This window comes from Meriones unguiculatus, chromosome 10 (genome assembly GCF_030254825.1).
Source record: "Meriones unguiculatus strain TT.TT164.6M chromosome 10, Bangor_MerUng_6.1, whole genome shotgun sequence".
NCBI classification, from domain to species: domain Eukaryota; kingdom Metazoa; phylum Chordata; class Mammalia; order Rodentia; family Muridae; genus Meriones; species Meriones unguiculatus.
In genome coordinates, this window is record NC_083358.1 from 40,146,962 (window position 1) to 40,291,140 (window position 144,179).

The 144,179-nt window shown below is 45.2% G+C and overlaps 2 protein-coding genes and 1 non-coding gene across 15 annotated transcripts; 1 reads left to right on the forward strand and 2 right to left on the reverse strand.

The window, feature by feature from the left end:
• Window positions 1–551: 551 nt before the first annotated feature.
• C10H16orf78 (chromosome 10 C16orf78 homolog) lies at window positions 552–115,983 on the reverse strand. Of its 13 annotated transcripts, none has more exons than XM_060392284.1 (11): window positions 115,750–115,887; window positions 76,751–77,056; window positions 54,708–55,551; window positions 53,595–54,139; window positions 35,871–40,256; window positions 32,615–34,256; window positions 23,679–23,783; window positions 23,070–23,193; window positions 8,043–8,078; window positions 3,993–4,236; window positions 552–2,253 (listed from the first exon to the last, which is right to left on the reverse strand). In XM_060392284.1, exons 6-11 carry the CDS (start codon window positions 32,768–32,770, stop codon window positions 2,106–2,108), a joined length of 813 nt encoding a protein of 270 aa, XP_060248267.1. In that variant the 5' UTR covers window positions 32,771–34,256; window positions 35,871–40,256; window positions 53,595–54,139; window positions 54,708–55,551; window positions 76,751–77,056; window positions 115,750–115,887; the 3' UTR covers window positions 552–2,105. The 13 variants fall into 13 exon arrangements, with proteins under 13 accessions (XP_060248267.1, XP_060248269.1, XP_060248263.1 ...); XM_060392286.1 differs by having other exon boundaries at window positions 32,615–32,857; window positions 33,975–34,256; window positions 53,595–55,551; XM_060392280.1 differs by having other exon boundaries at window positions 35,871–36,014; window positions 53,595–55,551.
• A 113-nt stretch (window positions 115,984–116,096) lies between these two features.
• On the forward strand, window positions 116,097–118,350 carry Cbln1 (cerebellin 1 precursor). The gene is made up of 3 exons (XM_021656912.2): window positions 116,097–116,741; window positions 116,891–117,010; window positions 118,013–118,350. Exons 1-3 carry the CDS (start codon window positions 116,478–116,480, stop codon window positions 118,208–118,210), a joined length of 582 nt encoding a protein of 193 aa, XP_021512587.1. The 5' UTR covers window positions 116,097–116,477; the 3' UTR covers window positions 118,211–118,350.
• A 6,146-nt stretch (window positions 118,351–124,496) lies between these two features.
• On the reverse strand, window positions 124,497–124,603 carry LOC132646112 (U6 spliceosomal RNA). Its single transcript, XR_009584243.1, has one exon. It is a non-coding gene; the product is annotated as a U6 spliceosomal RNA (small nuclear RNA).
• Window positions 124,604–144,179: the final 19,576 nt, after the last annotated feature.

A 144,179-nucleotide genomic window follows, 5' to 3' on the forward strand; every position in this document is an offset into this window, starting at 1 on the left:
TTAGTCCCAGGATGACTCAAGCGCCACCCAGAGACCTGTCCCTGATGAATGGCTCATGCCCAGTTGAATGGCCGATTTGCCCTGCTTTGCCTCATTTGCTCTCAACACGATTGCCTGGTTTTAGCTTCCAAACTTTCTTGTTAATCCCAACAATGGCTGGTCTCTTATGCTTGCTGACCCAGCCAGGCCCTTTGCAAGGTTACTTTATTATGCTTTCTTTCTATGGATCCAGGTTAGTCTTTCCCTTTGAATCTGAGCTCAATTTGGCCACTATAGACAAGCATGAGCTCGAACACAATGTAATTATGCCCTAGTCCCAAGCAGTGTCCTCAAGGCCTTGCCCCCTCTTAGCACACACACACACACACACACACACACACACACACACACACTATTAACATACAAGCCCAGGCTTGTCTGTTAGGGCAGAAACAGCCATCCTGTACAGGACTGTCCAGAGCCAACCTGCCCTAGCTGATTCACTGAGCCCAGACACAGGCACGCAGCCTAGATATGCCAAGGTCACTCACAGTGCCACCACTCAGTGGACGGTAGAAAGTGGGTGCTTTTATTGTTACATGGCAATAGCTCATTGTTACAATTCAGTTAACTTCCAGATGTTCATTTCTTTCTATGAACATTTCCTCCAAGGGGGCAGAGGAGAGGTCTCCCCCATTCCTCCCAGCCCTCTCATGGGGACTCCAGAAGGAAGGCCAGAGGCCCAGTCTGTCCTACCCCTTTCCTTCCTCACATCTTTAGATATGACAGGCTGACCCTTGTCACCACAGATGCTGGGCCACCTCTGTAGTTTCCTGTAGTGTGATTGTGGTACTATGGATTCCCGTTGATGAGCATTTTAAGTCTCCCCTCTCTCCAGAGTTTGAGTCACACAGAGGCAGGAGCATGCACGCTCCTACTCACACCATGTTCTCAGCCTTGTAATGGGCCATTGCACAACAGTAGGTACCCACTGGAGAGTTGCAAAGCAAGGCTTACAACCTCCATACACCCGACTTTCTTCAGTGTCCCCTCCACCACACTTAACTACAGGGTCCTAACTGCTGTACTGTCCTAGCCTCCGAGGCCCTGCAGTTCCGTTTCCTCTGCCTGCCCGTACCTCTCTCATCCAGATCCGGGCCTTCTTATTTCTCAGTTAAACTAGACGCCTCCTCCGGGAAGCCTTTCTTCTCTAGCACACTAAGATCTCCTCTCCAGGGATTTGACCTCACTTTGTGCCCAGGGTTCCTCCCTGCTCACCCTTCTGTCTTTGGGATTGGCAGGATCCCAGGCACCGTCTAGGGATTACCCAGCCTGTGCATTTCCCTGAGAGTGAGGGCTGCACTAGCTTTCCCCTGGCAAGCTCAGGTTTCACAGAGGTCCCAGAGCACGTGCGACAGAACTTCTGTGCAACCAGATGAGCTCTGCAGGTGGACGTGGGGCTTCAGTGGACCATGAGAGGAATCCAGCAAGCCATGCAGCACGCCCAGTGAGGAAAGATGAGTGATAAAAATCTGTGTTGTTATGGAGTCAGCCCTTGCAAGAGAGAACTTCAGCCACCAGCCTCAGGCCTACACGAGGGCCTGTTTCCTACACAGTTACGTCCCTCATATGGCAGTGATGTGTCTCCAGCTGTCCAACTTTTTCTCCTCTCTGAGCTTCCCACGGGGACTTGAAACCTACTTTCTTGCTCAAGAAGTGTTTTCTTCTGAGAGGCAAAAACAAAACAAAGACAGAAAAACAAACAAAACAGAAAACAAAAACAAAACAAAACCCCCAAAACAGAAAACCCAAACAACAAAACAAACAACTTTTGTACTCCTCCCAGTCCATTTTGATGTCTTAGACAGGGCCTCATGGAGCCCCAATCTGGCTTTGAACTTGAGCCCTTGATCCCCTTGGTCTCTACCTGAGCTGGCAGACAGGAGAATGCCACTATGCCCAGAAGCTTTCTCTTCCCAGTTACACCCCAGGTGATATAGTGTAGAGCCGAGGACAAAGATGACACCTGTGAGTGATGATGCATTTGACTTGTTCTCCTGGCGAGGTCTACAGAAGCTGGTCTACAAGGTGGCCCTCATGGGGTGAGCCTCCAGCTGGCAGTGCAGCTACAGCGACACGGCATGCTGATTCTTGAATATGGTCTTTGAGTCTATGTCGCTCTCCACCATGTGTGGATGGATGTCCACATCCATCCCCGCATCCTTGCACAGCTTGATCAAGGTCTTGATGTTGTTCTTGGACAAACGCAGATACCTTCGAGAGAAGGTAGGGAGAGGTGACAAGGAGCCATGGGATTTGACTTTCACTAAAAAGGGGTTCGCTTTTGGGCTCAGTGTTGTGGCCCACAACTCACAGATCTCTGTGAGTCTGAAGCCAGCTTGGTCTACGTAGTGAGTTCTGGGACAGCTAGAGCTACATAGTGAGACCCTGTTTCAACAAACAAACAAACAAAACAAAAGAAGAAGAAAAGGAGGAGGGAGGGGCTGGGATATCTCCAAAGGAAACAGGCTAATTTTCATCGAGCCAAGCATGACAACCTAGCATGAAACTTAACAGAAGCCATGCTATGGAAAGACAGGTGCTCATTTGGGGAACGAGGTAGCCCATCAGCAGAGTGACAGTCAGGTAAAGAGTGGACCACCCCATTGAGAGGGCTCTATTAAAACGGCACCAGGAAGAAAACACAACTAATGTGAGGGTGTGGCCACGTATAAGTGGGTGGGATGTGGTGTGTTGAGTGCTGCTGCAGGCAGAGGATCTGAGCCAAGACTGGGGGCCCTCAGGTGTGCATATACAAAGCTTCAGGAGCAGGCGTACGTGCCTTCCTTCAATGCGCATACACAGTTAAACAACAAGGCCATTGATTTAAAGTGTTTTCTGAAGCCTTGCAATCCCACCTTCTGCTGAAGAATGAAATTGATCCCATCTGTGCTGTGGGATCCAGACAGAGCTCCTCATTTCACTGTCAACCTTGGCCTTGGAGTCAACTTTATATTTAATTACTTCATTTATCTCTTTATGTTGAGACAGGAGCTCATTATGTAGCTCAGAAAGCCTCACACACACAATCCTCCTGCCTCAGCTCCTGAGTATTGGGATGACAGTGTGCGCGACTCTGCTGACTTCTTAGTCCCAGTGTTAGTAGAGGGTGGACCTACCGGCTAGTTAAGGGTGACAAGGAGGGGCTGTATTGCCATTCCTGGGCTTTCTGCCATGCTTGTTGGCTTTTGGGCTCTGCCCCTGTACTGCTTTGGCTTGTGGCTCCAGTTCTCCCTTTCTCAAGGGTAGCCTGCCAGGGTGGTGTGGGTGGACTGGCACTTTCACACATCGCTTTCTTACATCATAATTGTGCTGTCTCACTGTGGTCTTACATGTCTCCCCGGTGACTTCACAGTTGTCTGTCCTAGTGCTCCTGACTTCTCTGGGAAAGAAGCTCCCCCCCCCCCACTGTGAAGCAAGGAACTATTAGAGCCATATCATTGCTCTGTATGGGCAGCTGGTCCGGTGTTGCTTCTCATTGGCTCCGTCCCTGCTTCATCTCTTAGTCTTCAGGAGCAATGGGCAGCACTGACCTGGGCAGTGTGGCTGGTCAATTTCTAGGCCTTGAGGCCGACTTTCACCCAAGATGGTTCTATTGCTGCTAGCAATTATCCTGTTGCCTCTATTTCTCCTCAGCTAAATGTTTTTCAACTTTGCCTGCTATAGCTTCTGTTGTGAAACAAATGGAAAATATTTCTTTACTGTCTCTGACTGCTGGGAAACCCAGGGCTTTAGCCTTGTAGCAATCCTTTGCCAACTAGAGGCAGGTAAGGCTAGAAGCTGGCCCTCTGCACGTCCAGGCACGTGTTCACAGCCTACTGACCTAGGTCTGGCTCCTCTGTGTGTCCAGGTGTGTGTCTATGGCCTTATGTAACCCTCCTCACCCCTCCACGTTCAGGCATGCATTCACAGCCTGCTGTCCTGGGCCTACCCAAGCACCCAGTGGTGCTCACCGGCAGCTCAGCACCTCCTCTGGCTTCAGCATCTTGGAGCTCTCTATCTTGGGCTCTGTACCCTTCTCCATGAGGCTCTTCAGCTTGCGTTCATAAGGGTTTTCAGGAGCCTTGTTTGCCCAGAGGCCCACCCTCCGGTTGCCAAACATGGTTTCCTGAAGTATAGGGTCTACGGAGCTCTGTCTGCGGAATGGGCTTACCCGGGTGTTGGTCTCTAACGCGATGACATCCTTGATGTCTAATTCTGAAATAGGAAGATGCCCCCAGTAAGTTAGATCGTGTGAGAGGTTAGCGTTGGGCAGGGAAGGGTGGTGGTAGTGGGAAAGAGGAAGCTAGAAAAGTGAGTGGACTCCTTATGGCTGATCTGAGGTCTTGGCGAGAGCTCCCGCAAGGCTGTGCCTAGCCTTAGCCCAGCCTTTCTTCTCCAACTGCCTTCCTGCTCAGCTTTCCTTTTGCCCCTTTCTTTCAATCTTTTCTATCCGTTCTTTCCAGAGGAAGGGTATCTAAAGAGAATTAGCCTAGAAGAAGAAATCAGAAGAGGTGAGCCTTGAGCTGGGATTAAAAGGGCAGTTCATTATGGTGTGGAGACAAATTGCAAATGGCAGGTGTGGGTGGAGGAACAGTGCACAGCTGCATAGACAGTGAAACTGGAAATGTCTGACATGACTCAAATGTGAAGCTAAATCTGGGGCGCCTTCACTTCTCCTTTCTGGGTTCTGCACCAGTGGCTTGACATTGCAACCCTTTGGGGGTGGAACCAACCTTTCATAGGGGTTGCATTATCAGATATCCTGCACATCAGATATTTACATCATGATTCATAAGAACAGCAACATTACAGTTTTGAGGTAGCAGCGAAAATAATTTTATGGTTGGGTGTCACCACAACATGAACTTATTAAAGGGTTGTGGCATTAGGAGGGTTGAGAACCACTGGTCTACAAGTTTTATGGAACTACCAAATGGCACACTGTCTACTCATTCTACTTCATGCTGTGACTGGTGCAGAGAACAGTCCATTGCTTCTTGATGTCTGCAAATATTTTGGAAAAATGAAGTATCTTCCTCCCAGTATTCATAAAAACTACATGTTCTCCTCCCCTTCCATCTGACCCTCGCCTATCAGGTCTCATCAGGACTGGCTGCATTGTCTTCCTCTGTGGCCTGGTAAGGCTCCCCTGGGGGGAGGTGATCAAAGAGCCAGCCACTGAGTTCATGCCAGAGACAGCTCCTGTTCCCCTTACTAAGGATCCCACTTGGAGACTGAGCTGCTATGGGCTACATCTGTGCAGGGGTTCTAGGTTATCTCCATGAATGGTCCTTGGTTGGAGTACCAGTCTCAGGAAAGACCCTTGGGCCCAGACTTTTTTGGTTCTGTTGCTCTCCTTGTGGAGCTCCAGTCCTCTCTAGGTCTTTAAGGGGCACGGAAGAAGAGGGAAGAAGGGAGGGTGGGATTGGGAGGGGGTGAGGGAGGGGGCTACAGTTGGGATACAAAGTGAATAATTTTTAATAAATAATAAAATTTAAAAAAAAACTACATGTTCTTCTTGGCATACTCCATTTGACAGCTACAACAGCAAGGATGACAGGCGGAAGCCACACCCTATTTAAAGGTCCAGCCTTTAATTAAAACGACTTTAACATCCCATCATCTCAAATGAGATTGGCCAGTTTCATATATTTTCTAATTCTTATTCATTAGGTTGACTTGTTTTATGTGTGCTTTATTTTTTGCCTATGGTTCGGCTTCTTCATGAGTTGCTTGCTGTGAGTCCTGGCTGTGAAGGGTCCCTCACCTGCTGCATGCAGCCTGCTCAGTCATCGGGGGCTAGTGTTTTCACTTCAGACACTAGAGCCATTAGTGTATTTTTCACGAATGAGGTCTATTTGCCAAAGTGCTTTTAGTATTTCTTGCATTTCTCTGACTGTGAGTTTGGTGCAGTACTTCTTGGTGTAATGTCACTGTAGAGTTATAATGGTTTGTGAAGTTAATGCCGAGAGGTCCGGATTTACATGCTCTGTAGTGCAGTGGGTTGTTTGCTCCTTACAGGCCAGTTACGAGCCATTAGTGCACAGGCTGCACTCTGCAGCAACGCAGATACCAAACCCTTAAGGCCTGTAGACAAGCGCATGAATTTCTTGTTCCCCTGCCTTAGGTTTTTGCTTTGTTGTGATATCTTCCTGTTCGTTGTCACTTGCTTTTCCAGAAAGCATTGTATTTAGCCTCCTTGTCATCTGTCATCTCTGTTTTTCACTCATTTCAGCTAGGATTTAATCTCCCTTTTTCATAGTAATCCTGTCTCTACTTATTAAGTCACTGCTCTTACTCTTTGTTTTACTTCTGTATTTTGTTTCACTGTCAGTTTCTTTGTGCAGAGGTTTGGATTGAAATAGTCTTGTTTGCATTAGTTGTCTGATATGTGGGTAATTTTGTTACAAATTTCTTAGTCTTCACTTTTCTTTAAGACTGAAGTGTATCTTTCAGCATTATTTCCCATGATTGTTTTAGGATAAAATAGAGCTCTCTAAAATCTTAACTTTATTTCTCATGATTGTTTTAGGATAAAGTAGAGTTCTCTAAAATCCTCTGTTTTAGGAAGCTGGAGCAATGACTCAGTTTTTAAAGCTCCTTATTGCTTTTGCAGAGGACCTAAGTTCAGTTCCCAGCACCCATACAGGGTGGCTCACAACCAGCTGTAACCCAGCTCTGATACCTTCCGGCCTTTGAAGACACTGTACGGCCCATACACAAAACCACACTAAATACATGGGCATATATGTAATCTGAAAGATAAAAATAAATCTTTAAAAATAAACAAAATATTTATGCTTTAAGATGAAATTTTTTTTGGTTGTGATGAAGTATATAGGTGACGTTGACAAATAATTGGCGATGTAAGATTTATGGTGTTTAGATGTGAGTCCATACCATCTGTATCTGCACGAGTGCAGCTGTTACAGCTTTTTATTTTGAAAGAGGAATCCTTGGCATTTCTGAGTATTCATACTTTAGAAAAAGATTCATTTTTTTATTTTATATGTATGAATGTATGTATGTATGCATGTATGTATGTACACTGTGTGTATGTGCCTGGTGCCCAAGGATTCCAGAGGATGGTGCCAGATCCCCTGGAATTGAGGTTACAGTTCTGAGCAACCACATGGCTACTGGAAACTGAATCCTAGGTCTCTGCAGGAACAGGCAGTGCTCCTAACCACTGAGGCATCCCCGCAGCCTCATAATGTGTTTTAAAAGATTCTCTTGATTTCTTCTGCTTTCCCTATTTAATGGCCATTTCTGGTGCCTGTGGCTGCTTAAGGTTCTTACTGACTTTAACATATAAGAATATCTATCTCTGCTGTTTCCTGTGTTTCTTTCTACCCAGTTCTGCCTCATCTCATTTGCATTTCCATGTTATCTCCACATTAGCCTTTATCTTTACTTGTTTTTTAACCATTTGGTTTTAAGAATGCGTCTGAATTTTGACTTTTAAATTCACTATTTCCTAATTTGATAGAATTGCTTTTGTTGGTGTACAGAGATGTACATGACTATGCATCTTAAATATTTCCAAACTTTCAGATATCACCCAGTCATCTTGAAGTGATGAGGATGTGCCCTGGGCAGGTTTACAATTTGTGGACTTTCCTTTATAATCTATAGACTAAAGGCACCACGGCTTTCAGCATCATGCCAGGTTGATTCTTTTTTCCTTCCGAGTAAACTTCTCTGTAAGCATACACATTTTTACTAACAGCATTCAGGAATTCTATCAGGATGTGGCTATGGGGAATGGATCCAGACTTCCTGGGAGGGCCAGTGGACTTAACTTGGAGAGACTTAACTTGCCCAAGGTCTCAGATGCATACGAAGTAGCCATAGAACACTTCATGCCCCATATGCTGTTCTAGCCTGTGCCTGGTCCCTGATGGCTGGCTTAGGTGACCTCATCTGTGTCTGCTTATGAGTTGGTGCTATGCTCCAGGGAGCCCACTGTCTCGGTGTCCACTTTGAAAATCAGGGGTCTTAGAGCAAACACATATACTTTCCTGTGATCTCTGATCCTCTTCTCGATCCAGGCGTGCCTACAGTGGAAAGAACAGCAACACTATTAAAGGTTATGGCAACTCAAAGGCTTTCTCGAGGTCACTCTAGTTTTATAACCATATCATAGACATAGCTAGTGAGCATGCTATGAGGTCTTGCACCAAGACCCCACTTCTAATTCATGGTGAACCCATGGTGTGAATCCAGGATGTTGGTGTCTTTTCCTGGAAGCCTGCACTGACCTGATAGCCACTTCTGGCATATAACTGAACAGATAAGTTAGATTTTTAGTGGGCCACATTTGGGACCCAGGATGACTTGTTATTCATGTGGACAAGGGGTGTATTTGTACATCCCATTAGAAATACACCTTTGGCCTGAGAGCAGGAGTACATGATGGCACTTCCAGGAAAATGGCCACAAAAGCCTCATCTTATTAGTATTTGGACTTCGCCAGGAGATTTGTCATGGAATATGTTTTCCTAAGAGTTTTCTCTGGCCTATATCAAGGGTGACCATTCTAAAATTCAAACCCAATTTGGTAGTTCCCTTCTTAAATCACTCAGTGGCTTGCCATTGTATTTCAAGCAGGCTTACATTCTAGAAAACTCAATGGATACTTTTGCTTTCAGCCAAGGTTGGATATCAGAAAGTGGGGTTCTTCTTTTTAACACAATTAGAGACCTGGACATTGTGAGCGATTGCAGCAATGAGAATGGACAATAGGCAACATGAGCAGTGAAAGAAAGAAATGTTGTAAGGCCTGTGACTGCCCCAGGTCGCAGCAGGTACATCCTTTCAGGACAAAACAGGGAGAGCTCTCTTGAGTTGAGCAAGACTGGGTCCTTAGGGAAAACCAGGCAGCAACAGGAGACATCTCTATGGGTTGTTGCAGACTGTTGAAAGCCCCTCTTAGCACAGTGCTGATTAGCCAGCGCAGGACAGGAAGGGACATAGTGGGAGAAATGGTAGATCAGAACACAAATGTATCCACACTTGGGATAGGAAGTCGCATGTAGCCTGGGATGGCCTTGCTGCTATCTATGTGGAAGAGAATGACCTTGAATTTCAGATATGTTAAATGAAAAGCTTTAAGAGAAGGAAAATGACTCAAGACAGAATGCTGGATCTATGTAAGGGAGTGAAGAATACTTGGAATGCAGGTAAATGCGTGTCTTGTCTAAACATAGTTTTTTCTTTTTCTAAAATCCCAATGCTACATTGTGGGCTTTAACATATGGAGAGGTGTGGTAGTGGCAGCACACATGAAGGCACTGGGGGCCATGGAAAGGTCTTCTTGTAGGTGCCTTCTGCCGGCAGGAGGAGAGAGTGGCTGTGGGAAGTCAGGCGAATGCTCAGGCCAGATTGTGTCACTATAACTGTACAACAGGGTTACAGTTGACAGACCAAGGGAAATGGGACAGAAACAAAATCACACCCAGCTGCAGAAGAAAATGAAGCAGGGATGGACAGAATCCGCTAGAAACAGATACCAATGTTTCAGTGTATTAACTCAGCCACATCGGCAATATTGGTGTGTTTATTTAATTTGGCTCAATTTTTATAGCTCTGTTGAGGTATAGCTGACAAATACTTTTGCTTGTGTTTAAGTGCATACAATGATGATTTGATGTACATATAAACTGAGATATGGCTACAGTCATCATGTTAATTTATCCAACACCATGGTTACATTCTGTTTGTGGACAGTTAAGCTCAATTCTCTTATGAAAGCTGAAGTTTATAACACTGGACTTTTTTTTTTTTTAACAATAGTGTAATAATTTTCAAGTGTGTAATACAGGCCTGCTAACTACACTCACCATGAATACATTGTATTAGATCCCAAGTGTGTGTGGGGGGGGAGCAGGAAGGTATTTGTGCTTGCACAAGTATTAGGGGAACCTGAAATATTAAGCAAAAAGGGTTGTTCCTTCAAGGGGTGTGCAATGCCTGTCTTTTACCCAGAAGGCTGCAGTGGACTGCTCTCTAGCCTTTGCTCTATCATCTACGTGTCTGGAGACTTTTCCAGCACTGGGTCCTCCCAGTTTGTTTTCTTAGTTGATCTATAGAATCTATCTTTATGGACTTCACAGGGAGTTTTCATTAAGTCACATCTGAGCTGTATTTAGCTTATTCTGTCCCTCATGGAGGTTTATGTATGCTTTGTTGTGCACTCGGGATTGAGTTAATTATCTGCAGAATGCTTTTTTACCAAATTGTGTTGTGCTTAAATATGCCTTAAATAAATCCTTGGTGTCAGTCTCCTAAAGTTTGAACCATCATTGGCTACTGACTCTTGTTGAACAAATCGCCTTCTTGCCTACCATCGCTTGTCACTAGGGCTGTCTGTGAAGGTCTCAAGAGACCCCAGCACCCAGGAACTTTATCTTGTACTGGATGCCTATACCTTTGACATGAATGTCCCCGTTTTGCCCCTCCAAGCCCTTGGCAACCACCATTTTCCTACTTCTAGAAGCTCGAGCATTTAGATCCATTTAGACAGAAGCAACTCACACGATGTTTGTCGCTGTCCAAACTTTCACTTAGTCCAAAGCCTCTCAATTCATCTGTGCCGTTAATGACACTGGTTACTGCTTTCCCATGCCTGATTAACATTCTACTTTAGGTACACATCTGATCTTCTTATCCACTGATCCTAGGTACACATCTTCTTATCCACTGACCCACCAATGCACACTTAGGTTGTCCCTCTTGACTGCTCTGGCCAGTGCTGCTTTGAGGGTATGAGTCCTTCGGTGTCTTTGGGACTCCACTTTCTCTTCCCCTGGCTGTGTATCATGGGTGGGATTGTCAGATCGTATGTCAATTTGTTTTTTTTTAATTTTCAAAAAAAATATCTCGTGTTTTCCCAAATGCTCTGCCAATTTATAATCTCACCAACAGCATGAAGCTCTCTTCTTTCCATATTTTTTCTTACACTTATTTGTGTTTGTCTTTTGAGTCTGGTCATCCTGTGAGGTCTGAGGTGGTATCCTCTGTGGCTTTGGCTACTATATTAGTCAGGGCTCTCTAGAGAAACAGAACTTATCGAATGGATGACTCTCTCTCTATATATATATATGTATATAATTTATATATTATAATATATTTTAATAAATAGAATTTATTATTCTAATAAGTCCCATTTATATATGTATATATAATCTATGTAGACATATAATATATAATATCTATGCATATAATTCATAATAGTAAAATATATAGACATGTTACATAATATATACACATATACTATATAGCTGTATAATAAACATATAGACATATATAATATATTATAATACATAAACATATCAACACATGTATAGATCTCCTTTATATACAACATATATTATAATATATAATATACAATATATATTATAATACATTCACACACACATATCTCAGCTGAAGGTTCATGTATTCTAAGATGAACCCAAATCTGTGGTGAATTTCTTAAGTGATTTTGTTCTTTAATCCAGTTTTCTGCCTCAGGAGATGATTCTCTACAGTAAATGACAGATTTTGCAACTATTTAATCATTCAGACTTCCACTCACGCCAGCATGGCTACAGAAGACACGGGGTACGTAGGCACCAGAATCATAGCAAAATTGTGGTGATATGGGAATGGAGCCATCCAATGGAAAAGGTTGTGTTTGGGGTGTTTAATTGTTCAGTTATTTTCACTTGATTATTAAATGTATATATATATATATATGGGGATATATGCATGCACATGTTTACACACACACACACATTCCATGTTGTATTATTTAGTCTTTCTATAATTGTGTTAATAAATACCTGAGAAAATTAACTTGAGGGAAAAAGGATTTATTTTTGGTGCATGACTTCAGACCGTCTGAGGTCAGCTGGCTTCACTCTTTCTGGGCCTGTGGTGAAGCAAGTCATCGTGGCAGAGGGTATGGTTGAGTGGGTCATTCACCTTACAGTAGCCATGATGCCCCCAGCAGGCGAGGGAGTCCCTGGGCAGCAGGAGAGACCTTCCCAGCACACACCCAAACCTGATCTAGGCTCCACCTCCTGCTTTCCAACACTCCCAACCATGCCTTTGTGTCAGGAGTCACCAGTGGATTAGCCTAGTGATGGAGCCAGAGTTCCCAGGCCCCAGTCACCTGTGACGACTGGCTCTAATGGCTGGGACCAAGCCTTCAGCACGTGAGACTCTAGGGGCCACTTCATCACCATCAACCCTTCCCTGGCCAGTTGCTAGCTCTCCCTCCCTCCTGGTTATTTACTTTGTAGATCCAGTTTTCCAAGTAGATGTCTTTTATTTTGGTATGGTCCTTTGGTTTATATCTTGCATTTATTATCTCTCTCTCTTCTCTCTCTCCCTCCCCCCACCCTCTCTCTGTGTGTGGGTGTGCGAGATGTGAAAAAGCCATTGCTAAGACCAACATTGAAGTTTCCCCCTGTGATTAATTAGACAAGTTTGGTAAGTTTCAGGCCTTACACTTCAATCTTCAACCTCCTGAGAGATTTTTGTCTTTGTTTTTTTGCTTTGAGTGGGATAAGGTACATTCCTTTCTGTTTATCCATTTCTCCAAGATCACTCAGTGCATAGACTACTCTTTCTCTTTTGTATATTCTTGGCACCCTTGTCAAGTGCTTGTTAATGGTATATGTGGGACTGTTTCTAGACTGTTTTGTTCTGTTGTTTCAGTGTATCTGTTTTTAGGCTGATACCACACTGCTTTGATTATTATGGCTTTGGAGAATAGTTTGAAATCGGGAAGTCTGATGCCTCTGACTTTTTTCTTCTTCCTTACTGTTTTTGTGAAAATGCAATAGGAAAGTTGAGAGATCTTATATTGACTCTGTAGATTGCTTTGGGCAATATAGAAAATCTGAGAGTATCTCTCCAATCTGAACACAAGGTCCCTTTTCATTTGTTTGTGGCTTCATCACTGTCTCTTGTGGTTTTCAAAGTACTGTCTCTTACCTTCTAACTATTTTATTGTTTAGATGCCAGTACAAATGTTATTTCTTTTCAGGGGATGAAGAGATGGTTCAGGGTTTAAGAGTTCTTACAGTTTGGCTCCCAGTGCCTACTCACAACCACCTGTAACATCAGCTCTAGGGGGTCTGGTGAACTCTTTTGGCATCACTGGGCACCACACACAAGTATAAATGACAATAAAATAATAAAAAATCCTTTTTAGCATTTGTCAAGAAATACAATATCATATTAAGCAAAATAAGCTAGACTGACAAATACAATGTTTTCTCTTATGTGGATAGAATTTTACATATATATGTATATGTATGTGTGTGTACATAAATTCATTTCTGTTTAAACAAAAATGAAAGTAGATGGGGGACCCTCTGGGAAAAGAAAGACTAGCAAGAAAACAGCACAGAGGGCAGATGTAGTCAAAATACACGACATAGTTGAAAATGTGCTTATGAAACCCATTGCTGTGGGAGATAAAGACATGCCAATAAAATCAATTCTAATTTTTTTACTCTTAATTTGGTCATTAATTCCGTTTTTTGCTTGTTTGTTTTTGAAGTCTTTAAAGGCTTTGTGACCATGACATCTAAAAGATGATTTTATTTCTTCCTCTCTGATTTTGGTCTCTTGTGTTTCTTGTTCTTGTCTAACTGCTCTGGCCATGGCATCCAGTGTCATGGTGAACAGAGATGGCAAATGGGCACTCTTGCCCTGTTCCCGGTCTCAGCTTTTCACAGTGATGTTAGCTGTGGGCTTGTCCTGCATGGTCTTTACTCTGTTGAGGTGGATTTCCTGTGATTTACTGAGCCTGTATCGTGAAATGATGTTGACTCCTGACAGAAGCTCTTGACCTGGTTTCTGTTCTTCATTCTGATATTGCAGTGCACTCTGTGTGTGGATTTCCCTGTGCTGTCCATCCTTCCATGTTGAGGGTAGCTTGTGCTTGGCCACTGTGCAGTCCTTCTAGTATGGTGTTAAATCCAGCTGGTACCATGGAGATTGGCCTGTGAGGTTCCTCTTTGCTCTTCAGTGTCTTATCAAAGCTTGGGAAGGATTGGCATCGATTCCCATTTAAATGTTTGATAGGGCTCCCCAGGAAGCCAGCAGGCCCTGGGCTCATCTTTGTTTTGATTATTGATTCAGTCTCCTTCCTTTTGGTCTGATTCTTCATGATTTGATCTCGACACGTTTCATGTTCCTAGGATTATCTTTCAGGCAGTAACCTGTCGCTGCAAGGCCATTTATAACAGTTCCTTATGTCCTTCACTCTTCTGTGGCATCTGAAATGTAGACTTTTTCTTTACAAAAGAAAAAGTCTACAAAAGCTCCTTTTTTGGTAAGCTTAGCTAGAAATTTATCAATTGTTTACCTTTTTGAAAATTCAACTGTCAGTTTCATTGATATTTTATTGTCTGCGCATCTGTATGATAATAATAATAATTATGTTTATTATTTACTTTGTTCTGTTAAGTTGATCTTAGGTTTTCCCCATTTGTCACTTTCTCTTCCTACAGTGCAGCACCTGTAGTTATAGATGTCACGTGTGCAGTTGTGAGCTCCCCTCAGCTTTAGCGTTTGTTGCTTCTATTCTCACATGTCTCTGGATTCGTACCATGTACTCTTGGACCTCTTCTGAGATATCTTGTTTGGAAGAGCAATATTTAATTTATCATTTTCCTTTGATTCTGGTCGAATGTAGGCAAGGTGTCCATCGTGCTTGAGAAGCTGTGTGCAGCTGCCACTCTCAGAGAGATGGGATGCTCTGTATGCGTCTATCAGGTCCACTGGTCTTGTGTTTTTCCAATCTGCTGTTTCCCGATTGATTTTCTGTCTAGATGATGTATCATTTTTCCTCCTCTTTAGGCTATTAAATCCCCTACTATTATTGCCTTGCTATTTATTTCTGCTTTCAGTGCTGTTAGCATTTGTTTTTATCTATTCAGGTGATCCAAGGTTAGATGCATAGATATTTGCACCTGTTAGGTCTTCTGACGAACTGACCTCTTCACTGCTATGTAATAACCTTTGTGGTCCATTTCATCTGATGCCAGTACAGCTGCCTCCTGCCTTTTCCATTCACATAGAGCATCCTCTTCTCCAGCCCCTTACTTTCAGCCCATGTGTGTTCTTAAAAGTTGATATGAGTCTCTGTGGGCAGAATAGTTAGATCTTTAAGCTTTCCAGCCACTTCATTTTGATTAGCAAATGTTATAGTTTACATGTGCTCCCCAAATTCACACTTGATCCTCAATTGGGTGGTGTTGGGAAGTGGGTTGCGCAGGGAGGTGTCTGATTAATATTGTCAGGAGAGCATGTTGTCACGTAGTGAGTCCATTCTCCACACTTCCTTTCCCGCACACACCAGCTGCCCTTCACCTTCAACCACTTATGATACAGCACAAAGGACCTTGGCAGGTGCTGCCGCTGGCATGTCCTTGACCTTGCATTCTCCAAAGTAAGGTAAATAAGCCTTTCTCCTACCCGATGTATGCTGCTGTCGCAACACAAATGGCTAGAAGAGGCTTTCCTTTTATAGAGACAAGGACTTACTCTTGCTGCTTTGTCTTCGATGGCTTGCATGCCCTTTGTTTCTTTCCTCTTGCCTTTCCTTGTGTGTTGATGACATCTTGCAGTGGTGTGTTTTGACCACTTTCTCTTAACAGCTAGCATATCTACTGCAGGTTTTTCTTCTATGGTGCAACGCAGCTTACTCAATCCATCTGACAGTTATGCTATTTTACACTATTTTATGCTAGTGACAGGTAGCCTTGATGGCATACAAATGGCTTCTTCTCCTTCTGGTGCCGGGCACTGAACGTTGGCCTCCTGTACTCGGCAAGGTCTCTACCCTCGAACTACTCCCGAAGCCCACAATTTAAAGTTTTTAATTCTGTGTACTCATTAGCAAGGCATTGCAGTTATAGCTATTTTTCTAAATATATTGAAATTTATTAACTTTTTTCAGGAAATAGTAACTGCACTTAATAATTATAAGTAGCTCATAAAATGTGTTAATGGACATACAAGGTAGCACATATATGACTCACAATGAACTCACAATAATTTGGTAAGTTCTATGATTAGTGTAAATATGTACCAATATTATGCAGTCAATTAAAGGACAAAAATATTTAAAAGCTTTGTCCTTATAAGATACAATTGCGTGGTAGCTTTAAAGATGTTTGATCTGGGGATGCAGCAATGTTTAATTGTTAAGAGCAATACTGTTCTTGCAGAGGACCTGAGTTAGGTTCCTGGAACCCCAAATTGGTAGCTCACAAGCACCTGGAACACTAGCTTCGGGGGATCTGACACTGACTTCCCCAGGCACCTGCACTCATGTGCACACATCCACACACAGACTATGTGCACACACCCACATATCGACTATACGCCACACAAGTGCACACAATTAAGTTTTAAAAGATGTTTAGTTGTGGACATGATTTACATATAACCATTATATTACATTATGTTACAACCATTACAATGCCACAGAATTCCTGTTACCAGCAAGAGTTCTATATCCATTAGTTTGTACATTGTTAATACATATCCTCTTATTTCTGTTGAGAAACACCCTCTAGTTGTAATACAGATGAACTCCCTCAAAATTTGCCTGTTTGGACCAACAAGCAAAATAATCCAGTAAAAAAAAAAAAATTGGGCACAGAGCTAAACAGAGAACTCTCAACAGAGGAATAGCGAATGGCAGAGAAGCACTTAAGAAATGCTAGGTGTCCTTAGCCATCAGGGAGATGCAAATCAAAACGACTCTGAGCTTCCTTATTACAACCATCAGAATGGCTAAGATCAAAAACTCAAGTGACAGCACAGGCTGGCAAGGATGTGGAGAAAGAGAAACCCTCCTCCATTGCTGGTGGGTGTGCAAACTTGTACAACCACTTTGGAAATCAGTCTGACATTTTCTCAGAAAATTAAGAATCATTCTACCTCAAGACCCAGCTTTACCACTCCTGAGTATACACGCAAAAGATGCTCCACCATACAACAAGGACACTTGCTCAACTATGTTCATAGCAGCTTTATTCGTAATAACCAGAAACTGGAAACCTAGATGCCCCTCAGTCTAATAATGGATAAACAAACTGTGGTACCTTTACACAGTGGCATACTACTCAGCTATTAAAAAACAAAGAAATCATGAAATTGCATACAGGCAAATGGATGGAACTAGAAAAGATCACCCTTAGTGAGGTAACCCAGACCCAGAAAGACACACATGTTCTGTACTCACTTATAGTGGATTTTAGCCATATAGTACAGGATAAACATACATGCACAGACCCAAAGAGAAGTAACAAGGAGGATCCAAGGGAGAATGCTTAAATCTCACCCAGAAGAAGAAAAAGGTAATGGTTGAAGAGAGGGAACAAGGTAGGGGAGGAATCATAGAGAGATATGAGGGTGGAGATCAGACATGGGGAGAGGGGGCAGGAGGACAAAAGGCCTGGAGAGAAACTATGGGAGAAGACATCTCTCTGACAAGCTTGAGACCTAAATCAGAATCAGGGTAGGCTCCTGGGGAGATATGAGAGGGTCTCCAGTAGAAACTCCTAGTATCAGACGGAAGACAGGACCCATAGAGATGGAAGAGGACACCCCCTAATTAGATAAGTCTCCTATAGTAGAGGGAGGGGAACACCAACCCACCCACAAAAACTTTGACTCAAAATTCACCCTATCTACAAAATGCGCAGGAATAAAGATAGAGGAAATATAGCAGAGATTGAGGGAAGGTCTGACCAATGCCTGGCCCAACCCAAGCCCAACCCATGGGGGAAAAACAACCCAACACTATTAATGATAGTCTGCTATGCTTGCAGACAAGAGTCAAGCAGAGTTGTCCTCTGAGAGGCTCTATCCAGCAGTGCCTGGAAACAGATGCTGAGACTTACAGGCAAACATTGGGCGAGGTGTAGGAAGTCTTGTGGAAAAGAGGGGGAAGGAGAAAAGGACCTGGATGTGACAGGAGCTTCACAAGAAGACCAACAGAGACAATTAACCAGGGCCAAGAGGGGCCTGCTGATACTGAAGCACCAACCAAGGACTTTGCATGGACTGGACCTAGACATAGCTGATAGGCGGCTCAGGCCTCATGTGGGTCCCTTAGTAAGGGGAGAAGGGGCTGTCTCTTACATGGACTTTCTTGTGAGCTTTTCAAGTACTTCCCCCTGGAAGGACTACCTTGCCAGGCCACAAGGAAAGAGGACACGCTCAGCCCTGATGTGACTTAATGAGCTGGGGTGAATGAGAAGGGGGCTCCCCTTTTCTGAGGAATAGGGGAAGAGAATGAGGGGGAGAGAGAGGGAGGGTGGGACTGGGAAGTGAGGAGGAATGGGATGGGGCTATGACCAGGATGCAAAGTGAATGAATGAATGAATAATTTGCATGTTTGGGAAAATACCTACTTCCCCCTCCCTTTTCTCTGAGGTATGGTCTCATGTAGTCCAGGCTGGCCTTGAACTGTGACTCTCCAAGTTCAGCCCCTGAGTGCTGGGATTATAGATGTGTGCCATTGTGTTTGGTTGTCTCTTCCACTTCTAAAGTGCAGCTTTCATGGGGTTTCAGGTATCCCTTCTTTTGACAGTTTGAGTATGTCCTTTACCTATGAGCTGGTCTGCAACATTTTCACTTAGAAATTCAGTCTTCTGCAAGCTCCCTGTGTGTGAAAAGTCACTTTTCTATTGCTTTCAAACTCTTTGTTTAGATTTGGGACTTAATGTGCTTTGGGGCCTCATGAATTGGAAGATTTTTCTCCTCCCAAGTTTTGGAAGTTTTCATTAATTTATTTCTGTTTGTTTGTTTGGTTGGAGGCAGGGTATCTTTACAGAGCCTTGGCTGGCCTGAAGCTTGCTATCTAGACCGGACTGGGCTCAGAGTCAGAGACCCACCTGCTTCTGCCTTCTTAGTATTGGGATTAAAGGTGCATGCCACCATGCCTAGTTCATTTATTTCATAGATGATCTTCCTCCAGACTTTCTTCTCTTTCTCAGATAGCCATACTGCATGCATTATTTTATTTTCTTTAAGTGCCTCTCACTAGATCACATCAAAAGTGTCTCTGAATTGAAATGTCTTCTATTTCATTGGGTATGCTATTAAAATGCTCCTTTTCAGGTTTCATTTCAAACACTGTGTGCTTCTCAATCCTTTAGATTTCTGTTTTCTTAAAACAATTCTGCTTCTTTGCTGCACTTCTCATTTTATTCAAACATGATTTTCCTAATATTATTTTGTTGTTTGTTTTATTTTTTAGTATCCAGTTTTTTATTGAATTTTTTTTTTCATACAATGTATTCAGATCATGGTTTCCCCTCCCTCATCTCAGGCACATCTCAGATCCTCCTCACCCATTCAACTCTATACTGTTCCCTTTCCTTCCTTCCTTCCTTCCTTTTTTCCTTCCTTCCTTCCTTCCTTCCTTCCTTCCTTCCTTCCTTCCTTCCTTCCTTTTTTCCTTCCTTCCTTCCTTCCTTCCTTCCTTCCTTCCTTCCTTCCTTCCTTCCTTCGTTCCCTCCCTTCCTCCTCTCTCTCGAAATCAAACAAGTAAATCAACCAACCATACAAAAAAAAAAAGTCTTACTGGGCATATGAACCACATTTAAGACACCGTGCCCAGCAGTAGATGGCCCACACAAAATAAACACACATGATGCCTGAGCACAGGTAACCAGCCACATGGCAGAATGTAGATTAGTATAATGGGTTATTTTAAATTATTAGCTGGTCAGAGAAGAGCTTAGATATGTGGCATAAGTATTTGTAAAGAATTATCTTGAGCCTCATGAGTCCTTATTCTGGGAGCTTAAGGACAGGGCAAAAGAACTCACTTTCTACTCACACAAATTAGTTAGTAAGGTAAAGGTGGCAGCCACGGAAGCCAAAGCTTCAAGAGGATTGCTCAGCACTATGTACAAATTAAGACAACAGTGGGGAAGACAAAAAGAAGAAAAACAGATGAAGGCAAGAAGATAGGAGAAGCATCAGACCAAGCCATGAAGGCTGAAGGAAGAGGATACAAAGAAGGATGGATCTCTTCTGCTTGGCAATTCCACTGTCCTCCTACAAGGTGGACAAAGCTTGTTGAGCTCGTATAGTTCATAGTAACTTTGGGAGTTGGGTACAAAACTGGCCCCATGCCCTCTCTAAGGCTGCTTGATCTCCATCTTGTGCTCCAGTCCAGATCCAGCCTGCTTGTCTGAGGTCACTTGTAAGACTGCATGGGAATATATCCTTTCGGCCTGACTCAGTCCTGGGTGCCAGATGTGGACAGGTGCAGGTGCTCTGACCGCCTGCTCCAGTGCTTGAATGGACCCATTTACTGCCCTCCAGTGGTCATGGGTTGTTTCACATCAGAAAAAAGCAAGACTTCCCCATCTCAGATATGGTAAATTTGTCTTGGATGGCGAGAAAGAGAAAAAGAGGACAAAAGAGGATCAAGGTTCCTGCAATTCAGCCTTCATGTCTGCATCTTGTACAGTGAGGTGAAAACCATTACTCTGCTACCAGGAGATTCATTTAGGGGAGAGACAGATTGTGTTTAGGAAAAGATCTTGATAGCATACTTTAGGAATGAGATAGAAGAAATAAAAGTCAGACTAAGTAAAAAGCCAGTGGCACTGAGTGCAGAGTGCAGAGGTGGAGGCGAGGGTAGAGGAAATGGAGGGGAAGGCACATCTTCGAGGCCTGGCACCGATGAGGGCTCCTCATTCAGGCTTTCGCTCTCTGCCTCCTGCAAGCAGAGCTGGCAATGATGAATACCACTGCTTCCAGTTGCTTCACTCTAAACGCAGCCTGGAACTTTCAGAGAGCCCCAGGAAGCTTTCCCTACTTGCAAGTACAGTAAAAAAAAAAAAAAGATCTTTGTGGGGTTTGGAGACAAAGGACTCTGAAGTATGAAAGTGAGGCCTCGTGATCAACCTCTGATTTGTGTGCGTTGTGCCTCTGTGATGTGATTCTTAACCTCTGCTGTCCCTCAAAGTTTCAGTAAAGTCTGCTCACACACAAAGGCTTCTTGTAAGGAGTCTGGGAAGGAACCACAGTAGAAGGCTTCAGGAGTTTTGCTGGAAGCAAGATCTAAGAAAGCTCATGAACCCAATGGGACCAACACAGTGGCTGCAGTGACAATGGCAGTCACAGAGTGTGGCTGAAGTATGGAGCTTCCCATCTTGATTTTATTTGTACAGTAACTTTGCAATTTTTTCAGATTAAGATAGCTTTATATAATAAGAGGAATTAAAATAGCTTTAAAGAAAAGAGGGCTTCTATTACCATTCACTCCGTTTTGTTGAGTGCTAATATCTCATATAACTCTAATGACATATTTGAGACTTCTAGAATTTTGATTTCTTTGAAAAACACAGAAACAAGCCAGGCCTTGTGGTGCATGCCTTTAATCCCAGCACTCTTGAAGGCAAAGGCAAGAGGATCTCTGTGAGTTCGAGGCCAGCCTGGTCTACAAAGCAAGTCCAGGATAGCCAAGGTTACACAGAAAAACCCTGTCTCAAACAACAACAGCCAAAATAAAACAAAAACTCCTAAAACAAAACAAAACAACCCACAGAAATATTACAATAAGAACGAGTCTTCATTTTAATCCCAGGTATAGAGATATGGGGCTGCTTTGGACTATCTGCAGCAGCTATGATTTGCTTTGCGCTCTAGCTAGAGTGCAAATCTAGCTAGAGTGTGGTTTTGCCGTCTTCAGATAGCTTCTGCAATTGTGTGATGTTTGGAATTCTCAGAACTTTTCAGAGGGTACATAAATGCTAGGGGCCCGGAGAGGTGGGGATGGGTGTTTGTTGGTTGCATTTTGTTAGTAGCCATGGTCAAAGAATCAAAAGGAAAGAAATTAGAGATTCAGGGCTCTCTTTCTCTCTCCTCTCTCCCTTTCTCTCTCTCTCCTCTCTCCTTCTTTCTTTCCTGTCTAGTGTTAGAGGAAGAAACCAGGGGATGAGAAGAATCCACAAAGTAGCACAGACTGGCTACATATAACCACAGTGCGTTCACCAAGAGCAAAGGATCTGTGGCCAATGATTCACAGAGCTTCTTTGGATTAGATGAGTGTTCTAATCTGATGCTGTGGGTTCAATCTAGGGTCCTGCAATGCTTTTAGCACTGCAGCCCTCCTAGAAATCCTCGGTCACACGGAACTGGGACAGCCCAGGGGCTTCAGTTTGCATACCATCCTTCAGTGTACCAAATGAAAAGATAGGGAAAATGTTTCTTCGGGACATGAGGGGACAACAACTGAGTGACTCTCCAAGCTCCTTCTCCTAGCTCCTGCCCACTTTCTACATGGTCAAGTAGAAACGCCTTCTAGATTCCACTTTCACCACTAGCTTGTGTCCCAAGAGGCCAAGCACAGCAAAAGCTCACTCTCTCTGTTTTCTAACCCCCCAGCACAACCTCACCCTGCACTTCTTTGTGTCAGGCTGGTGAGGTACAGCCCTCCTCATTACCCCCCATCACTGCAGGCCCACAGACACACTACAGAGAAAGTAGGGTTACTCTACTATCTTCTATGTGACAAACCTAGGCCCAGAGCTGAGGGCATGGCCAGGACGATACAACCAGGTTGCTACGGTGGTGGATCGGGGCTGTGAGCTGCAATCCAGGCCTGTCCCTTTTGAAGGATGCACACCACTTGGCAGGTGTCAGGTCACCACTATATCCAGGTCTCTACGACCTTCTGAAGTAGACATTGTCACAGTGTTTCATTGAGAAAATTTGGAACTCATGAAGGCCGTGTCACTGAAATAGTTCAGGAACGTGCAGCACACTGTGCTGGAGTCCTGAGAATACCTGGGGATAAGTGAAGCTCAACAAGCACTCCCCTGTTTATCCAGCGCATGCCCGGATTGTCAAGTGCTAGCCTGGGTGTGATTCCCTAAGAACCCTGCATGCTGGCTCCCAGCTCCTGTGTGCACAGGTTTGATTGACACGGGTGCTGCAGCTTTCCCACTGCCTCTGAGAAACTGGACCAGGGAGGACAATTCTAGTATTCCAGGACCCATGTCTTTCCTTACCAGACTTCTTAAGAGTATCCCTGCTGAAGCTGGAAGAGGTCAAGCTTGTGCGCTTGACCTTTAAGTCTGGTCCTTTGTGGTAAGCACTGACGTCCTTCTTCTTGACCATACGTGGAACTAGGGTCTTGGAGAACGGGAGAGAAGTTAAGTTCTGCTTATAGGGCCTCACTCAGCATCCTCTAAACCCAAACTGAGAAATTTCCACAGCTTACTCAAGGACCTACCCTGAGCCCAAGAAGAGCTCGAGGGAGCAGGAGTGCCCTCTATGCCGGCTTACTGAGACTTTTATTTCACCTTATCTCCTATCTCCTTATCCTGCAGGCAGGTCTGGGATACTCTGAAGCCACAGGGCTGAGTACCCCATGGTTCTTAGGGCTCTGGCATCACTGAGTGTTGAGAGGTGTGGGTGGAGAAAGGTGAGACACTTGCCCTGAAACTGGACCTCAGGAAAGCAGGGGTTGTTGGTGAGGCTGCAGAAGGTGGGGGTGGTGCAGGAGACTCGTCTTATTGAGGTGGCCTTATGGGACAGAGAGGCATTTTGGGACATAAACCATGTGGCAGACACTATAGCTGAGGAGCAGCTGTGGAGAAAGGTAGAAGGGTGGTTACCTTGTGGAAGGTCACTTTGTGCCCAGGTCTGTCTGGCTTCTTCCTAGGGGCTGGGGTTTTCTTTCCGATCTTCTCGTTTGCCCGGCTTGCTTCTTCTGCCTTTTTCTGAAAAGGCAAGAGAAAGAGCTCTGCAACCACCCTGAGGGTTCCACCAACTGTCTCTAAATAGGAGAACATTTCTGGCAAGTGAGGAACCACGTCTTAGTACCTACACTCTAGAGCCTCTCGTCCCTTCACTGTCCCTTGGCCTATGGACCACCCTGGCATCTATTCCTTATATCTGTGACAACACCCCAGAAGTACCTCTTCTTCTTCTTCTTCTTCTTCTTCTTCTTCTTCTTCTTCTTCTTCTTCTTCTTCTTCTTCTTCTTCTTCTTCTTTTTTTTGGCGTGTGTGTGTGTGTGTGTGTACCTCTGTGTATGCGGATACTTGGCAATGCTAGTACATGTGGGAGGCCACAAAGGTTGACATCCAGTTGTCTTCATCAAGTTATTCTGAACCTTATTTTTTGAGACAGTCTCTCACTGAGCATGGAGTTCAACATTTTGGCTAGGCTGGCTGGCCACCAAGTACTCAGGATCTGTGTATTTCCAGCCTTCAGTGGTAAGATTTAAGGGAGCCACCATGTCTGGCTTTATATATGGGTTCTGAGATATGCTGATGATTGAGTAGCCCTGCTGTGATTTGAGTTGTTGGTGGCCTGTGATGGCCTTGCTGTTCCATAGTGGAAGCAGAAAGGACAGTTTCTGGGGATCTCCAAGCTCTCATGAACAAAGGGCCCAGCAGAACACATTAAGGGTGACACCACCTTGGAAGTGGCCTATTCATCCTTATCAAGATGGGAAAAGGATGTTGAACTATGGTGGGAAAGATCAGGTTGACTAACTTCCCTTGGGGGTATGCCACTTATGGTTCCTAGGGTTGAATAGCCCAGGCTTTCAGCTCCAGGTCACCCTACTTCCTGTCATTTGCTCAGTGGCTTCACTATTCTGGGACAAATGCATGCCCTCTCCATGACTCAGTTTAGGGTTCAAGAGCAACAATTGACCTCTGGATGTGACATGAAGCCCCTGAGAGGGCTGTGGGCTGGTTGTTGAGCTGGTGAGGGACAACACAGAAAATCCAGGGTCTATCTGTCCTAGTTCAATATCTATGGTTTTCATAAAACACCATGAACAAAAGCAACTTGGGAGAAAAGGGTTTATATGTCTTATATGTCCTGATAACGGTTCATCACGAAAGGAAGCAGTACAGAAACCCAAGCAGGAACCTGGAGGCAGGAACTGCTATAGAAGCCATGGAGGAATGCTCCTTATTGGCTTGCTTCCCACAGCTTGCTCAGCCTGCTTCCTTATACCATTCAGGACCCTAGTGTGCCTATAGCTAGCACTGCCCACAGGGAGTTGCATACTCGCACACAATCATTAATAAAATGTCCCACATACTTGCCCACGGGCTAATCTGATGAAGGCATTTTCTCAGATGGACTTGCGTCTTTCCAGAAAATCCTGGCTTATTTCAAATTGACAGAAAAACTACCCAGCACAGTATCCAAAGCTAGGAGTCATAAAGTTGCCTTCTAAGGAGGGTATCTTGTTTTATTTATCTGAATGGAAATAGGAGTCAGGGTTTGGACCACGGCTAGATTTGCAGTAGAGTAAGGAGTAGGGGATTTCCTCCTCCAGCATGCACTCCACCACCCTGGAACCTGTGTTCCCATAGTGACACTCAGAACAGTTCTATTACAATTGGTTTTGGGGAATTCTAAGAAGGTGATGTGGTAAAGCCTTAGACCTGAACAAAGTGCAGAAGAGCTCTGTGACAGAGATAATTCTGGCCCTAAAGGGCTCTACAGCCCAGGTGGATCCCATGATGTCAGTAGCATCATAAGGAGTCTGGAAGGGGACTGTGCTGTTCAATCAGGACTGTCCATTTGACTGGACTGACAGTCACCTGGGAGGTCAGCTAAGTGTGCGCTAGGGAGAAAGTGAATGGTAAGGCCCAGTGGGAGAAGTAGGTCCCTGGAGCTATATATTAGAAGCAGTATCCTACTCTGGCCCTTTCTGGTGTTTTTTCTTCTTCCTGGTGCCATGATGCGAACTGCTCATCTCCACTGCACCCTCTCTGATAGGATGGCCTGAACCCACTGGAACCGTGGCCCAAAGAAATTTTCCCTCCGTTAGCTGTTTCAGTCAGGTGTTGCCACAGTGCTCAGAAATAGTGAGGGGCAAAGTCAGGATTGCAGGCCTATATAGGCATAAGGTTATTGTGTAATTAAAATGCTGATTTCCATAACTCCCCCACCCCCACATCTGGTTGCAATCCTCGTTCTGAGAATCTCTTGTGTCAATGTTGTGTAAACACTGCTCCCTAATTGCCCCCTAATAAAGTAGCTCACTGCCAATCGCTGAGCAGGGGAAAGAATAGGGCTGGATATTTTGCCAACCAGGGAGGAGGACTTAAAGAAGGGATTCAGCCACAGGAGCCCAGCCATCCAAGAGACAACAGAAGAAGGAGCTGGAGCCTGCCACAAAGTGCTACAAAGTGCAAGTATCTCTGGATGTACACTGGGAGGAAATGAGATTAGATTAAAGGGTTAAGAATACAGTAATGACTGCTCAGTTATTGTGTTGTGAAGCATATTATTAAGCAAATGAGTCTCAATTACTTGTATGATAGCTGGGTTAAGAAAGAAACTGATAAACAAACACACTTTTATAAATATAATTTTAACAGGCCTGACCCTGCCCATGAAAGCAGAATCCTGCCATGTCTTTTTTTTTTTTTTATTTTTAGAAACCTAGATGCTTCTGCTTCACATGATGATGAACAGAAATTTCCATTTTAAATGTAAATTTGTATCCTACGTAGGTTTCAAAGTATTTCTAGTGAAGCCACATATAAGGCAAAGCTGCTGAAACTCTAGACTATAATCTCTCTGAAAGGAGATGAGGATCTAATAACCATGAAAAAGCATTCCCAAGACTAATAATGAATTTCAAGAGATCCAGCAACCAGCCCTCTACCATCCTCAAGCCCAGATGATGAGAGGAGCAGGCTAAAAGATTTTTTTCTGGCTGCACCCAAACAAGCAGGTGAGCATGCAAGCATCTGCTAAAAGCAGAATATAGAAAGCAGAGAGAATGGAGGCAGCTGTAACAAAGCCCAGATATGTGGAAATTGGCTAAATCTGATATATCACCTTGTCCATTATTAACACTGTGACCTTTATTTATTGCAGTTTCCTTGTTTTTCAGCTGGGAGTAATCATGACCTTACAGCCTGGCTAGGAGCAGTGGATGACAGTAAAAATTAGCTAAAGGATTAGTGCAAACCTTAGTCATGTTATCTTTGCCCTCGGCCTGGAGGCTATAAGACCCAAGCATCCTCTGCAGCTGGGAGATGTGGGCTATGAATATCTTCTGAAGAGGGTACCACTTTCCATAGGCCTGACTTGATTTTCATGGACAATGGGCCCAGGGGACCCATAGCTCTAGAGACGACCAAGGTAAATTTGATACTTAAAGACTCTCAGATAAAAAGGAACGGGTTGGTGAGAGCAGCCCCTGAAGTCAGGAAGGAAGGAGGTATATAGCTAGTAGGAATCTCAGTGGGGAATTGGCAGTAGGAATGAATGATCTGTCCCAGAACCATCAGGAGTTGGGAGGAGGCTGGAGATAGTGGGAAGGCTCCTATGTTGCCCACATGAGGAACCCATATTCCAGTGCCCGTGACTGTTGACAGATACTAGCAATGCCCAGTTTGATCAGATGTTAGACAGATGTTTTCCTCACTACAGACTCTGCCTCAGGTGCCTTCTACTTCAGAACACTTGTATTTGGGCAATCTCTTTTCCTTCTCCTCTGAGATCTAAATCTGTTAGCTTCATCCTACATTTTCCATAGAGAAGCATCTTTCTCAAGGGCCTGGAGCCACCTTTTAAAATATGGTCACCAGGAAAGACTATAATCATGTCTTTGGTGGCATAGGAGGGGCCCAATCATGACAACTGCCATTCGAAAACAAAGATAGCCTGTGGGTATAATGTTCTTTCAGAATGTATACACTTTACCCTTGTTCATTCAAATGCTGATTTCTCTCCCCCACTCTCTGGTTTCAATCCAGACATTGCATCTTGATACTTATTCTAAGCATCACCTGTCTCAACTTTGTGTTAACATGCCAAAATAAAGCAACCAGCCACAATGCTGAGCAATGGAAAGGAAGCAGGAAGAGAGGGAGGAGCCAGAGGAGAGGAAGGTGTGGGAGGCAGAGGAGGAGAGAAGGGCAGGAGAGAGCTGAAAGAGCAGGCTGGAGGAGAGATCCTGGAATGACATGGAGAATGAACTGGACCTAAGATTTTACTAAAGGCAAGTATAATGTGGGAAATCTAAATGTTAGGAAACTGAGGGCTTGGAGGTTTAGGATGGTGTAACTATTGCCCAGCATTGTTTTAGGTTAATTAAAGAAATCATAGTCTCTTGTGTGGTGAGCTGATTATACAGCTGTTTAGGATTAACAGCAGCTTTAATAAAAGATAAACCAATAGTAAATATTAATCGTCACCTACAACAAATGGCTCCCAACTAATCTAAGTATCCACACCCTTTAAATCATACTTCTTCATAATTTGGTGGTGGGGGGGAATAACTCCCAATGATACAACCCAAACTTAAAACCTAAAAACTCCCAGGTCAATTACTGTTACTTTAAGAGAGACTCTTAAACAGACCCTGGAGTGAAAGACAGCCTACTGTGGGCAGACCTGAGACTTAACATAACAAAACTGGAGGGGTACAGGAGCATGGCTTCTTTATACTATTGCTGGCTAGGGCTCAGCTCAGCTCAGCTCAGCTCAGCTCAGCTCAGCTCAGCAGCCATGGCAAGAAAGAGGGGAACTGGAGGCAGACAAACTTCTAGACAAAGCTTGGCCTAAACTGCATCTAAAGTAAAAAATTGCCATGGCAGAGGGTGTTTTAATTCCTTTTGGCTTCATTTTGGCTGTCATAGTCATGTATCTGGCTGCAATATGTTTAATGGTGATGGTTCTTCTCCATGCCTTCTCCAAGAAAGTTTAAGGAGAAAATGGGGGAAAAGCCAAGGATTGGAGTACTGAGTTACAGACAATAAAAAGGGCACTCTTCCTAATAATTAGATTAATAGCAGCTAAAATTCAAAGCTCTCTGGCTGTAAGATACTTGTCAGCTCTTTCTGTTAAGGGTTTGCCAATTCACTGAAACATCAACCAAAAATAACCAACTGGGCTTTGTTTGTTACAGCATAAATCGGCACAACTGACCCCAAACTTAAAATTTTCTTGTCTCTTTGCTTGATTTTCATTTAAAGACTTTGAGTTACAATGATATTGATTTGAAAAAAAACATATTTGAACAAGTTGGTGCAGGCACATGCCTTTCTTCCCAACACAAAGTAAAACAAAACAAACAAACAAAAACAAAACAAAACAACAACAACAACAAAAAAAAAACAACCAACAGGCAGCTCTCAGAGTTCCTGATGGCCCAGATGGCAACTCCTACTGTTTAGCCACTTGCAGAGATAGTCTAAGATTCAAAATGACAAAATTTTCCTTTAGGTTACCATGTAAATTCTTTTTTCTTAATAATAGATGTTATGTCCTTATTGCTCTAAAGGTTGGATTCACATCATTTTTAGGTTTATGTAAAGAGAGATAATGTCACATTGCTCTGGAAACTGCCTTAACCTTTTGAATGTGAGACATTCTCATGGGGACAAATGTTGGTCATGCCTGATGCAAAAAAGACACAAGAGGCTTACAGATAGAAAGTATATGCTAGCCTAGTTAAGTCCTAAAAACTCAAAAATTATATTCATGTTTAAAAAACAAAACTGTCCATCTCATACCAAAAAGGGGGCAAACGAAAGATAGCCAAAACCAATGTAAAAACCCAGGTACAAGATGCCTAGGATATACTTAAATGCTAAGGGTAAAAAAGAGTTTATATAAAGTTTGGCTATAAAGGCATAACTGCCCATCCTGTATAAAAAGGGGGATAGGACAAATAGCTACAACATATATAGAAAAACCTAGGCCTAAACCTCTAAACAGGTACAAGATGCCTGCTTAAATTCTAAATAAAAAAGGGGTTTATATAAAGTTTAATTAAAACATCCTTTTCTATTGCTCAAGGCAACCAGCTTGTCTCACTAAATGGGAAGCCTTCTTTCAGGAGATAGGTAGCAACTTGGCCTAGGTAGCAAGCAACCAAGGGCCCCAAAAAGATATTTTGATCTATCCAACCTTGTTTTGATTTCAACATGATAATAATTGTATGTTCAATAATAATGGTAACTTATATTGCTGATCCCTTTATATGGAAACAACTCTAAAACTGACTGAGACATAACTGAAGCCAAAACTTCAACAACACTTGGCCAATAAATCCTTGGCTATAATATCCTCAAAATGTATTATGCCACTCTTTTAATTGGCATAGATAAAATTGGCTTACAGTTTAGTTTCATCCTGCACATCTCATACATTTATAATTTTAGAACTCTATAATGCTTGTTAGAAATTATATGTTTGCAGAACAAAAGAACTGGACACCAGAGATGCTGGATCAAACCTGACAGGATTCATTCTTCAGCATGCTGAGACATTGACACATCAGTTCCAGCATCTTTCACATTCCAGCATTCTTCTTGTTCCTGCCTCAACTGCTTCAATTGCGGTTTCTTATCAAAGCCTGTTCCCAAGAGATCTTTGAAGAAAGCTACTAATCTTAATTGGTCCAGCATTTTAGACTGTTCCAAACAGGACTTTTATTAAGCCTGAAATTTCTCAGCATTCAAAGACTGGACCACAAATGTTATTGCTTGCTTAATTAACCATTTTTTCCCAATTTTTTTTTTGGGCCTCCTAACAGGATTTCTGCATGTCCAAAATGCCAGCCAGAAGAAATCCATGAGAATGACATCCAATTCTCCTTAAAGGGGGTTGGGTATGTTTTTGGTTGTTTTCTATGGCTATGAATTTTTATTATCATTGGGAGATGTTTATAAATTATTAATGGTCTTATTCAAAGTGAAACAAAGAACATACAGGGATATCTTATAGGAATAAGGCAAAAGGTAGATTATTTAATCTACTCAACTTAGGGTTTATTTGTTATTCTCAAATAAGGTTAATTTGAATTCTGGTATAGGATTTTGCACATTGATGCAAAAATAAGTCTATTTTTGATAAGTTGGTATAAGCTTTAGTGTATTGATACAAATTCAAGGTTACTTCCAATACTTTTAAACTGCTATTAAAAACTGGTTACAATATTAGGTAATGCAAGTTAATTGCTAGTTAATCAACTCATAGTCATGTCAGACACTAGTCTAATTTATCACAGGAGTATATATACATCCTAGGTTTAAGAGATAGATATGATTTTGTAGACAGATCAATTACATAAGGATAGGTAGTCTTCAAAAACTTCAGAGACCTACAGAATATGGCATTTAAAAGTGTCTTTATTATTTTAAAGATTTTTTGACAATGAGACAAGTCATCTCCTGGCAGCACCCCGCTGACCTCAAAGAAGATAATGAGCATTGAAGAACCTCCATATGGAGATGGCTTCAAATGTGGCAAATAAGCCACTCGGGTAAAGAAAATACCCTTGCTTCATGACAGACAAATTCTGCCAAAATTGGGCATACTTAAATGCAGGACAAGTCAACTGCCAAACTCTGCCAAGACAGGGTAAGCAAGTCCTAAATAGTTCCTGCTTCACAGATATGTCTGTCAAATATTCTGGGCCAGAAGGCTGAAGATGATGCTCCAACATTACAGAGAGTTATGGGTGACTGTTTAGGCAGCAAACTGTTTCTGTCAATTTTTTATTTTTTGGAAGCTGCTAACATGCACTTCTTATTTACTCTAATAACTAATTTTATTCTCAGATGGGGTTGAAGGCCAAATAGTTATAGTGCCACAATTAAGCTTAAGTTGTTTAGAAGTTAAGAAATCCTTTCATATAGGTAACACCAATAAGGATAAAAGTTAATTTAGGTATAGAACTTTAAACTTGTCACAATAGATAGGATAATCAGATACTTTCTCCTAAGTTGCTAAATACACATGGACTGGACATTGCATATGTAGATTTTACCTAACAATTTTCATAATTTCATAATTATTATTGTGTTGAAAGAAAAGGAGACTTTTATTAGACTTAAAGGGGGAAATGTTGGTATAATAGTCTTTCAGAATGTATACACTTTACCCTTGTTCATTCAAATGCTGATTTCTCTCCCCCACTCTCTGATTTCAATCCAGACTTTGCATCTTGATACTGATTCTAAGCATCACCTGTCTCAACTTTGTGTTAGCATGCCAAAATAAAGCAACCAGCCACAATGCTGAGCAATGGAAAGGAAGCAGGAAGAGAGGGAGGAGCCAGAGGAGAGGAAGGTGTGGGAGGCAGAGGAGGAGAGAAGGGCAGGAGAGAGCTGAAAGAGCAGGCTGGAGGAGAGATCCTGGAATGACATGGAGAATGAACTGGACCTAAGATTTCACTAAAGGCAAGTATAATGTGGGAAATCTAAATGTTAAGAAACTGAGGGCTTGGAGGTTTAGGATGGTGTAACTATTGCCCAGCATTGTTTTAGGTTAATTAAAGAAATCATAGTCTCTTGTGTGGTGAGCTGATTATACAGCTGTTTAGGATTAACAGCAGCTTTAATAAAAGATAAACCAATAGTAAATATTAATCGTCACCTACAACAATAGCCTAACTGCGGTGAGCAATCTCTCCTCCAGGATTTTCTCACTAGCTTACTCCAGTTTGTTTTTGTTTTTTCAAATGATCCCCCTTTGCATGGAGGTATTGAATTCCAATTCTCTCACCTGTTAATAATCTTAAATAAAGTCTTCTAGCAATTTCTTCCAATATACACACCTGGAGGGCACGCTTCTTCTTTCCTTGCCTCCGCTCCAGCCACTCCAGCACTCGGGTGAGGTCAGACATTCGTCTCTCCTCAGCCGACCTCCAGGTGGACTTCCTCTCAGTGGGCATCAGATTTTTGATGTCCTCTATGTCTTCTGTTACGTTCATGTTTCACCTGTGCCCTACAGGAGAACCTGTGACTATTTTCTCTTGACCCCTGGATCTGCTGGGTGACTCGGAGGCAGGATGTTACCTCTGGATGTAATGATAAATGGCAGAGGAAGGAAACAGATGTTGGCCTTGGGGTTAAAAAGCCTGAAGAGTAATTGTGAGGTCACTGTTGATGTAGCAAATGTCCCCTGGGTCAGTGGTCAGAGTGGGGTACAATGTAAGCTATCTCCCACTCTTTCCCACAAGATCCCTTGGGTTACCTGGATTAATAGAGAGATTACAGTCTCTCAATTAGTTATGTAAGCTATATAGATATATATTCCTAAATACAAAAACAACCAGCTCAGTCCATCTAGTTACTTGTATGCATGTTTTTAGGCTGACCATTTTGTATTGCATAACCAATTGATGTGCTCTTCTCTGGGGAAGACTATTTCTCCTGCTCTCAGCCAGAGCACAAAATGAAGGAACCTTTGCACTGCCTTGCCCTGTCATACTGCCTCTTCCCCTGGCTTTTATAATCTTCCTGTCCCCTCTTCTACAATGATCTCCAAGACTTTGGTTCAAGAGTTTTATTGTAGATGTTATCATTTGGGACTGGGCTTCACAACTCTGCATTTTGATTGGTTGTGGTTGTTTCCAGTAATGGCCTCTATTTATTGCAAAGAGAAGTTTTCTTGATGAGGGATGAAGACTACACTTACCTGAAGACTACACTTATTTGGTGTAAGAACAAATATTTAGAATGTGGAATTATGCTGGTTTAGTAAAATGGAAGTTGTAGGTTCTCCTCTAAGATTCATGACTTCACTAGCCCTAGGTAGTTGAGTGGGTTTTAAGCCCAATTAGGGAGATGTTTGTTACTGCCAAGGTATAGATCCTACCACTGCATTTTTGGGGTCACTGAGCAGTTCTAATCACAGCTACAGTTCCTGAGCATCATAGCTGGGTAGGACTATTGGTTGCCTCCATCCTTTGGAAGCTTGCATAGTGCTTTCTGGTATTATGAATGCTAGTAGTCAGAGAGAAGGCTTTTGGGCTGGGTCCAGCCCAGGAGGCATCTGGGCCCTTGTAGACATATTTCTTTAAAAGCCTACTTTATTGGCTTCTTATATCTACCACCCTTCCCCACCCCAAACCCTTCCAACCCCCAACACTAGGCAGGCAAGAAAGAAGGTTAGAGGGTAGAGTGTATGTAGACCTCTTTGGACAGTTATGCTGATGAGGGATGTTGTATTCCTAGGGGCAAGTCCAATCACTGTCAGAATATCCAGCAATCCAGCAAACCAGCAATAGCAAATGCAGCAGCAGGAGTTGCTGCTGACACCTTCATCCCTCTCAGAGCTCTTCCATTTATACCCTCTTCAGAGTCCCTAGAATTAAACTATCTGCAGCTGGGAAAAATCGTGTTCCTCCTAGAGCATGAGACAATCATAGTTAACAGCTGGCTGTAGGCAATCTGAAGCAGCCCCATATCCCACACCTGGAATGAAAACAAAAACATAGTCATATAACATAACTGGGTTTTTAAAGGAACCAAAATTCTCACCACAGGCCCTAGATCCAAAGTATAAGGTGTCTTCAGCAACAGGGCTTACTGTATACCTTCTGGGGGCAAACAAAAGCAACATGAATAGCCCATAATGTTTTGAGAGTCTTTTGGGCAATGCTCATGACTAGTGTTGGGGTTTTTGTTAGATGGTCTATCGCTTTGGATAAAGCATTGTCAACCCAGATGGAAAATTTTGTTTCAATTATATCTGCATAATTATATACAGTCTTACATATATCACAGCGATTTTTAGGTAGATAGTTAATAGTATTATTTTTATAACTTTTTTAGACACCCTTGCTATTATTTTACCCTTCCCATTTCCTTTTTCTGTTTTTATCTCCCTTCTCTCCCCAATTAGAGCCCCCCATTTTCTTCATTTCTTCAAATCATTTGTACCTTATTTGTACCCCATCTTTTGTTCCTCCCTGCCACATAATGGCACATTTTAACTTCCTGACTTCTATAGTTACTCCAGATGACCAAGCAATTGTTTATTGGGTATATACCTTTTGGGAGGGGCCCTGTGTGTCTTGTTCCTTTCAGGAACTTCTTGAGACTCCTGAGTTATTTGTTCATGAGGCTCATGAACCTTTCTCCAACCTCTTTCATGGACGGTATGTGTCAATTTAGAACTTCCTGAATCTTAAGAAGCCTTGCTGGCAGGGTGAATTATTTCAACTTTGAGGAAATAAACCAGCTTCATGCCTGGAGCTGGTTTCTAGATTCTTTTGCTTTCCTCTTCCATAATGTTCCATGTGTCTTATGGAGGATGGCACAGATGATGCTGGACTACTTTTTTAGGAGCTTCCCCTGGGGGTTATGAGTCTCGGTGGTACACCATCCACTGTAAAAGGAAGCTTCCTTCCATGCTCAATTGTGGCTAACAGCAACATTGACCTAGGGGCTTACGCATAAATGTTTATAAGGCAGTTTGATAGGTATACTACACCCATGTAACAAAACAGCAGTGGCCTTTGTACTGTTCCCTCATAGGGTGCTTTTAGGGAGAATCATCTATTTACCATCTTAGGCTTATACATTAATAGGCATGCATATGATAAACATCAGATGCTTTATGGGAAGAGATTTACGAGGTGGGGAAATGGTTATATAACTCAATCTGTCAGTCAAAATAGAGAACCACCTCCTACATCCCTCGTTCCCAAACTCCTAGCCCCAAACAATAACCAGACCCTGGGAGTAACTGCACTCAAGGTCCTGCTGAAAATCTAGACCATCTTTCTGATCTTTACTATCACTTTGCTTTGAATAACACTCTCCGTGACACTTTGTGATCTATATGCACCTTTATTTCAGTTCCTTGAATAAAAGGCCAGGAACCTGAAAGCACCAGCCCAGACCCCAACCACCTGGGTAACAGAAGCACAGATGTCACAAGTTCCAGAGATCTGATTGGCCTTATGACTATAGGTTTAAGACTGAGCTGTGGAATAGCCAGCTTCCTTTGTCCCTCCCCCACTGCCTTCCCTAGGAGCCTCCTAGCCAGCAATATGACAGAGGCAACATTTAAAAGAAATTAACCTGTTGATGCCTGTGGTCAGGGCTGCAGCCAAGGGACATGTTGATGGCTGTGGGCTGTCCTCACAGCAGAGACCATGCTGAGGTTCACGGCTCATGCTGACCCTGGAGGCCATGTAGAAGTCCAGTGTTCCATGCTGCTGCTCACTGTAAGGGGCAAGAAGCTTCTTTTTCAGTGACATCGATGACTGTGGACTCACGACCGAGAAAGAGAGATATAGAAGGCTTCTGTGACAACCTCTCTCCCCAGACAAGTTATTTCTGTGTTTCCAGACAGAGACGGAGGCCCAATCATTGCTACAGAAGGGCACAGGGACACCTTTAGACCAGTGGAAAAAAAGGAAGGGGGGATCGCTGGGTGAGACACCCTCAACCCTAATAAAATCCAGACTCCCTCAGTGTTGGTCCGGACTCTCCATCTCTGGAGGGCGAGAGGCTTGACCACTGTAAAGTCTGTAACGCTTGCTAATAAACTTGCACTTTGAGCCAAGCCTTTCCCTGTCTTTGAGTTCTTTGATTGATGGAGAACAGAACCCCCCTGTTAGCTGGCATCACCGAAACCTCAGGGTTGCCAGCTCTGAATAGAGCACAACTTACAGAATCTATAATCATTTTTCTAAACAGATAGAATTGAACCACCTCCTAATGACTCATCGCTATACCAGCAGATTAATGCACATCAGGACCCTCATAGGAGAAGCTGCCTTCTGTAGTAAAAAAATGGAGACTGCAGAATGCTTGGCCCCAAACAGGGGGTCTACCCCATGGCTCAGGGGTCACTGGGAAAAAGGACAAAAGATTGTAAGAGCCAGAGGTGATGCGTGACTACAAGAAAATCTTTTCTGGATATGCCCGGCCACTTGCTCATATGAGCTCACATTTGTTGTGATAGTATGCGCAAGACCCATGCAAGGTCAAGCTAAACCAAATCCCAGCATGGAGAATGAGCGGATATGAAGTCCCACCCCTAGCTGAGCAGCTATTGCTTAATTCTGGGAGCTGGAGAGTCAGGTTTTTTTTGTTTGTCTTTTAAGGGTGTGGGCTCACAAAGATCAACCACACTCCAGTGGGCAGCTACACACCTAAGAGTAAATGGGCAGTACAACTTGAACTTGATAGGATTTAAAAAACAAACAAACAAAAAAAAAAAAAAAAAGAGGACACATAGGTGGGTAGTGAAATACATTGTATGAAATTTTCAAAGAATTAATTTTAAAAAATTCATTTGTTTCTGTTTATAGCATTTTTGCTACCAGGCAGTGTGAGCGCTGGTATTCTGGTTCCACCAATACACAATCCACATCCAGATGGACAAGCATGTGCCCTGGGGTGAGAATGAGGGCATATCATACTCAAGGAACAACAAAAGCAGTGATGGCTAGGTGGGAAATGATGCTGATACAGGACCTTGGAGGTCAGAAGTCCTGCTCAGATGGGAAATGCCAGCGAAACACAGGAAGCAATAAGGTATCCCAACAGGATACGATCAGCTTTTTGGGTAAACTATGAATGCAGTCAGTCTGCCAGACTCACAACTGAAAACATTGTTGGGGATTGCTCTGGTGCTGGTATTTTGATGCTAATTACTGGTCCTCAGGATCTGGTTACTGCCCAGATGCACTTTGTCTTGTTGTGTAAAACTGCCTAATTGGTAAATTAAAGAAGGGGACCTGGGCAGGGAAAAGGTGAGGTGAGTGGAGCTAAGGTTAGAGGGCTTGGGACAGAGAGAATCTTGGGAAGGAGTGAGGAGGAGAGGAGGAAGCCACCATGGGCTAGGTGGAGAGAGAACCATGTGGGCTGGCTGGGAGGAAGGACTCCAAGGACGGTGTGGATAGAGAAAGTGACCCAGATGAAGAATAAGCAAGTACTTATGGAATTCTGAATGGGAGATAGTCCAATCGGGAATGATTAAAGCAGGTGGAATGGGATGCAGCCTGGGAGATAAGAGAGAGCATAGGTGAATTATGCGCCAAGCCCTGGGAGGTAGTCCAGTTGAAAATGATAAAAGCAGGTGGAATGGGATGCAGCCTGGGAGATAAGAGAGAGCATAGGTGAATTATCCGCCAAGCCCTGGGAGGTAGTCCAGTTGAAAATGATAAAAGCAGGTGGAATGGGATGCAGCCTGGGAGATAAGAGAGAGCATAGGTGAATTATACGCCAAGCCCAAGACGAAGTAAGGCAAATCTAAAATGTAACTGTGTCTGTCTCTTCTTGATTATGATCATGGACTAAATAACATTGCCAGAATAATTATAGGACAAATAATAAGCATATTTAGCCCAATACCACTTGTTTTTGGCAACAAAGCATTAATGGGATTAGCACCTTGGCACCTCCCTTGGCACACCACTCACTGGCTACCTTCAGGGGCAGCTAACTTCTAAATTACTGGGTTTGCCTGTTTTGGTTGTTGTATAAATGGGCTCATAGGTAGGGTGGGTTTTGTTTGTTTGTTTTTGGAACTAACATAATTCACTTTTCAGATGTCGACGATGAGTTTTGTCGCTATGTGGCAATCTGTTTATTCCCTTCATTTTTACAGAAAGCATTGCTAGGAGGTGGAATTCTTGGGCCAGGTGTCTTTGAGTCCCTTGTTGATGTTGCTTTCCTGTCTGTGCTCAGGATTGCCTTCTTTCTTGATGACCTCTACCTTTGTTTTCATGTTTTGGGTGTTTGTGTGTGGCATATACCATTTTTTAATTTATTATTTTGGGGGCTTTTTGGAACTGCTCAGAATTGTATTAAAAGTTACTTTTTCATCACTGTGACCAACTGCCTAAGACAAACAGCTTTAAAAGGCAAGATTTATTTTGGTTCCTGGCTCCAGACTTCTAGTTCATGGCCCTTGGCTCCATGATTCTGGGTGCATTATAAGTTGATAGAAGTGGGGGCCCCACTCCAATGACCTGCTTCTTTCTCCTGGGTCTGCTTCTTGTAGTTTCTACCAATTCTCAAAATAACCCTACCATCTGGAGATAAGGCATTGGGTCTCATTGTGGGGACATTCTCATTTAATCCGCAAGAGTATTTAATGTTTTGGACCATTGTTACTCTCCAACATTTTCCTGTGCCTTTTTCTTTTGTTCTCTTTTGCATTTCTTGTTTCTAGGACTCCCGTCATGCCTTGGGCTTCTTGATGCTACCTCACTACTTCCTAAAGCTCCTAATTTTTCTTGAATTGTGTTCTTAATTTCCATCCTTTAAACAAGCATAGTTTTTAATTACTATGTCTTCAGGTTCATTGGTCCTTCCTTCTGCCATGTAGAATCTGCTTCATAATATTTCTAGTAAGTGCTGTATTTCCGTAGTACCTTTCAATTCCAGAATTTCCATTTATTTTCATAGCATCTATCTCTTTATTTTAATTGTCCTCCACTGTATTATTATTGATACCATTTTATTTAAAATTTAAAACATGAGTCCCTCTAATTCTTTTAATGTAGTCCTTGCTAAACACATTTGTGGACACTTAAGGACAATTTCCCCTTGCAATATTCTCCTAAATATGTGTCTCATATTCATGCTCTTTTTATACACCTAAATATTTATCTATTTACAGAGGGTCTCACTATGTAGCCCAAGCTAGCCTCAAGTTTAAGATCCTCTTGTCTCATGTTCCCAGGTTCAGGGGTTACAGGCATGCCTTCCCACACCCAGTGTGTACTTCATAGGTGTTTCTTGTGGTTGTTGTTGTTGTTGGAAGCTGGACACTAAAATATTGTCACAACACATTAATAAGTACACACTGTGTAGGCTAAATACCCTGGTTGGGCAATTCTGTAATATATGCATACAGCAAGAGCTTACTACCTATGAGAAATGTGGGAAACTTCTTCAGATTCAGTCTTCTTGGATTCCGATCCCCTGTCTGTATCAATTCTGTTTACCCATTTGTTTTCTTTGCCTCAGAAATTACCTGGGTTTTAGGAACCACGCGATCCCTGCCTGGAGACAGGCTATGAATTCTCTGCCTTAAAATGAACCTAAACATTTTTATATTTTTGTTTTTCACATGTAGGGACAGTAGTTCCCACTGACTTTGCCTCTGCATGATTGGTTGACAGGATCTGATCACGTACTTCAGCCAAAGCTATGGGTTCTCCGCTGAGGGTCTCCATGTGGCGAGGGACTGTACCAGTGACAAGTTATCCCCCAGCTCAATGGCTTAAAACAAACGCTGGTGACCTCACAGTTTCTGTGGGTCAGGAATCAGGAGGCCTTCACCGGGTCCTCCTGGGAAGCCGTCGTCTCGTTATTGGTTTGACATGGGGGAGATCTGCTTTCAGTTTCCTCGTGTGCAGACTGGCACAGAACACCAGTTCTTTCTTTGCTTAAATTGGCAGTTGGCCATCTGAGGTTCCTAAGAGATGTGCCACTCTCCACAGGCACCTTGATTCAATCCAAGAAGCAAGAGAAAAGAAAGAGAGAAAAAAAAAAGAGCTAAGCAGAATCCAGAGGTTTGGACCATCACCTTGGAAGAGACACCTGTCATTCATGCCATATTCTGTTTATGAGAAGCGAGTCACTCTGTCAGCTATTCCCAGACAAGGAATGACCCCGGGTGAGGATACAAGAAGGCAAGCACCACGGGAGCCATTTTAAAAGCAGCCTACTGCAGGAGTGCTTTCAAGGCCCAGGGTTCTCAGTGTGTTCTCTGTCTCTGCTGGGCTCTTTTTCATCTTTGTGCTAATGTGTAAGCCCCGGGCTGGCAGGAGAGCATGGCTACATGGAGCCTATCTAGGTTTTCCTGTGCATGTGTCCAGCTGAGGCCAGCGAAGTATGGGGCCCAGCAAGCCATGTCCAAAGTACCAGGCCAGCAGAGCTCTTGGCTTACCAGCAGTTCACTTAAGCCCAGCAAAGCTGCCAAGAGTGGGTGCTGTGCAAAGCTACTGGACGTCAGAGGCTGGGGTCCTCACTGCCTGGAACTGGGTTGGGAGGGGCACAGACAGCCTCAGGTTAGAATGCCTCAGAGACTCAGCACTGTGGCCTGGATTTCTAGTTTTAAGGCACAGATGCCATTTCAGCAGCATGCTTCCTCTGTGCCATTTTACACAGACTCATAGAGGCTTGCAAGGCAAAGGGTGTGCTTTCTCTCTGCCTGGATGCAGCATTCTTGCCTGTGGCCTCTGTGTCCTGCTGTACTATCATCTTTGCTGTCATGAAATAAAATCTGCATGAACAACCCATATGTGTACATGTACCTTAAAATTTAAACTGGAGCAAAGTATTTCTTGTTTTGTTTTTGAGGTAAAAAAAAAAAATTGAAAAAATTCTTCCATACATGAATACAATGAAATATGATCATGTCCACTCTCCATTTCCCCCTCTAACTCCTCTTCAACACCCCCTCCCACCTTAATGATCTCTTCCTCCTTTCCCTCCTCCTCCATTTTTTCCTTTTTCTTATTTTAAATTAACCCACTAAGTCCAATTCATTCTGTCCATATGTGCATGGATGTGCAGCCACCCACTGGGGCATGGGCAATCTGCCAGGGACCACAACCTCAATGAAGAATGCTTCTTCCTCCTCCAGAAGCTGTCAACTGCCAATAACCCTAAGACTGAAGGAAAGTTTGAAGAAGTTTCCCTCTGTGTATATTTCAACGTTTTAGTGCCTGGTCACAATTACAATAGAGGCTAACACAGTAGAGTTCCCACAGGTAGGCTGGGCATCACAATCACAGGGAGGAGGTCACTGCAACCATAGGGGTGGCGGTCATGGCAACCACCAGGTGGGGCGTGGTCATCACAAACACAGAGGCAGGGTCCTAGCCACCACAGGTAGGATGGCTCAGCTCAGTTCTGTTACAGAAAGTGTGACGAAATGCAAAGCATATCATGGGCAGTCAGCATGGGAGGATCAGAGAAGACCCCATGAACTAGACCTTGAAGAATGCCGAGAACCTGGCAAGGAGGACTGCAAGGGCTGGAAGGTGGGCAGTATGGAGCAAATGTTCTGAAGAGGGGAAACCCCTGGAACAAAGTGACCTGAGTAGGATTCAGCAATGGAAGGGGAGTGAGTGTCTGGCTGCTTTGGAAAGCTGTCTTGGTCTGTTTACTATGGTATTTATAACCGAATACCCCAAATTAGGAAAACTGTGAGCCTTAGGGGTTTATTTAGCTCTGTAGTCTGGGAAGTCTAAGATGAAGAACCAGCACAGGGATGGCCTTCATGCTGTACAACATTATGGCAGAAAGGTGAGCGGGTGTAAGATAAAGAGACTCAAGTGAACGTCTTGAGTTCTGAACAGATAACAGACCCACTCATGACATCTGACCCACTGACCCATGTACCTTCTGACACAGCGATAGCATTGATTTTTCCTGAGAACAGAGCTCTTAAGACCTAGCCACCTCTCAAAGGCCTGGCCTCCTAAAATTGCTGCAGAGGCAAGTCAGTCTCAAATATGAGTTTGGGAGGTAACATCAGACCATCCAAGGCTCATTCATTCATTCATCATGTGAGAACTTCTTGAATTCTTTATGGTCCAGGAACCTCTAAGGATATGAACATAACCTAGGGCAGGTGAAGTGGAGAGTGCCAACTGAAGAAACACAGGGACAGGATACATCAAGTTCAGAAATGCTGCCTGAGAGAAATAGAATACAAGTCCAGACTGGACCTGGGACTGCAGTGAGCACAGAAATAAGCGTTACGGGAGTGGGAAAAGAATGGGAACAATGAGTGTCCCCACCTTCAGCACTGACTGGTCCTCAGGGAAACATTTGCAAGGCAGCATGTCAGTATGATGTTTGTAAAAGCTTCGATTAAACATCAGAGTAACAAGGGACCCTGTTCCTGGCTGGACTGTCCCCAGTCTCAGTCCCTTCTCAGTTTGAGGGAAGGGGATAGGTCAGTGAAGAGAGGAAGCACCTTTGGAACATTCAGCATAGAGGAAACCTTGAGCATGTGCCTTCCTTCTGTTTGCTTCCTTTTTCTCTGCAAACGCTCTGGCAGAGGCTAAGCTGTCCAGCCCCCTGAAGAGCCAAGGTCACAGGACAGGCCTTGAGGCTGAAGAGTCAGAGCTGCACATGCCCTTGGAAGACACCAGGACTTGTCCTCATTCCATGGATTGAAGGAGATCAATGGCCCAAGGGCCCCTAGACTTGTCCAGAAGACATGTGAAACCCAGGAACTCCATCAAAAATGACAAGGCCTGTCCCTGTACATGTGCCCCAAAGGCATCTCCTATCTTGTCTAGTGAAGTAAGTAAATCAGAGTCTCAAATTCAAGAGCAAGCTAAGTGATCTATAGAGGGGAGCTTGTGGGATGAGGACAGCAGGCACCCAACTTCTTCATAGGACAGCTGTCACCTGACTTGAGTGGTCACGGCTTTGTGGAACAGTGGGTATGGTTTAATCTTTCAATTTTTCAAATGAAACCAGAAATCATGATTTTTGTATAAACCTGGTTGAGACCAAATTTTAAAACAAACACTGATGGCAACTCCTGTGGCTGTGCTCAGCACCTCTTCAGCCATACTCCCAGCTAAGAGGCATGCCAGGCAAAACGGCAAAACTCTGAGGCCAGGTTGGGGTCGGGTTGTGAGCATATGTCCCCTGGAGCCTGGATCGCCTGCTTCTCTGTGGAGAAAGGCAAATCTGAGAAATAGGGCTTGTATAAAGGGGTCTTGGGACCCCCAGTCCAGTCTCTGGGGTGCTGATATAAGGTTTAGGTTTAAACAAAGAACAAGAGGTATGTATGTGTGACTAAGCACTGACCCATCACTGTCTCAGCTCCAGTTCCTTAGGGACAGATGTGGTGCCATGTCATTCTTTAAAAAATTTAAAAATTATTTCTTTTGTTTTTGAGATTAAAATATAATTACATCAACTTCCCCTCTCTTTTCTTCCTCCAAACCTTCCCAAATAACCTTCCTCGCTCTCTCTCAAATTTGTGGTCTATTTCTTCATTAATTGCTGTTACAGGCATAACTGTCCATGCATATGTATTCCTGAATATAACCTGCTCGGTCTGTATAATGTTACTTGTCTGCAGGGTTGCAGGGCTGACCACTTGCTTTCAGATAACCGACTGTTGCGCTCTTCTCCCAGCAGACTATTGCTCCCACTCTGAGCATTCCTTAATTGCCTGTCCTCTGTACAGGGCTGAGGTCTCCTGGTCTTTCCCTCATCCACGTTGGCATGCCTGTTACTATTGTCCGTGCTCAGCTCATGTTTAGGCAGTCATATTCGTGAGACTTCACTGGCGAAGCTTCTGACATTACTACGGGACACAGTCTCAGAGCAGAAGTACATCTGCATCCTTTGGCTCTTACAGTCTTCCTGCCCTCTCTTCCACACTGTTCCCTGAGCATTAGGTACATGAGTTGCTTTGTAGATGTAGCCATTGGGACTGGGCTCTACAACTCTGCATGTTGATTGGTTGTGGCTTTCTGTATGGTCCCCATCTGTTGCAAAGCTAAGTTTCCTTGATGAGGGGTTGAGAACTACACTTTACCTGAAGATTTGGAGCTAGGAACCTAAGATGAGAAAGAACGTGAGACATTTGTCTTTTGGGGTGTGATTTTCCTCTTTTCTATCTGTCCATTTACCTGCAAATTTCATGATTTAACTTTTCTTTACAGCTGAACAGTTTCCCATAGTATACATGTACCGCATTTTTATTGTCAAAGTGTGTTGGTTGAAGGGCATTTCGATTGTTTCAGTTTCTTAGCTATTGTGACTAGAGCAGCAATGAACATGACTGAGCAGCCAACTGTAAAGTTGGCTGTCGAGTCTTTGGGCAAATGCCAATGAGTGGTAGACCTGGGTCATATGGTAGATGTATTTTTAGCTTTGTGAGACTTGCCCACACTGATGTCTGTAGGGGCTGTGCCAGTTCAAAATCCCACCAGCAGGGAAGGAGAGTTTCCCCCACACCCCCTCCAGTATTTGTTGTCAGTTGTTTTGTTCAAATGGGTCATCTTTTTTTTCTGATTCTTTGTCTTTTGAGTTCTTCACATAGTATGGATATAATCCTCTGTCAGATCCATAGCTCCCATTCTGTGGACTTCCTCTTCACCCAGTTGCTTCTTTAGCTGTGCAGAAGCTTTCCAGTTTTATGAAGTCTCACAGGTCAATTATAGACTTAATTCCTGAGCAGATGGAGTCCTATTCAGAAAATCCTTCCCTGCACCTATAGCAGGTAGAGCACTGCCTCTGTTCTCTTCTAGAAGTTTCAGTGTTTCACATTTAGGTCTTTGGTCTTTTTGGAATTAGCTTTTTTGTGAAAGATGATAGACACAGCATTATTTTAACTCTTCTGCATGTGGAAATCCAGTTTTTCCAGCACCATTTGTTGAAGATGTGTTCTTTCCCTCAGTGTGTGTTTTTGACATCTTTGTTAAGTATTAAGTGGCTGAAATTATATGGATTGATGTTTGTGTTGTCAAATTTGTTCCATTGGTCTACATGTCTGTTTTTGGGTCAGTAACATACCGTTTTTTTATTACTATGGCGCTGTAATATGTCTTACAATCTGGAATTGCAATCCTTCCAGCATTGTGTATGTGTGTGTGTGTGTGTGTGTTTGTATTGTTTTGGTCAGCCTCTGTGGTTCCATATGAAGTTTAGGCTAGTTTTTCTATTTTTTTTAAAGAATAAGGTGGGGGTTTTGATTGCGATTGTATTGAATTTGTAAACAGCTTTTGGTAAAATGGTCATTTCCAAAGTTTTAATTCTACCAATCCATGAGCAGGGGATGGTTTTCCAAAGTCTCCAGCAGTGGTTCTGACTTTCCTAACATTGCAATCCTTTAATACAGCTCCTCATGTTGTGGTAACCCCAACCACAAAATCATTTTTGTTGCTACTTCATAACTGTAATTTTGCTACTGTTATGAATCATAATGTAAACATCTGATATGCAGGATACCCGATAGATGACTCCTGTTAAAGGGCCATTCAACTCCAAAGGGTCGTGACCTATGGGCTGAGAACTGCTGGTTTAGCATCTTTCTCTATCTCTTTCTTCAGTTTACAGTTCTCATTGTAGAGGTCCTGCACTTCCTTGGTTAGGTTTATTCCTAGATACTTTATTTTCTCTGAGGCTATTGTGCATGGGAGTGTCCATGATCTCTTCTCTGAATGTTTGCTGTTGGCGTGCAGATAGTGATTTATGCAAGTTGGTTCTGTGTCCTGTCACATAGCTGAATTTGTTCATCATTCTAGAAATTTTCTGGTAAATTTTTCGGATCTCTAATGTGTAATTTCATGTCATTTGCAAATAGGGATGGCTGGACTTCTTTCCTGTTTGTACCCTTTTAATTTCCTTCTTTGTCTTATTGCCCCAGCTAGTGCTTTGAGCACAGTATTGAAAAGGAATGGAGACTGTGGACATCCCTGTCTCATTCCGGACTTTAGTGGGGTCGCTTCAAGCTTTCTCCATTTAGGGTGATGTTGGTGGTGAGTTTCTCTTATATGCTTTTATTATTATTATGTTGAAGTGTGCTCCCTCTAGCCCTACATTCTCTAGGACTTTTATCATGAAGGCATGTTGGATTTTGTCAAAGGCTTTTTCTTCATCTATTGAGATGATCATGTGATTTTTGCCTTTAAGTCCATTTACATGGTTTATTACATATTGGTTTTGTTTGTTTGTTCTGTTTTTTTTGAAGTGTATATGTTGAGTCACCCATGTATTTCAGGGAATAAAGCCAAGTTGGTCATGAAGGATAATCTTTTTGATGTACATCTGTATTCTGTTTGTTAGTATTTTATTGAGAATATTTGAGTCTGAGTTCATCAGGAATACTGACCTGTACCTTTCTTTTTTTGTTATTGTTGTGTCTTTGCCTGGTTTTGGTATTAGAGAGACACTGGCTTTCTAGAAGAAGTTTGGAATGCCCCTTCTGAATCTATTTCTTTCCTTTCCTTTCCTGAATAGTTTCAGGACTGACTGTAGAGCTTCTTTGAACAGCTGGTAGAATTCTACTGTGAATCCATATGGCTCTGGAGTTATTTTTTTTTGTTGTTGTTGTTGTTTTAAGCTGTAAGGCTTTTTATTTCCATTTCAATGTCCTTATTTGTTATGGGTATTTTAGGTTGTTGATTTCTTTTTGGTTTAGAATCAATGAATCAAGAAATTCTTCTTTTTAAGGCTTTCCAGCATAATGCAGCACAAAGTTTAAAAATATTACCTGATAATATTCTGAATTTCTTTGCTGTATGCCATAATACTTCCCTGCTCATTTCTGATTGGTTAATTTGTGTCCTCCATTTCTTTCTTTTGGTTAATTGGGCTAAGGGTCTGTCAGTCTTACTTATCTTATCAAGGACCCAATGAATCTTTGTATTATCTTTTGCTTCTATTTCCTTGATTTCTGCTCTGATTTGTATTATTTCTTGCTGTTGACTGAGTTTGTATTTGGTTTGTTCTTGTTTCTCCAAGTTTTTGAGTTGCACCAAGAAATCATTTGTTTGTGCTCTTTCTGTTTTGTTTTGTTTTAATGTAGGCACTTAGACCGATGAACTTTTCTTGTAGGAATGCTTTCACTGTGTCATAGAGGTTTTGTTTTGTTTTCATTTTCATTTAGTTTCAGTATTTTTTATTTGTTTATTGATTTATTTTTTTAATAAATAATCACTAGGTAATGAGTTCTTTAATCTCCATGAGTTTGTTTGTGGTCAATTTTAAGTGTTGCATTGTGGTCAGATAGGATCCAAGGAGTAACTTCAATCCTTTTGAACTTGTAAATATCTGTTTGGTGTCCCAGGATGTGGTCTATTTTAGAAAACCTTTCATGCCCTGCTGTATAGAATGTGTTTCTGTGGAGTATTCTGTAACTATTTGTTAAGCACAATTGATGTAGGATGTCAAATAATGCTGATGTTTTTCTCTATATGTTTTTTGTCCAGATGACTTGTCTATCAAAGAAAGTGGGTATTGAAGCCACCTACTTTAATGTTAATCTGTGTCTTTAAATCTAGCAGTACATTTCCCCCCTGAAATTTGCTGCCCAAAATTTTGGGTGCACATATGTTGAGGATAGTAATGTCACTTTGGCTAAGTGTCCCGCCTCATTTCTGCTGGTTAGTTTTAGTTTGACTCTGGGGTCCCTGAAGAAAGGCCACCAGTGAGGAAGCCAAATGGCATGAAGCCTTTCTTCACCACTGGCAGGGGTATCCCAGGCAGAGAAGTAGAGAACACTCCCCATCTTCACATTGTTTTAGTTTTAAAAGGCAAAAACTGCAGCTGTGGGAAGTACACACCAAAGCAGCTAAGGACATCCACAGGAAAGAAGCAAGCCTTGTTTACAGAGTCATAAATCTAGCAGTTCATCTGTTAGGCTGGTCTTATAACCTGGAGGTCAAGGACTCACTGAATAGAAATGTATGTTTGGTCTAATGTGACCTGTTTACCCAGGACAATTTTAGCACTTAAAGTTCCTTTCTTAAGAAAACTTTCATGCCAGGCAGTGGTGGCACACACCTTTAACCCCAGCTCTTTGGAGGCAGAGGCAGGAGGATCTCTGAGAGTTTGAAGCCAGCCATGTCTATAAAGCAAGTTCTATGACAGCCAGAGTTGTTACACAGAGAAACCCTGCCTCAAAAACAAACAAACAAACAACAAAAAAAGAATACTTTCATGAGGTGGTGTAACTGTAGTTCTGCTGTAGTTCAGATTTCATTACAATCTGAAGTTAATTTTGTCAGATATTTACTTTCTGGTCCCATTTATTGGGAGTGTTTTTGTTTATCCTTTTACTCTAAGGCAGTGACTATCTTAAAGTTAAGGTGTTTTTCTTGCATACAACAGATAGATGGATTTTGTTTCAGTCAGCCTCTGTCTTTTGATTGGAGAGCTGAGGCCATTGATACTTAAGGTTATTAATGACATATGTGTGTTTACTGTGGTCAACGTGTTGATTTTGGGTGTTGTGTTCTCAGTCGCACATTGTTTTAATAACTATGGCTTTGAAGTTCTTTCTGCTGCCTCTCTGCTATGTTCATTTTTTTTCCTCAGCCTAAAATATTATGTCCTGTAATTTCTTTAGGTTTAGTTTGTTGATTATAACAATTTTAGACTGTTTATATCATGGAAAAAATTCTCCTTCAACTATAGTGGACAGTTTTTGCTAGGTATATTAGTCAAGGTTGCCTATCACAGTCTGTTCTAGGCTTCTCTGGCTTTCAGAATTTTCCTTGAGAAATCAGCTTTATTCAGGTAGGTTTTCCTTTGTGTGTGACTTATGTTTTTTCTCTTAGCTTCCAACACACTTTCTTGTCATGTATACGTAGTGTCTGATGATGATAACCATGTCATGGGGATTTTCTTTTCTGGTCTTGTCTCTTTGGTTCTCTGTCGAGATTCTTATACATAGGCTTGTGTCTTGCCTTAGTTTGGGGAAGAAATATGATCTTATTGAAGATGTAGTCTATGTCCTTGACTTGGGATTTTTCTCCCTCATCTATGCATATAATTAAAAAATTTGGGGTTTTCATGGTGTCCCAGATAACCTATATGTTCCTTTTCTTGTGTTTTAAAAACATTTTCCATACCCCTTGCTTTATTGTCTACTTTATCTTTGAATTATAACATTTTATCTTCAGATTGACTCATTCTTTTTATAAGGCTTTCCTTTGAGATTTCTCATTAAAATATTGGGTTTTTCTATTCTATCTTATTTCTAGTTTGAGTCCTCTTCAATGTTTCTACCTCTTTCTTGAATTCTGTGTGGTAAAGTGTCTACCTCTAAGCCAGCTCTCCTTCCATTCTTGCATCAAGAATGTGTTGACCTCCAGAACATCCCTGGACTCACTGCACTGATGCCTTTTTCTCTTCTTGATGCTTCCAAAGCCTGGACACACCTTGCTTTCCCACTGAGAGGAAGTGCCTAAGTGTAGAGTGAGAGTCTCATAATTCTTCATGCATTTGCTACTAAACAGGAAGGGAAACCTTTGCATGGAGGGGGTCTGTGGAGAGGCTGATGAGACACTTAGCAAGCTCACCATGGCTATTCATTCTCTTTTCTGTCTTCCTGACCCATGAACCCAGGGAGGCCAAGTCTCATAGACCCGTTTCCTCATCTAGAAAGTGACACTCCTGTTAGTTTTATGTCACTTGTAGTGGTGTTGGGAGAGCTTACAGAGTTGTACACATGCAGGCTCCAGGATTGTGCTGTGACACAGAGTGCTGGTTCTGGAGGGGACATCTACAGGCCAGCTTGGAGCCTTTGTGCAGGTCTCTTAAGGTCTTGGGTCTGTTTTCTGTAACCCAAAATGAACAGTAGTTCTAACTGTGAGCATTCCATGAGCTCTTTGGATAATGTGCTTACAACTGGGCCAGGCGCACAGCAGATGCTTTGTAAGTGGGGTGGATATGACATAGACAGCACTGGCCTGTGATGGCTGACAATGGGAGTGGTGGGACTGAAAGGCACAGAACAATGACTCTGGGAAGCTAGCGTAGAGCCCACTGTGGCGGCATACAGAAACAATATCAAGCAAGCTCAGCCTCTGCCTCCTCCACGTTCTATCCTGGCCATTTCTCAAAATCCAAGCCAGAGCTGGAAGCAGCATCAGCAGTAGTTCTGGGGGCAAGAGCTTGTCCTGCTGTCCATTCACAGCTCCTGGAGGTGAAGGGAAGAGGTCAATCACAGGTGCTGGGCTTCTTGGTCAAATGAGGGCAATTAGGGCTGGCCACAATGAGCCAGTGCTGCTCTGGGCAGGGCAAGTTGCTTGAAAAATCCTGCTATATTTATTGTGATTAAAACAGAAAAGGATTGGGGACACACAGGCCCCATGCTGCATGGATAGGGTGGGCCCTGTACACCAGCCACTTGTCTGCGGCCCAGCCTGTTGGGACTTAGCTTGGGGTCTTGTCTTGAGGACCCGGTATGGAGCTTTCGTACCAGGTGAGGTGGGAGGGTGGCTCACACACATCCAAAGGTGTGACAGCTCTCTGTCAGGGACCTGATCATAGGTGTGGGAGAGAGGAGGCTACAGTGGGACCCAGGCCAGGGGCATGGCTTGGATGTGGCCTGAGAATATTTGATGTTTCTTGAGCTCTGCCTCTTCTACACCACACATTGAACCCATTTCCAACCAGTATTAGGGTATTATCACCCCTGTTACAGTTGGAGAAATTGAGGACTTTGGTTACTGACACAAGTCCTGTATTGCTAGCAGTGGAGCCCAGGATCCCCCGCTCCCCAGGAAAGCGGGCAGTGCTCTTCTCTTTTAGATACGAGGAGGCTGAGGCTGGGGAAGGGGAGGTGCCACACCCAGAAAGCTGTTAGAGGCTCAAGAATTTAAGCCACAGGGAGCTGCAGAGATAGCTTAATGGTCAAAAGGCCCAGCACCCGCATGGTGGCTCACAACCAACCTTAGCTGGGGATTTACACCCTGTTCCAGGCTCTGTGGGCACCGAATGAATGTGGCGCACAGCTACACATGCAGGCAGAATACCCACGTAATAGAAGAAAAGTGAGAATGTTTAATTGACAAAGTAATTTAAACACGGAGAACACAGAGGTTCCGCTACTGTGTGGAATTAGGGATCTGAGGCTGGGAGAGGAAGGGAAATGTCCTGCCAAATTGCCGTAGATAGGAGAGGCACATTCCAGGATGTCCCCAGGCAACTGTGGCTCTATAGTGAATATCTCAAAATAGCTAGGAGTGAGGAACCTGAATCTCACCCTGGAGAAGTAGAAGATGTGGGTGTGTTAATTACCCGGATAGACTATTATACAGTGTATGCATGTGTGGAAATAACACACCAGACCCATAAATCAATACAATTATGTCCATGAGGAATAGAAGCTATAAAATTAAAAGAAAATACTTTGAATGAGCGTCAGGCTTTGGATCAAGCTAGCTAGCCAAGCTCCTCACAGAGAACCAGTAGCCCCTTCACCATGTGAGTTCACATGTGTGAGTCCACTCACACTAGCACATAGGTTCCTTGAGTGTGACGGCTGAAGCGTGTGGGCCAGCTGTTACTGAGGTCTTGGCTGGGGGGCTGGGGCAGCAGGTACTACGTCTGGGAGAAGAAGGACACTTTTGTGACCGATATAAAGTAAACTTCATATTTCAAAACTGATTTTGAAAAGAAGGAAGCTTCACAGGCGTTTAGCTACTCCCTGTTCCCAAAAGTACTCTACACAGCACTGCAAAGGCTGTGGGCAGTGCTGGGGTCTTCTCTGGCCCCTGGCAGGGGCTGGTGAGGTGCACGTGTATGGATTCAGGGACTAACACACTGGGTCTGGGTCCTGACTCCGCTATAGCGCACCAAGCAAACTGTGAAACCGTAACTCAGGACGCTAAGCATTGGCTCCTGAGATGTGGTCTTAACTCAGCTACAATGTGATGTGCTTTTTTTAAAAAAAGAGAAAATAAATATATATTATGTATACAATGTTTTGTCTGCATTCACACCTGCATGCCAGAGGAGGGCACTAGGTCTCATTATAGATGGTTGTGAGCCACCATGTGGTTGCTGGGAATTGAACTCAGGACCTTTAGAAGAACAGCCAGTGTTCTTAACCTCTGAGCCATCTCTCCAGCCTGTGATGCACTTTCAACAGCAGCAGGCACCTCATGTTGCTAGGAGCCATGACTGGAAAGCAGCCCTGTGGGCAGCGGGCTGAAGCCCGTCACTGTGCTCCATGCTTTTCTGGCTGTGCTCACCAGACACTCAGACCCCACCCCAAGCCTACCACGTGTGCTGGCCACATGAGTGTCTGTGTGGAATATGACTTGGATGCTGAATGATCCCCGAAAGTACGCAGCGTTGGAAGGGACTATACAACATGAAGTGGTCATCAGGTGACAGTGTGTGTCTTGAGGGTGTGTGTGTCTGAGAGTGGGTCTTTCTCCTCCCCCTGATTCCAGGTGTCAGAACATTGCTAACATTGCTTCTTTCATGACAGTTGGCCACTGGGGCCTGCCTTACTAGTGGTAAGAAATGAGCTGCCTGATAGTAGACTCTGAGCCCTCCCCAAACTGTGAGCTGAATAGACCATCTGTCCTGCTAAGTTGCTGTTTCAAGGGAGTTTTGGTGAAGGCACAGTATGGCCCTCAATTGTGGTGCCCACATGCTTTCCTCAAGATACTGAACCTGAGCCATCAGTGGCCCATGTGCTGAAAGCTCCCCTTGTCTGTCTGCCTCTGGCCTCTGTTCTGAGGGCAGCACTGACATCCCATTGGAGGCAGACCGTGGGATGTCCTCGGCCTTAAGTCTAGAGCAATGGCAATTCTGTTAGCCCAAGGGACCTTTGGCTGTATTTGCAGGTGATTTTTTGTTGTCACAGTTTTTCTGGCTGGAATTCCTGGCATCCACAGGTAAGGATGCACAGGACAGACCAGTAGAAAGAACCAGGCCTACGAATGTCAGTAATACTGAGCTAGACTATCACACACTATTGAATAACAGGAGCATGCGCCCAAATGGTTCAAATTAAATATGATAAGGTGATAGTGGAAGTAAGGCCAAACCTATTCCAAGGTGCAGAGGTGAGCAGGCGCAGGCATGTCAGAGGACAGCAAAGAGAATGAGGCCGTATTACTGTCTATCTGCACATGTAACATTGGGGAGACAAATGATTCTTTTCTGAGATTTCCAGTAATTTTGCCTTCTCTCCTGGATCTAGCCATGCCCAAAGCCTTCCACTGTCTGGCCAGAACTAGGCCCTTTCCTCTTGTGCTTGTTTGAGTTGAGCTAATCTGACCACATGGAAGAACACCACAGGCCACACTCACAGTGCAGACCTCCTCAGCCTCTCACCCTTCCACAGCTGACGGCCTACTCCAGGGTGGCTGTCTTCTCTCTCTCCTGCGGCTGGTGCCTTCCGTTAGGGCTGTAGCTGTGGCTGCAGCCATCTCCGCAGCATCGCTACTCGCAAGCGTCAGCGCATGATGGAAGCGCTCCGTCAGCTGGGACTGGGACAGAGATCAGATGTGGTTTGTGGAACAGCTGCCCGAGCAGGGCTGGCGGTTAATTAAAAGCTTCACGGGCTTGGTGATTAACTAATCACAGCATGATGGCAATCGGCGACGATGGGTGACTTCTCTGTTGGAGTCAGCGGAGATGTGGCACGTGTCTGCCTGGGGCCACCCGAGGCGGCAGGAGGTCCGGGAACCCCCACTGTGGCTGTCTCAAGCAAGCCAGCAGGATCCCAGCTTTCTCTCTGCCAACTTTACACCTGAAGGCCCAGGTGGGAGAGGTATGTCCAGTCCTGCGAGGTACCCAGGGGGCGGGGCTGAAGAGGCAGGAGGCGGTCCTTCAACATTTGGAGTGGCATGTGGCAGGAAATGGGGAAGGTGCTGCTCCTGGGGACAGGCAAAAACCTGTGATGAGCTTGGAGGTGGGAGAAAGGACACAGCTCTCTTCATTTCCTGGCAGTGTGAGACAAGACAGGTGTGTGGACAGCTCTGCTTCAAGTGGCCCATGTTGGCAGGGTTTTTAAATTCTCTGCCTCAGTTTCCTTGGACCTGTGAATTTTAGGGTTCACAGGGCCATTGTGAGGAGAGAGCCACACAGTGGCTAAGAGCTCGGGAAATATGTAGAAAATATCAACTGTCAGGGGCGGCTGATAAAGCTGGTAACTGCTTCCTTTGAGGTTACGAAGGTAAGCCACAGCTCTGTCTCTCACTCCCTGTATTCCTTGAATGCAGGAGGCTGGGGACTGACTCGTTCTAGGGTGGGTATTTTCAGCCAGGGCCTACGTGCCAAAGGCTCCATGGCCTTCCAATATGGCACCATCAGCTGGGCACCTGTTCAAAACTGTAACAGCATATGCTATTTTACTATGGAAGGCAGTAAGTATACACACACTTTTGCCAGACTTCATCTTTCCTAACTAAAACTCTCCCCAAACACCTAGTCCATGTTGCTCACCTCTTAAAGGCCCCACCACCTTATAACAGCAATACAGGTGCCTTTAATAAATGGGCCTTCAGGGGACACTCCAGATCCAAACTATGGCAGGTGGGGTCTTTGTCTTTTGTGGCTGGCTTATTTCACTTAGTGCAGTGTCTTCAAGGTTCATCTGTGCTGCAGTGTGTCAGAATTTCCTTTCCAGGCCTGAACAATACCCCATTATATGCTGTACCACATTTCCTTTCTCCACTCACCCCCTGCCAGGCAGTTACTTCCCCTTTCTGCTATTGTGACTGATGGGCTGTGAACATGGGTGTTTAGCCTCTGTTTCCATTAATGCAATATTTTAAAAATAAATAGTATAAGTTCAAGTTCAACAGAAGACCCACATTTCAAAACAAGATGGGATCAGTAAGGACACCGTGAGTGTTGTGAGAGCTTGCACACCCCATTTAGCATCCCTTTACGTGCTGTTACCCCAACCCCAGCCTGGCTGTTGAGCTGCAATCTTCTCAGTTCCTCCCGAGGCCCAGGCAGATGAGTTATGGGGGTGATCATGCGCCTGCCTTCCCTTGGAGTTAGTCTGCTAAGTGGCAAAGCGAGAGGTGAATGTCCCCACTCAGTGCGCCGCAGAGCTCCATAGGGCAGGCTCCACTGATGCCAGAGGCTGTTCAGTGATGCCAGAAGCTGCTTTTGATCTATCTGCCCGTTGGCCCATCAACCAGGTGAACCGTAAGAGAAGCGTGGCCTCCCATCCAAGCAACAAAACACAGTCCAGCTCTCACTCTGAGCAGGCACCCACGATCGTTAAAGTTCTAGGTGACTATTCAGGTCAGGAACTCAGGATCCTCAGGATGAGTACCTGGGGGAAGGCGAAAGAAGCAAGGTAAGATTCAACTTGGCCGTGTGCTTGCTGTGTATGTACATGTGTATGTGTGCATGTGTGCACGTTACCTGTGTATGCCTGCGTTTGCGTGCACGTGCTCATGTGGGCCTGTTGGTGTACACCAGTGCATGTGTGCCTGTGCGCTGAAGGAGCAGTCTCTGCTCCGGTTGTCAGAGAGGCTGCAACAGTCCCAAGGGCAGACTTGCTGCTATTCCGCCACTAACCAGCAGATGGCGAGAGTGCAGCGGGAAAGTCAAGGCTCCAGGCTCTGTGCGGGAGAGGAAAGGGGAGACCCAGAAAAAAAGCACCCTGGGCTGAAGCGGCTGGATGGCAGGGTGGCTCATACTGCAGGCAGTTCTTCACAGTTCTGAGGCAGCTGTCCAGGCACAGCGCTCCTGGCTTGCTGCCTTTCCTGGGATATGGTCAAGGCCAGTTTCTACAACCCCTCCCCCCTTAACCTTTGTGATTTCCCAAAGATCCTCTGTCTAAGTGTATATGCTTCTCTCAAGGGCTGGGACCTGCATCTAAGAAAGGCTGACACAGCTCAGCCATAGCCCAGCCACTAGAGAGCCAAGAGCTGGATGGGGACAGCCCTGCCTTGGTGTTACCCTCCACTGTGACCTTGGGACTCACTGTTCCTCTTGTTGCTACTTTCTTAGCCCAAAGGGAGTTGTGTTTCACCACTTGGCTGACCCAGTGGTCAAAGTGTCCAGAGCAGCACTCAGGGTATTTCCCCATGTCCCCCAACCATGGCTCTAACTTCCCTTCCCAAAGCCTCATGCAGAAATTTCACTCCCTTGTGAGTGCTGACTATGGGACCATTAAGAAGTGATTAGATCTTAAGTTCTTTAACTCTGGGGATACATTATGGTCCATCATCTCCAGTTATGGGTGCTGCTGTTTGGAGGTCCTTGCTAAATGTCCATGTCCATGTCAAGCTTTGGGGCTTCTGGTTCTAGCATGTGAGTGGAAGGAACTTCTAGACCTGTCCTCCAGGCTGTTCTGTGTAGTGGCGGGAAACCACTACAAGTGTTTTTGCTAAGTGCCTACGAGATGGGATTAAACAGCACCACAATCACCAGACCAGGAGATCCGAGGCCTGGTCGGAGGAGTTAAGTGCCAGCATAGGCCAACACAGCAGGAATCAGCTGCAAGACACCATCCAGTGGCACAAGCGGCAGGGCAGAATCCTCCCCAGACAGAAGAAAGGAGATGTGGGGGCACAGGAGATACAGCCTCACCCAGAACAGTGGTGTCCCTTCATGAAGCTGGAGGGAGGTGGGTTTGATGCACAGCCCTAGCAGGAAACAACGTCTCTGGAGCTGAGGCCTAGAAGCTGGCCCGGGGGGCCTAGGATGCCCTGCCGCAGAAACAGAGTCCCAAGCATACCGAGATGTCGATTCTTCCACTTTTGCTGGCTGACGGTGAGGCTTGCAGAGGCCTGTGCACAGAGCAGGCTCATCCCTCTCCCAGAACCGTGAGAGAGATGCCTAAATCTAATCAGTTAATCTAGACTCCTAGAAACAAGATTAAATTTTCAAATAAAGGCAAACTCTGACAGCTAAGGAATAAATCTTTTATTTAAAAAAGAGACAAAGCCATTCAAATGCAATCAGCAGTGACAGATGCAGGCAGAGGGCTGACTCTGATAGAACAGGCAGCAGGATTGGCTCCCTCTAGGTGACATATCACAGAGGGCAACCTGAAGGACAGTCTGTGAGTGTTAGCAAACAGTGGGGCCTGTGCATCTGTTTCCCTGTTGCTTGTTGGCCTGAGGTGCTGAGAGTGACAGTGTCCTCAGGAAGATGCTGCTGTAGATGGGAAGGAATCATGGTCCCATGCCACCTATCTAAGCTGCCACAAGAGGGCAGGGATGAAGGGGACAGAATCTTCTGGAGGCTTCCTGACCACCAGAAAAGCCCTGTGGGATAGGTAGGTGGCTGTGAGGGCAGAAGGAGGAGAAGCCTAGAGCAACCTTTGTCTCAGCCACTGTGTGGACATGTCCACTTCCCAGATACTGCCCATCCCCTACCTGGTCTTGGTTCATCCTCTCCAGCAGGAGAAAGCTCAGAAGGAGCAAGTGCCTGCTCAAGGCTGCATAGCTACTGGATGGCAGAGCAGAGACTCAGGCCAAGGCAAGCAAGCTCCAGTGCCCCTGTGTCTGGCACTTCTCAGTTCCCAGACACCCTAAGATGGCACCAGCTTTGTGAAAAACACTGACACCTCATTTGTTCTAATTCAGGCAAAGAGGATGCTTTCTGCTAAAATCCTCAATATCACCTCCTCTGGGAACTCTTAAGATGCCTGCTACCTGACCTCTTCACAGCAGCATAAACCCAGCTGCCACCATTTGCATATATTCTCCAAGGACACAGTGCCCAGGAGGACAATTCATAAATCCACCTCTTGGAAAATAGTTCATAGGATGCTACAAACAAAGCAGGGCTTGGTTAAATAAAGCTAAAGAGTGCTGCTGACTCTAGTCTGCTTCTTTCGAAAAGAGTGGTTCTCAACCTTTGATAGCAACTTCTTTGAGGGTTGGAAGACCCTTTCACAGGGGTGACCATCAGAAAACACAGATATTTACACTTTAATATCAGTAGCAAACTTACAGTTACGAAGTAGTAATGAAAATAATCATGGTTAGGGGTCACTACAACAGGACAAACTTAGGAAAACTGAGGAGGAGTAGAATGGGGGAGTGGGAATGTGGGGGACTGGGAGGAGTAGTGGGAGGGGAAACTTTAGTCAGGACATATTGTATGTGTCAGGATATATCGTGTATTGAAGAATTAACAAAGAAAGTGGCAATGTTAGGAAGTCCGAGAGCAACTATTTCAGAGTCACACAACACATCAGAATATTAAAGGCTTGGAGAAGTCCCGAGGGAGGGAAAAACCCTTACTGTTTAGTCCAGCATCTCACCAAGTACATAGACATCAAGTTTTTCTCAGGATATAATACCACATCAGTCTGTATTTTGGTTTGATGTAGTGTGTCCCCACAAGGGTTGACGTGTTAGAAAACTGGTCTCCAATATGGTGATCTTAAGAGGTGATGTGTCCTACAGAGGTGGGGCCTAGAAAGTCATTGGGTCACTGATCTCAGAAGGGACTCCAGTGGTCCTGGTGGTATTGAGTTCTGGTGAAAGGAAGTTGTTTTAAGAATGAGTTTAGTCATTCCCAGCCTGACTCCCTGCCTTGCTGCATGCATGCTTTTCCCATAGCATGCATATGCCATGATGCCATCTGCCTAGGTGGTGAAGCCAGGGTCTTTGCCAGAGCTGGCACTTTGCTGGTGGGACTTCTGGCCTATAGAATTGTGAACCGAATCTCTTTTCTTTACAAGGTAGCCTGCCTCAGAGAGCTCCTTAAAGGAATGAAAACTGACTGCTGCACTGTTTAACAAGGAGCCCCTTTGAGAAATGTTGGCCCAAAGCTCTCTGCTTCTCCAGAAAGCAAACTGGTGCATGGAATTCTATCATGAAATCCTTGAAGCAGTTATCTGCATGTTGGCAAAACTGTACGTGGCCCTGCTTCCCTACTTCAGAATGAGCCTCCTTGGGAAATTTGCTGAAGGCCTTCACACTCACATATATGATGGTCATGCACACAATACTGAACTGATTTCCTGGCTCATGGTTCTTAAAGTGTGTCAGGCTTTAAGTTATCTGCTAAGGTGTCTGATGTGTTTGGAGGCATGCTCTAACCTTGTAGGATGGGGTAAAAATGTTTGGGGAAAGGCTGCAAAGGGGCCAAACACACTCCTTGTCTTCAGTCTGGAACCTTCTGGGTTGTGCTGTCCCATGATCAGTGCATGGGTGAAGTAGAGCTGGAGAGCAATGAGAGGCTGGGTGGGGAGAGGCTCTTCTTCTTCCACAGCCCTGCAGCTAGCTTCAAGTCTCTCATCACTGCAGTCTTCCCGCAGCCAGCCTGAAGAATGCTGATGGAGGTGTCAGTAGACTCTTGCCTGGTACCAGTCTTCCCCTTCAGGGGACAGCAGTATGGTGGAGTGGCCTACATCTGCTTTAGCTTGTATGTATCACACAGAACAGGTCCCTCCCACATCCAGGGTTGCCATGGCCAAAGCCTGGACTAGTAGAGGACATCGTCTTTTTAGTCATGTGGAATATGGGACCTAGCTACGACATTTGCTATCAAAAGGACTTTTATGGAGAGGAAAAATCTCCTTGGACCACTGATAAAAAGGTATGACAGGAGCTGCTGGCAGCTATACTGAGTTGTGTGGGGAGCCTGTCTGGGAGAGAGCCTCCATGAAGAAATGAGTGATAGACAGCCCAGGTGTCCCTGGGAAGCTGCTGAAGTCTGCATCCTGCTGTAATCCAGCCTTACAAACAGGAGCTAGTGCCTTTTGATCTTGCTTGACATCGGTGAGCCCTTTCTGTTCCTTGTAGTGGAAGGAACCCTAATTTCCCTGTAAAAATATTTCAGGGGTGGGGGCTGGACAGAGACATTTCATTGGTCAAGATCACTGGGTTCTCTTTTAGAGGACTTGGGTGAGAGTCACAACACCCACATGGTGGCTCACAACCACCTCTAACAAATTGCAGGGAATCCAGTACCCTCTACTGACCCCTGAAGGCACCAGGCACGTGCACTGTGCACAGGCAATTATGGAGGTGAGACACCCATATACATAAAATAACAATTTTTAAAAATCCTTAGGCTTGGGCAAGATGGCTAAATTAGAAACTCCAGCAATGTGAAGACAGTTCTGTGTGTGTGTGTGTGTGTGTGTGTGTGTGTGTGTGTATGTATGTATGTATATAGTCACCCACTCACCTATCTACCTATCTATCTAATCTGTCATCTATCATCTATTCTCATATCTACATATGCTGAGGACTGGGTTCTGACCAGAGGCATCTGAACAGAGGTAACGTGTGCCTCTCCAGGCTTAGCTCAGGAAAATCTCTGAGGGTTTGCTCATGAGTTTCCTCCTCTATAGTGATGTGACAAACAGCAACTATAGATGCCAAGTCAGAAATGTGGCTAACCACATGAGAAAAAACCCACCCATCCACTAAGTCCCAAACCCCAGGGCTTTGCCTATAACTGATGTTTCCAAGAGTGGGCTTTGATGGACTTTAAGTAACTTTTCCTTTTGTCTATCTGTTCACATCCTACACAAACTCTGGATAGCTGTCTGGGAATGACACTGCATGTCCTCTGGATGGGAGGACAGAAGATATTCTAAAGGGCGCAGGGTGATTAAGGCAGAATAAGTTATGGCAGTGTGTCTGCCCTCAGTCCGTGCCCCTTCTCCTCCCCGAGACACAGCACCCACTCCCACTCTTTGCCTCTCTGGCTCACACAGAAGATAACAGGCACCTGCTCTGTCCGTGGTGCTGACCCCCCCCCCCCCCCCCGCAGTCCCTGCATTAAGCATTCAGCCTATGCATTATGTTTTCTTGGTTAATCTTTTAACTCCTCCAACCAATATTTTTTTTTTAATAAAAGGAGAATACCTTTCTCACTGGACTGCTGAAACAAGTAGGAAGAAAGCACCGAGGTGCTTTCTTGTGACTGAGGTGTTCTTGTAAGCCCTCCCTCCTCTTCACCTTCCACTATCAGATGAGAAGCTGACAATTTCATATTCAGGTAGACTGACTTTAGGGGCCAGATTCTCAGTCGTGGTGGTTTGAGTGAATTAAAAAAAGCAGACTCTAAGAGAGATTGTCCCTTATAATTCTAGCTGTGACAGGCAACAGAAGGCTACAGGATGTTTTAAAAATTTCAGAGCAACTTGTGGCTTGACAGAGTGTGACTTTGCCTCATGTTTCTCCTGCACAGGGGTTGGTGGTTCCCAGCTCTGTAGGAAAAAGGGTTAGCCTTCTTGCCACCCACTGGTCCTCATTTTTAAACATTATGTTAACTAGATACACTGTAGTAATTAAGGAACAACAAATTCAGATCCTCTGGTTTAATTAATAAAATACATTCAGAAGTGATTGTGCAATAAAGACAGTATTAAGCCTCCCAGTTTGCTGGGGAAGCCTATGCTTTTGTTAGTCTGTGTGGTCCCGCTGCTCTCTAATGTGTGGGTTTTTTGACTTTTTGCCAAAAAATTACAGACTCAGATGTTATTCTTGTGAACCCTGCAACAGGAGCTGTTTTTTTTTTTGTTTGTTTGTTTTTTGTTTTTTGGAGGGGGGAGGTTGCTATGTGGCTGGCTTCAAGCTTACATTCTTCCTTTAAGCTCTTCAAGATGTGTGCCACATAGCTCAGGAGCCTTCTTTTTGAATGGATCTCGGGAGCTTACCCACCCTGATTCAGTTCTGGAGTTCTGATATGCTGAAAGGGGGAAAGCATAAAGACCTTGCCTAGGGCTTGGCTCAGTCCACACCCAGGAGACGGAACTCATAATTGCATTGCTTTCACTGTGGATGGGGACCTGGAGCAATAAGAGTCACTGTGTGTGTGAGGGTGCGTCTGTGTGTGCTGTCTGCACATGCTTGTGAAACTGGAAGCTTGGCTTTTTAATGAGAAAAAAAAAGTGCCAAGGAAAGCAGTCCATTGTCATACTTTCTGCTCATATGCTCACCAGTTATTGTTTAAATCAGGTGTTTGATGGGGAGAAAGCTGGAGGCAGGCAGTTAATGGGCTAGTCTTGATGACACTGACTTCTTACCATGATGGCTGCTCGGATGTTACCTCCCAGAGGTTTCATTTAGGTCCACAGAAATCAGAACCCTCTTTTGCTCCAGATTGCTGTTGTTGGGTGGCGCTTGTCTTGCCTAAGACCCTAAGCCAGCATACTTCTTTCCTGCTCTGGGGGTTAGTGGCAGTTAAGTCTGCATCCTTGCTGTGGTTGAGCCTTGAAAGGCCATCTAGCCATCTGGCCATTGTGCCAGGTTGCTAGGTTACTTCTAGAAGTCTGTGGATTTGGAAGATGACCACAGACAGTTCAACAGCTCCAGATGACTGTGCTGATATAGTGAGGGCCCAGACACTTCCTGATGGCATTCAGTCCACTCATCCCACCAGCAAGACAGAATACTGTCACCATGGGGAGAGGAGGCAGGAGATGAGGGGTCAAAGGAATGTGAGGAGTGTGTTGTCTATGGGCACTAGAAGAGGTCTGCACCCTATACTCAGGATCTCTACCCATGTCTCAGACCAGGGAAAATGTGCTTAGCATTGCCTCATTTCACCAAGGAATTGTTACAGAACACACAACTCAGGTAAAGAGGTAGAAGAAGAAGCCAGGGCAAAAAAATGCATTAAGATCAGGGAGATAAAATGAGGTCAAAGTGTCACTGATTAACCTCACAGAGGGTAAAGGATTAGGCTAGTGTTGAAGCCCTCCCAACCACAAAGCCCCAGCAGTCATCTGTAGTGGAACTGAGCCTTCCAGCAGCCAAAGCTTAGGTAAAAACAGGATTGGCTCTGGCACTCTGAGGCCATGTGGCAAGTCTTCCAAGAAGGGACAGGCAGAGAGAACTCTTGCAGGTATGGATGACCTGCAGGCATGGAGAAAGAATCCCTAACGGTCTACTGGGCTTCCTGGAGGGGGCAATACTCCAAAGGGTCCAGGGAAGAGACCACTGCAGACAGCATTTGCTTTGTTTTTCTGAGACAGGTTTTACTCTTTAGCCCAGGCTGATGCAGAGCTCATTATGTAGCTCAGGCTGGCCTAGAACTCACAGCAATTCTCCTGCCACAGCCCTCCCTCCCCCAGAGCTGGAATTTCCACATGAGAGCTACATGCATATATGGAGACAAGGTTTTGCACAGAACAACTGGTCTCTGTGGGGCTTTGCAGAGAAGTCCTTGTGTGGTGGGGGAGAAGGTCTCATGTATGATATCTGAGAAGTGGCCACATCAATATGAGACATGCTTGGAATAATTATCTACTGCTGTCTAACAGTGCAGCTGAAACCAGTGTCTTGAGAGACAGCATAATGGACACCCCAGCCTCTGCTTGAGGCAAGTTCAGGACCGTGGCAGGGGTGTTTCTCACTCGGGCTGCCTTGAGAGCCTACAGGTGCCATGTTACTTGGGCCACTGTCGTTCTGAGAGTGGGTGGGGCAGGGGGATCCCTTTCATCATGGTTCACTCACAAAGCTGACATATCAGTTCTAGCTGTCCATGGCCAGGAGCCCTGAGGTTGTCAGCCTGTGGAGTTTGTCCCAATGTGGCTGCCATGTCCTCGTGCCAGCTGCTTCTCTCGTGAGCCATCAGACAGAAAAGTAGTCACAGGCTCTTTATGACCAATTCTTGGAAATCACCCCCTACCATCTGTACTCAGGTCAGTTCTCCATGTGGGGAGAGGGTCTGTGGAGGATCACCCAGGGGAAAGCACAGCAGTGGCAGTCATTTTAGTAAATATGAGCCAGAAGGAGCTGGTGTACATGGGATGCAGTGCTGGGTGAGGTTGCCTCTAGCTCACCATTGCTGGTGAAGACCCGGCTCTGAGAAGTTGTGTGAGTGGTCCAAGACCACGCAGCAAACTAGGGCTGGAATGCAAGAGTCCAGGACACATTCTCTTGACTGCATTTCCAGACACTTAACACTACTTGTCTCCTCTGCTCAGGAAACCAAGCCAGAGAGCCTAGGAGTGGGCTGAAGAGGCCCTGTCCTGTGTGTTTCCTGCCCAGTTCCAGGTCTGCAGGCCAGGTGTGGAGGTTTGCTATCTTGAGGAGGTTTGAGGACTCTGCCTCTCCCTGATTTATGATCTAAGTGGGTGTGGTGGTTTAATGAAAACGGGCCCATAGGAAGTGACACAATTAGGAAGTGTGGCCTTGGAAGAAGCGTGTTGCTGGGGGTAGGCTTTCAGTGCTCTCTGGATGTAGTGCTCTTTGGATGCAGAACTCTCAGCTACTTCTCCAGTTCTATGTCTGCCTTCATGCTGCCCATGGACTAAACCTCTGAACTGTAAGCCAGCCCCAAAGAAATGTTTTCCTAGGAACTGCTGTGGTCACAGTGTCTCCCTAGGACAGTGGGTGAAGGGCATGTCGACTTTCTCAGTTCCTTCTGTACCTTCACCCTTACTGATGGCATCAAGAAGCATGCTTCTTTTGTGCACACATGAAAGCAGCTGGGCCGGGACTGATTGTCTGTGGTAAAGCTGGGGCCTCACCCACCCTACAGCCAGCTGGCTGCCACAGTTCCAATGTCTCTCGAGAGAACATAATGAATGGAGCGAATGCATTAGCCAGCTACTAGGAGGAAGTGTTTTAGGTTGTTAAGCTACAAAGTGAAGTGGTTTGTTTCAGGATTCTGAGGCTCCCAGCTGAGATGGAGTGGTCTGTGGCTCTGGGCCTATGGCTGTGTAGTGGGTGGAGCAAAACCGTCTATCTCAAGGTAAAGAACAAAGATGAAGAAGGTGGAGAGACTAGGATTACACAGTCCCCTCTTCAGGAACAGGCCTGCAGTGGCCCAAGGACCTCCCACAAGGCCTCGCCTTTAAATGGTTAAATACCTTCCAGCAGCATCATCCTCAGGACCATGTCTTCAGCATGTGCTCCTGTGGGGGACACCCAAGAACTAAACTACACTGGACACATGGGTCCAGACTGGCCAAAAAAATTAAATCTGTTTGACACAGCAACTTCCTCACCATTATGTCTATACCTCTGCTGCTGGTCCCACTGACTCCCAGTAGCTCCATCTGCTCACTTTATCCACCAGAGCCAAATGTTCCCCTTCATGCCTTTTCTCATTGTGCTTTATGGGCCTCTTTACTACACCTTTTGCTTTCATGCTGGTGCTATATTTATATGCAGGGTTTATAAAAACAATTACAGAAGGGAATGGTGGCATATCTCTGTACAACTGTGAATTTGAGGCTAGCCTTAGCTACACAGTAAGGCTCTGTCTCTCATTAATTAGCCAATCAAAACCAAATGAGGTGCCAGGGCTCCTCTCTTGAGCAACTTTCTTGCTGCTGGAGGTTTGCACTTGACGGCCTGTTGTGGTGGGAATGGTAACAACCCTCATGGGAGACATGGTGGCAGTATGAACAGTCTTAGGATGGAACTTGGCAGACAGGGCATGGAGTGACATCCTTTCCCTATTGCTCACTGAGCTCCGCTGAGCCTGTATTCTGGTCCTGTGACCAGCTGTTGCCTCCTCAGGCCTATGCATCCCTAATCCTTTTGCTGGAGCTACTTTTTCTGCCTGTTGGCAGGCGGCTCCTTCCTGCTCTTGGGTCCTGCCTATCCCTACCTTGCCCTACACTCATTGCTGTAATACCTATTTCCTAGTGGCCCTTAGCAATTTCAGAAGTAGTCCTTTGAAAAGTTTGTCCCACTGTATGTGTGACCTTTGCCCTCTAGGACAAATCTCTCCACAAGCTAGAGTCTGTTCATCTTGGCTATTCTTGCTTCTTATGTCATGGGCCATACACGGATGCTCACAGGTGAATACCTATCTTTTCTGGGTGGGGAGTCTTTGCCCTGCTCCTAGTGTCTTGTCTTAGCACGGAGTGTACCATGTATGGGCTAAATTAAAGGGATCCCTGTCTGGCATATTACTTGCCTTTCAGAGGACAGCCTGTGTGTTTCTGTCTCTCTAGCACCTTGAAGTGAGGTGCTGGGAGGGCATCTGATTCAAACAGAATCTTCTAGAAGCACCGTGAAGACCTTTGGTTTCATCCTTGGGTGTGTGGGGTGGGGTGCTGTGGAAGCCGGCATTGGAGCTGGCATTCTCGGTCTGGGTCTGGATGGTGAGAGTGCAGAGGTCAACCTCACACAGTCGACGTGTTGATGGAAACCAGAAAGACCTGCTTCCCATGCCAGGTGTCAGAGGAGCGGCACAATATCATTCTGACACTTGAAAATTGCAAATTTGAAAGGTTCCTTCTCACCTGCCAGTTCTGCAAGCCTACCTTGCATAGACAGATTCCAGACTTTGCCCCAAGGCTATATTTCCCAGGGCCCCAGAATTAGCCAACAGGGGGTCCTCTGACCCCATCATGGCAAAGCCCCCCAAGTGTCTCAGGCTTGGAGTTTGTATCTAATCAGGACATTGCCAGTTATAAGTGGCTTTGTTACCTGAAAAATGCTGGGCTTGGTTGCATCAGCAGTAACCAGGATGCTGTCCTTTCTCATCTACTCTGTCTAGAGACTCTCCAAGTGAAGGGGATGGGTAAGAGGACCCATGAACCTTAGACTCATTCTCTAATTTACTCAGGAACATTCAACATACTTCATCCCAGCCACTCATTTTTCCTCAAGCCAGGCACATCCCTGCCTCAGGATGCTGGCACTGGCTCCTGCAAGTGCCTGGAGATACCTTCCTTCCTCTCTACAGCTGCTGCTTCGCTCCCTGACCTCTCACAGGGTTTGGCTCACATTTACTTTCTTTGTTCAAAATGGCAATTTTCAGCCTTTTTATATTGCTTGCTTTCTTCTAGTGTAGTTACTACTCACTCTAGCTAGTAGTTATTCATTACTGCTATTTCTTGAGAACCCGCTTGAATTCCTATTTGGTTCACTGGTAAATCCCGGAGTCCTATTGCATAGTCACAGATGAGTTTGTGGGACAAATGAGTGAAGCAGATAGGTAAATTAATCCAGCATTCTGACATTGGGCATGTAGCAGTGAATGAAGCTAAAGACCTCTGAGTGTCTGTATTTCCCTTTTTGGCAGAAGGGAAGTGAGTCATTCCATAAAACTAAAAGAAATCCTGACACTTGCTAGATCACCAAGCCAGTGCACAAACACAGAGATGTGTGAGCTGACAGCTAACTTGGATAGGGCCACAAGGGCCACAGTTCTACCACATTATGGGTGGCTCTCATTGTAGTCTAGGGAAGACACAGTACTCTCCAGCTCCACTGTTAGTCACTAATACAGGTAATGCCTGTAAAGTTCATACCCAATAAGCAATTGAGAACAGACTAAAGAAAAAGATTTGAAGGAGGTACTATCTCAGCTTCAAGTGGCAATACCTGCTCGATGGGCAAGCACGGAAGATGCTCAGTCCAGGGACGGTCCACACTTCTGCTCTTTCGTCTTGGAAACAGAAGACTAGCACATCACTAAGGATGGCCAGTGAAGACTCTCCCAGGTTTGTAGGTTGCATTTGCTTTTATTTTCATTCCCTCTCAACTGGGGTGTGGGAGTAAGTGGGCAGCTCCCTGACAACCCACCATTCCCCTGACAGTTCCCCCTCACGTGACTTAAATAAAGAAAAATGCAGACTGACCAGGAGCTGCTGGAGCTTGGAAGCCTCTCTTGAAACCAGCTGGTGTGTGGAGAAGCAGATCCTAGACCAACAGCAGGAGCTGACTGGTGCACTCTGACATTATTGTCTTTTATTGATGAAAGTGTTCTATCAAAATGTGTCTCGGGTAGAATATCCATCTTCATATTGACTTAAAATACAAGATAATGCAGGGTGGGTGTCCCATTTATGTGCTATGGACCTCTGCATGCAGCTGTAGATAAATAATCAATATTTTATCATCAAATTATGAGCTGGGCTTCAAGTCTTGCAAGAATCTGGAGATGCATAGGGAAGCACAATAATGCTCTTTGATATGCAAAATGTCCTTTTGCATTTCAATAGAGGCAAGCTCCTCTTGGCCAGCCTGAGCAGGCAGCAGCCCCTGGAGGCTGCCTAGGCTTTGCTGTCTGCTGGATGGTGTGCTGGCTAGTTTTTGTGTCATCTTGACACAGATAGAGTCAGTTGGGAAGAGACCCTCAACTGAGAAAATTCCTCCCCACCAAAAAAAAAAAAAAAAAAAAAAAAGAAAAAAAGAAAAAAGAAAAAAAGGTCATTTTCTGGTCTGATAATTGATGTGGGAGAGCCCAGCCCACTGTGGGTAGTGCCACCCCTGGGAAACTGGTCCTAGGTGGTGTAAGAAAACAGGATGGGCAAGCCATAAGAAACAAGCCAGGAAGTGGTGTTCCTCCATGGCTTCTAGTCTAGGTTACTGCCCTGTAACGTGAAATGAACACTTGTCTACCCAGGTTGTTTTTGGTCATGGTGTTTCACCACGGCAGTAGAAATGCTAAGAGAGTCAGTTACAGTTAATAGACACACACAGTGCTGGTGGCCCAGCCAGGTCCTGGTTAATTCCTGCCATTGCTTTAGCACATACTTCTGCTACTGATTAGTGTCTGATCGTGAGCTGCTCTGAGGAAGGCCCAGGTGTCTGTGTTCCCTGGAATACCCTTAAGCCAGAGAAATGTGTGTATCATGGGGGGGGGGGGAAGAGAACTGCCCAGCTCCACTGCTTTGCCCCTTCACCCGCCTCTGTCCTATTTCTATCTACTCCCTTATTTTTGTCTTCTGTATCATTCCCTTCATTTGACACATGAAGTCTCATTGCCAGGTCTGCTACTGGGACACTGACACAATACTCACTTCAAAAATATGGTACACCCACTGCACAACAGGCACTGAGGGGAGAGAGGGGGATGTGTCCAGCTGCGTTTAATGGGCTATGAAAAATCCCTCATGTCACATGGGTAGAAAGTTAGGGAGCTCCAGGGCTGTGTGCACTAGCCCACAGATGGGGGCCCCAAGGGATGCAGCTCTTTCTCTGTTCACAAGAATACGGGGTAGCTTTGCCTGTGGACTACAACACTATAGACATCGCATATAGTTGACACAACACACAAAGAAGAGAGTGGCCTTTCTTGTGGCTTTCTCTTTAAACCTGGGATACGGTTCCTAGAATGCCTTGACTTCCTAGCAGTTACCTTTACCTCACTGGCTTGAGAAAGTCCCACATTTTCTCTTGAGCCAACTTGGGGAGGACTGGAAGGACCCTTTGGTCTGTGAAGGCTATCTGGGATCTATGGGTAGGAGTGACTATCTTATAGGTCCAGACGTCGCCAAGCTGGTGATATCCTAGTGCCACTGGCACTCTGCTAGGAAGGAAGATGGTGGTTGTAGCTGATGGGGTGCTTTACCTCTGTTTTCTGTCTCATCCATTCCCTCTTTCTGCACTCCTCTATGGCTTCATCCTGTCTATGAGTTGATGTGGTCGGCTTCTTTTGCAGTAACAGGAGGGCAGCACTTTGTCTGTTCCACTCACTGTGGTTGCCATGGGGACATTTATGCTCAATAGACTTGATGAATGAGTAGACGGGTGAAGGTGATGAATGAATGCTGCATGAATCTGTGTAGTGTGGCATAGATGCAGAAAAGGCTGGGGTGGGCTGGTCATCCTCTCAGGGTGAGGGCAGCAGGGATGATGGTCCTTTCTTGTCCAAGGAACCCAAAGATGATGAAGGCAGCAGCTTGGGCCAAAAAACCTTAGCTCTTAACCCAGAAACTTATGGGTTTTTTTCCTATTATCTGGTTCTTATCATTTTCTTTGGACCCAGTCACTGGACAGTCTTTTGAGTGCTAACTATGTGAAGACCCTGGGGCTGCATGTAGTCAAAGGACAGGTGTCAGAGAAACACGAGGAGCTAACTCTAGGCACAGAACCTGCACTCTAAGCCATTCTCAGGGTGTATAGGTCTAAACTGTGTAGAAAGGGGGTACAAGTGAAGAATGGCCAGGATTGGAGTCCCATATGGGCCCAGGTCAGGTGTTTTGCCACAGTGATAAAAAAGTAACTACTACCAGGCTCAAGGGAAAGGATAAGAGCCAGCGATATCAGCCTCCACAGGTGTGGGGCTGCCAGCAGCCCAGGACAGGTAGAGGACCAGCTGGAGAAGAACCTCCTTTAACAGGGGATGGCAGACAGAGGTCAAAGCATACCCAGTCCTCCAGCGTGCCCTACAGCTAAGTAGGAAGGTATCACATCATGGTACGTCCCCTCCTTTGTTGCAGAGTCAAGACAGATTGATCTTGGAAACTTTGTCCTCTGAGATTAGAGGATTAGAGATTAGTTCCCTGTGACTTTCCAACATGACGACATAAGGATACAGTGCCAGAGCTACTGCAGTATCCATGGTAGGCATAAGGAGGTCAAGGGGCTGGGAGCAGACCCCTAAGAGCATCCTTGAGGCCATCTCCCATGCTGAGGCCCCTAGGGTAGGCGCTTTGCCGTCTCTGGTTGCTGACCACCACTATTCCCCGCCATGCAGTTAAGGACAAAGTGGCTCCCTTACTTCATTTCCTTAGTCATACCTTTTTACTCACACTCTAGACTTCCACTCTGGTGGTAATGAGAAATAAAAACCACTGGAAACAAGGAAATGACATGAGGAAAGAGGATGACCTTGATAGGAGAGTGGCCTCATGGAAGAAGGGCAAGGTGGAGGTCCTTATGGATCGGTTCCAGGAGTGCTGGAGAAGATGGAGGTGTGACATCACACACATGGTTTGGGGACAAACAGAAGGCTTCCTGGAACGTTGCAGTGAAATCCAGGCCACAGCATGTGATGCCCTGGAGCTCTCAAGCTCCCCTCCAGGTGCACTCACAGTCGAGCTGCACACTTTGGCTTTGCAGCTGACTCAGGAGGGACCAGAAAGCTTAGTGTGTGCAGAAACGTGAAATCCACATCCCCCTGGCTACTTGGTCTACTCTGTGCCATTTCTGCAGGGCTAGGAATCAAGAAGTCAGCAAAGGGAAGGGACGTTTGCCTGGGCATGTGTTCATCTTTGCTGATACTGGGATGTGTGTCCCCATGATGACTTCCCTAGTTATCTGTTTCAGTCATTCACCTGGAAGATGCCAGCACTTCTCAGACCTGTTACACATGAGATTCACCCCAGACTTCATCCAAACACACATCTATGCCCAGCCCCATCCTCACCCACTTCCTAGGCAAGCATCTTAGGCACAGGCATGTTTCAAGCTCCTACATGGCTCCAGCATACAGACATTTGTACATGCAAAACTGTTCTTCATAGGGAGGAGCATGGTCTTGAGAGCCACCAACTGACAGGTTCCCTGCCCCCCAGAAGCCACCTGCTCTGAGACGCTCTTCCTGTGACCCTAGCTTGATGGCTGTCTTCTTTCCCAACAAGGGGCTGTAATATCCACTTGGCATTGTTCCCATGGTCCTCCTGGCTTATCCTTATATTTGGTAAAATGCTGTGTTCTTTAATGATTAAGTCCATGGTTTCTTTAAAACTATGCCTCTGCCATCTGTATCATTCAAGGAGGCCAGGGGGATGAAGAGCTGGCCACCAGCACTGCCCCCTAAGTGCCACAGGTGTCCTGTGAATTCCCAGGGTGGAAACACTGGCTGAGGGATCTCTTAGCACATGCTGGTCAGCTACTGTGAAGGGTGTACTGGACTGCAGACAGTACACATAAACACCACAGTTATCACTGTGCTGGACCGTCACAGAGGCTGCGGCCATCCTCACCTTCAAAAGCATGGCCAACCGAAAAATGTACCTGACACCAGGTCTAAACTTTTTCAAGATGCAGACCATCTAGAGGTAGAGTTTTCAACCCCTCTCACTGACATTAAGCTGTCCTGTACTTTTAAAACAGCTTCCCAATGCATCCTGATCCCTCCTCTTTGATGGTCACACCTTGGACACACTTGCTTCCCTAATTAGGAAAGGCTATCAGATAATAAAAATTATCTGATTTAGTGACATTCAATACTTGGCTTATAAGTAAGTCATGATCATTCATTTGGCCCCATATAGAGAAAAATCATTGTTTAATGAATGCTATGTGCAATTTTAAAATCAGTTCTTTGGGGTGGGATCTAGGCAAGTACAACATTTATACAACCAGGCTTGGAGCATGAGAAACCCTGCTTTCCGTGTGTAGTTACACACCACGGAGAAACGTCACCATTGCCTGAGTCATGGCTTCCATCTTCTGCTGCTTTGTGGTTTTGTTTTTTTATGCAGCCATTGTTCTGAGGTCTCAACCTGGCTGCCTATAAGCAGAGCTTAGAAGCTGAAATACTTTGGACAGATGTGAAACCCCTGTCACAGACATTCTACCTGAGCTGGCCTGAGAGGAGGCCTTGGTCCCAGTGTTTCTAAGGTATGGGTGGGTACAGGGACAACTTCAATGACTGCCTGCTCTTGCCAGCAGCTGGGCAGTATGGCCCTTCTATTTGGCATGTCTGGCACCTGCCATGGGGTCAGGCACAAGATGGACTTACAGGTCCACTGTGAGTTATATGAATGATATATCTGCAAAGTACTTGGAATCCTATACTATACTACCATACCACACCACCTCCTTCTGCCAAAATGTCTACGGAGTCATAGACTGTCAACCATATTGTTGCTGTGGTACTCAGATGCCATGCCTCACCTGGGTTGGGCTCATCTTGTAAAGACAGTGCCACAGCACTTTAATCAGAGTCAATATTTTTAAAAGGCACAGTATGGAGTTTAGAAATGTTATGCCAATAGATTGTACTGTGTGAAGCAAAACAGCACAAATATTAATGCCACCTGGTCACCATGGAGAATGCTGGTCAGAATAAATATCCATTTCTTCTATGTGGGTCTCTGGAAAACATTAAAATCACTCTCTATACACAAAAGCAGAAACCCAACAGCCCAAACTTTCCATTCCAGCTTCTTGAGGCCCTCAATGGGGCAGGCACTGTGGAAGGCATGTGGACACAATACTGAACTTGAGCAACATACACTTGAGTTCATGGCACTTAGAACACTCTGAGAAGATGCTGGGAATTGGGTTAGCAGATAGTACATTTTTCAGGCTGTAACAGACACAGTGAGGAGAGCAAAGCAAAGCTCTGTTGAGGACCTGGGCAAGGAGCCCTGGCAGCATGGTGAGGGCTCCCTGAGAAGGTATCTGGGCACTGAGGACTGGGTTTCTGAGGATCACAGACAGCAGAGGTGCAGGTGCAGGGGCAAGATGAGCCTGAAGGTGAGACAAGCCAAAAGCTGGGAAAGGGTAGCGTGAAGGAGAAGCAGAAGCCAGTCTCATCGCCTCTGTACACTGTGATGGAGTGTGAAGGACATGATTACAGTGGTAAATGAAGCCACGAGTTTACTTAAACAGAACTGCTACTACAGAAGGGTCCACACAAGAGAAGTGATGAGGTGAGTTTTCTGATCCTGGGAAGTCATCCCATTGGGTTGAGTTTCACCTAATCCCATAGACAGACAAACAAAATCAAACAAAATGTCATGTCAGTTTATGAAGGGGTTCCATCCCAGCAAACCACAGGAAGTTATGAATAACTTAGGAACGCCTTGAGTACACTTAACCTACTGGCTCCTATCTTAACTCTGCAGAGAACTTCCCTTAGCCTAACGCTGGGCCAAGTTCTCCAACACAGAACCTATTTTTAAGATAGTGTTGAGTATCTTATGGGCTATGCTGAATGGTCTGAACCAACACACACCCTCGCGGTTATGTGGCTGGCTGTGCCGTGGGCTGCTGCTACCTCCCAGCATCACGAGGGAGGCTGGGCCATCCACCAGCCCAGGAAGAGACTAAACCTAAATTTACTTCCTACCACATGTTCCCCTTCCTTGACTCTGTAAAATATGAAATCCCAAGTAAAGCCATCCACATCAGGTATTATCTGCACAGAAATTCTCTTTCTTTCTTAATGATGGGAGGAGACTGGGGTGCTGGGCCCAAATTTTCTCATCCTTAGATCTTCATTTAACCTCCTTTCAGATACTTCCCCAAAGACACCTCCTAAGTCATCGCTTTATGCACCCCTAGCCTCTGCTGGGTTTGTGGCCTTACACCATTGGGAATCACACTGTACATTCATCTGTTCTGAACACACTGAAATGTCATCCTGAGGTCACAGACTGCATTTACATTGTTTTCTGCTGTGTTTATCACTGTCTAAGGCACACGGAATGTACTCATCCATTATTCGTTGAATAAAATTGGAATAAACACCACTTGATTTTGTTACATTCTTCTGGGCACCAACGACTGAATGGATCCCCAGTGTTCTTGGGCTCCTGTTCCCAGTCACATTCATGTCCTTTCTAATCTTTCTGGCTTAATCACTTTAAATGGGTTGACAAGCACAATTGACCAATTAATAGTGCTTCTGCTCTTGTTACATCATTTGTAATCCATGATGCTCTTTCTATTTGCAATGGCCTTTCAATTTTTCATGACTCAAAATGGAGGACATGCATAATGAATACAAATAGCAAATTGATTAAATGTAACGCATGCCCTGCTGCTTGCTGGGTTTATGTCTGTTATTAACGACAGAAATCCAACAAATTCTCATGAAAACACAGATAACATACAACCCTAAATGCAAGACTTTCGAGTACCAGGGCCCTAAATTTTCCTAATTACTGAGCAAGAGCAGACATAATTTCTCAGACGGCAACCTCTGTAAATAAGAACATCGCCATGGCTTCTTTGTCTGAGTTCCTGTGGCTAGACATGAATGGCTATACAGCCCACAGACTGTGTGTTTCAAAAAACAAAAACAGGCACTTTTGAGGAATTGCCTTATGAAGGATAAAGGCCACCACTTGTGTGGAATCAAATGTATTGTCTTCTACCAGGTTTGCATTTTTTTTTTCCAACACTAATCTGCTGGGATACAGTCACATAGCTTCCTTTGGTGTCCTGTGAATTAGAGCCTCCAAACGTGATAAAGTGAAATGAGGAAGGAGATTACAGAAAGGACAGGGGCCTAGCTGGACGTGTAGTTTAGGTCTTACACTGCCAAGGGACAGGAAGATAGGCTAGAAGAGGCTGCAAAGAGTCCCCTTATTTTCTTAAAGTAATTTAATGTAAAACTTGATTTAACCATTAGTGGGAAATGTTTTCTCAGCCTGGAATACTGGCTGGCTAACTCAGGTTAGTGCTAGAAAACCACAAACCTTTGCCTGCTAGGCCTTTTAATAGAAGAGATGGCTTGGTATGGTGGCTCTCACTTGAAATCCCAGTGCTCAGGTGGCTTAGGGAAGGAGGACTTCCATGAGTTCAAGATTCACTTGAGCTATACAGGGAGCTCCAGACCAATGTGGACTACAGAGTGTGGCCCCCTCCCCGGCTCAAGAAACCAAACCAAACCAACCAACTACCCACCTCAAAAGACAGTGTAGGCAGGAGCAGTTGCGGGGCCTATCCATGCTCAGGAAGCATTAAGTTCACAGTGTGCTGAGCATACCATGCTGAGCTCCTATCCTCTCCACCCTCTCATACAAACTGGCTAGGCTGCATTGTGGGAGGACAGATCAGGAAGAAATCAGGTGGCTGTGATCCCATATCACTCCTCCAAAGGACTGTGTCCTAATCGGTACACATTCACATGAGCTTAGCTCCAAATGTTTGCCCGGGAGTTTGGCAAAATGTGTCTTCTCAACTTAGGGTCCACAGTGGTTTTGGCAAAACAAAATTTAGACTTTTGCTTTGGCAAGTGTACAAACTGTCTCAGGTTAGAAGCCCTCAAAGAGAGACCTAGAACCAAGCACTTTGGAAGTAAGTGGAAGGGGCTAGGGAACTCAGGGAGAACAGACAGGGGCAGGAGGTGGCTAGGCAGGAAAGGGGTCTCATTACATCAGCCGTGAAGTGATGGATGATGCTGGATCACAGAGGGAACTCTGAGCAGCTTCAGACTGTGTGTCCCAGAATGCGGTAGCCCCACAGTGAGGAGGCTGGGAATCGTACCCCCCTTCCTGGCAGTGGCTGGTTAGGGCTGTCTCCAGGAATGCGACTCATGGGATTCTAGCAACACTATGGACAAAGTAGGTTCCAGAAACCTGTATGGTAAAAATGCAGTGAATATGGGTGAGGTATAAACAAAGATGGCTCCCAGAGTTGCCCAAGGATGTGGACTTCCTTCTGCACACATAGGTCCACCCCATCTCACACCTTCGAAGCCTTCACTGTGCTCATCACAAATGTCTGACTGGTCCGTGTGTGGCATACTGAACATGCTACTGAATACAGTTTGAAGGGAGCTGAGACTACTGGGTGTTCCTCACTAAATTTCCGCTCTTTGGAGATAGCAAGACAGATTTCTTGTGAAAATTTAGGAAATATGCATGCTCTCCTCCCCCACTGTCATATGTCTATGTGAGAGAATAAAGAATTCACAGCTAGATCTAAAAACAGAGCCAAATTAGGAAGAAAAATACATTTACAGACCACAGCATAAGAGAAAGCAACACACTGACGGAGACAGGAAGAAAGGAATGCGGATTTAATTTAGCACAATAAAAAAAACACCAAAAGTCTTGGTGCCTTTACACATCTTCCCCAGGTGAAGCAGAGGTGCATCTGTCCCAACAGCAGCACCCTAATGCCAGACAGCATCTGACTGTCAAATGGGCCACTTTCTATACAGGAACTCACCTTGTTAAAGCCAGAGTATTCCTCAGGGTTTCCATCTCTTTTGATATTCCAGTTGTAAAAATGTTTTCTTAATGCCTAAAATATGAAAATTCTACAAGTTGGCCTTTATTTGGTGTTTTCATAGGTGTGAACTCACTTAACAAGCCTGTGGGCATGTCTTGGTGTCCCAGTTTTCAGAAGAGGAAGCTGAAGCATAGAGGGGTTGAATGACCAGCCTGGCACCAACGAGAAGTAGAGCTGGGATTGGAGCCCAGGTGACCAGAATCCATCAGCTGTGTCCTGCATGGCTTGGTCCTAGAAATCTGGCTGTGAAGAAAGTACAGACACACAGACACAGACTAGCTGGATCAGGGGGCAAGCTTTGCTGGAGCAGCACCAACTACAAAATAACCTGTACTCTTACTACACTCTTACATATAGAATACTGGGAGGGGCTATCTAGTCTCAGTCGGACAGCCTCAGGCTGCAGTCACTGGGGAGAGGGACACTATGGTTGATGGTTTTTGCACACACTGCCAACATTTGAACTCAGACCAGAGAAAGGATTTCTCTGAGCCTCACCCCAAGGAAGGCTTTGCCTGTTTCCATGGATCTGAGGCAATGGTTCCTTGGCATGGCTGTGCTCATGTCAAGAACACACATTCACTCAGGACTTCATCTGCTCTTTAAACCTCACTCAGCGCTTCCTTAGCAATCCACGCCCATTTTTTTATTTCTGTATTAGCTTTCTCCCATGTGTCTTACTACCTGAATTGATAATCAAATGTTTTCTTAAGCATAAATCCTGTCATAGTTGTTTGGATGTGTCTTAATTGTATGGTCCTGACTCGTAGCAGGACAACGAAAGAACCCTCTAAAACCAGAGCCTACTCAAGTGGCAGGGACACTGACTTGCCCAGTCTGTCCTAGCAAGGCTGTTGCATTCTTAGCACACACCCATCTTGAACCAGGGAAGGTCACTGTGGCATCCAGGAGATTGAGTTCGTTTGACTCTGGTCACTGGGCAAGCCTGCTCAGCTGCTGGACACCACATCATACAAATGGCACTGCCTCCTCCTCAGCTTTCACTGGCATTTACTAAATAAGAGAATGCATATGATGGTTGATGGGAGCACTGCTTAGAAAGCACTCACACAATTGCTTACGTTCACATTTATTATAGTGTGATCTGGAGCCTAAAAAAGAATTGACATTTTACTGCAAGCAAGCTTATCAACTCAAATTGGAGAAGCCTTCCATTCTCCTAACCATCTCTGCAGGAGGGACAAGAGAAGGAAACCTTAGGGCCCCACAGCGCTACAAGTCCATGGATTACTTTTCCATGGTATTTCTATTACCACCTAAGTGTGGATGTGGCAGAGCACATATGCTAAATTTAAAGAATTTAAAAGAAACATTCTTTTCCCACTTATCACAGCTACGGACTTAAGAAGATAATGTCTGAAGAGCCAGCAAAACCCACCACTGCACACAGATAAAAGGCTAAATACTAGAGAAATGGTGAGCCTTGAGCACAGCAGCAGCTGTTGGGTAACATGGTAGGGCTCAGCCTAAGAGCATCACACCTGTGCTCATCACACCCTAGAGAGAACCAGCAACTCCAAGGAAAGCATCTGAGAACCCTGTTATCTCATCTTGTCTTGTTTTTTCCCACGTGTTCAGTAATAGCAGCAGCTTTGGCAGTGTCAGGCCCCAATCAGTCAGGAAGATTTGTTTAGAAATTGTGACCGGTCACAATGTACCTTTATTTAATCTTCACTCTCACAAAAAGTCATTTTTATTACTCAGGCTGCTGTTTGGTGGAGTGTGGCCTGCACAACTGAATCCACCTCTTCAGACACCCACAGTGCCATGGGCCCCTGCAGAGCACTGATGCTCCGGAGTGGGAGGTGTGCATCTCTGACACCCTTTTCTCGGTTGTCACATCTCCTGGTGTGGCCCAGGACTGGTCTGTATTGACAGTAAGTCTAGTGCTAATGAGGAGATTTGGATTTTGGACTCCTGTGCCTCATCCCCCTGTGAATCTGACAAACCCTCAGCTAGAAACAGATACAAGATTAGGATGTGACACTGTGCACAAAAGTCTCCCACGGACAGCATTATCTAGCCCAAGATGGCTGTTGCACTTAGGGTTTCTATTGCTGTGACAAAATACCATGACCACAAGCTAATCGGGGAAGAAAGGGTCTATTTCAGTGCACAGGTCCCAACTACAGTCCATCCTTCTCCCCATGGCTTGCGTAGCTTGCTTTCTTATATGACCACCTGCCCAGGGGTGGCGCACACTGAGCCGGGCCCTCCAACACCAATCATCAACAATGCACCAAAGGCTTTCCCCCAGGCCAATTTGTTGGGGTTACTATCTCAACTGAGGTTCTCTCTTCTCGGGTGACTCTAACTTGTGCCAAGTTGAAATAAAACTAGCCGGCGCAATGACTAAATTAAAAAACAAGTCAACATAAATTTCAAAGGCCCACTAGCCACGCCTTACATCTGCAAAACACAGCCTTCCATGTGCTGCTGATTAAACCTCAACGACTGGACCCTGACATGTGAGCTGGTAACAGCCCAGGCAGATGCTAAATGGAAAACGTTCCAAACACTAATGTTAAAACAAATAGACTGAACAATGGAAAAGGAATGGTAAATCAAGAGTCTATCCCTAACAGCTTGGGAATATTCTATATGTCACAGAGGTTTATGAAACTGAAATACTATAGAAAACATGGGTGGTCAACTAGAAAGGAATTCAGCAAGGTTGGCAGCTGTATAGATGGTGTGACAGTATCCCAGGAAATAGCTCAAGCATAAGATAACTGTTGTGATGCAAGCTCCCTACCAGTCCCTTGGCAGTGGGAGAGCACAATTTGGACGAAGAATTTAAAGCTGAATTGGAGAAAACTGTAGATTTTGCCTAAAAGTGAGATCCCAGTACAGGGGCAGACATTTGCTGATCACGACCGGATGAGATTGGCTGGGAGGCCATGCCACTGCTGCACTGAGGACCAGAAGACAGCCAGGAAGGTTTCAGTGCCCTCATACTCAGCTGCTTTCCAAAAATACAGCGGACTAACACTGACACTAACAATACAGTGACATATGTTTATACAAGGGTTTTTTTCCTCTTTGGAAAGGGTAGACTGGATAAAATGCTGAAAGATGGGATAAACCTTATTTTTATTTTGTCTGATTGCTTTCTGAGCTCACACCAGCGCTTACAGCACTCAACATGGAACAGGGTCATTTACAGCATTTCATCACAGCCAGTTTTATCATCTTAACAGCTCGAGGAGATGCCCTTATTACAGCACTTTATGGATAGGACAACTGAGGCCTGGTGAGCTTCAATTTCTTGTCCAAGACCACATGGCTAGCAGGAGCAGGGCTATACTCTCAGCAATCAGGCTCCATGGTGTCTGAACTCACTGTGTAATACTGCCTTCCTAAGCAAGGATTGGATGTACTTTCTTACTCTAATTTCTTAGCTTCTGAATATTTGAAAGATTAAGTCAACATATGATATGATTCTACATGCTTTGGGAAAGGAAAAATAGTGAAGAAACTCAAGCTTAAAATGCACCTATTGTCTTTATAATTATACATTGGACCTTAAGGGTCCTTTGGAGAATTAAACTGCACAAAAATGACATAAAAAGATAGATGGCTGGAGAGATATTTTTCCCTATCATTCCACCATAATTTTCACATTGGAATCAGATTAGAAAACATCTAGGACAAATCACCAAGAAGAAGTTCCACCAAATGACAAGCCTGATCCTCACAGAACAAGGCGTGACAACATTCTTGTGAAGTATTCCCTTCCACAGAGGCAGGGGAGGCACTAATGTTAACAGCTTCCAAAGAGCTGCAGCCTGAAAGAAAGATGTCCTGCAGGGTAAACTGCCTTTCCCTGTAAATATTTCAAGAAACACACCTTCACCTGTAGTCTTGATTACCAATAAAGCAGCACCACTCACTCATTCACTCAATGAACATCCCTGGGCTCTGATGCAGCACACTAGTCATCCCCAAATTAATGAGATGCACTTTCTACTCCCCAAGAAGTCCACTTAGAGAAAGAGTTTGGATAAATAATTACAGTTCTGAGCTAAGCATTAACAGTGCTTCCATAAGTAGTGGAGTCTTTTTTAAAAAAGGACAGTAGTTTTCAGCACCTGCTTAAAATAATCACTGTGCAAAGCAAGGAAAGGAGAAAGGAGGCTGCACAAGAAATGAATCAAGTGGACCCAAATCATCACAGTGAACAGCTCCAAAAGTGCTGTAACTGCATTCTGCATGTTTGGAATGTTAACACACAAACACACACACACACACACACACACACACACACACACACTTCAAATGACTAGAGATAAAGACTGTAACATCTAATTTGTATCTATATAGTACTGGAGATTACAGAAGGAAACATCAGTTAACTGTAGACAGGTTATAGAAAGCATTAACAATGAAAGATAATGGGAGGATTTTATAAATCAGAGAGCGGCAGGCATGAGGTAACTCCTTGAGGTTTAAAAATAATGGCCCCAAAATTCCAATTGTAATCAAATAATAAAACCACAGATTCACGAAGCACAACAGATATGCAGCATGTTCCAGCCAGTCATGCCATCACCAACTTGCCTAAAAGGAGCAAGAGAGTCAAGGTACAGATAATTAAGGTAAAGATAATGCAGATTTCCAGGCAGAAATAAGAGATGTGAGACCCTTCTTCCTATCCCTGCTTACAGCACACCAAAAGATATCACACAGCACTGAATGTGGTTATTTTTTTTAAACACACAAAAACATTAGTTACAAAATTTTATATGTCATTGTGAAACTTCTGAGCCATAGAAATAAATACACAGAGGATCCCGAGTCCCCTCAACCCCATCAAGAACAAACAAACCATTTACAAATCACTTACAAAGGGCTGAGAACTACAGTGGTCTCAGAGATGTGTCTCCATAGGAAAAACGTGGCTAGATATTTAAAGGTAGAAAACTACCACATGAAAATGTAAGCGTCTTATGTAATACGTAAATAAATAACAACCAGAAGGTCTGCACAAAGAATAGGTTAAAACCGCCTGCCTTTGGAAGTGTGACTACAAGAGAAGGTGGGCTTGGGCATAAGCCAATAATTAAAGAGACAATGCGTACAGTTGCCATGAGATCCCCAAGAAAACTGTATGTCGCCCTTTTCACATGGCCAGGCAACCTAAGTTACACAAGATGTGGCCAGCTATTTTATTTCCCAAATACTTACCAATTCCACTGCCCTCCCCTGAGGCCATGAGATGAGTCAATGAGCTACGGGCCATGTGTCCTGCCATGACACCTCACCACAGGACAGAAGGTAGGGTAGCCAGCTGACCGTAAAACGTAAGCTAACGTCATCATCCTTCCTCACCGCAGGATGTGATGAAAGGCTGACTAGGGAAAATACCACTTGATGTCATTTGCCATATCATTTGCCAGGCAAATGGATGTAGGCTGTTCATGCACTCACTCATAAACCAAGGAGTCTTGATTCCTCAGACACTTCATCCACTGCTGTGCCATGTGCTCCCAAGTGTGGGACAGTGGATTCCCAAACTGGCTTTTGACAGTGCATACCAGTCAGGAAGCATGGGATTCCTCTTTCAGTTCTCTTTGGAAGCCTTCTGTGGGCTGTGGCAGTGATAAGAGTTAAACTTACCCTTTAAGTGAACTTATGATTAGAAGCAGGAAATATGAGGACATGAAGCAAGCGCTAGCGGGGGGTAGGGGGGTCATTCCAGCAGCTCTTGGTAAGGTGGTTTCTGAGCCCTGTCATGTGGGCACATGTCCACCCACAGTCCTAGCCTTGCTCATCGCTACCATGCAGTTCCCGGCAGGACAGCGAAAGTGCGAGAAGTTTGGTCTTACTTCAGGCTGGACACCAGGGCATTTTCTGGTGAGCGACTGAACTGAATTTGCTCATGGTTTTTAATAATCACCCAATTAAATGCAACAGTTGAGATATATCCCAATTTAAAGTGCACAATAAAAGCTGGAATACAGCCCTGGGAGTGTGGAGTAGTTCCTGAAAAGTAGGCAGCAGGGAAACTGCTGAGCTAGGTTTATCCTTCCCAATTACACACACACACACACACACACACACACACACACACACACACACACATGGCCCTGTGTATAATGAATGCATGCATCATTTCCACACACCCTTTCTAAAGACTTCCAGCCTGCAACCCAGACAGGCAGGCGAGAGAAGAGTTTGACACTTCTTGTGGCTTGAATATGGAATGTCCTCATCAGACTTATGTGCTGCATGCCTGGTCTCCAGCTGCTGGTGACGTTTGAAAAAAATTCTGGAACTATCAGAAGGCGGAGGCCTAACTGGAGAAACTGGGCTACTAGGGGTGGCCCTCTGAAGTTACTGGTCTACGCCTTCCTCAGGCTTGACCTGTCTTCCTCCACACGCTCCCACAGCCACCATATTCTGCCTCATTACAGGACTAGAACCAAAGGAGCCAAGGACTGAGGATTAAATCCTCTGACATCAAGAGAAAAAGGAACATTTCTACTTTCAGTTGTTTATATTAGTTATCACGTATCGACACAGGGAAAATCTAACATGATGCTCAGCCGTTCTGCCACTGGGCTGAGGAAACCGGTACTGATGACAGATATGTTCCACATCTCTGCATGAGGTGCTTCTGGCACCCAGTCACCACCCAGTCTTGCCTCCGATCTTCAAATGAGCACAACCATTTGGAAGCATCACCTGCATACAATCATGGTGTCATGTGGGTTCACAAAGCAATTTGGATAAAAGAATAAGAATGGAAAGAGTAAACCCAGGTCCAACACAATGAGGACAAAGGAGAGTATAAATGAATTTAAAACACAGGACATGATCTGGGAGGTTAGGACATGCCCAGCAGACACAGGATCACTCAGCAGTGTATACACACCACCGGAATACTAACACCCCCTATGCACCTTACATAGGCTGCACCACACACACACACCCACACACGCCCCTCCACACACACCCACACATAACTTCTGTAGATCACTAGGACAAACATTCCAATAGAAAAACAGGCAAAGTGAATAGGCACATTATAAAAAGGAAATATCAGCAGCAAATAAACATGAAAAGTAGCTCAATCTCCATAGTAATAAGAAAACTATACAAGGAAGTAAAGAGATGCTGTCTGGCACCTATGAAAGGGATAGGCATTTTAGTGTGTAGCAATATTAAGAGTTCGTGAGGATGCAGGGAAACAGGTAGGAACTGTATTCCCTGCAGGTGGGAAGATAGACTGAAATCTTCACTTTGGAGAGAAGTTTTCCACAGCCATCACTTCCTTATATGCTGGGATATGCATATCCTATGACCCAGCAATTCCACTGGTGGATACACAGCTAGAGAAACACTTGTGTGCTCAACAAGTCACAGACTTTGGGGGTTTCTAACAGCAGGAAACTAGGAGAGCAAATGGCCTGGAGCATGAAAAGCTAAGCAAACTGACGCATAGACACAGCGTTAAGAATTAATACAAATGAAGTGGATCTGGCAGATTATCATGGAAGGAATAAAAATTAAGGTGCAGAAAGACACACAAAAAGTCTTCACAAAGGAGACAGAGCCTTTTGAGAACAAAACTATCTAGTTGTCCAGCACTATTGATTTTCACACTACACTTGAATATGTGAAAGTGTCTAAGAGGATGCAGACACTGACCACAGAAAGGGTAAAGGTGAAAGGATAGACAATGAAATAGGTATTTATCTCGGGAGGAGTCTAAGCGACTATGTTCTCCGTAAGGCTTCAGTTATTTTTTCGAAGGGTCGGTATTTATGTGTTATTGAGTAATTTAAACCACCCACCAGAAAGTTGAGGGGAGCAGCAGGAATGCTCTAAGATGGGCAGAAAGAGGGTGCCCCGTGTTGTTGTGTCTGCCTATTATGTCACTGAATTCTAAGAACAACTGTCCCAAAGCCATCTTTGGAAGGCCATGGGCATGGGGCTTCCCTCTGCACAGTCCTCGGCTGCAGCCTGGGAACCTTGGTGGGAGGGAACTCACAGGAGGGTGCACAATGGGTAAAATGACTCTTTATCTGCTTCGGACTAAGTTGTTACATCTACGTTAGCCGCCAAAATAAAGTCCCCAAATGTCACTTCAGAGTAATCACACTGCAAAATAATACAAAATGGCAATAACTCCAGTTTCTTAAGGTAGAGGTCTGAGACCTATGGTTTTCATCAGGAACTCCAACTTGCTAAAAGGCAAGGCCGTTTAAGAGCAGAGTTTCTTCCTAAATGCCTTGAAATTCATGTCCTTTTTAATTGCCCAGAATTCATGTCGCTTGTGTGAAAAAGCTATAAACATACACAATCATAAAAACACACTTAGACATCCTGAACAAAATCAATGGCGTATTATTGTAGTTTATTATTCCTTGTGGAGTTCACACTGGTCTTCCTCCTTTGATATTTATTTATAAGGAAGAAGCGAAAGAGCATAAATGTCACACTTGGGACAACACTAATGCTAGAGCTGAACCGAATACAGACAGCAGCTGCCTTAATTTAAGAAAGCAGAGCGGTCTCTGAGAATCAACCTCCAGTAATGGAGGACAAAGCTGAAGGTCACTGTATTATTCATTTAAGAAGACACTGATAAGGATGAAAATTGAGGTTCTTGAGATCTGAAGCATTGTAAGCTTGCTTAAGTGACTAGTTCCTTCATGACTGGGTAAGGCAAGACAACAGGGTTGGGGGTGGGGAAAAATAAATACTATAAAAAGAATACAGTCCCAGCTCCTGGGTTTTGTTGTTTTTCTCTCTTCAGGGAAGGTCTTCTTGACCTTATGCTCTTATGGAAAATTAGCCATGGCTTTCCCTTTAGCAGAAAGGCCTGTTTTTTGTTTTGTTTTGTTTTAACCTAGATTGACAAAGAGGTGTCATCCTGCACACCGACACACTTATGACTGAGGTCCTGTTAGTTCAAAGGTGGTGAGTGAACAGGATACACAGCAGGCAGAGAACAGGGCTATATTCTGCCCACAAAAGCAGCCAGCCCCAACAGCAGGCTCACTCTGCTGACAGACTCTTCTACCTGCTAGGCTGCAAGCTATCGTTTGGGTAGATTTTATGACGAGGGGAAACACTGAGTGGTTATCTTACAGGCAATGCTTTCACTCAGCCACCAAGACATAGGAGAGGAGCTGGGGGAAGGAGTGTGCTTGCTCTAGGGTGATGGCGGAGACAATGAGAACATGATTCTGTCCTTGTTGTATATGCACTGATCGGTGTTCTAATGCAGCTGTGATGGTCAAATTAATCTTAGGGAAGACACCATTCTCACCATTGTCTTCCAAATTACTTTAGATATTAACTGAACCTCATCTTAAATGATGGCTCTTTCCTTGGGGTTGAAGAAATAGAAGTGGAAGCTGGGAGGAGAGTTCCCTGACTCTGACAGGAGTTCTGGTTTCCCACTCTGAGTCCAGTCCAGTCCCTGACTGAGTTGGCAGAAGGAAAGCCTCGTGCAGGGCTCCAGGTACCCTCCAGCTAGGAGCTGTGCAAAACAAATGTCAAGATGTTTGGTAACAGCTACGGGGCCCCATTCTCTATCAGAGAAAGATCACAACTGTTAGTCAGGATGTAGTAAAAGGAACCGTTGCCTGATGCGAGGCTGTGAATGTGAATCAGGACAGCCACTACAGAAGACATCACTGAACAATCCATCAGCTCCATTGCTTTGTTAAGAAAGGGAAATCAGTATGTTGAAAAGATAATTGTACCCCATGTCCACTACAGCATAGTTCATAAGAATCAAGATACAGATGCAACTGTACCCATCAATAAGTAAGTGAGTAAAGAAAATGTGCACACACACACACACACACACACACACACACACAATAGACTAGATTGAGACTTCAAAGGGAGGAAAACCTGTCATTTGTGAACAAATGGCCAAACTTAGAGGACACTGTGTTAAGTGAAATAAATGAGGCACAGAAAAGCAAGTACTGTATGGTCTTGTTCATGTAAAACTGAAAAATAGTAAGCTCATAAGTAGAACAAAATGGTGGGGACAAAGGCCAGAGTAGTGGAGCAGAGACAAAGGAAAGCCCTGAGCGAAAGGTACAAAATTTCAGCAAGGAGGCAGGCTCTCAGTGCTCTGTTGCACAGAACGATTACCGAAATGTTAGGGCAGATTGTATTTAAAAGCTCATAAAAAAGCAGGTTTAAAATTGCTTTAAACCATAAAAAAAAAAAAAAAACAACATAAAAAACAAGCACAGGAGGTAATACATTTGTTACTATGATTTAATTACCAGCAATTCAAAACTATTATCACATTGTATCACACATATTTAAGATATACAATTAACAAATTAACAGTTAACAAACAGTAAGAATGGCCATCAACCTGATATTGAATGCATATACTGCCTGGGGTTTCACAGAGCTTGCCCGCTAGCGGGAGAGGTGAAGCCAAATACTTGTTTATTTATTTGTTTATTTATCTATTTATTTTGAGACAAGATTTCTCTGTATAGCCTTGGCTATATAGTCCTGGACTCACTCTGTAGATCAGGCTGGCCTTGAACTCACGAAGATCCGCCTATCTCTACCCCTCCCCCCAAGTGCTGGGATTAAAGATGTGCACTATCACGCCAGCTGCCAAATTTACTCAACTAGCTGTACAACACAATCACATGTTTGAAGGGTCATAAAGATCTCTCTCTTTCCCTCTCTCTCTACACACACAAAGATACTCCTCATCATACACACACACACACACACACATACACACACACACACACACACACACACACACACAGAGAGAGAGAGAGAGAGAGAGAGAGAGAGATCTTTCTTAAGGTTTTTCTTCATTTTCTATTTACCGTTTGAAAGTACTGAGCTTGTGTGGCCAGAAGTGTGCAATGGATCTATCTGTGAAAGACAGCCACAGCCATGCGTGGGTCAGCTACACCCAGCAGTGATGATTTTCCTGAATCGCTGATGGCGTGAAAAGACAATCAGTGATGGCAGCAGATTCTTAACTAAACACACTTTCCAGGGGACACTACTTTTTTTCTTCTCATTCATGAGACTCTGGAGACACTGGATGGGCAAACACTGGCCTCTGTGGTGTGCTGCTTCCACACTGAGACACTGCTTGGGGTGCTCCAAGGAGTCACAGTTCCTTTAGCTGTAGCAATCCCAGTAGCACTATTACTGCCCATCTTACAGATAAAGAAACCAACAGACAAGGTGAAGTGGCTTGCCTGTTCCCACTTGGCAGGCAGGAGAGCTGGGCTTCAAGGTTAGTGAAGTGATGCTAGTCTGCTGTGATTTCACTCTGAAGAGAGATGGTATTTAAAATACTTTTAAACATTTGAAATTCATTTTCAGTGTAATTATAAATACCAGATCCTAATAACTTATAAAAAATTTTCAAGCAGAAGCACCACGAACAAACAACCGCAAAGAGCATGTAATGAAAAGCAAATCAACTCTTGCTTTAAAATCCATTACAAGGCTTTTACCACTGTCAACATTTTATTATTTGATATCACAAAATCATTACCTCCACAGCACAGCATTTCATGACATAAAAATGAACTTTGTTCCTTAAGGAAAATGCTATAAATATTCACAAAGGAAGCTTTTATTCTTTCAGAAATAGCAATCAACCAATAAATCAGGAAGTCACATATTAGTTCCATCTCTTCTAGAAGATTCCATAAGACCTACAATCAGTTCAATAAGAATGAGAGATGTCTTAGAAGCCACCATGAAATTCTAAATCTTCATCATGACAAAATAAATCACAAAAAGGATAAAATTCGGCTGCAAATAGGGAGCAAATATTTGCCATATAGTTGGTGAACAGGAGTGCTGACCATTGATTATACTGACCCCTACAAATCAGTCACATAGACCACTCAGTACACAAAGGAGTAGTGACACTATAAAAATAGTGTTGCCATTTACAGACATAGTGAAGATGTCATCGTTCCATCTATCTATCCATCTATCCATCTATCTATCTATCTATCTATCCATCCATCCATCCATCCATCCATCCATCCATCCATCTATCTATCTATCTATCTATCTATCTATCTATCCATCCATCCATCCATCCACCTATTTGAGATGTGGTCTCCCTTAATCCAGATTGGCCTCAAACTTATAAGTAGCCAAGGATGATTTTGAACCAGCTTTCCTAACTCCACTTTCCAAGTGCTGGGTTCACAGGCCTGCACCATCAATCCCCACCCACCATATGTTTCTAAGCAAATGCATTTTCAGTTATAAGAATTCTTTAGAAAAATACTTGAAGCATACACACCAAGTTCACAATGCTGCCTACCTCTCAGGAAAAAGTAAGAGGTTTTGCTTAGAGGGACAGGGAAAAGACAGCTGTCTTAATAATGTGTGTTATTTTTTAAACAAAAAAAATGCATTACCACTTGTATAATTTAAAAATATATACACATTAAAAAAGACATATTTTCTATATACATAATGGATAATATACCAGTGATTAATTCTGGGTGTTAAGAATTTGTTTTACTGGTCTTTCCCTTATTAAATAAATAAATAAATAAATAAATTTTTAAAGTAAAAAACTATATATATATATATATATATATATATATATATATATAAATGAATAGAAATGTAACTGGTAATTTCCAGCAAAGCCTGCAATACCATGCTTTAGTATGGTATTTAGTACAATTTTTATTGTACACTTTTAAACAGTTTTTATTGGACGTGTAAAAGGACAAACTGACCAGGTACAGTGGTGCACACCTGTAATGCCAACACTTGGGGAGGGCAGAGTCAGGAGGATCAAGAGTTCCTGTCTTGAAAAACAAAACAAACAAAACGAAAAGGACAAACTGAAGTCAGAATATCCGTGCATTCATTTCCTCCAGCACAAAGGAGCACACACATGCCGGCAGCAGTCTTCACTGAGTGAGATCAGAGCAGTGTGATCCTGAGTTATGCATGATGCTGTTGGACAACTCTGAGCTCAGGGGTTCGAGCCATTTCATGGAATCCTGGAAACAGCTGTACCTCTGGGCTTACATGACAACTGTGGTGAAGACTTGGATAACTCTGCCATTCTGCCAGTCATGTGTACAAAGCTCAGCGGCAGAGTGGTTCAACAAAGCATTAGTGTGTTCTTGTTTAAATGTAAATTACTTAAGACTAGAAGCAATTAAAGTGCAACTGAGGGCAGCCAGCCACATGCCAAATGTTCAGTCTTCACTCTGGTTGAATACCATAGACAAAGAGCATGCTCATCATCTCCCAAAGTCCTGCACAGCATGGCTTAAGGTCTGGGTCCATGAACTCCATGGGGACTGGCTTGAGCTGTGCCACTTACGAAATATTTACCCACAGGCAATTACTAAAACCCTGTTAATGCTTCATTGGTTTGTTTCTAAGATGGAGAAATCATGCCGCCCTTGCTGGGTTGTTGCGTGGCTATGGTTTAGTAAGTTCCTATAGAGCTCACAGTAACACAGTGAACAGCAACTAGGCAGCAAGCCGTTACTACTACCTTCTGTTGTCCGACTGATGGAAGCATGGGCCACTGGCCCTCAACACTGCTCACTTCCAGAGCCACTGGACATGGGAGAGGAAGAAGCCATGGTCTGGCAGATGGGAAGAGAGCCTTTTTCTCTTGTGGGCCATGAGGTCAGCGTGGCTCTGAATGTTGTGACACTTGCTCATGGATTTGTCGCTTTTTCAGTTGAAGTTCAGAAAGTTTCCACTCACTTACTCACTCACTCACTCACTCACTCACTCACTCAGTACTTAAAGAGCACCTATTCTGTGCAGGCCACGGGGACATAAGGGTGAGCAAGAGTGGTAAGGGTCTTATCCTAGTAGAGAACACCAATGTACCTACAGTACATTTCCCAGAGCATGATGGGAGGTAAGAATGCTATGGAAACAGGTGGTTGGAACATTAGAAGCTTCCCTTGTGCATATTTATAGCAATTTCCTTAAGGAACAAAGTTCTCTGAGAAGGTCCCAATGAGAAGGTCCCAGGACTTGAAGGTGAGTGGAAACTGAGAATTCTAAGAACAAAGCTCACGCAGTATAAAGGCCCTGAAGGGAATGGCCAAAAAGCCATGGGCTGAACCATAATGGTGAGAAGAAAAAAAGAGATCAGGGAGTTGGAAGCCAGAGGGGACAGATCTGTGCCAAAGGACATGGGTCCTCACAATATGAGATGGGATCTTGTGGGGCCTTTTGAAGGGAGAAGTGACGGAGACTTTTTTAGTTTGAAGGGTAGTGGCAGCTGCTGAGCTGAGACCACACCAGTGAGATGGCATGCAGCGGCTACATGGAAGCACTGCAATTACCCCAGGGCACGCCATGTGTGTGACAGGACAACACAGGGGAAGTGTGAGAGAGCAGCAGCCCTCATTTTATTACATTGGCTTGTTTTGGTTTTTGAGGCAGGTCTCTATGCAGCCCAGGCTGGCCTGGAACTCTTGATCCTCCTGCCTCTGCCTTCTGGGTGCTGGGATAACAAGCACGTGTGACTCTAAACTTCTAGTGTGCACCTCCATATCTCATACAAGAGAAAAAGAAAGAAACATACTTGAAATGATTGATTATAGGAAAAGGGAATAAGGGGATGCTAGACCTCAACCCCCTGCTTTAGAGAGTTTACTTTGCAATCATGTAGATACTTTTTGTATTTATAAAGTACTACAAAGTTGAAAAAGGAATTACTAAAAAAGTAAAGCAACATGAAAGGACTGAGCTTCAGGTTGTCGGTATGACCACACACAGCCTGATGTAAGGGATACCCGACAAACAAAGGACAATGGCCAACTTGTATCACTAGTCTCAGGTTGACCACAGTCTGTGTGTGAGTACCCTGAGGCTCTGAGCAGTAATGACAGTGACATGACTTGGAGGCAGAGTTTCTAGCACAGGAGAGGATTAAGGTCTGTGAAGCCATGTTAAACCATCACTAAGCCAGATGCCAGTTACACATAGAATGGATTCTTTACTTAAAAAAAAAAAAAAGGTCACTTACACATTTTCTACCGTTGTCCACTGTAAATTATAAGCACTCCATTTACTACCAAGACTGTGGTCACTAATATAACATTTCTGCTGAAGGATGTCAGACCTTGGCTGGAAGGTGGCTCAGCAGTTAAGTGCACTTGCTATTCTTGTAGAGGACCAGAGTTTCATCCCCAGTACCCAAAATCAGGCAGCTCATGGCCATCTGAAACTCCAGTTCCAGGGGACCTAATATCCTCTTCTGGCTTCCAAGAAAATCTGTACACACACACACACACACACACACACACACACACACACACCTTAAAAAATGTAAGGTCTGAGGTAGAATGTGTACACAGTGAACCTTGCCACAGAGCAAGGAACTTTTCTGTGTGGTGATAGGGTCTCACGTATCTCAGGCTGGCCTTCAACTTGATATGTAGCCAGGAGGATCTTGAACTTAGGAGTTTCCTGGCGCCTTCACATGGACATACGTCATCATCCTAGGCTTTATGTGGTGCTGAGGACCAAACCCAGGGCTTGCATATATTAAGCAAGAATCTACAAACTGAGCTACATCTACAGAAAGGTGATTTTCAGAGGGAATTACTGTCTTGTAGAAAGTACTCAAGCTCATGTGTTTTGACTTCGAATAGCCAGAGACATAATTTAAACAGAAATAAGTGCTGCCAATGCATAAAAATATTAAAACATAAGGTTGGTAAGATTAACAATAAAAGCAAACATGTTCATTCATTCATTCCTTTGTCACTTTTGAAAGATACTGGGGAAGGGGGAGGGGGTGTATCCTTGCCAGGCCACAGAGGAAGATGATGCAGACAGCCCTGATGAAACCTGATAAGCTAGGGTCAGATAGAAGGGGAGGAGGTCCTCCCTTATCAGTGGAGGAGAGAAGGGGCATAGGGAGATGAGGGAGGGGACTACAGCCAGGATACAAAGTGGATAAATTGAAAGAAAGAAAGAAACAAAGATAGATAGATAGATAGATAGATAGATAGATAGATAGATAGATACCTGGAAAAACTTTTTACTTTGAAAACCAGTTTGTAAAAGGATTGGGAGGGGATGATGAAGGGCGCTATAGCTGGGATACAAAGCAAATACATTGTAACTAATAAAATAATAAATTAATAAAAAAGAGCTAAACAGAAAAAAAAACAAAACAAAAAACAATCAAACAAACAAACAAAAACCCCATGTACCCATCCTCCCAATGTGGCTTTCCTGGACAGTAAAAAGGGGAATGTTCTCTCTCCTGAACACTATAGTTAGTAAATGAATCGAGAAATGACAGTGAGTATGACCATTTTTACAACTCCTCATAAATAAGTGGTGATATTACTATGGAAATAGAGACTGTTTTGTTTATTGTTTGTTACTGCTTTACTGAGATAGGATCTTGGCTGTAGCCTGAGTTGGTCTAGAATTCACCATCCTCCTGCCTCAAGATTCCTGTATGTTGGGCTGCAAGAGCTCCCAGCTCCACATGAACTGTAAGATGGTGGTCTAGAACCTCTAAGAAACAACCTTGCTGCCCCTTTCCCAGAGCAACAACATAATTTGAATTCCCAGCAAAGACGACTCAAGGGGAACAGAGACACATGAGTGGGGCCAGGAAAAGGCTATACTGACCCAAGCACAGCACTGCCACCGATAATGAAAACCACCAAACTGGGAGGGGGCAGGGAGAGACACTTAGGAACCCTGGTGATTAACAGGCAGGCCCATTTAGTTCAACTCAAATGGACAACAACCAATAATGGGGAAAAGCCAATCGGGAGGACAGAAACACTGAGCTGAGATTCCCAGGGATGCTGAGTGACACGCAACTTTCCCCCAGTGCTTTCCCAAATAATGCTTTAAAGAATGATGACAAGATTATGGCTTCTGTTTTCTGTCGTTCTAAGGCTGAGCCAAGGGCTTCTTACATGCTAGGTGAGCACCCACAACTGAGCTACTCTTCAGCTGCTTGACTACTTTTCTTTTTGGGAGAGTCTTGCTAAGTAACCCAGGCCAACTTTGTACTTGCTTGATAGCCCAAGTACATCTTGAACTTGCACTCTTCCTGCCTCAGCTTCCTGGGCAGCTGGAATTATAGGTCTGTGCTACTAGGCTTATCAGGTTTATTATTATTATTATTATTATTAAATTGTGCTAGAAGCTAAAGACTAGTCTATTTACAAATGAAGTTATGAATGGGGGCCATACATATTTGAATTGTCTACTGGGAAATGCAAGCTGAGATGTGCAAATATAAGCTGGACATTTGAGGGAGGCTGAGTAAGGGGTGCACCTGACAGAAACTTACATTTATGTACAAAATGCATTTAAAGGTAAGATTCAGCAAATTTCACAACAAAACAATAACAAGAAATGATTTTAAATCGTGTGATGGTTAATCTCCATTGTCAGTTTGACTGAATTCAGCAAAACCATAAAAATACCCCTGGGGTATATCTGAGGATGATTCCAGAAAGGTGTACCTGAGCAGGGAAGACTCACCCTGAATGACACTATTCCACAGTCTTGAGTACCAGACTGAAAAGGAGAAAGCATGGGCACTGGCATTCATCTCTCTTTGCTTCTTGACTGTGGACACAAATCAGATGCCTCATGGTCCTGCCACCATGACTTCTCCTCCATGATAAACTGCACCTTGAAACCTAAGCCAAAAAACAGTCTTCTTTAAATTGCCTTTGTCAGTTATTCTGTCAGAGCAGAGAGAAAAGTAACTAACACAGGTAATAAATGTGGAAGCCCTTGAATCAATTTAAAAGCAGCTCAAACTACCTTTTAACTAACTTTGTCCCTGAATTTTAAAACAAACATTCATCATACAGTATTCGTAAAATGCTGATGCAATGGTGCATTAAATAGCTCTAAACATAATGGTCAGGTTCCTGCCCTCATAGAGCTCACAGTCTGTTAAGGAAAACAGGCATTAGGTAAATGCTGCACAACTGTTCAGGGGCCAACAACAGCAGTCCTAAGGAGAGGGAGAGCAGGGGAGGGGAGGAGGGAGGACAAAGGGAATGTAGAGAGAAGAGAAATTGTGGCCTGGGGCGTCTCTGAGACAGGCTGGGGACTTGTGACAGGGTGGGCTTCTGGGAGGATATGGGGGTGACTTAGCAAAGACCCCTACAGCAGGAGACATGGAGACTGAAGAGGCCACCCTCTAACCAGACAGGACTCCTAGTAGAAGGAGAGGACCACCAACTCAGCAGCGAAAACCCAAAATTTACCCTGCCTACAAGATGTACAGGGATAAAGAGAGAACAGAGATTGAGGGAATGGCCAACCAATGCCTGACCACACCATGGGAAAGAGCCAGCCTCTAACACTATTAGCGACATTCTACTACACTTGCAGGCAGGAGCCTAGTATAGCTGTCCTTTAAGAGGCTCCACCCAGCAGTGGATCGAAACAGATGCTGAGACTCACAGCCAAATATTGGGCAGAGCACAGGGAGCCTTGTGGAAGAGTGGGAGAAAGGATAGAAGGACCTGGAGGGAACAGGAGCTCCACAAGAAGACTAACAGAGCCAACTAACCTGGGCCCAGGGGGGCTTGCGGAGACTGAAGCACCAACAAATGACCATATATGGACTGGATCTAGGCCCCCTACACATATGTACACAATGGACATCTTGGTCTTCATGTGGGTTCCCTAATAAAGGGAATGGGAGCTGTCTATGACAAGGACCCTCTTGCATGCTTTTCAATCACTTGCCCCTGGCAGGGCTGCCTTGCCAGGCCACCATGGTAGAAGATGTGCTCAGTCTTGATAAGATTTGATGTGGTGGGATGGGTAGGCGTGGGGGGGCTTTCTTGAGGGGGGAGGAGGGGAAATAAAGAGAGAAGGAGGGTGGGGCCAGCGGAGAGAAGGGAGGGAGCTATGACTGAGATGTAAAGTGAAAAAAAAAAAAAAAGACAAAGTGATCTACAGACAAGCCCTCAGGGTAGCTCCCCTGAGGGGTGCTGAGAACAGTGAATGGAAAGGTTTTGCTAAGTGAAGAGGGTTGGAAGAGCGTATATATGCTCTCATAGTGGAGAGGAGGGTTAGGATTATGCAAGAGGAGCTAAGAGCTCAGCCTAATGGAGTACTGGTGTGTTCACAGAGGGTTAGCATCTTGTAAGGGAGCTAAGAACTTAGCCCTGAGCTACGAGTATCTTGGAAGAACAATTTCCTTGCTGCCTGCAGTGCGCCTTATAAGCCTGGTAGCCCTGAGCCCACTCGTCTACTGTGCTGTGATCAGTGATCAGGCCATAAGGAGGGGCACTGACACCATGTGCAGAGGATCAATGTGGCCCAAGCTGGTCCAAGTCCCACTGCAGGTGAAGGACATGAGTAGCTCCTGCAGTTTGGCACACCCACCTGGGAATCTCCATATGTTTGGGATGACACTGGAAACGTGATTCTTATGTTCTGGGCAAGTGTCAATCACACTCATTTCTTGGACTCCTCCTTCTAACAAAAATCTAGAAGCAACTGATGTCTACAAATGCTATGACAGAAGCCACAGTAGGAATTTTAAGTATTCAGCACCAGTAGATTCTCTCAGCCAAATGTTTTCTAACATAATAAACCAAATTCTTATGTTGGCAGGAGAGCTGCATATGTATAATTAACGCTTAAGGGGACAGAAGCTGCTCAGAAATAAGGTCCCTGGGGGTGGCTGCCATGGGACGCCCAAGCCTGCACTTTACAAACAGTGTTTGTTTTCATTGAGAAGCAGCCTCTGCTATACCAGCTGCCCCAAAGCTGGCCTGTACTTTGCAAGAGCAACAGAATACAGACTGCTTCAAGATTCCATCCTCAATCTGGGTGTGGTGGTTGTGCTTGTAATTCTATGTAATTGGCTGGCTGACGTGGGAAGTAGGAAGATGGTGAATTCTAGGCCAGCTTGGGCTGCACAGTGAGATGCTGTCTCAAAAAAAAAAAAAATGCAAGTAGCAGGTAATCATAGTGGCACACAACTGTATGCCAACACTCAAGGGTCTAAGGCAAAAGAATCACAAATTGAAGGCTAGCTTGTGGTACATACTAAGACCCTGTCTCATATATATATATATATGAGAAACAGACACAGAGAGAGAGAGAGAGAGAGAGAGAGGGGGAAGGAGAGAGAGAGGGAGGGAGAGAGAGAGGGAGGAAGAAAAAGAGGGCCAGAGAGGGAGGGAAGGTGGGAGAGAACACACCTCAACACACCTCCCAGGAAATGAAGGATAAGCTATCACAGCATGTAATCCATGGATCGAAACATCTTTTTCTGCAGCACTGCTAATGCTGTGTGGGGTAGGGGTGGGAGTGGGCATACTCTTTTACTCTTTGCACTTTTTTTTATTACCTGTTATTTAAAAAATGAGAATTATATTAACATTACTTCAAGTAGGAAAAACAAAAACTCTTTTATCTAGACTTTTCATGTGATACTGTAATTCTACTATTTTATAGGACAATAGCTGGTGTCCATACGCTATGAAAAACACATTATGCCCCTGAAGAAAATGATATAACAGGCCCAGGCATTCGTCACTAAGTACTTCAAAAGGACGCAGGGTTCCCGTGCACGAGTCAGTGGGTCCTTCCCGGGCCGTGTAAGGCTCATTGTAATGACTGCTCTTATCCATGCCCCTTTAAAAGGCCAGACACTAGTAAGGAGGGGTGGAGTGACACCAGGAGACCACATAGGTAAGACAAGATGGAGAGGGAATTTCTACACCAAGATTTGAGAAAATTCTTGACATTGTGTCTTCACAGGCCACACAGCTTATTCTTTTCTCACAATCCTGGGAAAGAAAAAAAAATGGCCTGGTTGACATTTCCTAACCTTCAATGGTGCAGATTGTTAAGCTATACAATAGAATGGTCTCAGTGGCAAACAAGAGGGAAATAGCATGTCCTTAAAAGGCAGCATTGGAGTGCTTGAAGAGTGCTGATCTTCTGGGCTGCTGGGGTACTGCAATAACACCCCAAAGGAGACACACCAACAAGCCTCAAGTGCAGCGTGTCTGGCTTGTTTGTGTCTCCGGGCAGCTCTCCCCTTTGGTTGGTGTGCTCGGTACTTCAGTCTGGGCTACAGGAGGGCAGCCAACATGGGCTCTCTGACTTTTGAGCCTCCAGCAGAAGCGGGATCCTCAGCAGGGTCAGAGGAAATGAAGGATCTAGCTATCCCTAATCCCGAGTGGGTACACTGGGACTGTGCCCTCAAAACAGTCTGTTCCACACAGCACTGCAGCCCATGTCTAGATATGGGAACCAGGATTTCCCTTGTCTCTTGAGGCTGTGGTTACAGCCTCCACAGTGGTCACTCTTACATACGGTCTTCTACAGTCTTCCCATCCTTGGATAACATCACCTTTATTTAGGTTAGCACTCACCGATCATTTAATTTGAACCTAATAGTTTTGTTTTCTTCTGCTAAGTTCTAGAATTGTGTTAAAGGGAGCTCTTAATTAGGGCTCAGGTATCCTGAAAGGAGGTTCTAGCAGACATTCAGCATTCTTTCCCTTTCTCTGGAGACCAGGCTGCACTCTGTAACCTAGGCTTCCCAGGTGCAGGAACTACAGTTGTGTCCCACTGTGTATGGTAACTACAGTTACTCCCTTTGCACCCTCTCTTGGCCATTTCCCCCAAGCATGGCCCAGCATCTGAACTGGCCACAGTCTGAGTATTTCTTCCCTGTAAGTATTAATGGGAAGTGCCTGGCTCCTTCTGGGATACCGAAGCCTCCTTCCATTTCAGCTCAGATAAGCCACAGCTGTTGTTCAGCTAGAAGCTAAGACCAGTGATATAAAGACCAAGCCTAGAGACGAATATCCCAAAATAGAGCAGTTAAAAATAAATCCATTGTTTGAGTTTCTCTTGCATCTTTGGTTAGTGCATTAGGTGCTATGAAGCTCTGCAAGATGACAAGCCAACACCTATAACCAACACAATACACATCCTGATGGACCTTGGCATTTGGAGTTCAGACACAGGTATGGTCAGTGTTGTAGGAATGGTTTAGAATTTTCCGGAGAGGCAGTGAACAGGGCAGAGGGAAGGCACGGGTGAAAACTGATGGTGGGACTGTGCCAGGCACATCCCAAGAATGATGGTGGCTTTGGAGGGACAGGAAAGTGGAGGGTCTTGAATGGGAGGCAGGGAGAATACACCAAGGCCTCACCACCAAATGTGGGCAAGCAAGGGAGCCACTGGCTAGGCTCAAAGAACACACTGTAAGGCAGAGGTGAGAAATCTGCTGGGTTTTCTGAGGGGCTGTGGCCACATGAGGGACTGGGATGCGAAGCCCAGGTCTTAGATGAGGGAGAGGGTTGTGCCCTGTGGAGGATGGAGTGATAGAGGTCACTAGGTTCTCCGAAGTTCTGTCGTGAAGTATGTGTATAGCAATGCTAGGAAGATGTACAAGGAATATTAGGCAGTTTGGATAGGAGGAAAAAGGGTACTAATTTCAGGCACACCTAGGTCCTTTCTAACGCCAGGGAAGTCATGACACTCATCTGTTGAAGCTGGTAAATGTCTCTGACCATTGCTCTAATGAGAATTGAGGATTAAGTCCCTTCAAACCATGCCTGCCATTAACAGGCCATTTTATGTATACTGTGTTTATCACAGCATGTTCCTAGGTTGGTAGCTAGGAATGATGGCACATAGGCTCTTTAAATGACCTCTACACTAACCTTTATATGAGAAAGTCTCAGTGTGACCTGGCTGGGCTTATCTATCCTGACCACACTTGGCCTCCCCAGAGACTTCATGCCTCACTAGCCCTTCTCTTAGCCTGCCTTTGACTTGCTCTATCCCTTTCTTGGCCTTGACTTTTTCTGCCAAACTTCATTTTCCTCTTTCTTCTTGGTGATGAACACAGAACTAAAGGCTTTGCTACAACACCAGCTCTTTAATCTCAATTCTGAAAGATGTGGCCAACCAGAGCTTCCCCATGCATTCTTTTCATGTGAACTTGTAAACCTCAGGAACATATCTGGCTTGGTTTGTGAGAACGCTAATCCTTACTCTGGAGGGCATTTGCCTTTGCTGTAGCAGTGAAGTTCTTCAGGTTAGCTTTTTGTGAAGTAGCTGATGACATTTTTAAACTTGGATTCAAAAGGTGCTACAATTGTGCACTTAGCAAAAGGAAGCCCTTAGACTTTATGAGTAAATGACTTAAGGAGTAAATGACTTCAGGTAATTCTCAGCCCAAAAGCTAAGGCCAATCAGTAAATACCTTATGATGCTCCTCCTTTCTGAAAGCAAAATGACTGATTGCTTTACAGACATTTTCTGGAAACTGAGTAACAACAGCTCTGCTCCTCCACACCTAGGGAAACAAGATCTGTACTCCTTTAGTTACCTTTGCTTCATTCTGCTTTTGATTTGTTTTTGAATCAGTTTCTTACTGCATATCGGTAGCCAGTCCTTCAAACTGTTTTGAAACAAAGTATATGAAGAAAACAAACAAACAAACAAACAAACAAAAAACAGATAAATCCTCTCTGGGAACAAACAAAGGGATATCTCAGTGGCAGCAGCCACAATAAACCTTTTTGGCCTTTTGAAAAAAAAAAAATCCATTCCTTTGTCCCCTGCCATTTCCTCTATGGCATTTGAAATAAAATTTCCCATTTTTTATCCTCAACTTTTGAACCCCTTGTTGTGGTGCTACTTTTTTTTTTTTCAAAACAAACATCTATCTATCTATCTATCTATCTATCTATCTATCTATCTATCTGTCTGTCTGTCTACTTATTATGCATACAGTGTTCTGCCTGCAGGCCAGAAGTGGGCACCAGAACTCATTATAGATGGTTGTGAGCCACCATGTGGTTTCTGGGAATTGAACTCAGGACTTCTGGAAGAGCAACCAGTGCTTTCACCTCTGAGCCATCTCTTCTGCCGAGGTGCCACTTGTAGATGATCTTTGCTATTTGGTGGGTTCTTCTTTTTTCCACCCTTTACTCCCTACCCCCTGATTTCACCTCCTATCACTGGATAGGATAGAAAGAAGGATAAAGGGAAGAGAGATATGCTTGAGTCTAACTTCTTTCTTCTTTGAGCATGACTACTAACAAACCATAACCAATCCCCCTGAACAACCAACAGCCAACGACTCTGCCTCTCAGGGCAGAGTCTCATTTATTTACCGTCTGAAAAGTTCCCAGAACCCCAAATGTCACACAATTACAGAAACTATCGGCAGCTGGCAAATTCCAGAATTGTCACTACACATATGCGCAGGCTGGCCTCAACCTCTTTTGGCCTTAGACTCTGAAGTAATGATATGCTGGGAAAACAGGTGTGCACTGCCACATCTGGCTTATGTTCACTTTATTCTTTAATAATCATCTATAAAGTAAGTGTGGTTCCCTGCTAGGCCATGAGTTGCAAAGGCAGAATCTGGTTCAAATTCACAGCACAATGCAAGCTATACGACTGGTTCAAATAAAGGTCAGTTGAATCAGCCAATGATCTTCAGCAAGAGAAATCATGAAGAGAGGAGTAATCTCTGAGCTATGTGATCAGACAAGTGAAAATGTTTTGTCACTGGAGGCAGAGCTGATCAGTAGTGACATATATGGTGGACATTTCTCATTCACAGAGAATGAGAATGTACTTGTGATGACTAACATACTCATCAAACCAACACTATCTTGGAGATTGTTTTGAAGTCATATCCATGCTACATGGACGATAAATTATGAAGGCTGCATATATGAATCAAACTTACTGCTGCTGTAAATCTCATGACAAAGTTAATCTGACGCATACTTAATGGCATGCATAATCATTATTAGACAGCATTGTAATCAGCATTAATAATAAGCAGTTCACACTAGTGCGTGAGGGACTCCTTTGTTTAGCCAAATGAACTGCTTGGTGTTTTTTCCTTCCTTCTTAGCAGCTAGTTACTCCTTTCTACACCAAAGTCTGGGATGATGGGCTGCTTGGAGACACAAATAACCTAATTCTTCCCAATGCATTGCTACAGAAACCCTCGCTGAGGATGGCCTTGCTAACCACGGGCTCTCTGCCCTGCTCTGACCACCTCCACCCTGAGAGAAAGCACATGGGAGCTATCCACAGCCGTCAAACCTTGCTATTCCATGGGGCTCCTACAATGCCTCTCTCTAGTCTCTAGATCTTGTGTGAAAGACTTTCATGAAATTAAAGGAAGCTTGATGACTCCCCGCAAGGAAACAATCCCTGCCAACTGCTGGAAGCTTGTGGGTAACTCCCTCATCCAGCCTGTACCTCAGACTCCCTGAGACGCTGAAGGTTGCCTGCCTTCTGGATTCCCCCAAGACAGCCATGTCCTGCCTGATGCATCTTTCTGTTCACCAGTGTCTCATGGCATCATCTCCCAAACTGATTCCTCGTTTCTGTTGGTTTCTGGAGACCAACATAAGCTAGACGTTGATGATACCTGATAGATGAACTGAAGGTCTCAGAGGGTTCCTAAGCATTTCTCAGGCATTTACCAGGCTACAGTTTGAATCTGAGGTCACCTACAGGAATGTGTTAGACACTTGGTTCCCAGCTGATGTCACTATTGGGTGGTGGGAGATGGGGCCTGGAAGAAGTAGATCATTGCGAGTATATCACTGTCTCTTCCTCTCTCTGCCTTTCATCAACCATATGATTGCTCTGCTATGCTCTCCATGCCTGGAAGACTGAAACCTTTGAAACTATGAGCTAAACAAATATCTTCTACTTTTAGGTTATTTATGTCAGACATTTTGTTCCAGCAACCGAGAAAATTAAGTAATACATATCTCACAGGTGCTTCCTACTCCACATCTTCATATGCAAGATGCGTGTGATCACATTCACACACCACACACACACACACACACAACACACATACTGACCAACTTCATGAGCCTGAGCAAGAGCTCTTGCTAGTCACATCTGGTTGTCTGGGTACCAGGTGGTTGCAGATAGTAGAAAAGCTGTACTTTAAGCCTGTTCCTGAGTTACCATGCTACAGGACACAGAAAAAAAAATCCAAGATGAGATCACTGCAAAGAGGAAAAATGTTCTCAGAAAAATGGGAAAGGAAAGAAGGGCAAGAATCCACCTGACTTAAGGAAAGAGACAGAGAGAGAGAGAGAGAGCGCCTAGGCTGAGAGTCCTCGACTCAGCAAAGGTTGCTTTGGATGGCAGCTACACATCAGCTGCAGAGCGAGCATTCGCAGGCAATAGGTCTCTAGCGGTCTTACGTTTGGGCCAACGATTCCTAACACATTGTTCCTGTCTACGGAGCCAGTATAATCCAGAGGCCTTGGAAGAAAGGAGTTAAGTACAAATAGCCTTGGGAAAGTCACGAAAGCACACTCAAGCTAAAGTGTAAATGACTCACAGATCCCTTTCTATTTTTATGGTGGGGAGGCACTTTGGAACACAAGGTACTAATGAACTAAAGAGACTGGAAGCATGTGCTGGCTTGGCATACAGAAGTCAGAGAAGGGGAAGCTCGCGGTGACCAAGGCAGATCCTTTGTTCCCACCTCACCATGTCTCCCTGCTGTAGTGCCTAAGGTGGGAACGGGAACAAAGACAGGCCATGCACAGAGGTCTTATACTCCAGCCCTGCTGCAGTGGTGCACAGTGGAGAGGAGATGGTGGTCAAGGAGATCCATAAAGTGCTCACTCCAAACCAGAGACAGGAAGAACTGTATCTAACACGGCATCTCCAGGTTATAAGAAAACAGTTAGTCTGTGGGCTGCAAAGAAGGCCCCTCCCTGTAGACTACCAAGACCACAGATGGCACTGCTCACTAGCCTACAACTTTGGGTGGGTCTCTGGAAGCTGCCAGCGCTTAGTTTTGCTACTGTGAGATAATATAACCCATCCTATGTGTACTGTGAAGTTGGCAGGAAGGCTAATGTGGGCACAGCTGGGCTTGTGTGTTGTCACTAGCCATGAACACAGCCTCCAGAGTCAGAACATACTGGAATGTCTACTCAACACATCCTGTGGGATGCAAGACATTTTATTTGTTCTTCATTTCCTCATCTGCAAAATGAGATAAATGTGCCTAGTTCATAAGATTATTCCTACGATTAATTGAAATAATGAGCACAGAGATTTAAGCATTGTACTTATTGCATTAGCTACCAAAAGCTGTATGTAGATAGAGTATTGTGTGGGTATTCAGCATACTAAGATAAACTCTGCTGGCTACAGGAGTCTAGAGCCCTTCTGCATAGCTATGGCCCAATTTTATCAATGTAAACACGGTCACTTCTCTCTCCTCACAAAGGGAATACTCAATCTGTTTATAAACACTTGCTTAGTGAATGCTGAGCTGCCATGATGCCTAACATTTTGCTCTAGATCTCAAGTATTTGGTTCTAATGGCATCTGAATCACCAGATTCCAGATTTTGTTCGTTGACAAGGTTTTTTTTTTTTCATGAAGAAGCTAAAATTGGTGTGCTGGCTGCAGAACAGATATGCATTTTCAAGGTCTATTAAAACCAAGAGTCACTACAATGTTGTGTCTGTTGGTACAGAATTCAGAGAAAAAAAACAACTTTGTATAGCAACAAACACTGAGTGAGAGAAAAGCAGTGTTAGTTTAGGTCCACTTTACTTTCAAATCACATGGTTTAAGTACACAAAGACACCTTTGTCATTTTCTTTCCCTTACACTATGAGGTCACTAAATAAGTGGCTTAATATAGGCAAATCAATAGTAAGCATAAGCTAGAAATTACACAAAGATAAGAAAGTGAGGATACTGACCATCGTTCAAAAGTACCCTCATGGAACTTAAAGCACCTGCCCCTGAACTGTGAGGACTGGAGTTCGGATCTCAGAACCCATGTAAATCTGTGGAGATGTGGCAGCTACATGTAACTCCAGATCCCAGAAGACAGAGATGGGTGCCCCAAAGCAAGCTGGCTAGTCAGACCAGCCACACTGGCGAGCTCTGGTTTCAAAAGAGATTCTGCCTCAGTGATTAAGGAGGCAAACAATGACAGAAGATTCCCAACGTCAACATTGGACCTCCACACACATGAACCCGTACACACACATGCAAACACTCATACATATACACATACACACTACACACATACACATACACATGAGGGGGGAACATTTATATGGTTTCTTCCTATGGTTTCTTCCAGGCTAAGGTGCCTCCTGATACATGACAATGGGACAGAGGCATTTTGTTTGTTTTTGTGGCAGTGCTGGTGACCAAACCCAAGGTTTATCGAATACCAGGACAGCGGGCCACAGTGCACTGAGCTACATCTCTAGCCCTTGTGTTTCTGAGATAGGATTTGTATATCGCAAGCTCGCCTCAAACTTGTCATCCTCCTACCTCAGTCTTCCAAGTGCTGGGACTGCAGGTATAAGTCAACATACCTAGCTAGCAGGCACATTTTAAAAATAAAACGTAAGAAAAGCAATCTTGTAAGTATCTTATGCATCGCTCCTTTTATGTGTAATATATAATGGTCACAGCACATGTTTTAAAATGCCATTTTTTTTTCACAATGTACAAGGGGAACTCATATTCTTTGGATGCCCTTAGGAAGATGAGATTGGAATGTATAAAATAATGCTCTTTGGGGAGGTTATCTCAAGAACAGTCAAGTCCATCACTTTGTTGTGTTAGAAGATACTGAAAGAGTGAAGAGGAGGAGAGATGGAGAGCTTTCCTTTAAGCAACAGGAAAAAGCAGTGGTGCATTTCAATAAAAAAGAATTTAAAAATTGGAAATGCTAAATCTTCAAAATGGCAGGAAAACAGAAATGATCCACAAACTTACTAACTCACCAAATCCTGTTAAATTCCCAGATGGAAAGGGAAATGTGTGTGACTGCTCACTCTGCAAGTGGAGACATAAAAAGTTTTAATTTAAGGAAGTTACTTCTCACTGTGTTACTAATGTCTTACAAAGGGATATGTTAGTAACTTACTGTATCTATCACTAGGCACTACCATGTGGCCTAGTATACAGTAAGCAGCTTTCCCCTGTGTGAAAGCTGGAAGGCTTGAAATGTCAGATGGCAACAGCAGTATCACTTAATTGCTTTTAATTTGTTCCTTTGCCTTCCTCTTTTTTTGTGCATTCCTGTAAGTTTCTCTCTCTGTGTGTGTTAGTGTGTGTAGGCCAGAGGGTAACGTCAACTATTAAACTATTATACTGTGGTGCTGCCCACCATTCATTCATTCATTCACTCACTCACTCACTCACTCACTCATTCATTCATGTATTCAGGGCTTCTCACTAGCCTGGAACTTTCCAAGTATTCTAGGTTGGCTGGCCAGCAAATCCCAGGGACCCACTGTCTCCAACACCTCCAGACGTACCACCAAGCCTGTTGGGTTTTCCTCTATCTCTCTCCCTTTCTTCTTTCCTTTCTGTTTGTTTTTTAACCTGTTTTAGAGAACTTAGCTCTCTATGTTTACAAGGTAAGCATTTGCCAACTGAGCTAGCTTCCCAGCTCCCTATCACAACAATTTTTAAGATTAGAAATATAATTGTCATCATGTTACAGCTGTAAAAATGACTGTATGACATGGGCAAGCCAATAATCTGTCTTTGGCAGTGATATCTATATCTGTATGTTTATATCTGGATATATACTAAAGGTCACTATATTGCTATCTACCCTACCACCAGCGTTCTTCCAGAAATAGCTAACAGAAATACAGTACTTCTTTTAAATGCATCTTGCCACCCTGATTAATATCAAATAGACTTTTCACAAGCAATCATTTGGAAACAGTTTCAGGAACACAGGGCAATATATATATATATATATATGTGTGTGTGTGTGTGTGTGTGTGTATGTATATAAATGTGTGTATATATCTGCATATATATATATATATATATATGTACATCATTTAGGGAGAAATAAGAAAACAGAAGGATTTATGATCTTTAAGAATTTTCTTAAGAGGACATAGTGGCACATACTCTAATCCCAGCACTTGGGAGGCACAGGCAGGTGGAGCTCTGTGAGTTCAAGGCCAGCCTGATCTACAGAGTGAATTCCCAGTCAGCCAGGGTTACACAGTGAGCTCCAAAAACAATAAAAAGAATTTCAAGTTAAATAACATTGCTTAGCAGAAAAGGGTATCATATTTAGGGTCAGCCAGGATTTGAACCTGAGCCAACATTACTTTCCCAAGGGACAAGAGAAAGTGAACACGATTTAAAGAGAGGAGACAGAAAATCATCCCAGCTCTGCAAGCGCAAAGGCTGCCTCAGCCATACCACCTTTACATACCCAGACTCTGGTATTAAAAAGCACCCGAAGGCCTTGTGTTGGGGTGACTGTGAATCTGTCTATGGAAGGCATGATGGTTTTCAGTAGCTAGCACACTGTAAATGTAGGCAATCGCTCAGTTTTGCTGAATCGTAAATATACTACTTAATTCTATCCAGGTATACATGGCTCTGTGGAGCCTCTGATGGTATCTTTTCAATATGTTAACAGTTCGTGAATAAGATAGCTTTCCCAGCAGAATTAACCTGATGCTTTTCTTAAAACATCTAGCCTTGAGTCCACCCACAAAATAATGCTTTGGTTGGAGCAGTGCTCATAAGAATGGTTATCCCAGTTTCTCAGACGTTAAACATCACCCACAAAAGAGACTGCTTCTGAAAAAAATGCATTTGTGCTGGGAAGAAAAAATTTCTACTTCTAATTATAAATGATTTACTGGTGAAAGCAAACAAGGGCCTAAGAGGCACTTCCCTGAGTATCCTCATGTGGGGTTTGCAAGGCTGAAAGGGATGGGAAATGCCTGGACAGCACCAGTGGATATTATGTGAATTTTAATACTATTAGAAGGAAACCCTCTCTCTTAGGCATCCAAGAAAACCGTATTAAGATACAACTGCTGAGGTTTGGGAGTGGATAGACACCAGAATTACAAAAAAGGTTAAAGGACACAATCCTAGTCCATAATACGAAAGATCACTATATTGCTACCTTCCCTACCAGCGTTCTTCCAGAAATAGCTAATGGAAATACTGTACTTCCTTTAAATGCATCTTTTTACCCTGATTAATATCAAGTAGGCTTTTCACAAGCAATCAATAAAAAATTATCTCAGGAATATAGGGCAATTTGATATAATTGGAATAATTCTTTGGGCAATGACCAAAGATTGGCCAAAGAATTATTCCAATTATATCAGAGATAAGTATTTGGAACAATACTTATCTCTGTAGACAACAGCATTTGTAGTATTGTAGCATTTGTCTCAGTATTTGTAGACAACAGCAAGCCTGTTTTCAGTTAGAACGGGGTGGGAACAACCAAACTGATTTAGGCCTCCCTATTTATCTTCTAGAAAAAAAAACCAACAAAACAAACAAACAAAAAAAAAAAAAGAAAAGTAATTCCACATCTAACAAGAAAAGAGAAAAACTAAAGTAGGACCAGTTCTAGCAAACCTCATTTTTTTTTTTTTTTTTTTTTTTTAGCTCCATCCTTTAGGTCTGAAATGAATCTTCCTGAAGCAGTGTCAGACTTTGTGCCAAGTGACTAGAATATAAACATCCTTTTGGTTGCTCAGCAAGACATATGCTCTAAAGAAAACCGGGCTCAAACAGGCACGTGGGTTTCTACAGAGCAAGGGAGAACCCTCCACAGGACTCCATTTTCGGAGCCTCATCTGAGCTCTCTGTCTCCTCCACAATGATGGCAATCCACTGCTTTCCTGATCCCTTGCACTAATGAACTGCTATAAATTTGTTTGGATGCTCCAGAGACTGCACTTAGCTTTGGAGCAATGCTGAGGATGCACCCCAGATTCTTGCCTCACCTCTTACAAGGTGTACTCAGCATTGTGGGCAATTTCCATGGGAGACTATTCTATTTAAAGAACTCCTCTTCCAGCACAATACAAGAAGTCGTTTATGAAGATACAGGAGACACAGTGAGCTCTCTGTTTACACAAGCGTAATGTCAAAGCATCCCTTCCACACTCCCGAGGTGAGGGGGTGAGGCCAAGGGTGTCCATCTGTAAGAAGGGAGAATGAGACCATGCAGTGGCCACAGATATGGGACATGGGACACACATAATGAGCACAAGGTCTCACAGGGATGCTGAGAAGTCAGACAGGCAACGTGTGGTTCCCCGATGGAAGGATGGAAAGCAGAAGCAAAGCAGTGCTTCCTACTTCCTGCTCCTGACCTTAAACACAGGCACCACACTCCCTTCTCAGAGCACACATTAAATGGAAAATCTTAAAAACAAGTAATTTTTAAAGGGCACATTAAATTTATTAAAAGGATACTTTCCACAGACCAAAGCCCAGGAAACCACTCTAAAATCACAGGATGTACAAATGTAACATCACCACCACCTTCATCTTTCATTTGCAGGCAGGCAGACCAACAATCCTTGAAATTGCTTAAACTTAAAAATGGAAACGGCAACATAAAATTTATAATGCTGATTTTCCAATTAAATCCCTAGTTAGAAATGGCAAAAAAAATTAAATGTCATCTACAAAACAGCCAAATCTTGGCTTGTAAAGTATCTCTTTAAAGATGATTCAACTGAAAAAAAAAACAAAAAACAAAAAACAAAACAAGAAAAAAAACCCACCCTATGGCTGTCACAATCATGCCGCAGCCTGGATTAGGTGGTCAGTCTGATCTGCAAGATGAGAAACGAGGCACTATTTGTGCCAGGGATAACACTTAAAAGGAGAAAACACGACTGCTACAAAATCAAATATTTCCTAATGCTCTGGGTTTTGCTCACTGACAAATGTCCAGCCCCCACATTAAATAATATGTTATGTGGAGGGTAGTCAATACACATTTGTTGACTAAAAATAGTAAAAAAGAACTTACAGTCTGTGAAACTGCCAGTTACGTACACATTGTTACTGAGTACACAAGCAGTCTTTGTTTTAAATTTGAAGGTCACAGATTCCACTCTTTCTATCTATTAATACTAAGAAAGACACTGTCTGAACTGTCCTACACCAGAGAAGAAAAACTGGCCAAACAAGAGTGAACTCAACTTATCCAGCTTCGGGAGGTATGGAGCAAGCAAGCGGCAGTGAAGATGAACTTGGGTACTGGGGGGTGGGAACCAGCTCTCAGCTATGGCAAGCCAACAGCATGGATTCTCTTATTCCATCTCCACAGTCAACCTCTTGCTACATCCTGCAGAGAGGAGATGGCTGATCAGATGCCAGCCTATGAGCACAGGAAGGAGTTTGTACTCTCTCACATCCTGGTTCTAGAATCACTACAGAGAAGCCAATGTGCTGTGGAGTCTGAGGACTTACAGTCCAAAGCCAGCTGCAAAATGCAGGTAGATGACTCAGTAAGAATTAAGGTTCAAGGCACTCAAAAGTATAGGTCTTACCTAAAACAGCTACAGAAACCTTATCTCAACACAATCTTACAATGTTGATGCATTACTTATTGGCACCCATTTTATAGTGCTTGAGTAGGTTAGGAAAACATTCAGGAAATCTTTTAACACGACATGAAAATCAGATAAATTGTGAAACATCCCTACTTATTTACAGAGTCATAACAAGATGATTCTAGGAACTCGGGTAGCTTGTTCTCGTCTGTGGGCACTAGCTCTGAGTACTGTTTTCACTGAATTTGTTCTAGCTTTTGCGATTGTGTGTAGAGGGCTTATTTGTCAAAGGTTACTTTCTAATTGCTTTGTATTTTCTCTTTTGGCAAGAAGCTCAAGCAATGTAAGCAACAGTTATAAAATGCACAATTAACTTAAATGGCTGATGAAAAGGATTCCCTCATAAGTATCTAAACATTGAAATATATTGTATTGTGGCTTGCTTCCAATCTGTTACTTTAAAATGTAAATCATCACCTATTTTATGTAATAACATAAAATGCTTATTTGTTTAAACTAGACAAGGATAAAAGTTTACAAGCTTAAAAACTGAATAGCAAGAATTTTTCTGCTTTTCCAAAATAAAGACATTTGGTAAGATCTTCATATTTCAAACACTCAAGATAGCTTTATGACTTCCCAAGACATTATTAATGCCTGTCTGCACTGTGGGGACACACAAGCTTTACTGGGATTCGGTATTGGCTAATTTAAAAACATTTTTTAATATTTTTACTTTTTTATTCTCAAAACTGTATAATCCTAATTTGTTAATTTGAAATATACAGTTTTTGTATGTCATGCAGCTAATCTAAATTTGTAGTAAGTCAGCATTTAATCCATTGCCATTTTCTATGATTATACAATAAATGGGCCTACCAAAAATAAAGTATACTGAATACATTGGTTGTCAGGACACAAGATTTTATCCAAGTTTGTGGGATCACAAGTGGAAAGGATCTAAACTCAGGTGAAATGGAGAGATTTTCCCAAACAGGTGTTGTCAGGATTAGAACTCATGAGCAGATGCTGAGAACCCAGACTTGGCCTTGGGCAGAAGAGTATTCCCAGAGCATACTGGCGCTCTGGAGAGGAGCCCTGGGTACATGGGGCCCCTGGGTAGACAGGGCCAGGATTTTCCAAGATCACTCCTCACCTCCACCCACAGTAGAAAGAATGTCGGCAGATACCTCAGCTTCTTTCTCACCCACCTCTGATCTCCTTCATGGGCTGGCACCAACTGAAAGTTGTGAGGTCAGCTGCTAGGGAAAGAGCAGAGCAAGAAAGGGTGGCCCAGTGGAGGGCGCACAGACATAGGGAACTCAGCGGCTTATGCCTCTGTCACTGAGGTCTGCTGTGGGTGGAAGAACCGTGACTGTGCCTCTGACTTAATCTGTAAAAGGCCTACTAGAAATACCATCTGGAAATGTTCCTTTCTGGGGGGAATTACAAATATATGGTCTCTATTTTCATGTTTTCTGCATTCTCCATCCTTAAAGGTATACTCAAATAGTTTTCTTTCATTTCCCTTTTGTGGGATGGAAGGTTCAGCAGTCTCTCTGGGGAGCAGCCTTCTCAAAGCCCCACCTGAGAGCTCTCTGAGCCATGGGGAATCTTCATATAGCAGCGAATGGATGCACAGTGCAGGAATTTACCAACTATCAATAGACATGGAGATAACTCTCCCCAAAAGGCAATCCAGCCACCCACAATGACAATACCCATACCCCATACCCAATAGCTCTCTCACGCATTAAATTTGAAGTGGACACTCAAATCATTTGTTTGAAGTTATCTCATTTATTTTCATGTGTGTGGGTTCTCTCTACCTTCTGATGGCAGGATAAAGCTGAACAGATAGAAGAAGAGCCAATTCCACCATTTTCAAGAAGCATGCTTAGCAGAGCTGAAGGCAAAAGTGAGAAATGATGCCCACTGCTGACTGCTGGGCAACACAGAGGCCTAATTTCACACACTGCTGGCCCTCCATGAATGTCTGCTGAATTGGCTAAACAACCACCAAAAACAGCACGTAATTACTTCTGGGGAAAAAAAAATCGGCTAGTGTTTGAGGTTTCATGTGTGTGTGTATTTCCTTTTCTTTCAAGAGCAGGTCTGTAAGATCACATTATATTTTTTCTTTGACCTTGAAAAAAACCTCATCTATCTGAAGAAAATATTCATATTAAACTTCACATGCTACAGCATACTTAAAATCATCATTCTGAAAATTGTGCTGCATCTTTTAATTAAAAAAAAAAACATGACCTAAGAAAATGTAGAACGTGGTATTAACATGAGAGCCAACAGCAATTTAAATGTATTCTTTTTTAATAATAAAAAAATATAAAATGTTACAAACCTGGCCTTCACTCTACAAAAGGCTTGGCATCACGTCACAAAGATAATTCTGAAGCATAACCTCTGTGACTGGAAAGCAACAATGCTACATCTAATTTTTTTTTTGGTGAAAGCTCAAAGATTCACACTTTCAGTAACTTAGGATCAGACCTATGAGACATCTGTCTCCCAGGCACTGATGTGAAATGAGCTTTGATTCCCTACATGTAACACTCTTCAGAATAAAGAAGGCCTTCCCTTTTACTTTAAGAAGAAATTAACAAGTCCCAGACATTGGCACTCATTGGGCCTTTAAACCGAGGCTACAGAGACGAAATCCTGCTTGGTGTGAAGAATCCATTTTGACTTAACAAAAGGGATGAATTCTGTGAGAAAACACTGCCTTTCCTGGATGTGTCCTCCCGGTCCCTGGCTGTTCTCCCTGGGGTAAAGGCAGGGGCCGCGGGGCTGCCAGGAGCCTGACAGCTGTGGAGGTGGCTGTCCTCTCTCAGAGCTCACTTCGGATGGGAATTCAGAGCACAGCAAGAGGAAATTGCCTTTGAGCTCACCAAAACACTAGGCCATGCTTAAAGCCGATACGAAGGATAACAAAAGCAGTTCAGACTCATTATGGGTAATCTGTAGTTCACTAAAGCTTTCTAACATGGTGATTTACAAGCTTCACCAAAGCAGCCTTTTAACACCTTAACAGTATCTCTGTACCAGAAGGCCTAAACAAGTTAAACCCCAGGCTGCATATTTCAAAAACAACCAATTCTTTTTATTGCTCCCACTCAATTCCTCACTCGTTCTCATCACTTGATGAATGTTAAGGAATTGGAGGTATCTATCCACCCTTCTGGAAACCTAAAAATTGAAAAGATAAAAAACTAATCCCATCAGTCTTGAAAAAAAAAAAGCAGAATGTTACAATCAACTATTATTATTTATTTGGTTCTAACATGTGAGGTGTATGGCTTTATGCTAAAAGTCAAAATCATCATGAACAACATCATGGACAACAAAAATATCATGGACAGGTGACTCAAACTGTTCCATGTAAGAATGGTTCCGGGATTTTAGCTCCAATTATTGACAAAAGGCAGATGTTTCCTACTAAGACTGAGGTGACAGTACCTACTGAAGATTTATATCATATAAAAACACTCTGAATATGCAGCTAAATTTGAGAAGAAAGCCTAGTATCCGAATGACAAGTCTAACTTAACTGTGCAAGTAGCAAGAAAACCCTAGGCTTTTTGCGCTGACCAAGCAAAAACTTTAAGCCAGTCTGAACGGATGCTGTCACCTGCCCCTAGAAGAATCCTGACTCTAAAAGCACAAGAAGCCTAAAAGAGTGACTGAACTTGAGCTCTGTAATGATTTTCCCTTCTCATCTACATGGTATCCTTCAGTCACCACAACTCAGGAAAGCATGTACTTATAAACATCATTACATTAACATTCATTTGTTTTTACCATACTACACAGGAAAAGGATGAGAGAGCTAGAGGCATGATGGATTTGAAATCTTTCATGGAGAGAAGAGGCCACAGGCCTTAGATACTCATCAAATGAAGGTATAAAGAGGGTAAGGCAGAGCCAGCAAGTCCCAGTTCACTGATTTGGGACTAGTACAGCACAAGGTTCTTGCAAGTGACCCAGGCTAGAGACCAAAGTGCAGCTGTCTGAGAATGGCTCAGACAGGACACAGGGATGGAAACAGGCTCCCCGCGGGAGGTTCTTCCACTGATCATGTTTAGGTCGACTTGCTGGGACAGAAAAAGAATGGCTGAGAGGAGGCAGGGAAGCAGACAAAGGCTGGGTCAGTTAATAAATGCAAAGAAGGCTTGCGGGCCCTGAGAACAGCTGTAGACCAGAGAGCCATTACTCTTAAACAGAAGCTGGGGAATCCCAGACATCAGGTTGACAGTCCAGCAGTGGGCACTGCTCACCAAAGCCTCATCAGAGGACAGGATGAACGGGCTGGCGGCCACCTGGCCGGAGGCAATCTTCCCTGTTTACATCCTCCTGGAAAACAGAATTCCCAACCCCATGTCTTTCTCTTGGTTGTACCTGACCAGGCGTCACTCAGCAGGTGCTAGGAGACATCAGAGTGGCTGACAAGGTCGCTGGTGGCCAGAATACTGCAAGGCTACGTTAGGACTCTCCTGGGTGTCCTTTCATATAGCTCTCTCTCCCACCTCTTTTTTCATGTCAGAGCGTGAACATGAGAACTCTAGGCGTAACCACAACCACAGCTGGATTCTGGGGGATTTCTCAAGATATAGGAGCTGAAAAAAAACTGTACTCCTGCTTTAATTTAAAGCGACCCACCGCTTGTTCACCCACCCCTTCCCTTTTGCTCCTACAGCAAAGCACTCGCTGGAAGGCTTCAGAAGAGAGGCAGAGGCCCGCAACTGGGTCTCCTCCCTAATTCTTTAAGTTGTTACTAAAAATAAATAAATAAAATTTAAAAATAAAAAAAAAATCTTCCAGCAACAGAGGAGGCTGGGGAGGCGGCTAGGTGTGGCTGTCCGGGACTTCGGAAGCCGAAAGGGAAAAGCTGCAGGTCTTCCCAGGAGGCCGTCAAGGCATCAATAGGCTGAGGCCTGCCTCTCCGCTCACAACAAGGTTCTGGTGGTGGGTGGCCGCTGGTGAGCTCCAGGCTGTGCACAAGTACCTCGGCCTACCTGTCTGCATTCCTGCTGCGAGGCGCGGGACGAGCCCACCTCCGCAGCTGCTCGCCTCACACTGTGCGAGGATGTGTTTTCACTTTGGTTTTTGGATACATGTGTGGTTTAAGTCTACAGTGGACAGGTGCACAGCTCATACCGGCGCGGGTGCAAAACACGTTCCAAGAACCAGGGAGGAAACTACCGGTTCTTGCTACTCGGCGTCCGTGCGCGAGGCCCGCCTAGCCGGTCTGCAAACCTGCCCTCGAGGGAACGAGTCCACGCGTGACCCCGGGGCGCTCGGACGTTCAACCTCAGCAGTCCCTGATGTCCGCTCCACTTCCCGCGGCACCTGCGCCCCGGGCCGCCCCGCAGGCCCCGCCCCGCACGTACGTGCCCTTAACCAGCCCGCGGCTGCCGCTGCCCCGCGCGGCCGCGCCCACGGGGTGGCGCTCCTGTCCGCCCCCGGCACCCACGCGGCGCCCCTCAGCAGGCGCGATCCTGCACTCGCGACCCGCCGCGCGCCGCCTCCTACCTGAGAGCCCGGGAACCGGGAGCCGGAGGAGGTCGAGGCAGCTGCGGGAAACGTGGCCAAAGGAGAAGGCTCAAGGAGAGAGGCTGCGGCGGGCTGTCCGGGAACGCGCGCGCGCTCCCTCCGCTGACTCCAGGCCGGAGCCCAGCCCCGCTGCCGCGCGCCGCCCGCCTCGCCGCGCCTAATAACAACGGCGCCCTGGGTCAGGTGGCCGCGCGCGGACAGGGCGGCCATTGGCTCGGCGGGGAGCGCGGTGCGTCGCGATTGGCTGGGGGGTGGGGCCTCGGCAGAGGCGGGGCGGGGCGGCTTAGGGAGGCGGGCTGGGAGGGGCGGGGGCGGGGCCAGGCTTGGTCCGCGCCTTTGTGCCCGGCGCGCGCTCTCCGCCCGCTCCGGCTGCAGCTCCCGCTGCATCAATAATTCAGAGCGGCGGCGGCGACGGCAGCGGCGAGTGCGGACAGGAGGCGGCGGCAACAGCGGGGACCAGGCAGCAGAGGCTATGCATCCAAGTGCGGCTGGGCGGCCGCGGCACCCCTGAGGCCCGGGCGGGGCTCCGGGTGCACGGCACGCGGAGACATTTGTCCCGGAGTGCGAGGGAGAGGCGTAGCGGCCCGGGAGGCGTCGGCAGAGCTGCGCACAGAGCTGAGGAGGGGGCTTCGGGGCAGGACTGGGGAGGGGGGCGGCTGGCGTTGGCAGCCCCCGGGGCGGGGGGCGGGGTGGGCGCCGGAGGCGCGATGCTGGGCGTCGTGGAGCTGCTGCTGTTGGGGGCTGCGTGGCTGGCAGGCCCAGCCCGCGGGCAGAATGAGACAGAGCCCATCGTGCTGGAGGGCAAGTGCCTGGTGGTGTGTGACTCCAACCCCACGTCTGACCCTACGGGCACTGCCCTGGGCATCTCTGTGCGGTCGGGGAGCGCCAAGGTGGCTTTCTCTGCCATCAGGAGCACCAACCATGAGCCGTCCGAGATGAGTAATCGCACCATGATCATCTACTTTGACCAGGTGAGTTTCCCCGTTCTCTTGTAGCGTCCAGAATGGGTCGGTGGGGGGTGGCAAGGAGAGCGTGGAGGTGGGAGGTGGGCTCTGCGGGGGCGCGTGGAGCACGCTCGGGGGCACTCCGGCCACCCGCTCTCGGCCCCGTCTCCGTTTAGGTACTAGTGAACATCGGGAACAACTTTGACTCCGAACGCAGCACTTTCATCGCCCCGCGCAAAGGCATCTACAGTTTTAACTTCCACGTGGTGAAAGTCTACAACAGACAGACCATCCAGGTCAGCTGCCGCCTGGGGGACAGGGTCTCAGCGGGGGGTCCGGCCGTGGGGCTCTGTCGGGGGCTCGGTGGAAGCGGGAGGCGGAAATGGGCGGCACGCGCCTGGCTGCTCCGGGGACGGCACCAGGGCCGCAGCTCTTCGGCTGGCATTGCTCCTTAAGCTGTCCAGGGCTGCTAAGAGCACCCCGAGGCCGTGTTCTGCCTTCGCTTTCTGGACCCTTCCATGCAGGCCCCTCGGTTTCCCCCGGGGACTTCCTGTAAGGGCTGTTAGCTCCACAGACAGCTTCTGTAAGGTCTCCTCCGAGCCCGCTCTCTGGGCTCAATTCGCCGCAGCCCCAAAGCCTTTCCGGCCGCTTTTCTTCAGCACCGCGGACAGAATCTCCTTCCCTAACCGCAGACCCTTCATTTGCAGACTGTCTTTAAACTTGAATGTTGGAAGGGTCGGGGTAAGGATAGGAGGGGCAGTGCCCCCTCTGGGTCCAGCCATGCCCCGGCCAGCGCCCACCGGCTAGCCGGGTGCCCAAAGATGTCTGCGTTTCCTTAGAGCGCCCGCAGAGGCGGAAAGCGCGGCTGGGGCCCGGGCGCCTAGCCCGTCACTGCAAGGGCACAGGCGGGCGGTGGCGGGCGCGGCAGGGTCCGGACAGCCACCCCTGCCTCGTGACCTGGTCACGGACACCCGGGGAGGCGGCAGGCGCGGGTGTTTGCTCAGTAATTCAGGGCGCGCGGCGAGCTGGCGAGAGGCCCGAGGTCTCGGGGCGCCACAGCCACCTGCGGGCTCGCCAAACTAGAAGGTGTCCAGTCGGGACTGGCGTGGCGCGCTCGTCTGGCCGCCGTTCCGGAGAGGCAGACCCCTCCTCCGCCTGGAGGCGGCGGGGTGCCCGTTCGAGCCCCCGCGGCTCGGCCGCCCTTCGCCCCCCAACCCCCTCGGGCCTCGGTGGCTGCTCGCCGGGTCCCCGCCCCCGCTCCGGTGCCCCCTGACGCAGGCCTTTCTTCTTCCTCCCAGGTGAGCCTCATGCTGAACGGGTGGCCGGTGATTTCCGCCTTCGCCGGGGACCAGGACGTGACCCGCGAGGCCGCCAGCAACGGCGTGCTCATCCAGATGGAGAAGGGCGACCGAGCATACCTCAAGCTGGAGCGGGGGAACTTGATGGGGGGCTGGAAGTACTCGACCTTCTCCGGGTTCCTCGTGTTTCCCCTCTGACTGGCTCGCGTCGGGAGCGGAGGCCGGAGGAAGGCAGGAGGGGAGCGCGGAGGCCGGACAGCGCGGGGGCCGAGGAGGCGGCGCCGCCGGGAACTCCCCGCGCGGGGCTCGCTCCCCCGGGCGCCCAGGCGCGCGCCGCCGGCGTCCCACTCCGTCCTCTCCCTCGCCGAGGAGAAGGGAATTTCGCTTAGCTCTGCACACTCCCATTTCCAAAATTAAACTCGCCTCCCCCAAGCCAGTCGCCGTAATCGAGGAAGAGACTTGCCTTGTCATTGTTCCTTACCCGCGTCCCTGTCCCCCACGATTAACGAAGTAATGTGAAATGTTTCTCCCGACCCGACCCCCCACCGAACCCTGCCACTTACTGAAACTTAGTCCGCCCGCCCCGCCCCGCCCCCAGTTTGGAGAGGGGGTCCGTTGGTTTCCGGGTTCTGTCTTTGCACGGGGCAGGTAGTTTTAACCTAACAGGTTCTGCTCTTGGAACACCGCGCTGAGCTAAGAGACTTCGTCCCCCGCTGGGGAGCGGTGAGCGAGGAGGAAAGACTCGCGTCGTGGTGACCGGGTTGATGCAAATCTGCACCGCTGCTCCGCGAAGAACTCTTCCGGGTGGACGCCGGCTGCGGTCCGTCCTGCTGTCCTGTTCGGAGTGATCGTGCAATCTAAGGCTGCTTGGTGTTTGTCCTCTGATGCTTGTCGATGCCCCGTGTTCTGTGGCTCCACCGAGCGCCAAGGAGCTTCTTCGGGACGCTTCCTCTTCCTCTGTAAAATACGTGTGAATAGCCAAAATTTAATTTTGCTTTAATCCAATAAAGTCAAAGTGGGACTTTTATTTTTCTGAAACAGCTTTCTAAACTTCGCATTTTCCGGGTTGCGAGGTTGAGGGCTGGGGCTGCCCGAGGCTGGGCGGAAGACGCAGCCCGAGAGGCCAGGGCACACGGGCTTCTTGGCAGAGCCGTTCAGCGCTTCCTCCCGCCGCGGGCTCGCGCTGGCTTCCCTGTGCCCCTGCTTTGGTGGGACGCGAGAAATCTGACCCAAATCCTGCCAGGTGTGACTGAGGGCCCGGAGCGTCCCCACGCTTACTGTCCCCGGATGTCTCCAGCTCCGCGCAGCTCCCGAGGCGCCTCGCGGTTCGAACCAGCGCCTGTAAACCCGAGGTCCACCCGCCACACAACCCGCGGCCACCAGACCTGCCGTTGCACTCATTCGCAGGACTTTAAAGGGGGTTCGTCCAGAAGTTTTGGTTGTATCGAAACGTAATGTGAAAAGCAAAATTGAAATAAACGACTTCGTTTTAAGTCTGGAAGGTTGAGCCTGTGTTGGACCCGGTGATGCAACTCCAGAAGCGGGTGGAAGCGGAGGGCCCAGGACCGAGATCTGCGGCCCGGGTGGGCTCCGGTGGTGCTGGGTTGAGATTCGGATTTGAGTTTAAGGGTTCTGGAGTGCGGAAAATCGGGTTGGTAGCAGCATGGCAGGAAAATGCCTGGCATTTCCGCCTTCTGCTCCTTCCTCCCCAACCCAAGCGCTCCACAAGCGCGGCTGGCCTGGGGATCTCAGTCCTCTTTCTCAACCACGCAGTCTAAGGTGCCTCTGGCAGCGACGCCCTCCACAGAGCCGGGGTCCCAGGGCACTGTAGGGGACAAAAGGGGGCTTCCAGAGTGATATACCAGAGTGATACACCGTCGAGTGCCTGGTCCCACCTGAGGGGAGCCTTGCAGGAATTTAATAGAAAACTGAATTCTAAGGCTTTTTTTTTTTTTTTTGCTTTTTTTTTTTTAAATAAGAGCTTTGTCTTCGGTCTGCATGCTGGGAAGGACAGGTCAAGGACAAGGGAGTCTTTGCTAGAGAACCGCCTTGACCAACAGCTGAGCTGTGCAGAGCCTACCGTCCAAAGCATAGAGGGTGGCTCACTGCTCCAGGCTTACAGCCTGTCGGGGGTGGGTTTAGTGCCCGCCACCCTTGCAAGCTGCTCCCACAAGGCCGTGGAGCTCAGAGGGCTTCAGGATTGCCGCCCATTCCTTTTCCTGAGCGCAGACCACTCCAGTTCCAGCGGCCAGGGCTCTGGTGCCGGGGAAGCCCCAGGCCGAGTTCCGCCTGAGTAACTTGGGCAAGTCTCCCCGCCCTCGGGTTGCCCTTCAGTATAAAGGTAGGGAGGAGTGTAAACACCTGCAAGTGCCCCTCCTTCTCTGGAAACCCGGACGTTCTCTGGTCTGGAACCAGGGGCCTGCCTCAGCAAGTGACTCACTATCCTGGCTGGGATGGAGGCAGAGAGCTGTGGGTCCCCACTGGGGCCCAGAGCTGAACCCCAGGGAGCGAAGGTAGAGTTAGTGGACCCGGAGAAAGAAGAGGAAACGTCCTCCCTGCGTGGCCCTTGGTAGGACTGGGTCCCTGCGTCTGAGGCTGGCGTTGAAACTAGTCCCCCACCTCTTCCTCGGCCTGTCAGCCCTCCCCTGTGCCGCTTGACCACCCACCTCCTAGTCCTGTCTCTGGTACTCATGGTACCCATGCCTACCACCCCGGCCTTGAAGCTGAAGCTACTCTTTCTCTCCTTTGTTTTTCAGAATCCCATTCCACAGAGGGCCTAAGTTCCCTTAGAAGGCTGCCTCTCCTTGGGAGCTGTCAGGCTCCCACAGAGCAGGTAATGCTCTCCCTAGGAGGCTTGCTGCCTGCTTACATCCTTGCCCTCCTGGGAGGGCCTAGTCTGATGCTGGCAGGAAAGGAGCCGCTGGGGCCTGGGCTTTTCTCCCCTTTTTACTATGGGTTTCACACGGAATGGCCACCTCCATTTGCCTGAGCAGGGCTGTGGACACCTCCCCCATGTTCCTTTGGTCAGAGGCTAGTGAGCCAACCTATGCCTGAAAATTGGACCCCAGATAGGGTCATTAGAAACACCAAGTGGCAGGTTGGAGATGGATGGAGAAGAGAAGCCCTGGAGAGCTGCAGTTCCCCAGGGACTTCCTTCCTGTCCTGGCCAGAGGCTTGGAAGGTAGGTGGGTGGGGCGATTTTAAAACCTATACCTCACTTCGGTTCCCTTTAAGGCTTTGAAGCCTCTGATCCCTGGTAGATCTGGGCCTCCCCGCCTGCTTTCATCTAAAATAAGTTGCTTCAGATCCCAACCTGTAAGGGTTCCGGGACCACCCCGAATTTTGCTTCCCTCTGGGTCTGGAACAGTCCCACTCGCTGCCCCACCCCCGGTTGCCTTGGTTACTTCCTCCTCCTCTGCCTAGAGAAGTGTGCAGTCCCACTTCTACACTCCAGGACAGCAGAATTATCATCCCTTCCCTGCCTCCCTCTAAGGAGGGTGGAGACTTACCTGGTCCTATCACCACCCGCCTCTGTCTCTCTGAGGGCAGAGGTTAAAGTTTATGCTCTATGGCGAGTAGCAAGAAGTATGAGGAGGGGAACGCAGAGAAGCTTCCTAGAATGCACTGCGCCTAGCAGTCCTGTGGGCCTGTAGACAAGGCCACCCATCCAACTTCCCTGGAGCCGCCCGGAGCTTGCAGCACTCGGGGAGCCCACAGGGGGCTGTGCCTGAACGTCAGCCGTGAGGAGAACGGCACGCTGCTGTGGATCCGATTGACTCCTAATGAGAACATAATTACCTAGGTGGAGAGAGAGCCTCGCCGGCCTCTAATTGTGTCTTAATGGAGGTAGGAGAGGGGAGGGACAGACTCGGACAGAGAGAAGGCAGACTCCAGTCCTGCCCCCCCACCCTCCCGCCCCGGACCTAGGTGAAGGCCCCGCCCTCTCTGACTGTAATTTTGCACTGTAGTCAACACCAACTTGAGCCTTACATCCTTGCCCTCAGCTCCAGAATGCTTAACGTGGCTAGTTGGTCTAACTTTTCTTATTTGTGCCTTCGCTTCCCAGCACTCAGCCACTTCCCTCTCGCAGGCGCTTGTGCACCGCCATTACAGTCCCATCCAACAGCGACACCCAGGAATGACGAGAGGGGTGTGGGCAGTGAGACTACTCTCCTGTAGTGCACCTGGCCCCCTGCCTTTGAATTAACACTGTGGGGGAAATGCTTCCCAGAGATCATTACAAAGGTCTCTTGAGTTCTTTGCGCAGGGTTCATCATAGAACACAACTCTTATCTTGTGCCTCAGTTCCTTGTATTTTAAATGGAGACTATAGTGTGTTCACTGCAGTAAGAGATGTTTAATGCTCCACAAGTACAGGGCACTGTGAGTTCAGGACCTCATCTTGTGGGGGTCCGCCACCAGCACAGGGCCCAGCCCCCACCCCAGATAGTCGTCTTCATTCTTGTTGCTTATATATTTGCATCTTTTCAATGCTGATGACTGTTTTCTGTCAGTAGGCCTGTGTGCTCTTTATCACACCTTGAACACTGTTCTCTGCTGTCCTGTCTCTGTATGCCTTTGTCGGTGATTCCTTCTAAACCAGTATCTTTGTTTTCCTCTTCCTCCTTGCCCCTGGGCACACACCATGGCACTGGGTGTAGAGCTAGTATCTTGTGATGATATCACGATCTAAAGCAAATTGTGCCTGGCATGACCGAAGGACCTGGGCACATCCAACACAAATGTTCTTTGGAGGACTTTCTGGAGCCCTCCCCCTCCCCCTATCCCCTCTTCCTCCCCTGCAGCTGCAAGGACCTTCCTCTTCTACTCACTCTCATATACCCATTTCTCTTAGAGGATGAGTCTATCTCCAGGAGTCAGTCCCAGTTGTGATCCTAGGGTGACAGTCAGCAGGGTAATTAGGAGGAGGCTAAGAGAAAATGCATAAGATGGTATTTGCTGAGTCTTGTCACCCAGAAGGTTCTTTGTTGAGCATCAATGAGACTGCCTGAGAAGTTGGGTGGACACATTTTTTTTAACTTTTATTAATTACACTTTATTCACTTTGTATCCCCCCCATAAACCCCTCCCTCTTCCCCTCCCAATCCCACCTTCCCTCTCCCTTCTTCACCCATGCCCTTCCCCAAGTCCACTGATAGGGGAGGTCCCTCTCCTTCCTTCTGATCTTAGTCTATCAGATCTCATCAGGGGTGGCTGCACTGTCATCCTCTGTGGCCTGGTAAGACTGCTCCCCCCCCTCAGGGGGAGGTGATCAAAGAGCAGGCCAATGAGTTCATGTCAGAGGCAGTCCCTCTTCCCATTACTATGTAACCCACTTGGACACTGAACTGTCATGGGCTACATCTGTGCAGGGGTTCTAGGTTATCTCCATGCTTGGTCCTTGGTTGGAGTATGAGTCTCTGGAAGACCCCTGTGTTCAAATTTTCTGGTTCTGTTGCTCTCCTGTGGAGTTCCTTCCTCTCCAGATCTTACTATTTCCCACTTCTTACAAAGATTCCATGCACTCTGCCCAACAGTTGGCCATAAGTCTCAGCGTCTGCTTTGATAGTCTGCAGGGCAGAGCCTTTCAGAGGCCCTCTGTGGCAGGTGTCTAGGTTGTTTCCTGTTTTCTTCTTCAGGTGTCCATCCTCTTTGCCTTTCGGAATGGGGACTGAACATTTTAGTCAGGGTCCTCTCTCTTGATTACTTTCTTTAGATGTACAGATTTTAGTAGGTTTATCCCATATTATATGTCTATATGAGTGAGTATATACCGAGTGTGTCTTTCTGCTTCTGGGACAGCTCACTCAGGATGATCCTTTCCAGGTCCAACCATTTACCTGCAAATTTCATGATTTCCTTATTTTTCATTGCTGAGTAATATTCCATTGTGTAGATGTACCACAATTTCTGCATCCATTTTTCACTTGAGGGGCATCTGCGCTGTTTCCAGCTTATGGCTATTACAAATAAAGCTGCTACAAACAGGGTTAAGCAAATGTCCTTATTGTGTTCTTGAGCCTCTTTTGGATATATGCCTAGGAGTGGTATGGCTGGGTCTTGAGGAAGTGCTATTCCTAGTTGTCTGAGAAAGCGCCAGATTGATTTCCAGAGTTGTTGTACAAGTTTACATTGCCACCAGCAGTGGAGGAGGGTTCCCCTTTCTCCACAACCTCTCCAGCATGTGTTGTCACTTGAGTTTTTCATCTTGGCCATCCTGATGGGTGTAAGGTGAAATCTTAGGGTTGTTTTGATTTGCATTTCCCTGATGGCTAATGAGGTTGAGCATTTCTTTAGTTGTTTCTCTGCCATTCGATATTCCTCTACTGAGAATTCTCTGTTTAGCTCTGTTCTCCATTTTTTAATTGGATTACTTGGTTTGCTGCTTTTCAGCTTCTTTAGTTCTTTATATATACTGGATATTAGCCCTCTGTCAGATAAAGGGTTGGTGAAGATTGTTTCCCAATCTGTAGGCAGTCGTTTTAAAAATATGGAATGCTTCACGAATTTGCAGGTCATCCTTGCACAGGGGCCATGCTAATCTTCTCTGTATTGTTCCAATTTTAGTATATGTGCTGCTGAAGTGAGCACGGGTGGACCCATTTCAAAGCCCAAGTGTATCATTATTCTGAGGATACAGTGACTGGTTTTGGGTAAGGGACAAGAGGAACATTCTTAATAAGGTCAGGCTCCAACCTGATCCCAGGACTCTGCCTCAGCTCCACCTCATCTGCAAAGTATTCCCTAGCTGCAACCCAGCAAACTACCTTTTATTCCCCTTTTGACCTCTTTTTTTTAAATTAATTTTTTAAATTTATTCACTCTATAGCTGATTGTAGCCCCTTCCTTCATCTCCTCCAAGTCCCGCCCTCTCTTTCTCTTCTCCTCTATCCCCCTCCCCTAGTCTTCAGAAAGGGGGAGCCTTCCTCCCCTACCATCTGACTCTATTCTATCAAGTCTCATCAGAACTTTCTGTATCCTCTTCCATTGTGGCCTGGCAAGGCTGCTTCACCAGAAAGAAATGATCAAAGATGGGACAACAGAGTCCATGTCAGAGACAGTCCCTGCTCCTCTTATTAGGGTAAACCCACATGAAGACTGAGCTGCCTATTGGCTACATCTGAGCAGGAGGTCCTCTCCATGCACGGTCCTTGGTTGGTTCATCAGTTTCTGCAGCTCCCCCACCCTCTGACCCTGATTTGTTGGCTCTGAGACATACATGCGATATACTCACTTATAAGCGGATATTAGTCATATAATACAGGAAAACCATACTACAATCCACAGACCTAAAGAAGCTAAGTAACAAGATGGACCCTAGGGAGGACGTTTAATTCTCATTCAGAAGGGCAAACAGGATAGACACTGGAAGCAGTTGAAGAGAGGAAACAGGACAGTCTGGTGCCTACCATAGATGTCCTCTGAAAGACTCCACCCAGCAGGGGACTGAAGCAGATGCTGAGACTCACAGCCAAATTTTGGGTAGAGTGCAGGGAGTCTGATGGAAAAGTGGGGGGATAGAAGAACCCATCTGACCTCTTAGTCAGATTACACCTACCTACAGTAATGAACAAGAAAAGTATCTCTTGAATGAAAGGAAGAGTAGTCGCAGGCACACTGGTTATGGGGCTCACTGGATTCTAAGTTTGGAGTGCTGGCTCAGCATTAGGCTTTTCCCCTAAATTCTCACTGTCTCTCTGGACAGCCACATTTGCGTTAGGATGGAATTGCATTGCATCAGTTGTCTGTGGTTGACCGACAAACAATTCATCTTCCCCTGCTGCTTGTCTAAACATGCTGTGAGCATCATAGTAGGCAGAGACCAGGCTCTATTTTTCTTAAAGGACAAGAACCACTTTGTCTTCCTTGCAGCATCAAATATGGAGTCAGGACCAGCAAGACCACTCACTAGCAAATGTGCTTGCCACACAAGCATGCTGATCTGAGTTCGATTCCTAGACCCTATAGAAGGAGAAAGCTCCTTCCAGAAAGAGGTGTATAGTATGGGACACACACTAATAACAGATACAATTGTCTCAAAATCCTTAAAAAAATACTTGAAGGGGAAGCAGCATTACCAAGCCACAGAAAAAGACAATGCAGTCACTCCTGATGAGACCTAATTGACTAGGGTCAGAAGGAAGGAAAAGAAGACCTCCCCTATCAGTGGCCTTGGGGAGGGGCATGCATGCAGAGGGTGGAGGAAGGGAGGAATTGGAACAGGAGGAGGGAGGGAACCACATGGGGAGATACAAAGTGAATAAAGTGTAACTAATAAAGAATTTTAAAAAAATACCATGTGTTAGCTTTAGTCAATTGACTGTTTCAGGAATTCAGGATCAAGCCATTTTGTTTACAGTGATGTGTAGGTATGGAAACACTCGCTACAGAGACCCCACAGTGTCAAGGAGCGAGTGAAGCCCAGCAGGTTGCCAGGTATAAAAGGTAGAGTTGGCCAGTGAAGGGGCGGGCAGTTCCACTCATGGCAGCCATACCATCTCCAGGACTTTGTTCTAATTAATAGAGTATGGTCTCTGAATTTCCTTCACAGCCTTGAGATGCTCAGGCTCCTGGGAGTGAAGGATCCTCGGCTGTCTCCCACATGTCCTCTTCCCCACTCCTACCCCCCAAAAAAAATCAAGGCTTGTCCAAGTCTCCTTCTTTCTTTAGCTCCCAGGTCCAGCAGGGAATCCTCTGAAATATTCTGAAGCCTACTTAAACCTTCTCACCAGGTGAAGCACCCAGAGCCCTTTTTTCCATAGTCGGAAATTACTGCAAGTTTTCAAAGAGGAAAGAGGGAATCACTAACAAAAGAGAGGCAACTGGATGTTTCTTCCTCCCCATTTGAAAGGAAGGTGTGTGTACTGCTCAGATCTTGCATTAAAGATTCTCCCTTGTATTCTGAGAGGCTCAAAATAAACTCCCCACTGTCTACTTCGCTGAGAGTTCGGATGAGTTTGTAACAAACGAGTGGGTCCAGATATGGTGTGAAGATGCTGCGGCTCTTAGATTGCTAAGCTACTAGCTTGCACCACTCACCTCAGGCCTCAGCAATGCTCTCAGTGCTCACCCTCTCATTCAGGTGGATGGGTTACTCTGAGGTTGCTGGGAGACAGGACTTTCTCACAATGCCAGCCAGGCTGAGGGTGCTTGTTTGTGTGGCTTCCAAGGGCTGGGTACTTTTCCTTCCTTCTCTGGGCTCTTGCAGCTTTCCAGGTGGGAGACTGCGCTGGAGGTTCACCAGCACCCAGCCTGTGGGGCTGGAGGAAGCTCCAAGTGAACCCATGTAAGGAGCAGAGACAGCCTTGAGTGAGTGTGCATTATGGACATGAGCATGCCCTGCTGAGGACCTCCAACACTTCAGACTCATGCATGGGAGTGGCAAAGTCCTGGCCAGGTCAGGCTCAGGGAAATAGCAAAGTCTCCTGCTTCCAACACAAATGCTAAGGGTGTTCTCAGGAAGCACCTCCCTCCTCCTAGATGAGACTGCTCTCCTGCAGAGACCTCCCAGGGAGACGAGCTAAGGACTCCCTGTGCAGGCTGCATCATAGGTGCCCCTCATCAGCGCCAGCACAAACCATCCAGTCCCAGCTTTTCTGTATGCTTGTCTTTTTCCTTCACACCCATGTTGCTCCAGCCAAATTTCCAGGACATCCAAGACCTGGAACAGGCCCAAATCATCTCCCATATGAGCGGCTGTGCGGTTCCATGAAGCTGCCATGCTTTCGGCTCCCTTCCTCCATTGCCTTAGCACGTCACCAATTCTGCCGTAAGAAGTGGGATCCAAACTGAATCAGTGAGCTCAAAATTCAGGGCGAGACCCTGTCTTAAACGTGTATACACACGCACACACATGCGCATAGGCATGTGCTTTTTGATGATAAAAATGAGTGGACTCCCTTCGAATTTTTTCCTGCACTGACTTTGGCCTGACCTTGAAGCACCTTCATTGCCTTTTCATAAGGAGAGGTAGGTACTGAGTCTGGTATTGTGTTCCTTTAGTGTCAGTGAAAGACCATGAGAATTTTCCCAAGCTTTCTTGGATAGATTTGAAGCAAGGACAGTGGAAGGGCTGGCGCTTCTGCATGCTCTTGAGCTATGAAGAATGGAAATTATTGAATGCACCTTATAAAGACAGAAGCCAGATGCTGTGATCAAGTTATACAACAATCTTTGTCTCTTGTGCCTTCTTTCTGGTCTTGTAATTCCACAGTAAATTTTCTTCTCAACAAAGACAAGAAATCTCAGCTGATCCTAATATGATATATGTATGGGAGATATCTATGTGGCTTGATGCCATCGCTATTAAACAGGGCTTGTTAGAGCTGGGAGTTCTCAGTCTTTAACCTGTATTTGAGGAACTAGAATTGGTATCTCACAAGAATGTGTGAAGGGTCTGGATCCTTAAATTAGCACTCATGGGCTTGTGCTCCTTTCAGGAAACAAGGCATACCTTTGGTGACATCACAATGCCAGGGCACGTGGTACTGACAAAGACTATGTTGGGAGCAATAGTGAGAGTGATACACAGAGCCCATCTTACAATTAAGCTGGCTCCACAGCAACACAAAGAAATACCTTCCTTTCACTGGTATGTGACCATCACAGTGGGAACACAGCTGTGAGAGAAGGTGTCCAGGAGCCAGGGAGTATCTCATACAATGTGACAAAGGTGAAACATTTAGGGAAACCCAGGCCTTTGCTGCTGAGCTTCCACAGAAATTCTCGTTCCCATTTTTATGGGTGTTATCTTACTGATCCTAAACAGAATTAGATCTCTTGTTCTATACATTGTATATGTGTTTGTGCAGGTGTGTGTGTGTGTGTGTGTGTGTGTGTGTGTGTGTGTGTATGAGAGAGAGAGAGAGAGACTTGAGAGAGGTGGGGGTGCTTTTCTGCCTGTCAACATCAGTATCATTCTCCTGGCGGCAGGACCAGACACTCTTGCTTCAGCCTGATTCTTCTTTCTTGCTTACAACCAACATCCGATTCATCAGCCAATCCTGAAAGCTTTCAAATGAAACCCAAAGACTCACTCTTCCTTGGATAAAGGCAGCAGCGACCTGGTTCTGGCTTGTTTTTTCACTGCCCAGCATTGATCCTCTCTGGAATGGCAAGGTATGGTCCCTCTAAAATGGGAATCAAGCCTTGGCAGTCCACAGTTACCACATCTCTGCTTGTTCAGAATCCATGTAAATTAGGTATCCTGTCCCTTTGCCGTCTGCCCCTTGCAGCTTCTTCACAGACCTTGAGAAGCGCACCTGTTAGGCCCTGATTCTGAAGATTTTTGATCCCATGAGTCTGCACTGGGTGAGAGGCTTCTGCCACATCAAAGGTTTTAGGGTGATTTGCTGTCCAGACCTGTTTTTGTAGACACTTGCCAGTTGCCAGTACCTGGCCTGGGCCAGGGCGTGGGGGTGTGAGGCAGCAGGCTGAGTCAGCAGCTCGTGCTTTCCAGGGTGAAGTGGAAACAGGAGAATAGGCTCCCTCCCATAATGAAGCATGATTACACTAAGGCTGTTACAGTGTCATCCGGAAGAGATCATCTGAGATGTGCAATTAGCTCCCGTTTCACAGGAGAGAGGCATCTCGTCCATGTAGCCAGCAGGCTCACCTCACACAGGATGCCAGGGAGGCGGCACTTCCCGCAGTTGTACTGACAGCCCACTGCAGCGCTCCATGTTCCTGTCTGGCTTCCACTCGGTAATGAAGGCAGCTTCACAAGGGTCCTTGTACCAGCTGCACCTGCTGGAGAGCCTGCCCACCACACTCCTGTCACTCTAATCTGTCCCTCCACCCTGGCAGTTCTACCTCCTCTTCCTGCTCTTTGTCTCCAAGCTCCTTCCTATTTCCTGAGCTGTGCATTCCAGACCTCTGACAGGGAGGTCTAGACCACAGACCGAGGAGGCCTGTGCCCACCAACCACCTACCGCTGGTGATGTTGCCACCACAACCGGCTTTTTGTTAGTATGTCAGCTTAATTTCCAAGTACAGGGAAGCTGTCAGGGAATCATGAAAAGCCCCAGTCTTCTGATTGGAGCCTCATCCAGCGGTTCTAGAGAGCTCTGGTTGAAAGGGACAGGAACTGGTTGCTTTAAGCAGAATGGGAATTGTTCTGTATACCCTTGGGTATCTCACAAAAAAATTAAGTGAAGGACAAAGAAAGGCTTTGAGAAAAGGCCAGGCTAGTGCAGAGTTGGAGGGTCCAGGGAACAGGTGACAGTCCCTTGGGTGCCATCTTTGGGATGCAGCAACAAAGAGAATCATCATGGTTGAAAAGCTGGCATTCCACACCCCATGGGGAGAGGATTTTAGCTCTCTCTGTCTAGGGGAGAACTGGGCTTCTTCTTTGTTTCCCATGCTGAGACAGCAGGCAGAGGAGCACTGCCTGCTCCTCAAGGAAATGAAGGCTGGAAACATGGGCCTCAAGGGGAGAGGCTGGCCTGGATCCCACTTGGTGCTCCTCTGAGCAGCTGACAGCTTTCAGCAAGGGTTGTGTTTCATAGCTTGGTCTGGGACTCAGTCTTCTCATCTGGAGATGGAGATAATCAGCAAGGCTGTGGTGAGGCTTATTAAAGGACAGAGAGGCACTTCTATGAATGTCAGCAGCTAAGAGTGAGCCAAGACCTCCTGTTCAGATGGAGCCCATGGGCAGCTCAGTCTCCGTGTGGGTTACCAGGTAAAGTGAGCAGGGGTAGTCACGGGCATGAACTTGTGAACTTGATTGCCTGCTCTTTGATCACCAGGCAAGGTGGCCTTACTAGGCCATAGAGAAATGGTATCCAGACAGTCCTGATGAGACCTGATAAGCTAGGGTCAGATAGTAGGGGGGAGGAGGGGAGGAAGAGGGAGAGAGGGTGGGACCTGGAGGAGATGAGGGAGGGGATTACAGCCAGAATACAAAGTGAATAAATTGTAATAGGTAATAATAATAAAAATAATAATGAAAAAGGAGTAAGAAAAAAGGCAGAAAGAGGAAGGAAGACAGGGTGGGAGGGGGAGAGAGGACAGGAGGAAGGGTTTTATACTTTTTTGGTGCTTGTAAGCCCCATCCCCACACCCTATTTTCCCTGTGGTTTGTTACCCTCTCCACTTGTGGATGGCTATCCACAAAAAAGGGAGCCTCAGGGCTTTCCTGGCCAAAAGACCCGGTGAATGCAGGGACATCTGCACAAATGACCTATCAACAACGTGGGTTTTGGAGGCAGCTGAGGAACCCCATTCAATTCTAATTCTGCCACAAGCAGTTTCATGATCTGGGTACATGGCAGAGTAGCACCTACAGTACAAGAAGTAGGTAAATAAAAATTGCTTCCTAGGGTTGACAGGAAGCTCTGGATGTCCATGTAAAAACCCAAGAGCTCCTGCTCTAAGCCACATGCTGTTCCAGAGACTGGTGTGTGTGACAGGTTAGTCTCCAGACCTGGCCTTAGGCTCACAGGTATACCTCATGCTTGTGTCCCCACCACAGAGCTGCACAACTACTGCACTGCAGAAGGGGCTGGAAGCATGGCTCCTCATACAAGACAGTGGTTCTCAACCTGTGGGTTGTGACTCCTACAACTATCAGAAAACACAGATATTTTACATTATGATTCACAGGTGTAGCAAAATTATAGTTATGAAGTAACAGCAGAAATGATTTTATGGTTGGGGATCACGGCATCAGGGAGGTTGAGAACCAGTGCTGTAAAAACTCTCACGGAGGACCTGGGTCCAGTTCCCAGCACCCACGTGATGGCACACAACCACCTGTGACTCAGTTCCTGGTGACAAAAGCCCTCTTGTGGCTTCCGCAGGCTTATGTTGTATACATAAACTCCTGAAGACAAACACACATACATATAAGACAGATACATAAGTCTAAAAAAGTAGTTTCAGAATACTTTCTTTTTTCTGTCTACTGGGAAGCTTGGATCTGATGGGAACAGATCTTTGAGTCATGGATCAGCTTCTGAAGGTTGTTTGAGGTGAGGTGCATTCCAGCCGGAAGGAAGCATGTCCAAACCCCAAGAGTGGGAAACACCACCTTAAAACGCTGAAGGACTGAGAAGGGGGAGCTGTTCTCCCACAGTGGGGCAGGAAGGAAGGTCAAAGTGAAGCTGGCTGGGGAGAGGGTCTGATCTTCACTCCAAGGGTGCTAGGCCCTGGGAGAGGAGTGAAAGCAAAAGGTCCTGGGCTGTCTTCACACTGAGCTGGTGCCATGCTGGCTGCTAAGAAGGGAAAGGCCTGGAAGGCAGGTGTGGGAACATGCAAAAGGGGACAAGGTGACAACAGCAGCAGGCTGAGGGGCACAGCCCGGCGTGCTAAGGCAGCAAGCTGGGCAAGGCGGGAGCACAGAACTCAGACATGAGGGGTTTGGCAGCGAATCCTTTGGACTGAGTGAGGAATGAAGGCAGGAAGATGAGGGCGTACAGCGGTGCGGGGCCTGGTTTCCCCGTGATTTCTGCATGTGTGGTAGGATGGATGTGTGGCCCAGGGAGGAAATGGACATGGGGGCACTGGTATGATAGGTCTTGAAGCCTTGAGCAGAAGCAAACTTGTTCTTAGGAAATGTGAGACTCATGAGGGGAAGCTCTGGGTGGGTGTGATCCTGCTGTCACAGAGACTCTGAGGGTGTGTGTGTGCTGTGTTTGTGTGTTGTGTTTGTGTGTGTGTATGTGTGTGTGTGTGTGTGTGTGTGTTGTGCATGCATGTACATGTATGGTGTGTGAATGTGTGTGGTGTGTGTGTATGTGTGGCATGTGTGAGTGTGTGTGTATGTGTGTGAATGTGTGTGGTGTGTGTGTATGTGTGGCATGTGTGTGTGTGTGTGTATGTGTGTGAATGTGTGGTGTGTGTATGTGAGGTATGTGTGTGTGGTGTATGTATGTGTGAGTGTGTGGGTGTGTGATATGTGTGTATATGTGTGAATTGTGTGTATGCTGTGTTTGTGTGTTGTGCATGTATGTATGTGTGTGGTGTGTATATGTGTGGGTGTGGGGTGTGTGTATGTGTGTGAGTATGTGGGGGGTGTGTGTGTGTATATATGTGTGTGTGCATATGTGTGTGTGAGAGTGGTGTATGTGTGTGGTGCAAGCACGTATGTGTGAGTGTGTGTTTGATTTGATCCTTTTGTCATCTAATAAAGTCAGACTTCAGAAGAGGCAGCACCATGCAGGCAGAAGGAGAGAGAGCAGAGGGTAAGAGGCCCAGAAGGGGGTCTGCTCACCTACACCAAAACACACAAACAATTCAATCCTGACACTTTGATTGAACTTAATCTCTCCCTTTCTAATGCTTTCCTGGGAAGAATTATGAGCTCAGTTTCCCCTGACAGCACCAGGGGGAGGACAGTATTGGCACTGGCATAAAAGCAGAGGAGAGAGACAGGGGCGTGAGAGATGGAACATTTATCCTGAGCTGAATCCTGGAGCACCCTTTGGAGTGAGACAGAGAGAAGCCAAGGGCTTTAAAAATAGAAGTGCTTAGCAGCTCTGGGGAACAGCAATCCAGAGGAAAGCCCGGGCCGCTGATCCTCACCAAGCACTGCGTCCCTGGTCAGTGGGCAGGGTCCAGCAGGGCCAGGGCTCTGAGGAGAGAGGGACCAACGCACAGGAGACAATCAGGTTCTTTGCTGAGACAGCAGTGTGCCTGCAGACGGGAACGGACGGGACCGACTATGCCAGGGTTACCAGAAACGCCTGCATGTAATTGTGCTTCCCTTTTTACACAGTGTGGGAGGGATGGGGCTGAGGGAGGCTTGGGTGCTAGAGAAATCAGCACAGGCAAATGGCAGGGCTGTGGTAGAGCGAGTGGAGGGAACGAAAATCCTATGAGACCTTGGCGGAGGCTCCTCAGGAGCCTTTAACTTCCAGAAATGTTTCAGCTTTGCAGAAAAATTGATAAGATAGCACATGTTCTTATGTGCCCTCCTGACAGGGCAACTTAAAGGCACGAAAGGTTGACTTAGGGCTCAAGGTTTCAGAAGGATGTCAGTCCATCAGCGGGGAAGCGGCGACCACAGGAGTGTTGGGTCAGAAAGCAAGACTTGCAAGGCTGGAAGCAGGAGCTAGGCATTTTTCAAAATCCTGGCCCCAACGATCTATTTTTACAGACTTCAAAACAGTACCACAAGCTGGGCACCCAGGAGCCCATGGGGAGCAGTCCAGACCTAAAACTGTAACCACATCTTACACTGGTATGATGTATTTACCATGATTAACGAGCCAGCTTCTTTAGCTTTACCGTTATCCAGGACACCATGGCGGATTTGACCATGGTGCTTCCCTGGGCTCCTCAGAAGTGTGGCATTTCTGGGACCCTTCCTTGTTTTGATAGCCTTGGCGCTTTTGAGAACTGCCAAGTCTTCTGTAGGATGTCCCTTGGGGATTTGTTCAGCATTTCTCTCACAATTGGGTTGGAGCTAGTGACTAGACTTCATGAGGTAAAGTGTTGTTTTATCACGTTGTTCTAAAGGCACATCTTGTGGTTTATCACTGTCAGTACCAACCCTTCAGGACAGAACGACGTGTTTACCAGGTGTCCCATGGCAGGTCAGCTCCACTTCCCTGCTGCCCATGTCCTTTCATCTGTCAGAGATCCACAACATGCAGCAGCCTGTCTGTAAGGAAGGAGGGGCAGTCTTCTCTCTATGGCTGCTGAGCACTCCCTGCTGAGAGGGAGAGCTGCTTCTTCTCCCCAGTTCTTTGTTCGGTTGTCTATGGATTTGTGGATATGGTTTTATACATGTGTTACAATGCCTTTAAGCTTAGTCTCAGAGGCCTTTGCAATTGGCTGCTGTGTTCACTTAACACATCAATCTTCAATGGGTGGGTATTTTTTAGAGCTATTTAACCTTGGACTCATCAAATTACCACAGGCTCATCCTAATATTTCCCAAGTGAGTCTTTAAACTCAGCAATTTCTCTACTGAGAACTGTGTTCTTTTCATCCAATAATGACATTGGGAACTACTATGGTGACCCCTTCTGGGAAGCAGAGTTTTTAGGTCATTGGGGGGACATGCTCTCAGAAGGGTCCATGGAGGACCTAAATACCTCTCTTCTCTTTCAGGCTTGAGATGTGTCTGCTACTTATCATTGCCTTCCTCCCTCCACCAGATGCTCTGCCAAGCTGCCACAGGACCTTCATCAGATGCAGTGAATCTCCAAAACTGTGAGTTACACACTCTCCTATTCATGATTTTTTTTTTTTTTTTTTTGGTCTGAGGTATTTTGTTGTGGTAATAAAAAGCTGACTATCACAGAAATCAAGTGTCATTGATTGTGGAACCTCTTAGCTAGCAAAATAAGAAAGTGTGTGTATGTTTATAACATATATATGTATATCTATGTACATACACATATATATCAGTAACTATATCTATACGTAGGCATCTCTGCCTGCACTAAACTGAAAATGAACTCACAATGATAGCTCCATTGAATCCAGTATCATGGGAACTGTTCTAGCCTCCAGTCATGACTTTGACCATGTAGCACCCATGTAGAGAATCATGTGACATTCTTCTTCCTCATTTCCAGTTACTTAGATCTGTCTTTTCTTCCCACCCCTTTGCCAAGGTTATACCTGACGTTCAATAACACACTTCAGAGTGTCTCGTCACGATTTGTGTTCAGAATTTTTCTACCTCTTAATTAAAAAAGAAAACAAACTTGTATATTTTTAATTTTGTTGTTTGTGCTGAAACCTCCTGTGAGTTTTCAAAATTGTGTAATTCCACTCATCCACCATTAATGCAGTATGCACAAAAATTTAATTGTCCTAAAATTATCTTACACTTCACATATTCATCTCTTCCTCTTCTCTCCTGAGTCCCCAGTGATCACTGACCTTTGAGCTGTCTCTATATTTATGTCACGTCTAGAATGTTATATGATTGAACTTACGGGACATGTAGGCTTCTCAGACTGGCTTTGTCTATCGGGCAGCCTGTATTGGTTCTCCGGTATCATCTCAAGCGCAATGATTCATTTCTTTTCATTTGCATACATTGGAGGTACCAACTGTCTTATCCTCAGCGATTGAAGGCTATGCTGATTGCTTACAGTTGGGGTGATACCAGAAACACTTGCATGTAGGTTTTGTGTGGACAGAAGTTTTCAAAGTAGAGTCTGGGGAGATGACTTAGTAGGTAAAGTACTTGCCTTGCAAACACAAGGACCCGAGTTCAACCCCCAGCACCTACATTAGGGGTAAAAAGTCAGGCATGATGTTACACATTTAAAATCTTAGGGAGGAAGACAGGGGAGCTCGATGAGGCTCACTGGCCTGCCAGCCTGACTCACTTTGTGGGCGCCAATTCATCAAGACACCTGTCTTATAATAGAGGGACAGTGTTTTTGAAGAGCAACACCTGAGCCTGTCCTCTGGACTGCGTATGCACACACGGGATGTGCACACATATGCACACACAAGGACGTGTGCACAGAAGCAGACACATGTGTCATGAAGGAAGGCTTTCAGATTAATCGGAAAATACCCCAAAGCCCAAGTGATGGATCACAGTGAGCTGTGCATCATCATTACAAACCAAAACCCTGTAATGTATGGGTGTGTCTGTTGCTCTGCAACGTCACTAGCATTTGGTGCTTTGGAGCTTTTGGATTTTAAGGGCTTTAGTATATAGTGATATCACTTTTTTTTTTTATCGGACACTTACAAATTTCAATGATGTTGAGGGTTTTTTTTTTTGTTAACATTTTCTTTTACCATTTAATAATTCTTTTCTTTAGTGAGGTATCTGTTTGGATCCACTTAAAAACTGATCTCTGTGATTTACTATTAAGTTTATAATGGTATCTACGTACTTGGAATACAATTTCTTTGTTAGATATATATTTTGAGGCTTTTTTTTCTCCCAGTCTGTGATTCGCCCTTTCATTTTGTAACACCGCACTCTTTTGGACAGCAGAGGTCTTAATTTTTAATTAAGTCCAACTTGGCTTTTCTTCCTTAGACTATGCTTCCACTATTACATCTCAAAGCCTTTGGCCAGGACCATGGTATTTGTTTGCGTTTCCTTTTACAAGTTTCAGAGTTCTGCGCTTGTCAATTAGGTCCATTTGAACAAAGTGAGAAAAAGATGGGAAGTCTGTGTGAAAACTGATTCTCTTTTCATTTTGCATACAGATGCATTTTTCATCACAGGGTGATTTTAGTTTTTTGGTGTAGATAATGTACATATTTTGTTAAATTTATATCTAAGTATTTGCCATTTTAGTGTAGTTGTAAATGGTGTTTTTATTTTCACATGCTGCTGGAAACGAAGGGATTTTTTTTCATGCTTTTAGTTTATATGTGTATAACTCTTTTAAAAAGACTTTTTATTGATTCTTTGTGAATTTTACATCATGCACTCCAATCCCACTCATCTCCCCTTTCCTCCATATCTGACCTCCCTCCAACCTTGCAACCTCTCCACCAAAAGAAAACAAAAAATAAAAACACCACCACCACCACCACTACCTCCACCTCCACCACCACCACCACTACCTCCACCTCCACCACCACCTCCACCACCACCACTACCTCCACCACCACCTCCACCACCTCCACCACCACTACCTCCACCACCTCCACCACCACCACCACCTCCACCTCCACCTCCACCACCACCTCCACCACCTCCACCTCCACCTCCACCACCACCAACCTCCACCCACCACCACCACCAACAAAAGCTATGGTGTGTCATGGTGTATCACAGAGTACACCCTTTTGCCTAAACAGCTTTATTTGCAAATGTTCAATGCAATGCGTCATTGGCGTGGCTTGAGGCCTCTGGTTTTTTCTACACTATCAATACTGGATCCTCCCTGGGGCTCCTCTTGGATATCCTGTTGTTGTCCCGTGTTGTGGAGATCCCGAAGCTTTGATTCTGCAGTACTAGCCCCTTTACGTGTTCCAGCAGCTCATAGATGGGGTATGATGTTGGGGTGGGCCAGCTCAGAGCCCTGGATCTGCGCCTGCGTTGTGGTTGCGGAGCTGTTCAGGCCATCAGCTCTTCTGCACCCTCACTATCAGGGTCGCCTCTCCAGCACTGCACTGGCTACTGGTGAGGCCAGTTCTCCTGTTCTCACCCCTTGGCCCACTCTCCCAAGACCTCACTAGTAGTATCCAGGCTCCTAAATTTCTCCCTGCCCATGCCATTCCGTGGCTGGCAAGGGGTGGTGGGCAGCTTTTCCACTCTCAGCCCCTTGGAGCTAGCTCTCCCATGTTGCCCAGGCAAGGGGTGTGGCCAGCTCTCCCGGTGAGGAGCAGGGCCGACTCTATACGGCCCTCAGGCATCAGATGGACCTAGGAGGCAGCCCACAACAGATCCATCCACATGGCCTTTGTTGGAAACATGGGCCATGGACACTGACACAGACCCCTGCTTCTTTGGGGCCACAGACATGGTCCTCAGCAGCAGCATGGCCTCAGATGGCAGCACGAGCTCCTCACATCCGGCTGGTCCTCGCCACTCTCACACCTTCATTTCCTTCTCTTTTAGTAGTGCACAAACCATTCCACCTTTCTTTCTCTCCCAACTCTCGACCACATATTTGCTCATTGTAGTGACACCCATGCCCACCTGCTCACCGCCATGCGGTGGTGTGGGTGTTCCGGGTGTTTTCCGTGTGTGTGCGCCCACCGAGGCAAGTCTCTGGGTTTCCTCAGCCTGTGCCTGCTGCTGCAGGAAGTGAAAATTTTGTATAAATATTAACTTTGTAACCTGCAGCCTTGCTGTAATCACTTGTACGTTCCAGCATTTATTGTGTTGATTCTCTGGAATTTTCTACAGAGGAAATCATGTCACCTGCAAACAAGGTTTGTTTTATTCCTTTCCAATCTATCCACTCTGTCTTTTCCTTTTTTCTTACTGTACAAGCTACAGTTCTGCTACTATGATAGGTAGGATTGGTGAGGTGCCTTTTTTCCATCTCCAGTTGGGAGAGTATCCAGTTTCTTACTTCTCCATGTAGTGTTAGTGTGGGGTTTCTGTAGATGTCCTTAATCGAGTTGAGAAAGTTTCCTTTGTTCTGTATTCTCAGTTCACTAAGCCTTCAAATGGCTGATAGATTTTGTGAGATGTGTTATCTCCATTAATTGATCTGGCCATACCACTTTTCTCATTTCTTTTAGCCTGTTTATGTTTCAGATTGTTTTTATGGCATTTATTATATTGTACCCTTTGTCCTCTTTATTCCTTTTCATTCTGTTTCCATTCTTATACACGCTAAACACTCTAGGGGGCAAAAGGTGCCTGTTAGCCATCTTCAAATTAGACCCAGATGCCAAACAAACATGCAATAGATAAATGTTATTAGAAATATGTGAGAATGTGAGTTAAGTGTACAGCTTACAATGCTGCTGACCCATTATTAAGAATAATGTATATATACTCATATAATCATATATAGCAACACAGCAATAATGTCAGTGGGAGGAAGGAAGGGAAAGGAAGAAAGGCATGCACTACCATGCCTGGCTATTTTATAATTTTCAATGCTATTATAAAGAGGATTTTTATTTCTTTATTTAACTTTCAAATAATTTGTTAATGTGGAGAAACAGCTTGTTTTTCTTTTATCAATTTGTGCCCTTCAAATTTACTAACTTCGCTTTTTATGGTTTTTGTGAAGTCTTCAGGGTTCTCAGCATAAAATATCACTTCTCTGCAATGAAAATTTTTCCTTCTTCCATTCAAATCTGGATGTCTCTCACCACCTCTTTTCCTTGCTTAGTTGCTCTGGCTGAGGCATCCAGTGCAGTGCTGACTAGGAATGGTGAGACTTTGTCCCTAATCTCAGAGAAATGTTTTGGCTTTTACCAGTGAGTATGACATTTGTGGTGGGCTCATCAGATCTGGCCTTTATTGTGTTGAAACACATCTTTGTTTCCTAATGCACTGAGACTTAATGAAGGAAAGCTGCTGAATTTCGCCAGCTGCTTGTGCTGCACGGATTCAGGTTATTCACCTGGGTTTCAGCCTTTACTCTGCTTGCATGCTGAGCCATAGTTATTGATTTGCATGTTGAACCATCCCTGCATGTCAGGGCATAAACCCCATTTGCTCGTGGCTCACTCTTCTTTTATTATGATGTTGCACAAGGTTTGGTAGTACTGTTTGGAATTTTTACATCTCAGTTTATCTCTGTAACTTTTCTTATAGCATCTTTGCCTTTAGTTAGTTCATTTGCTTTTCGAAGAATTTTGACTCAATTTTGCTGTGAATTTATTTTTACTTGACAAATAATCATTGTATATATTTATGGGATACAATTAGTATGTCAATACAGAGACAATGTGGCACGATAAATCGGTAATTAATCTATCACCTCAAGTAGTTATCATTTGTAATGGAAACATTTAAAAATCCTTTCAGTCAACTGTTTAAATATACAGTACATTATTCTTCCACAAGTCCTTACATAGAGAGGGAGTTTATTTCAAAATATGTCATGTTGGTGTGTTTACTCATTCACAGTTCAAGTATTTTAACTACCTTGTTTGTAACCTTGTCTTTGTTTTCTTTCTTTCTTTCTTTCTTTCTTTCTTTCTTTCTTTCTTTCTTTCTTTCTCATTATATAGGTCTCATTATATGGGTCTGGCTGTCCTACAACTCATTGTGTAGGTCAGACTGGCCTCAAACTCAGAGAGATCACTTGCCTCTGTCAGTGATGAGATTAAGTCTTGGCCACTGGGTTGAGACTGTTTTTGTTTGTTGTACTTTGCTCAGTAAGCTTCTTCTTTTTCTCTGGTTTTGTTCAAGTATTACATACTGTTCCATTTTCTGGCTGCTCTTTTATTTGTGTATATCTCTTAATTGTGTATATTTCATGGTGATGTATGGCTATAATCCTAGTACTTGGGAGACTGAGGCAGGAAGATTGCAAATCTGAGGCTGTCCTGGGCTGTATAATGACAGCCTGTAACAACAGAAAGAAAAACACTTTTAAAAAACCATTATCCTGGAGCTTATGTCATACCTTTACAGATAATCTAATTGTACTCTGGAACAACACCAATACTTCAATGAGCACAGTTGTCTTTCAGCAGGGTATTCCCAGTGCCCACATGTCTTATGGCCTTGTTTTTGTTCATTTGCTGTAAGCATCCATTTTATATGCTATTGGTCCATGTACTGTAGCCCCAGAGTTGCTCAATGCTATTGTCGCTTTGAACAATCATCTACTTATAGGATGGATAATAATGGGAACAATAAGAGACTTTATCTCAACTTTACCTTTTCCTTTGATCACAGAAATCTGAGTTTCTGACTTATGTTCTTTCCCCATCCCCGTACACCTGGTTTTAATAGTTTCTTACAGGGACATCTACTGGCTATGAGTTTTTAATTCGAGGAAGTCTTTATTTTCCCTTGTCTGGGGGGATGGCTTGTCACCTATAGATTCCTAAGCTGGTAGGCCTGGCCTCTCCACACTTCCGTCTTTTCCTCCACTCTCTTGCTGCTTTCACTGCTTCTGACAAGACCTGCTGTGACTTTCATCCTCTCTCGTCATTGTCTTCAGTTTTCCGGGTGAGAGTCCAGTGAGATCTACACTCTCATTCTTATACAAAATTTTGGAACTTTCTTGGCCATTATCACTTCAAGTATTTTTCTGTGTCTTCTTCTTTCTTCATTTTGGGTGTTACATATTTTGAAAATTAGTCCATAGTTCTGGGAATCCCGATTCTTTTTACATGTTTTTATTTCATTCTTGGAATTTTCCCAAGTTCATTGACTTCTGATTTGTGTCCAGTGCGCTGATGAGCCCAACCCAAGGTCTTCGTTTCTAGTAAGGAGGTTTTGAGTTTAACTTCTTTGGAGATCGGATGAGATCAGGGGCATTCAGGGTGGTATGGCTGTAGATATCTTTCTCTTTCCCTTTCAGACGTCATTATTCTGTTTCCATTACCCATTTTTTTTTTACATGTTTTCCACCTTTCCCATTAGAAATACTAACATAGTAATTGTACCTATTTTAAATGTCTTGTGACTTTTAAAAATTAATTGAAAACTGAACACAATGTATTTGGTAAGAGGAGCTCAGGTATATAGGCCTTATATAAGTGTCTGTGTTTGTTTTTTATCTGAACCCAGCTAGGTGTTGGTCTGCATTTGAAGTTTGCTATAGCCACATGTGTTATCATGTGACCTGTGTGGTTGGGTCCTGGAAACCTGACTGGGAGTGATCCGGATTGGATAAACTGTGCTTGCATGGAGGCGCACCAGTTGGAGGTGTTCTGCGGGCCTCTTAGCTGAACTCAGTAGGGGGTCTCTGGAGGATGTCTGTAAGAGAGCAGCATAGTGGTCATGCAGTCATTTGGAAAGAGGAAGCTGCTCTTGATACACGATGTAGGTTCTGTTTTTAGGTAAAGGTCAATCATTTGTCAATATCAGTACTTGGAACAGGGGAGGGTCTTGAATTGCCAGGCGTCTGACTCATTGGTGTCCTTCACATGCTGGTACTCATGTCAACAACACATATTAACTCAGGACTTCATTGGGTCTCTACAGCAGTGGCTTCAAATCCCTCTAACACCCTTGCCTTTGTCTGTTGCCACTGAGTTTCCTTACGCTTTTCTTTCTACATAGGGCTTGAGGCCTGCTGCTCTTTCTGCTGTAACCATTTATTTTCTTCAGGAGCCCTGTTGGGTTGGGGAGGGGAAGCAGTCCATAGCTTGTGATTAAATCTTACAGCTTTGGTGGGCCTGCTTTCTGAGCTATGACCTTCCCAAGTGTTTCTTGCCTTTCTTCACAGCCCATTAGGTGAAGGAGGCTGGAGGGGGTGCCGCTGAGTAATTGCCCTCTGCCTCTATGAAGCAAGCTCTGATGAAGTCTTCTCACTGGAGAGCAGCCCTTTGTCATGGAGAATGCGCTGGGCATATTTCAGGATGGTTACTTGTCCTCTCTTTTTGCCAGAGCATGAGGGAATGCTATTTTACTTTTGGCTTTTTACCGTGAGAAGCTAGTAGAATTTCAGGAGATAAAACTTGGGAAGGTTACTTGGAAGCCGTTTTACCTGCAATCTGCGACTCATCCATTTTAGTGCCTTGTCATTATGCACCAGGGATTCTGCTCCAGGTAAGGACACCTGGATTGTGGCTCCCCAGTTTTCTAATGGGTCCAAGAAAAGCCATTGGTACTTAATTTCCCCCAGATTATTCTCACCAGGACAAGAGGGACAGCTTCCAAGTTTTTTTACATAGTACCCCTGGATGTAGATGTTTAAGAGGAACCTTGTGAACTGGGTCTGGAAGGACAAGCGTGGCTTCTCCAACAGAAAAAGTCCCTTTCACCACACCTTTGGCCACCCCCATTATGAGACTGCTCTAAGCTGGGGGCCAAGAGCCTTGGCAATCTAATCTCCTTTAGGTCTCCCATCTCATTTAGTGTCTATCTCAGGATGGATCCAGAACCTCATCTAGACTGTCTTCTGTCTAGTAATGTCTGGCTTTTGCTTTGGGAGAACCACTCAGGGATTCACTTTTAAGAAGAATCCAGGGGAGATGGACAATGATTGTGTTCTGATCATTCACTCAGCAAGCTGCTGTTCACATTTCCTTTTGAGGCAGCCCTCAACCTTTCACTGGAGAAATACTCTTAGCCCCCACAGCAATCTGTGTGCTTCAGGGAAGCCAATTCTTTTTCTGTCTCCAGGCATGTGACTCCAGTGTGGCCAATTATAATCTAGTGATGGGCTCAGTGATTCCATGGGAGCCAATTTGATACGAGCAAAACTGTGTTTTGGAGCTGCCAGAGGGAATCATGGGAAGACTTGACAACCATCACAGTTCAGCATCTGAGCCTCAAAATGCTTCTACTTGTCCACCTTAAGCTCATGGACTCTTTTTGCTTCAGGAGTCCTATTTTAATTCAAAAATTCAAGTTATCATACAAAGTAATGAGTCTCATTGAGGCATTTTCAAACATAGGTGTCATTATTTTTTGCTATTAGTAAACTTCTACCCTCTCCAATGCCCTTTTCAACCCTTTGGTTGGTTCCGTTTCTTCTTTCATGTCTCATGTTTTCTTTAAGATCTTGTCTTCCTCTCTCATGGTTCCCTGTTTAGTTTCACACACGCACACACACACACACACACACACACACACACACACACACACTTTAAAATCTAAGTTCTGCATCTCAAAGAGGACTGACTCCCTTTTGGTTTA

Bases quoted from the DNA above. Each gene is read 5' to 3' on its own strand.
- C10H16orf78 (XM_060392279.1), bottom strand. From the start codon at position 115,980: ATGGCCGCCCTGTCCGCGCGCGGCCACCTGACCCAGGGCGCCGTTGTT. The intron at 8,079-23,069 runs GTAAGGAAAGAC...TTTCCACTGTAG, and splicing joins GGATACTCTTAAGAAGTCTG to GCACGCCTGGATCGAGAAGA. The intron at 4,237-8,042 runs GAAAGTATATGT...TTCCTATTTCAG, and splicing joins AAGAGGATCAGAGATCACAG to AATTAGACATCAAGGATGTC.
- Cbln1 (XM_021656912.2), top strand. From the start codon at position 116,478: ATGCTGGGCGTCGTGGAGCTGCTGCTGTTGGGGGCTGCGTGGCTGGCA. The intron at 116,742-116,890 runs GTGAGTTTCCCC...GTCTCCGTTTAG, and splicing joins TGATCATCTACTTTGACCAG to GTACTAGTGAACATCGGGAA. The intron at 117,011-118,012 runs GTCAGCTGCCGC...TCTTCCTCCCAG, and splicing joins ACAACAGACAGACCATCCAG to GTGAGCCTCATGCTGAACGG.